The sequence below is a fragment of the Lampetra fluviatilis genome, chromosome 69, assembly GCF_964198595.1.
Source record: "Lampetra fluviatilis chromosome 69, kcLamFluv1.1, whole genome shotgun sequence".
In the NCBI taxonomy this organism is placed as follows: Eukaryota; Metazoa; Chordata; class Hyperoartia; order Petromyzontiformes; family Petromyzontidae; genus Lampetra; species Lampetra fluviatilis.
This window is the reverse complement of record NC_136343.1, coordinates 1,023,000-1,167,178: the sequence shown is the minus strand read 5'-3', so window position 1 is coordinate 1,167,178 and position 144,179 is coordinate 1,023,000. Positions and strand designations below refer to the sequence as shown.

Below are 144,179 nucleotides of genomic sequence, written 5' to 3'. Positions count from 1 at the left end.
GGGCTCGAAGTTCCCGCAGACCTGGCAGGCGCCCTCCGAGCAGGGCCCCTCGTCACCCGCGGTGTCACGGCCGGCCTGTCTGGAACAGGTACGACAGGCGCTCTAGCAAGATCAATGGACGCAGGCAGGGGAGAGTCGGCAGCAACAGACCCCGACAAGGCAACATTGGGAGATGAAGCATCACGTAGGGGAGCAACATATGGTTTCAAGCGCGACGTATGAACAAACCAGCGGCGAGATCCAATCTGAATGCGCGCTGACTGTGGGTTGGGAACCTCGATGAGGCGGACGGGACCATGCCAAGGTTTGTGCAATTTAGGAGAGGTTCCCGGCCGTACCTGCGGACAATGGAGCCAGGCCAGGTCCCCAACCTTCCAGGGGCACTCCCCCTTGGAACGTCGAGCATACCGCTCGTTCCGGGCCTGGGCTTTGGCCGTAGCCACGCGGGCATTCTCCCGCGCCTCCGTGACCCGGCGAACCGTGTCATGAATGTACTCAGGGAGTGGCTTACGAGGTCCCCTCACCCCGGTTCCCAATTGCACATCCACCGGCGGCACGTTTTCCCGACCATACATAAGGGAAAACAGCGAATAACCTGTAGCCGCATGAGGCGTCATCCGGTACGCCGAAAGCACCCCAGGGATGTGCAGATCCCAATCCGATTGTTGTTCACTCACAGTATGGCAAAGCATGGCAGACAATGTCCTGTTCAGCCGCTCAACCATACCATCCGTCTGCGGATGGTATGGGGATGTCCGTACTTTCTTAGTCCCAAGGCCCGCGCACACTTCCGCCAATAATTTAGAAGAGAAATTTCGGCCCTGGTCCGTGAGGAGTCTCTCAGGCGCCCCCTTGTCCATAATGTACCCAAACAAAAAGGCGTCGGTAATGGCCGCGGCCGACTGGTCGGGCAACGGCCAGGCCGCGACGGCCAGGCCATCGGCCAACGGGAGAGGTACTCAACCCCAACCCTCGCCGATGGTGGGAAAGGTCCCAATATGTCCAGTGCCACCAATTCATTGACTCGAGACACCTGAATTGACTGGAGAGGCGGCACGTAAGGATGTTTAGGCGGCTTACGTCAGGCGCAGTCAGGGCACGCGCGCACGTGCCCTACGACATCTGTCGCCATGCCGTGCCAAAAATAATGACGTTGCAACGTCAACAAGGTCTTCTGCACACCTAGATGTAAGAGTGTGTCACAATGGAGAGTTCTAATCAACTCGTATCGCAAGGACGTTGGTACCACCAGACGCCAGCGCTCCTGGAACCCTTCCCGCCACATAAGCAGACCATCTTGGAGAGCGGTTTGCGGCCCCACAGCCGTACTCGGACTCCCATTATCCCCCGTAGACCGCTTCCGCAAGGACAACAACGACTCATCCATCATCTGTTCCCGAATCCACACAGACCGCGGCAGATTCAAAACCCCGTCAGTCGGTCCCGGTTCCATCGGAGCATCCGACTTCTTGACGGCCAACGCAAGCGGTTGAGGGGGGGGTAGAATCGGCGAACACCTATGCGTCCCCGATGCACATTTGCAAGGGGCGCGCCGCGGTAATCTGGAAAGTGCGTCTGCGTTCGCATGGCGCACCCCCTTCCGATGGTGAATTTGGAAGGAAAATTCCTGCAGCATGTCCAACCAACGCGCCAACTGGCCGGATGGCTGGTCCATTTTAAGTGCATATTGCAAGGCCGCATGATCCGTACTCACAATAAAGGAACGACCGTAAAGGTACGGTCGAAATTGGCGTAGGAAAAAAACAACCGCCAGAAGTTCTCTGCGAGTGACACAGTATCGGGTTTCCGCGGGAGACAAGACCCGGCTACCATACGCCACAACGCGCTCTACACCCCCTTTAGACTGAGATAATACCGCACCAATACCTGTGTCACTCGCGTCTTTATCAAGAATGAATGGGTGATCGAAATCGGGATAATCCAATGTTGGGGCCGTAGCCAATAGATCACGCAGACTCCGAAAGGCCACCTCTTCCGGCTGTCCCCAAGCAAACTTCCGTCCTTTACCCGTGAGGAGATGCAAGGGCCTCGCGATAGTCGCAAAATTCGGCACAAATCTTCGATAATACGAGGAAAATCCCAAAAACCGACGAACATCCCCCACGGTGGCCGGAGTCGGCCAATCCCGGACGCACGCCGTCTTTTCCGGATCCGTGGACACCCCCTCAGCACTCACAATGTGCCCCAAATAACGGATGGGCCGTTGCAGTAGGTGGCATTTCTTTGGTTTGAATTTCAAATTCGCAGAGCGCATCCTCGTGAACACTGTCTCCAGCCGCCTTAAATGTTCATCAAATGTGCGGCTGAAGACAATAATATCGTCCAAATATATAAGACATGTCTCCCACTGCAACCCCGTCAAAACGAGCTCCATCAACCTTTGAAATGTAGCAGGGGCCGCATTCAATCCCATCGGAAGGCAGTTGAATTGAAATAACCCTTGCGGCGTACGGAATGTGGTTTTCTCCCGTGAGGACTCGTCAAGGGGAAGCTGCCAAAATCCCGAAGAGAGGTCCAGTGTAGAAAAGAACTTAGCCCCCGACAATGCGTCAAGGGAGTCGTCCATACGCGGCAGGGGGTACACATCTGCCACCGATATCTTATTCAATTTCCGGAAATCAACACAAAATCGCAATTTGCCATCCTTTTTCTTAACCAAAACTACAGGAGCGCCCCATGGGCTGTTAGATGGCGATATAATGTCCGCAGCCAACATGTCTTCCACTGCCCCCCGAACGTGTTCTCGCTCAGCAGGACTCATCCGATGCGAATTTAATCGAATAGGGGCAGCGTCGCCCGTATCAATATGATGGTAAAGCAACGAGGTGCGCCCCAAATCCAAATCATCGGAGCTGAACACATCCGAATACGTCAACAACAATTTACCAACCGCACCACGTTTCTCCATGGACAGGGAAGAATTTTCGTCACATAAGTCAGCAATCCATCGATTATCCGAACCCCTTGGCTCGGAAACACCAGCAACCACTCCCCGGCTATGCGGACAATCGTGAGTCGCAAATGCCGTAGTGGCATGTGCCACAACCGTACCAGCCGGAACACGGACGTTTTCCACACCCGCATTAAGCACCTGTAAAAACGGTAATTGATCCGGCCGGACGATGGTCTGTGCCCCAACTAACGCCAACCCGGTTGTTATCGTGGCGGATGGTGACAACAAGGCCCCAACTGCTCCTAGCCGATCAGGCAGGGGCTTCCGATACCGCAAAGGAATAAGCATCTGTGAGCCAGGTGGGATGTCCACAGATGCGACGGACAGCGCCTGCACTTGTGCGGCCGAAGCAGGTCGCCCCCAGGGCGACGGCAGAAACGAGATTTGACGGCCACCCGGCAATTCAATACAATTCTCATTAATTTTGATCAAAATGGGCATCTTAGCCAAAAAATCGGTGCCTAATAAACAAGGAACCGCCAAAGATCTTGAGATTAACACAATGCCCGAGGCCGACACATCCCCGATAGATATTTTAGCGTCCACCTGGCCCACGATACCCATGCTACCCCCGTTCGCAGCGACGCACGACCCGTAAACCGGACGCACGGCCCCCGGCGGGATGCCCAACAGATGGAAAATGACATCCGATATAATAGTCGCGGACGCTCCGGAATCGACCAAAATGCGCACGTCCACCCCTTGTATAGACCCCGGAACAGTGGACGAACCCGTAGCGGCCGCGACGACTCCCCGTGCCAATTTGCGCCACTGCGTCACCGAGCGACAAGGCCCCGTCGATGGCCTTTCTTTAACAACAACATTAGGATCGCACAACGAAGGTGATGGGTGAGGTGCAAAGCCTTGCCGGGTGTCTGGTGCGTGCCGACTTGCTTGTTTTGGAGGTTCTTTGGTCGGCTTGTCTGTTAATGAGGCCTCCTGCTGCGGCGGACCCGGGACGCGGGCCCAGCAGTCCTTGGCGTAGTGGCCCCTACGCCCGCAGCGGAAGCAGTCGACATCGTTGCGCCGAAGCGCAGGCCTTGCATCCCGACGGCCCCGTACCGGTGGCGTAGCGCGCGGCCCCGGTCCGCCGCGTCCCGACCATGGAGCAGAGGCGGCCGTCAGCTCCTGAGGGCCCCTCTCATCCGGCACGTAGACCGCCTTCGTAGGGTCCCAACCCAGAGCGCCACCCTCTGCGACGGGCCCCCCCATCCACGCCGCAACTTGCTTCCACCGACGGAGGTTAAACTGCGCATCCAGACACTTAGCTGCCGCCCGAGAAGAGAGCTTCTCATGCCCACACACAGGCATGGGGATCCCCAGATCCCGAGACAGCTCAAGCATTTTACCTAAGATGAGAGGCTCGAGCAGATCCGGTGGCGTCTCAGGATATGCCGCCATGGCCAGCTCCAGCATCGCACCCCTGAATGCCACGGGCGATTCCTCGGGTGCTCGTTGTCGTTGAGCAAACCGCCGATGCGCATCATCAGGTGGCTCGTAAGCGTCGGCCATTTCTTCAAAAACTCCACGTAAAGTCTTCTTCTTTTCGGCCGTTATGGAGCGGAAAAATCGAACTGATTCGTCATCCAGTAGAGTCGGCAACACTTCTAAGGCCTCAGCATCGGTCCATCTTGCAGAACGTACCGCCGCCAAGAATCTGCAGGCGAAAGCGCTCCAATCGCCCCCGATGGAGAATTCTTTAACTGTGGTAAGGTGGCGACTCCGACTCCTCTTCACGCCGTCCTCCAGCGATGGTTCCTCTGGTGGTAAATTCAAAATGGCGTCGGCCCGCGGCATGGCCAAGATGGCGGTTTGGCGCCGCGGAGCGCGCAAGATGGCGGCTTCGTGCCGCGTGGCTAATGGCGGCGGCTGGGCAGACAACGTGGCGGCCCGTGGACCACCTTCTGCTTCCTCCGTCGTCCTTGGCGTGACGAGATGACACAGTTGCGCCAGGACGTCCTTAAGTGCCTCCAGTTGCTCCGCCATCTGTTGCCATCGTGGATCAGTGTCCGATGATGTTGACGGGCCCGCTCCCGCGGCGACATCTTCAACTCCATACCCCGCGCTCGCTTCAGCAGGGCTCTCCTCCACCACCCCAGCAGAATCCATCGTTCGAGGGAGGTCTTCGTCGTCAGACGAAGAAGCCGATGCTGGCGCCGGAATAATTTTCTTTCTTACTTGCTTCGACATGCCGTTTCACTTCTGACACCAGTGTAATAAAAGACTTGACCACGATGTCTGGCTCAGTGTCCTTTATTTAGTTCGGTTACTGGTTCCCACACGGCTGTCCTTTATTTAGTTCCTTCCACACGGTGCCGACTTCGCTGTCTCTCTCGTCACCGCCAACAGCCCCGCTGCTGGTCTCCGTCGCTCCCGTAGCTCCCGTAGCAGCCCCGCTGCTGTTACTCTCACGCAGCCCCTCCGGCTGTACTCGCTGCAGCCCCCCTCTCTGGGTCACTCCCGTAGACTCTGACAGCCTCGTTGCTGTCTCTCTCCGTCGCTCCCGTAGCTCCTGGCAGCCTCACCGCTGCCTCTCTTACACAGCCTCCCTGGCTGTACTCGCTGCAGCTTCACTCCCTCCAGTAGCCCACTACTGTCTCCGGGGTTGGCCACCGCTGGCCGACGGTGCCACCCCTCCTGGTTCGCCCGCGTGGCCTCACCCTTTTCCAGTCTCAACCCAACTCCCCTCTCCTTCCGGTTTTACCGCTTAAGGACCCGAACCTTCCTCCCACGTCACATGACTCCACCTCCCCGTGACGTCACATCCGGAAGGTCGCATACGCCCGCATTACACCGGTACTGTGAGACTTACAAATCCAGACCTCTCCTCCTCCTGAACCGTTCACAATACCCTGTGGTAGTACCATAATCATCTCAAAAAAGCGATCACTTTCCAATGGCCATTTTGATCCTGGGAGTTACCCGGGTGGTGTCACACTGTACTCATTGTTTTAGCATGTCGCAAACTCCGATATGGCTTGTGCAACGGCCAGAGAGTGACAGCGGCGGGGGCCGGGCTGCAACATTTGTAGACAGTTTATTACATTTCAAAGTGCATGGGATTGGCACTCCAAAACATCATAAATGTACAGTAACGCCAACTGCATCCGTGGCAAACATGATACGCGGACACATGCCGCATATTATGCAACACATGCCCTTACCATCACCAGCATGCACAAAATCTCAATTACACAACGGAAGTAGACAGCAAGCCGTCCATGGAGACGTGATCAACGTCAATACATAATAATGGTAATAAGCCGGATAGTACCCATTGTACCCATCAAACAGTCAGCTCGGTTGCCCCATGGGGGTATTGACCCATGGGCGAAACTGTAAGGGGCGCTACGCAACTGGCCGTGGTCCCGGCAGGTGAAGCTGCCAGCTCAGTCCGCTAAGACTCACTGTATAGCGACCCCTGCCTACTCGTAAGGTAAAGTTGTTTGGGGACTCCACTAATCGCAGCACGCAGCACCCATTTTTTACATAAATATACGTAATATTAGCGTAACTACCATTCGCACACTTGCATACACATGACACTCACACAGCGCAGGGTCTGCGGCCACAGTGCACTGCACCACTGCGGCGCAGACCTTGCCAGACCTATGCTTTCGCTCTCTTCCGGGCGTTTTATTTATTTATTTTTTATCGAATCAAAGTGAGCTTTCGCTCTCTTCCGGCTGTTTTATTTTTATCGAATCAGAGTGAGCTGTCTGGGCGGGCCCGTAAATAAATAAATAAACGTCCAGACACGCACGCAGACGACCAAACCAGCGTAGTTGTTTAAGATTGGTTGCGTAACGCTGTGTGGGAGCTCACTTCAATTCAGTTCATTTATTAGGTATAGCCCTGCGAGCCATTCGGCTCTTGAATCGGGTGCAACCGCAACAAACAAAAACATGAACAAGAAACATCTGAAAGTGATTACGTGCAACAGAAAAATCCAGGAAAACACAGCAAAGTCTTCCAGATAAAGCACCGTATATCAATGCTGTGTGCAAGAATCCCAGTGGGATGCAAGTCAAACAATAACAACCATAGGACAATTTCGATTATCAGTCTAACTCTGTACTACAACAAACAAATATGGCTAAACCAGAACCTTTTCGAAATCACCAAAATAAAGCTACAAAAACAATGTTACAACAGTAATCATAAGAACTGTGATTCCAATTTAACAATAAACGATATACATAACATGTACGACCAAACTTTGCAACCATAGCTGGCTGCATGAGTCACTACATAACAGCAGGAGTATCAGTAGGAATATCAAACATTTTCAATGTATCTTTAAGATTAGCACACTATAATCAAAACACAAGATGTTACTTTTCAGCGGTCATCCGGAGCGATACATTTGATTTCAGGCCACTGAATAGCAGTGGCAGCTAGGGCTGTACAACTCCTCTAGAGCAGTTTTGAGTGAAGATCTCATCGGTAGTGATTCAAGTTGCAGTTAATTGGAAATAGCATTCCAGACCCTGGGGGCTTTAATAGCAAAGGCCCTTGCTCCAGTATTTGTACAGCAATAGGGAATATGAAGCTGGTAAATGAGCGAAGACCTTAGGTCAAATTTGTTCTTTGAAACAGAGAGGAGATCCAGCAGGTAGTCTGCAGATTTTTTGTCGTCATACGCATCATGAGATGCGGCGTCTTTTCATAGACAAGCAGTACATTGCACACCATTGGGTGGCAAAAACGTCGTCTTCCTCATGCCCACATTTCCCTCATGATGCATATTACGACCAACGAAGGTGGCGTCTCTCGCTCCGCACGAAGCTTCAGGTCTTCTCGGCCACAGTCATTCCCTTCCTTCTATATGCTTGCGAAACGTGGACCCCCCTAATAGAGCATCTTCGCCAATTGTAAATATTTAGGCTGGCCTGCCTACGATCCATCCTGGGCTTAACCAGGCTGGATTGTGTGAGGAGCTCACAAATCCTTGAAAGATCTGGGCAAAGTCCCATCGGTGAGCTCCTCCGGCAGGCAAGGCTGCGTTGGCTGGGCCATGTAGACCGCCTGCCAATCACCGCATGCCTAAACAGCTTTTGTTCGTCCGGATCGAGGGAGCTAAACGGGTGAGGCACGGGCTCGAGAAGAGATGGAGTGATGTGGTACAGGAGGACGTGGAGCTGAGTGGACTTGCCGATGACTGGAACCAGCGGTGTCAAGATCGGCCTCAGTGGAGGAGGCTCGTGAAGGACGCTGCTGGGCAGTTGGAGGCAGTCGTCCTCCAACAACAACGGAGGGCGGAGGAGCGACGCTCACAACAACGAGCAGAGCGCCGGGTGGCTAAAGCACAGCAAGTTGGCACAGTAGGGGGCACAGGTGGTGCATCAGCCAGTCGTCTCAGTCAGTCGACCCGTGGCATCTGGGTCTGCGCCGTGACCTCCTGCCAGCGGGCGTTCGACACTTCACGTGGCCTCAAGGTGCACATGGCCTGGCACAAGCGTCGTGCTGACGTCACAGCCACTTAGTGGCGAATGGCGGTTGTTGTTGTTGATAGTGATGATGATGGGATAATGATGATGTTGGTGATGGTGACGATGGTGCTGATGGTGAATCGCAGGGATGAGGAGGCGTGGTGACGTGAGCGCGCACCGCAGGCAAAGGATCGGCCACACGAACCTGCGATTGGTTCTGCACCGGCGACACCTCTCATGTCCGCCAACCTGAACCTCACCCTCCACCCTCACCCTACCCCTCCATGCTCACCTCTCCCTTCCCTCAATTTTCACCTCACCCTCCCCTCACCCTCACCATGTTTGTTTGTTGTAGGACAGAGTAAGACTGATGGCCTTAATCTAAGTTGTCTTCTGGTTGTTGTTGGTTGTTTGACTTGCATCCCACTGGGATTTTTGCACACAGCGTTGGTGTACGGTGATTTTGTTCTGCAATATTTTGCTGTCTTTTCTTGGATTTCTGTTTGCACTCAGTCACATATAGTCACTTTAAGATGTTTTTGTTCATTTTTTTGGTTTTTTGTTTGTTGCGGTTGCACCCGATTCAAGAGCCGAATGGCTCACAGAGCTATACCTAATAAATGAACTTGAACCTAACCACACCCTCCGTTCCACCTTCCCCTCAATCTCACTTCACCCTCTCCTCACCATCCACCCTCTCCACCGTTTTTTGGGTTTCTATCTCTCATCATCCTCAGGATGCACGACTCAGATCCACGATCTTAAATGGTTCATTACAACACCCCACCCACATCCCAGGGTAGAGAGGCTGCAAGAATCTCTGCCGAAACTCGTGGATCACCTCCATGGAGTCGGCGCAGTAAAACGCCAGGAGCCCCCCCTCCCAGTGCAGGTGAAGCCCGATTCTGCGGGGGGAGGGGGCCCCCCTCACCGACAGTTCAGTCTTCACTCCACCATGAACCACTGAGAAGTTGTCGTCATATTTCTCTAAACACCAGGACGCGTCGCTCCCTCCCAGCAGCTGTGCATCACCACCCCCTTTCCGTGGGATCGTCCCGTACGCGACTCCAACCTGACACAGCCGCGCGTCCCCCACGTCCACCTCCCAGTATTGGTGGCCCGACGAGAAGCTCTCACAGCACAGCCTTGTGACCAGCCATCAAACCGGTGTGGGTGATCGGGGCGACCCTGGGAGGCATCGGTCCACGTCATCGTCCTGAGATCCGAGGAGATCTGGAGGTAGTTATGAGCGGAGTTTGTGTCCAGGGTCGGTGAGCATCCGTCTGTGACAACAGCGATGACAATATCACTACAGAACACCGTCATCACCATCATCCACCATCACCACCATCAACATCACCATCACCACCATCGTCAACACTATGAACATCAACAACATCACTATCACAATAAGCAACATCATCACCATCACCACCACCATCATTACCATCACCACTATCCCCATCACCACCATCAACTACCATGACCACCAAAACAAATATCACTACTACCATCACCACCAATATTATCACCAATGTCATTATTATCACCACGACCATTACTCCCATCACCACGACCAACACCATCACCAATGCTATCACCATTTCCATCACTCACATCATTAACAGCATCATTAGCACCATCCTCATCACGACCACTATCACCATCATTCTGATCATTACCAGCATGAGGAACTCATTTGAGGTTGAAACTGCCTAGCAGAGGCCCAGGACTGGATAAGATATCACCTGCCACTGATGTTAGCCATGGCGTGTAATCAAACCTAGGTAACTGGGTTCGTAGTGCAGTGTGCTAACCACTATGCCACCACTCCCCCCACGCACAAATGCACAGACACATTCACAGCCACACACTCCATCTCAACATCCCAATTACCCCTGACTCGTAATGCTGATTATTTACACAAGAACGCCACACTTAGACTCGTTGCTGTATTCAGTAGGGTCCTTGAATGGGCTGTGAACAAAGACAAAGATCCCCTGTGTAGCCTCAACAGACCATTGGGGAAAGTGCTGTTAGCGAGTGTATATGAAGACCAGCATGGCACACGAGGAAGTGGGTAGCCAGCACCACGCCCGACCACCTTTGTCTCCCTAGTAGCGATTTTGTTCAAACACCGCATCAAGTTCCCTGATGTAAACAAAGATAAATATTCCCCGTATTGCCTTAACAGACTGTCGGGGCAAATCAGCACCTTTGAAAGCTGGCACAGCACATGAGGGGCTTGGCGGCCAGCACTACGATGGCCACCTTTGTCTCCCTAGTGGTGATATTTACACACAAAACTAGGTAAGCATTTGAGGCTGAGTCGACCTCGTACACGCACACAGTGATCATTTATCGTGAAGATGGCCCCATCACCCATGTTTCACACTGAATAACTCACACAGGTATTTGGCCACAGTTCCCTCGGTGCCTTTAAGCGAGGCAATGTCCTCTTGGCTGGAAGCTGAGGGTGGATCTGTTGTAAACCTCCCTGTCCTGTGAAAGCAGAACAGACGTGGCCACTGTTTCACATACAGCATCGTCACTCAGGATCATCACAGCTCCATCATATCGAGACTCATCACACATAACATCATCACACAGCTTCACCACACGCACCACCCACCACACACAGCACCATCACACACCATCACCACACAAAACATCACCACACAAACCATGACCACACACAGCATCCCCACACACAGCATAACCACACAGCACACAGCATCATCACCACACAGCATCACCACGCAGCATTACTATTACCACACATAGCATCATCACATACAACACCATCACACAGCATCATCACACGCAGCATCACCACACAGCATCCCCACACACAACCAGTGGTCTCACTGCCCGCACTCCACACTCAGTCCCATGTTGTCGTGTGTCGAGTCGTGATTGATAGCCGTCTTTTACCTGCGCGTCTCCTCCAGGTGCCCCTATGGGAGAGATATAGATGCGTTACTGTGACTCTACCTCCAATCACTCGTGATCAGTGGAGTTCCCACTGCAACACCATGGAATATAAACCCCAAAGTCTTGGCTTATGACCCTATGATCACCAACACTGACTTACGGGAAAAATATTTCAGAGTGAGACCGGTTGATAGTTAACGATAAACTACAATTTATTTTCCAGGAAAGGCCCACGGAGCTGTATAGCTCTTTTTCAGAAGCGACCTGGCCACACATGATAGCTCAACGAAGTGGTTCATCTCGTGGAAATTTAACGCAGCCCAATACTCTGAACGCACGTTTCAAATGTGGAAAGAAAAACTGGAGGATCCAGAGAAAAATCCATACGACCATGGAGGGAGAAATGTAAACTCCAAATATATAGGGACGTCAGGGTTGGGTATACCAGGCTAGGTAGTTAACATCTCGCCACCCCCCTGAGGACCAACATTCATTTGCAGGGCAAATATTTCAGAGTGAGACCGGTTGATATTGATCTGTGTTGAGAGTAACGTAGGACTAGAAGTTTCTGGAGTTACCAATGCACATGGTGCAGATCTTGTAGAAGTGATGTTCCAGACACAATAATATCATTAATAAGTGTATGAGACTGTATTTATTTGAGCATCACTAATACGAACAATGAAGTTAGCGCATCCAAGTGGAGGTATACAAAGTAACAAGCTGAGATGAAATCTGGTCGTGAGCAGGCGCTGGTGGATTGTTGCATCGCGGCACCATGAGATGTGGCAACGGCTTGGGGAGGCCTCCCTCAATAAGTGGATAGATTATTCATAATATAGGTCGCGAAAGCTTATGTGTTAAATGGATAAATTATGGCTAATGACAATCATGAATACCGTGTGCATTGTTGTTGTATGGTTGATTTAAAAGTGAAATTCCATTAACATTTAGTTTTTATTCACAATGAAATCAATTAAATGGGAATATGTTAAAGGACGGGAGAGATAATTAATTCAACTGAGAAAATATGAGCTGGGCTTCCACATGGCAGCTACTGGAGCTGCGATGCGAGTCCATGAGTGGAGCTGTGTTCTCAAGCCCAGTGGATGCAAACTATCATTCAGGAGCCTCCCTCTGCTGCTCCTGGTGAGAGGGCTCTGTGCCAATAGCGACACCGGAGACTCATTCCTCACCTGCAGGAACGCGAGCGAGTCCCTCTCCTGCGCTAGGGCCTGCAGGCGAGTGGCTGCTGCTTGGAGCTCGCTGATCTCGCGCTGGTAGTGAGCGATCTTTTTCTCGATCTGGGACTGCAGCTCGCGCCCTTTCTGCTCCGCTTGCTCTAAAGCCGCCTTCTCCTCCGCATCCAACGCTGCTCTCGCGCGGGTGAATCTGACCGAGATTGAGGCCTTTTCATCTGTCATGGATCCCTGCAAAGAGAAACAAATGCCACCTCTGGTCTTTTGTGAAATGGCATTCAGGTCGGTGTGACCCGAGTGCAACTGTGAAGGTGTCCAGACAGTGATACGAGTTTGCAGCACTGAGGCCTCCTTCTTCCTCTGCCTCTGATAACGCCACTTTGCATTTTCACTCCAACACAATTCGCCATAACTGGCGGGGGCTGTGAGGCAATGAAATCATCAAATACCATCATGAGTACATTTAGCATCCATGCCATTATCATTGTGTAATGCGGGCGTAAACGACCTTCCGGATGTGACGTCACGGGGGGAGGAGTTACGTCACGTGGGGGAGAGGGTTCAAGTCTTAAAGGGGAGAAACCGGAAGAGACGGGGGAGTTGTTGGAGACTGGGATAGAGTAAGGCCACGCAGGGCGGAGGTTGGAGGGGTGGCGAGATCGCCACACACACGGAGTAAGGATCGGCACCGTCGGCCAGCGGTGACCGACCCCGGAGAAGCGGGGAGCAGCGGTGAGGCTGCAGTGAGGGCAGCCGGGGATCTGCACGAGGATATCAGCAGCGGGACTGCTACGGAACAGAGAGAGGCTACGGGAGCGACGGCAGCCTAGGGCTGCCAAGCAGAGAGTCACTGGAGGAGAGCCGTGTGGGAAAAGTATACGAACCCGAATAAAGGACACCAAGACGGACACAGTGGTCGAGTCCTTTATTACAATTGTGCAAGGTTATCAGGACGATGCTTTGTTTACCTTTGCATGAAGCGAAAGGAAATCTGTAAAGAGCCTCAATGAAATGGGAAGTTAGGCCAATTCCTCCTTAAATTAATATTTTGAATGTGAGAGAAAACCACATGTATGGCTGAAGAGAGGGGATCATGAAACCACTTGCTTTACTGCCAACTGGCTCCCCAAAGCTTGAGTGATGTCAGTAAGATGGTGTACACCAGTCTGTGTGTGATCCACCAACTCTGCCTCCAGAGTATTGTATAAGAGGTACGTACCACCTCATCTGACCAATATAGTTAACAGTCGTTGATGTGGTAAGTTGTATGGAGATATGGGAATGTGGAATTTCCACCACTGCTTCAGTTTCTCAGTGGAGATGAGAACCATCTCTTTGCTCGTCATGATTATTAAGGCGCATTGACCGCTTTGTCTTTAGTCTCACGATGTGTTTAGAGCCAATGGAAGTCCGCGTGAATGAATGGAGTTCTCCTCCATCACAAACCCTACTCAGAGTGGAGTCACGGGGTCACAGAGTCCGGCCCAGACGTGGTACCTGCACGTCCCTGCGAGCGGCCTCCATCTGCCTCACGGACTCCTCCGCCTTCCTCCTCTTCTCCTGCCCCACCCGCGTCTCCTCTCCCACTTGTTTCTGTGAGAGACGTCACCAGGGGAGACTCCACTCACTCTCTAAGCATCCCCTCTCACCCCAACTCCACGCGAACCCCTCCAGAGTGACGGGGGTAGTAACCCCGGTGCAGCGATGGAGGCTGGGGGAGCAAGGGCTGCAGGGAACTGATTTCACGAGCTCAAAAGTGTGCAGGGTTTCCTAAGTAGTGGACAGAGCTACCTAAGTAGTGGGTGGGTCTACCTAAGTAGTGGGTGGGGCTACCTGAGTAGTGGGTGGAGCTACCTGATTAGTGGGTGGAGCTACCTAAGTAGTGGGTGGGGCTACCTGAGTAGTGGGTGGAGCTACCTGAGCAATGGGCGGAGCTACCTAGGTAGTGGGTGGGGCTACCTGAGTAGTGGGTGGGGCTACCTGAGTAATGAGCTGGGTTATCAGAGTGGTGGGCGGGGCTACCCGAGTGGTGGGTGGGGCTACATGAGTCGTGGACGGGGCTGTCCGAGTCGTGGGCGGGGCTGAGGAGTGGGTGGACAAGGCACCGGAATGGTGAGATGTTATCTGCATTGCCTGCCATACAGGAGGTCATGGGTTCGAACCGGACCCTGATGCCTGTGTAGTGTAGTAGAACGACACTACTGTATTGGCTCCGTATGGGAGCTGTATGCAGGTGTCACGGGGGTCGTGTCGGGCCGTGAACCCAACAGGACACGTGACCGGATAAAGGGGGGCCAGGGGCCCCAGGGGAGTCACGTGGTTGGGGTTCGGGCCTTCCCGAAGGATCGGGAAGGCGAGCGTGGCCTGGGGCGGAGCCGGCCACGCCGGAGTGGTTATAAGCGGGGTGTGGACGGAGAGCTAGGCTGTTCTGTGCTGTTCTGCTGCTGGGTCATCTCTGGGATGAAGCTCTCTGGTCTCCGCTAGTGGACCAGGCAGCGTGTTGGGCTGTCCTGGTCCAGTGATGTAGTATCCCCATGTGTTGGGTAAGTTAGGAAAGGTGACTACCACCTTAAGTCGTTGTTTTAAGTGTTAATTGTTATGTTACCTAATAAATAGAATTGCCTCCAAAGTTCCAGTGTGCGCCTGAATTGAACCCACTACAACTGTATACAGTCGACCCTTCCACCTTGTGGGGGTTAGGGGCAAAGGCCCCCCCCGTGATCTAAAAAAACGCTTAAAATGTTTTGGTCCCCTTGGCGAGCGAAGCGGCACAAAAAGATAAAGAAACGCGAGATACAAAGATCACTGCGAGGTCACTTGCGAGATATCAAGTGAGAGGCTGCCGTAAACACGCTTGGTGTCCTCCAAACCAGCGCATAGAACTGCAGTTCTTTTCGCAAACTAACTTTTAAAAAAATGTAACTTTAAAAAAAATTGTGTATATTTATGGTATATACTACTATAATGAGCCAAGAATGTCTGTGTGTTTCGCGCGTGACCTAACTCCAAATGAGACCAACCCCCTCATTAATATTCATGAACAGGTGGGGTCCTCCACATGGACTCCACCCGCCTCATTAATAATCATGAGCTGGTGACGTCACTCCACATGCCGCACCCCTCCCCAATAACCATTAGCGGGTTACGTCGCTTCACATGGGGCAACCCACCTCCCTCATTAATAATCATGAGCTGAACAATTTGCTATTGAATATTTCAGATTTACTGCAATATACACCTGTCCTTGGACGGACAAACAAGCTAGCTAAAATATAAAATACATTAATATTATACAGTACTGTACATATAATTTATGCATTTATGAGTTACTAAACTTTTTGCGTGTCATCTGCTGGCCTTCGCGTATCGACTGCGCCTTTCGCAAAACTCCCAAAAAATGCTCATTTAATTTCTTATGCTGATCCCGCGATAAATCGAAACCGCGATGTGGAAAGTCGCGATGCAGAAGGGTCGACTGTACTATGAATCTACCCTTCAAACACTCGTTTGAAAAATAAATTGACGGGCATGAAAAATATTAAATACACTTCAAAATGAGTCTGAGCCACTCGCTGTGGTTTCGTCATAATTAGATTTTGCGGTTGAGAGCCAATGACAGAGTTCATCAGCTGATGCTGCGATATCGTGGGTACAACTTGGTGACCATGCGAACCTCCTCCTCACCTTTCGTTTGTCGTGCTCCACCTTCAGAGTGACGAGCTCGTGGCCTCGATGATCCACAGTGACGGTGCAGTCCCTGCAGACGAGGCGTCCGTCATTAACGCAGTAGAAGCAGTATTCGTCTCTGTGCTCTGCGCACCGTCGATTCTCCAGCTTCACACCAGGCGACACCAGGACGTGGTCACTAAACTTTGCCAGCTTTTGGTGGGGCGCGACGTGGGTCATACAGAACGATGTCTCACACTTGAGGCAAGTCTTCACTGCGGGCTTCCTGCAATGATCGCAGCAAACAGCAGAAGCAGCAGAATCGGCAGCCATGGGCTCAGCCACTCGCAGCTGCTCGATGAGGTTGGTGAGCGTCACGTTCTTGCTCAGCTTGGGCCTCCGAGGGAAACTCACTCGGCACTGTGGGCAGGAGAAGGACTCGGCCGCATCCCAGGCTTCTTCCACGCACTTGAGGCAGAACGAGTGGCCGCAGCTGAGCGTGCAGGGCCAGCGGAAGGTGTCCAGGCAGATGGGGCAGGTCAACTCCCCTGGAGCCTCGCTACCACTGGGAGCCGCACTCGCCATGCCCTGTGGTTCCACTCAGAGACGAGCACTGGCTGTAGCTCAGGCAGTCGCTGGCTGTAGCTCAGAAAGTCGCGGGCTGGAGCTCAGGCAGTCTCTGGCTGTAACTTTAGACAGTTGATGACTGCAGCTCAGGCAGTCTCTGGCTGTAGCTCAGGCAGTCGCTGGCTGTAGCTTCAGATAGTATCTGGCTGTAGCTCAGGCAGTCACTGTCTGTAGATCAGACAGTCTCTGGCTGTAGCTCAGGCAGTCTCTGTCTGTAACTCAGGCAGTATCTGACTAACTCTGGCAGTCGCTGGCTGTAGCTCAGGCAGTCTCTGACTAACTCAGTCAGTCTCTGGCTGTATCTCGGGCAGTCTCTGACTAACTCAGGCAATCTCTGTAGCTCAGGCAGTCGCTGTCTGTTTCTCAGGCTGTCGCTGGCTGCGTCTGAGACGCTAAACGAGGAACAAGCCACGTAAATGGGCAACAAGGAAGCAGGAAGTCTTTCAGTTTGAGTTGCGTATTACGAGGCGCGCCCTGGAATGTGTTGACGTGTGAGCGAGTACAGACGTCTCTGCTCCAGGGGTGGCTTAAAAAAGAAGACTCGGATCACCTCGTCTCAAATACTCATCCTCACCTCTACTCACCCTCACCTCTACTCACCCCATCGTAACTCACCTCACCTCAACTCACCTCATCTCACCTCAACTCACCTCACCTCAACTCACCTAAATTCACTTCAACTCACCTCATCTCAACTGAACTGGCAGGAGAACTTTGCTAGTAAACTCGTTGCTCCCTGCCGCTCTACTCCACGAGATTGTTGTTGTTTCCAGAATCAAAATCAAAGGGTTTTATTCGCCATGAAAGTTCGCACAGACAAGGAATTAACTTTGGCAGGAAGGTGCATACATTCAACATATAGGAATCTTAAATCTTAAATAAGTGGTGTACAAGTCGAACTATACTAAAGGTACAACGTCTAACTAATACTAAGGGGATAAAGTATGTAAACATGTAGAATAAAATAAGATTTTTAAATAGCTATACTATAAAATATAAAAATACAAATAGGGTAACATAGTGCAAATATGGCAAGGTGTCATTATGCAGATAAAGTGTTAAAGTCAGTGTGAGCCCTTGGCCTTGTTGAAGAGGCCAGCAGTGGATGGGAAGAAACTGTTTTTGTGGCGTGAGGTTTTCGTCCTGATGGACCGCAGCCTTCTGCCGGAGGGGAGTAGCTGGAACAGAGAGTGTCCAGGGTGGGAGGAGTCGGCCACAATCTTCCTCGCTCGCCTCAGGGTCCTCGAGGTGTGCAGGTCCTCGAGGGTAGGCAGATTGCAGCCAATCACCTTCTCAGCAGTGTGGATGATACGCTGCAGTCTGCTCTTGTCATTGTCAGTGGCAGCAGCCTACCAGATGGTGATGGAGAAGGTGAGGATGGACTCAATGATGGCTGCGTAGAAGTGCACCATCATTGTCTTTGGCAGGTCGAATTTCTTCAGCTGCCGTAGGAAATACATCCTCTGTTGTGCTCTCTTTATGAGGGAGCTGATGTTCAGTTCCCACTTAAGGTCCTGGGAGAGGATAGTGCCCAGGAAGCGGAAGGACTCCACAGTGTTGACTGGGGAGTCGTACAGGGTGATGGGGGTGAGTGGGGCTGTATTTTTCCTGAAGTCCACAACCATCTCCACTGTCTTAAGAGCATTATGCTCTAAGTTGTTCTGGCTACACCAGGTCACCAGGTTGTCAGCTTCCCACCTATAGTCAGACTCATCCCCACCAGAGATTAGCCCAATGAGGGTGGTGTCGTCCGCAAATTTCAAGAGTTTGACGGACGGATGACTGGAGGTGCAGCTGTCGGTGTACAGGGAGAAGAGCAGAGGGGAAAGGACGCAGCCCTGAGGAGATCCGGTGCTGATGGACCGGGAGTCAGAGACTTGTGTTCCCAGCTTAACGCACTTCTTCCTGTCAGACAGGAAGTCTGTGATCCACCTGCAGGTGGAGTCGGGCACGTTCAGCTGGGAGAGCTTATCCTGAAGCAGGGCAGGGATGATGGTGTTGAAAGCAGAGCTGAAGTCCATAAACAGGATCCTGGCATAGGATGCTGGGGAGTCCAGGTGCTGTAGGGTGAAGTGGAGGGCCATGTTAACTGCGTCGTCCACAGACCTGTTGGCTCTGTAGGCAAACTGCAGGGGGTCCAGGAGAGGGTCTGTGATAGCTTTGAGATGTGCCAGCACCAGGCGCTCAAAAGACTTCATTACCACAGAGGTTAGGGCGACGGGTCTATAATCATTAAGTTGTTGGCCTTAGCTTTTTGGGTACAGGGATGATAGTGGAGGACTTGAGACAGGCTGGTACATGGCATGTCTCCAGTGAGGTGTTGAAGATGTTGGTGAACACTGGAGACAGCTGGTCAGCGCAGTGCTTGAGAGTCGCTGGAGAGACAGAGTGTGGCCCAGCTGCTTTGCGGGGGTTCTGCCTCTTGAAAAGTCTGTTAACCTCTCCCTCCTGAATTGAGAGAGTCATCTCTGTAGTGGGGGGGGGGGGGGGGAGAGGGGATGCCTCTTGGGTGGGAAGGGGTAGTTCAGGACAGTCCAATTGTCTTTCAAATCTGCAGTAGAACTCGTTCAGGTCGTTGGCCAGGCGGGAGTTGTTAGTGGTGTGGGGGGCTCTGGGCTTGGTAGCGGCGTTCAAAATCCAGTAAATCCTTGTGGAAGCGCTCGCCTTGATCCTCCGAGTACACTCCCATGTTCTCCTTGAATTTATCAAGATGGGCATAAAGGATATGGGCTTTGAGGGACATCCTACAGCCCATTGTGCCGTAGTTCTTCACCAGCCTCAACCAGCTCCACATAGTTTTTGACCTTGTGTTTGCCCAGAAAGACAAAAAATCAGTGCGACAAAGCTGTTCCAAGCCGCTTCCTCCTTGCTAGTGAGCTTCTTGGGGGATTCATTGCACTCCAGGATATTCTTTATCTGTGATCCGATGAAGACACCGGCTTTGACCTTTGCCTCAGACAGCTTAGTGAAGAAGTCTTGAAGGTACTTGAAGGCTGCCGACTCTTTATCTCCAACTCTGACAAATTGTTTCATAAGGCCCAATTTGATGTGCAGCATTGGCATCAACACCTTCCGGGGGTCCACCAATGGCTCCCACTTGACGTTGTTCCTCCCCACAGAGAACTCGTTCCGCTGTGGCCAGTCCCGCCTGTGGTAGTGCGCCTTGGTTGTCCCTGCTGTCCCAAAGGCAAATATAGCAGGGAAACTTGGTAAAACCTCCTTGGAGACCCATCAGGAATGCCATCATTTTGAAGTCTCCGATGACCTCCCAGCCGTACTCATCAGACTGCAAGTCGTCCAGCAAGGTATTGATGCTGTTGTAATCCTCTTTGAGGTGCACCGAGTGAGCCAGGGGAAGAGACGTGTACTTGTTACCATTAGGGAGCAGCACAGCTTTGAGGCTCCTGGATGAGCTGTCAATGAAGAGGCGCCAGTCATTCTGGTTACAGGCGATTCTGATTGCCACGAACAGACTGGTCACATTGTGGCAGAAGAAGAGCCCATCTTGACGGGTGAAGAAGCTGCAAAAAGGTTGGTGATGCTTCCTCTGAACTGCGACTTGCACACTTTCATCCAACAAGTTCCACTGCTTGAGCCTAGACGTCATAAGCTCGGCATTGGACTTGGTGAGACCAAGATCTCTGATCAAGTCATTGAGGTCTTTTTGGTTGGGGTAGTATGGTTTCTCTCCTCAGCTCCACCTCTGAAATTGTCATCTGGATCTACATCTTCCTTGCTCTCTGATTTGCTGCTCTCTTCTAAAGACGGCTGCTCTCTCTCTGGAGTGGGTACGGGGAGCTCATGGCAGTGTAGCACCGGGGTGATGGATGAAGGAAGGTCCTGATACGTGATAGCAGGTGCATTATTGCCAGTCCGACGTTTGGAAGGGTCCACCTTGCAAAAGTAGCAGTTGCTTGAGTGGTCACTGGGTTCCCGCCAAATTATTGGGATAGCGAACTTCATGGCTCTCTCTTCCCCTCTGTACCATCCTTCAAAAATAAATTTCACCCATGAATAATGTGTAAGAGAGTCTGACATTTTTCATGTTTATTTTTTTCAATGACATTGAAAATTGTAAAACATTTTAAAATTAAAAACTTTAACAATTTAAAAAATTGGAACAAATTTTATAATATAAAATTCTCAGCAACAATTGTACATCTTACCTTCCAGATTTTTTTACATTGCTTGAAGGTGAAATTAGGTGCCCAGGGTTTGTCTTGATCCCCGACAGGCATGCCAAAATATGCCTTGTAGGTCTCACACATTTTAGCAGATCCTTCCACAGAGTACTTTTTCGCTCGTCTTGATAAATTGCCGCGGACATAGCAAAATGTGTCTGCCGGATGCTTGCAGCCTCTTGATGCCATCTCAGAAAAATGCAGATATGTATCCACTTAGGCAGCTGGAACTAAACTGAACTTGTGGGCTTAAGGCCCCTGTATTTATACTACTATTTATATTACTGGAAAGTTATATAATGTTCTAGAAGTTTCTCCTAATTTACTCAGCACTTAATCTATCTTGAAAATAGGTAAATTCCAAAATATTACTGTCCTGGTCACAAAAGGTTGTGGGGAATAGCCAATTCTGTACTTTTGAGGCATAAGCAATGAGTGGAATTCAGGCGTGTTAAGAAAAATTCATGAACTGATGATGACAGGTCTGCGGCAAAGAGGAGCGGTCACAACCCTCCGAGTGTTTGTAGTTGGTAGATATCTGCTCTGAACGTAACTATGAGTTGTGAGCGCACGGTCAAGCTCTGATCGCTGCAGTCAGTTTTGCTCTGTTCAAACAGCGACTTCAGACAAGCATTCTCAAATAACAGAGATAGCGGCATCTTGATCTGACGGACATTGAAAACTAATTTCTTTAGAACTGATTTTTGTGTTTGGTTTGTTGATCTCACCCCGCACCTCTGATTAGCACGGTTGGCTATGTACGGTGCGAAAGAAGTTCAACATACATACATAGAATCTGAATAAGCATCTTTATTTAAACTGAAGGAATCTAATGAGTTATGAAGCTCTTTTTCTAGATGTGCAGTAGGGGCAGGACAGAAAGTTACAATAACAAACAGTACAAACAACCGATAGGGGTGTAAAATATAGCAAAGGTGTGCAAATCACTGAAACTAGATAAAGACTAATTAAACAAAGTATATAACTACAAATTGCAACCGATTTTTACAACACGTACATTAATTTAATGAAGATTTATGATGTTAAGGGAGGAAACAAGGTTGTTCCAAAACTTTGGTGCTGCAACAGCAAAGGCCTTAATTCTAGATTTGAAGCTTTCGTGACTGCAATGATTCATATTCTTAGGTTTTTTTTTTTAGGTTTTCTTTTAGGTTTTTTTTTTACCGAAAAAACCTAAGAATAGCAAAGGCCTTGTCACCCATTCCAATTCTCGTTGTTGGGATAGTTCACATGCAATTAGATGTGCGTCTTAGGTTTCTTTGGTTTGACAGTGGGGTTTATGATTTAGCTAATTAAAGCACAGATTTGCCAATAAGGGTTTTTATGGATGAACAGGGCCCAATGTAGATTTTGTTTTGCATCAAGTGATGTGAGATTGGATTTGAAGTCGAGGTCACATTAGTGGGTGCTACATGGTACATACAATACAAATATAAGATCAGAATGATAAATGGGGTTTAGTCTTTTAAGTGTTAGATTAGTAGCTGATGTATACGCAGCGTCACCATAGCCACCGTACCTTGTTATTTAACAATTTGTGGACGAGATGTTACCACAATGTACCTTTTTGATAATGGTCCGAGATGTATCTCTGAAATTATTTAATCGTACTGTCTGACAATTATAGCTGACTGTGTCTAGTGAGTAGAATATCATGGGCAAGTTTCAAAAGGCTTTTTACGAGGATACAATGCCACGTTACAGACAGAAAATGCCGATTTGTCGTTAATTGAAGTGCTACAGCCGATAGTGGTGTACCTCGGCACATCTGTCACTTCTCCTGCTCAAATGAGACGAACTTAACCCACGATTCATGAACTTAACAATAACATTAACCCTGGAATATGCTCACACAGCAGAATGGGGAAGATAAGGAGGCGTTCCAAGAGGGAAACACTTCACATATTCAAGGGCCTCTCCATGGACATGGATAGTCGGGGGTGGTTGGCTGATCCAGTGACGGTTGGTGGACGACCTTGGCTTTGGTGATGTTCAAGAGTTGTACTGTCCACCCACCCCTACTCCTCGTGTGCCGTGCCGGCCTTCAAAGGTGCAACTCGCTAACAGCACGTGGCTCAGCAGAAGTGTGCTAAGGCTGTACGTGGATATTTGTGAATACCTCTACAGTCTTGTCATCTCCCACAGCTCCGACATTACGAAGCCATCACTGCAATCATATTTAGTCAGCTGGGAAGCGTAAGACGGAGTTCATTCGTAAATCAGTGGGGTATCTCTCAATGGATCCCCCTGTATTAGGGTGATTTCTTAAAGTTGTGGTTTGTATGTTAAAGGTGGTTTCAGGTGTTGGTGGTTTGTGGTATATGCAGGAATGAACGCTTTGTTACAATGTGGCTTTTTATTAAATGGTATATGGGCAGCTACACGAGGTTATACTGGTAGGAACGAAGTGAACCAACCTACAATAGATTATATTGTCCGTCCGTCCGTCCGTCCGATGTCCGATTAGGTGTAGCAACATCGCCCCCTATTGCAAACACTTGGCAGGACCCTACAAAAACTTTTAGACTCAGTGAGGCTTTCCTGGCTAAACAAGTGTAACATTCCCTTATAATTCCCTCAGATAGCTTTTAATTAAAACATTTAAATTAATGAGGCTTTCCTGGCTAAACAAGTGTAACATTCCCTTATAATTCCCTGACATAGCTTTTAATTAAAACTTTGAAATAAAAAAATAATATCGTCCGTCCGTCCGTCCGATGTCCGATTACGTGTAGCAACATCGTCCCCTACTGAAAACACTTGGCATGACCCTACAAAAACCTTTAGACTCAGTGAGGCTTTCCTGGCTAAACAAGTGTAACATTCCCTTATAATTCCCTGAGATAGCTTTTAAATTAATAAATTAAAAATTTACACACAGCGGCCTAAAGCCTACAGCTAGGCCTAAAGCCTAGAACTAGGCCTCAAACTCTCCCTTCGTATCGTACCCCCGGGTGTGTGAAAGGGAGTTAATGTTTAACAATGTGACATTCCTTGATGTTTTTAAATATAAACATTTACATTTAAAGCTTTTACATTAATAATTAAAACATTTAAATTAAAATTTAACTCACAGCGGCCTCAAGCCTACAGCTAAGCCTAAAGCCTAGAACTAGGCCTCAAGCTCTCCCTTCATATCGTCCGATTAGGTGTAGCAACATCGCCCCCTACTGCAAACACTTGGCAGGACCCTACAAAAACCTTTAGACTCAGTGGGGCTTTCCTGGCTAAACAAGTGTAATAATACATTATGTTTATATTCTTTGGTTATTCGTTCCTACCAGCCCACCCCGCAGGGTCCTGTTTTTGTTTTAGCCAAATGAGAGTGAGTGGGTGCGTGAGATGGTGGGTGATTGAATCAGTGAGTGGATGAGTGTAAAAGTGACACAATGTGAGTGAGATGGTGAGTGAGTGAATGAGATGGTCGGTGAGTAAATCGATGGGTGCGTGAGATGGTGGATTAGTAGGATGGTGTGGTGAGTTTTGGGCGATGTATGAGAGGTGAGTTAGCATGAGATATGTTGAGATAAAATGACGTGAATTGAGATGAGGTGAATTGAGGTGAGATGAGGTGTATGAGGATGAAATGAGTTGTCATGTAAGTTGAGATGGACTTTGACCAGCCACCCCTGGCGCTCACACGTCAGCACTTTTCATACCGAAAGAACCAAAGAACAGTGCAGTACTTTATGATCACAAATACGACAAATGCACACATACCACCGTGACCACGGGACTCCGGGAGGAGACCATCGACGACTGCCGGTCCGGCGGCTCCGAGACCTCAGACTGCAGCTGCGCTAAGCTGTTCAACGTGCGGTCGGAGGTGCCGGCCAAGTACAAACACCGTCTTTTTGAGTGCAAACTTCTAGAGCGCAATTGTCAGTACAAAACAAGACACCCCCTGCTGGGTGCTGGGAATCCTTGAGGCTGCAAACGACCTTCACTGCAGATTCGTTTTTCCCGGGTTCATGTTGCCTCAAGGCCGTAGCCATGGAGTCAACATTGGGGGGGACCAAATCTTCCAGGGGGTCTGGGGGTCCCCTCCCCATAAAAAAAATCTAAATTTTAAAACTAATTTCCTGCTTAAAATATATTAAAATTCACTAAACACATAGGATGGACTCTTTATTTATTTTTACAATGACGTCTAATAGTGTATTGTATTACATTGTCCTGTTTTTTTCTTTTTTACCTTTTCTTGTTTCATTGTATGTAATGGCAGAGATTAGGGATTAATAAACTACAACCATAACCACAATCATATAAACAGGAATCTATTTTATAGCAATATATTGTGGGGGGCATTTTGAGCATATTTGATTATTGGATGTGTCCCCCCTCAATAAATATTATAATTACGGCCTTGTGCTGCCTCATCCCTTCACCCAAGAGTGGAGCGAGCGTGAGGGTTTGTACGACGATCGCCGCGCTATATTCTTGGTTCTTTCGGTAAAGTCACGTAGTAGGGAGTTTTATTAAATAATAAAAATATAAAAACATTTTTTTTTATATTTTATGAAGTAATAAAAATATGAAATGTTTTATATAAAAATATTTAAAAATGTATGTTATTATTATCTATATATATAAAATCGTGAATCTGTCTGTGTGTGTGTGTGTCGCCGGACCATACGCACTTTCATTGGACGGCGGTTGCCCCTGGCAACGGGTAGCGACGCCTTCGCCGCTTTCATTGGACGGCGGTTGCCCCTGGCAACGAGTAGCGACTTTTCGCCGCAGGGTGGACGCCATTTTTTATTCCCGCTAAAAATAGGCGCACGCATTAACACAAAGTTTCACGTCCTCTTCACTCCCCCCCCACCACAATGTGTGCAATTACTATTATAGGGTCGGTCGATTATTAAATTATAGCGATTAGACAGTATTATTGTATCGCGGGGGATCGGCGCGCCTCACTAAAACCCTACAACGGATCGGCGCGCCTCACTAAAACCCTACAACGGATCGGCGCGCCTCACTAAAACCCTACAACAGATCGGCACGCCTCACACAAACCCTACAACGGATCGGCGCGCCTCACTAAAACCCTACAGCGGATCGGCGCGCCTCACACAAATCCTACAACGGAAGCGTAACGCATTGTAGTGTCGTGGTTAGCGCGCCACGCTACGAACCCGGCAACCCGAGTTCCATTCCCGCTCACGGCCACCACCGGTGACGATTATTTGAACCGGTCCTGGGCCTCCCCTAGGTCGACTCAGCCTCAAAACGAGTAACTGCTGTGGCGTATGAACATCGCCACTGGGGAGACAAAGGCGGCCTAGCGTCGTGGATCCAAGACCCGGGCGAAGCCGGGTAGTAAAGCTAGTTAAATAATAAAAATATAAAAGAAAAATGTTTTATATTTTATTATTAAATAATAAAAATATAAAAGAAAATGTTTTATATAAAAATATAAAACAATAAATTTTGTATATTTTATTATTTTATTATTTCCCTACTACGTGACATTACCGAAAGAACCAAGACTATGAATCCCTGCAGTCACGAAAGCTTTAAATCAAAGTTAAAGATCTCCGCGCTCTCTGCAAGTTTTATTGTCACGGTGCTCTGCTGTTGTCATCACAGGGGGGCGCTGCGTAGCGTCAATTACAGCACATTCACCCATCGTGTTTGCTTGTAATCATACGCACACTTACACACGAGTTGTTAGAATCATGTAAGCTACGTAACTACGTTATTCTGAATGCTTAAATATACATATTACATCTTTAATATGCTTTCATATACTTTTTATAGCTTTAAATACTGGATTTATTTACGTCAATAATGTTAATTAAGCATTTTTACCTATCATAACTACTTTTGATTCAAGTCACACTTCCAAACGAGTTTTGCGAAATACCTAAGCAATGTAACTATGTTGCTATAAATGTTAACATTCGCAGCTTAAATTCAAGATACGTTATTAACGATTTACCTCAGAATGCTAGAGTTGTGTTACATTCTTAATCACGTAACTCTATCTGGACAAGTTGTAACCTTACACCACTGTTCCCTACCTCATAGCACAGTAAATGTAATCAGCACAGTGACTTTACTTCACGTGCCTGTACGCAAGAAGTAAAACTTTTACCTCAGCCCGTGTCTCACCGCCTCGCTGCTTAACAACATCACTGCCGCCAATCTGATGTTGGTTTCCCGCCAAAATCAGGGGTCAGAGAGCAGGTGGGCGGGGCCTGAGGGCAGGTGGGCGGGGCCTGAGGGCAGGTGGGCGGGGCCTGAGGGCAGGTGGGCGGGGCCTGAGGGCAGGTGGGCGGGGCCTGAGGGAGGGGGCGTGTCCTGCGTGGGTCAGCGTTGAGCTCTGATGAAGCCACCTTTGGGTGTGGATGCAGGTCACAGTGTGATGATGAACCGCCTTGCTCCTCGGGAATGCAACGTGAACGTTCGTTACGATCACAGATCGCGGACGGTCGTCCAACTTCTCTCAATGGAACAACCAAACACAGCCACGGATTATTCTCTCTCTCGTGCGCGTATGTGTCACCAGGGGCCATCCATAAATGACGTCACGCAATTTTGGACGATTTTTGACCCCCCCCCTCATCACACGGCGTCATAAAGAGTCAGACCCTCCCTCAACAATGACGTCACAAAGCTCTGCCCATCTCCTCCCCCAAAATCATATTTCCATTTTTAAAATAAAACATGCTTCAAATCGCTTTAAACTATTGTCATTGTAGTGCGTATTTAATGTGGCGCGGCAATCTGATGTTGTAGGAGTTATAACAATTAGTGTTGTTATAACAATTCTATATTTATTTAAAGTTGGCATTTTGATGTGACGTCACATTTCTCAAACCCCCCCCCTCGTCACACATAGTCACAAATGTCTGATTCACCCCCCCTAGTTGCGTGACATCATTTATGGACGGCCCCCAATGGGGGCGGGAGCAGGCAGGAGACGTGATCAGGAAGCGGCGCCTGCAACAACAAAACAGAAGTCGCCGAAATAAGAAGTTAAACAAATGACAGTGGTGGACGGCAAGAAGAAGAAGGGGAAGAGAGAAGGAGAGCGAGGTAGGGGAGGGGAAGGCAGAGCTTTGTGACGTCATATTTGAGGGGGAGGTGGAGTTTTTGTGACGCCGTATGACGAGTGGGGGGGGGGTCAAAAATCGTCAAAAATCGTCCAAAATCGTGTGACGTCATTTATGGACGGCCCCTTGGGAGTCTTCACAGCAGCCTGGCTGCCAGCGGTTCCTCGCTGGGCCGCACCATCGCCGGCACCTCGTGGCTTCCTCTCCGCTCTTTACGATCAGCGCTGCTCCCCTCCCGCGTCTCTTGCCTGTCACCCGCGCCCACCATGCGTCCTCTTGGTGGCCCGGCTGCAGGTGGTCACCTGCCGGCGAGGAATTCGCACGGCGCCGTGCAAATTCCTCGCCATCCCACATGGCCGGATGGGAGGTCGAGCTCCTGCCCCTATGGGGAGTCTTCACCGTGTCAGTATGCCGGCCAGGGAAGATTCGTGTCCATGGCAAGCGAGATGGGCTGAGGCTGTGCCTTCTACCTCGTCGTGGGCTGGTCGTGGGCTCTTCCGGAACTGCGCTGCTGCACTGCACAGACGTTGTGGACGTCTTTGGCGGTGCGGTGGACTCGACTGTGGTGGCCCCCTGCTGCCTCCAGCCCATCACCCACCCCCGTTGTCTTCTCAATACAACGAGGCCTCATTATTTTTTCAGCCCCCCAAGCTTTCTGTCACCCCCAGCTACGAACAGACCTATCAAAACCCCTCCTTATCCATCCCTCTTTTTTACTGTCATCAAAAGTACACCACCACTTTACAATAACCCAATTCTTCATTTCATTCATCATTCTGTATACGATTTTATAATTGCTGTAAAACACCTTCATAAAGGTGCTATATAAGCCAAACATCCCCCAACTATGTCGATGGAGAGGCCCTTGAATATGTGGAGTATATCCCTGTTGACAAAACTCCTTATCTTATCCATCATGCTGTATGTGAGCGTATGCCAGCGTTATTATTAAGTGCATTGATGCATCGTGGGTTATGTTTGTCTCCTTTTTGCGCAGGAGATCTACTGTAAGGAAGAAGTTACAGATGTGTCCAGGTACATTACCGTCAGCTGTACCGCTTAAATTAACTACAAATCGGCGTTTCCTGGTTCTATCGCAGTATTGTATCCTCAAGGTAACGTGTTACTGATAATAAATGTTCCAGTGCTAAGGACAATGCTGATGATGATGGACACGGATTGAATGATAGAATTTGGAAAATTACAAAACGGATGGTCTCACATTTTCTTAATCCAAGTCCACATCTTAGAGACGAGTTGTGCAACCAAATCACTCGAAATTGTGTGACTTAGTCACCTGCAGCTGCTTTGTCAAGATCTGTGCACAATAAAACACAAGTCTCAGTGACTACAATGTCTGCCCCCTTTTCTGGTTACCACAACCCCCCACCTGCATCTCGATTGTAACTTTATCACAATTCGGAACTGTGCAGCACGTGATGATGCGATACATTGCTATGATTCGCTAAGGAGATCGATGATTGAAAGTAGTCTCGTTACACTGTGAGCAAAATGTTGCAGAGACGTCCACGTAGAAGCGATTCAGTTGCATACACCCGAGTTGCCAAGTTGTACGCAAATGATTGCTCGGGTGTAAGACGTACTTAACTTATGTCAAGTTGTATTTTTCACAGAGCACAGTTCGTATCGATTTGAACAGTTGGCTACGTACGGTGTGAAACAAGTTCAACATACGTGCATTAATTATTGATCCCGTATTCTAACTACAATGCAATACGTCCATGTATAGCCCTTTTGTCAATCTACTGCGGGATGAGGGCCGCCGCACGCTGTGCGGGTCGTGGGGGTTATTTGGCCACGCTTCAGGCTACACAATAGTCGTGTGGTATGGGTACGGATTTGAGGTAATTACCTCTGTGCTTAAAGATTGGAACAGTGATGCAAAGTTGTGACAAAATTAGCTTTTTTTTTACAGTCCAACGTCGCATATCCGACTCGCGGTGGACTGAATCATTGGTGGCTATGTGAAAAAGTCGGATGTTATGTGAACGTTTTTAGAAACTGCCAGTTGCATTTTTATGGACAAATAGGTTACCCCGCACCAATGAAGTGCAATCTTTTGAACGTGGGGAAATGTTTTATTGTACTTCAGAGATAAGCAGCTGTATGCTAGATTAAGAATATGTGACTGCATGCGATAAGGAAAGATTTACAATCACCTTTCAAATGTGATCGTTGGACCCTGCACGGTTACTGCTGAACTGGATGTGGGCAGGTTTGTTAGGGCGGACATTGTAAGAATATTTACAGACCAATTGTTATTCTTTCACAATTACAATAATATTCGAAAAAAATATTTAAAGCACGAATAGACGGCGACCTGAAACTCACAATCTCCCGCGCAATATAGTGTCTGGTTTCCATGAGAATTACTGTGCCACCACAGCTATGATGGATGGAAAATATTATTTTTCTTTAGTGACCTGCATAAAGGCCACTACTGATGTGCACTATTCATTGCCTCGTCAAAATCTTTTCATACTGTTGACCATGATATTCTACTCACCAGAGGTGTGGACTCGAGTCATGTGACTTGGACTCGAGTCAGACTCGAGTCATGAATTTGATGACTTGCGACTCGACTTGGACTTGCATAACAATGACTTTGTCCCACCTCTGAGATGTGGACTCGAGTCATGTGACTTGGACTCGAGTCAGACTCGAGTCATGAATTTGATGACTTGCGACTCGACTTGGACTTGCATAACAATGACTTTGTCCCACCTCTGCTACTCACACGACGCAGTCAACTAACATTTTCAGACAGTATAATAAAATGGTTTCAGAGGTAACTCTCAAACCGTTCTCAAAAGGTACATCCTGGTAACTTCTCGTCCAAAAATATTTAAATAGCAAATGTTGTTCCACAAGGTTGGGTGGCTACTGTGACGCTGCATATAGATCAGCTACTAATGTAACACTGAACAGACTAAACCCCATTTGTCATTCTAATCTTCGATTTGTATTGGATGTACTATACATGACCCACCAATTTGACCTCGACTTAAAATCCCATCTCACGTGACTTGATGCAAGTCGAAATCTACATTGGGCCCTGTTCATCCGTAAAACCCTTATTGACAAAGCTGTGCTTTAATTAGCTAAATCATGAAGCCCACTGTCAAACCCAAGAAACCTAAGACGTTCATATAAATGCCTGTTAACTATCCCAACAACGAGAATTGAAATAGGTGACAACAATTTTACCGTTGCAGCACCAACGTTTTGGAAAAACCTTGTTTCCTTCTTTAACATAATAGATCTGCCTTCAATAAATGTCCTGAAGCAGAAGAATTGTGCTGGCTACAGCCACATTTTAAAATGTGATTGGAACTTTGAACCATATCCATGTATCAATAGTTCAATATTAATGTACATTTTATTGAGAGACTGTGTGCTGTCTTCGTGTGATCAGGGACTATTGTTGTGTTTCCTGAATTGCCCACACTTGCATTTAGTGTTTAAACATTCATAGCAATTAATATCCGATTGTAATTTGTTAGTAAAAAATCGGAGGTGTGGGGTGAGGACAACAAACCAAACACAAACATCAGTTCCAAGGAAATTAGTTTTCAATGTACGTCAGATCCAGACGCCGCTATCTCTGTTCTTTCAGAATGCTTGTCTGAAGCAAAACTGGCTGCAGTTAAACCTGCGCAAGACAGAGTGTATGATTAGTGACTCAGAGAAGAGTCTGAGAGCGTGGCAGGGCCACTTCGACCCTCTACTGATTAGCAGAGCTCGCCCTCTCACTGTGTCCAAAGGACGCAACCTCGGTGTGCTGTTTGATCAAAGCTTGGCCGTGCGCTCGCAGGTCGCAGCTACGGTCAGAGCAGGTCTCTACCACCTCCGAACACTCCGAGGATTGTGCCCACTCCTCTCTGCTCCAGACCTCGAATCATCAGTTAATTAGACGATTCGCTGGTCATCACAACCAGCCTACACATGTTGGTTGTAATTAATGGCGTAACGACTAATTTATATTAACACGATCTAACTCCAAAATACCTCGTATATAATATTGGTCGCGAAAGTCTACGTGTTAAACTGCTTTTCATATGATTTATTTTAAGTTATTGTATGTACCACTTGAAATGGTGGACATGTTTTGGTGCGATTGAAATTTACTTTGCTCAGTCGGGGTTAGCCGCCGAGGTCGTGACAGGTTTATTTTTTACACACTTTAATTGAACGCCCTGTTGTTTGTTTATGTTATTTCAAATATTTGACGCTTTTACGAAGTCTAACGATCTCAAATGTTCTACACAGATTCGTCTCGCGTGACAATTCAAGATTCTATTTAAAGAACCGATCCAGGTTCTTTAAATGGCCCTCTTCGTATTTTTTACTACATTTTTGTCATAAAAAATAATACATTCCGCCCCGCCCCCCATTTTAAATCACGAATGGTCGCGCCCAGCTACGAGGGGAAACGTCTTGTCCAATCAGAGCGGCTGCTGTACTTGGGGAGCCTCTGACCAATGAAAGGCGAACTTACGTCGCCGCTCGTCATGGCGCCGAAGCAGCCGCTGTGATTTCCTATTCCTTCGGGCGAGACCAACAATAATAATTACTATTGCTATTGTTAAAATAATTACATGGTTATAAGCGTAATAAATAGCAATACCACCCGTGCCTATGTGCTGAAGGCAACCTGGTTATGCTGAAGTTGAGTGAGCAGGTGAGATCCATGATCTTGATTTTGAATTAAATATCATAATGTTATCGCTATGTTAATTGGCTAAATGTTCTAATTCTGATTGCTGATATAAATGCTTTAAATTAAAGTGCTAAATCTATTCATGATGAATACATTGTCGCAATATGCACTGTTGTGCATTGATATAGCATTGCAGTCTACATGTATCTTACCAGCTTCCATACAGTGCAGTACTTAACGATCACAAATACGATAATTAAACACGTTAAAGTACACACATTATCTTGTTCTAAATGTAATTTAACTACTTTGAAGTCGGGTTGATCGTTATTCTAATTGTAATAGCCGTGCTTCGTGCTGGGTGCTATCAACCTTTCATTACATATGTAAAGAGGAGCCGACACGAGATTGCAGGGGTCTCGTCCTTTATTCCTTTTCTTCCATTCACACCTGTCCCCAGCCGTCCCAATCTCGTTCCCGCCAAAGGCCCCCTCTTCCCGCCCGTTCCCTCCTTATATCTTCTTGATCACCCCTCCCACTAACCCACCTATTGGTGGGAATCCTTCCCCTGACACCCCTACATCACCCCCCCCCCCCCCCCCGGAGAAAAAATAACCGTCCTCGGTTCTGCCTCCCCCATGGACCATTTAAGTCTCCCCATGCCTCCCACCACTGACAGTGACGACAGCCCTTAACCCCCCCACAACCATACAATGCAATATAACACAACAAAATCAATTGCGCGGCCTGCCCAGGTCTCCAGCCAGCATCCCGTAACAGCCCGGACATCCACAGGCAGCAGATGACCGTGGCGGCCCCCTCCTTCGAAGGCCCTCTCGTCGCGGTCCCTGGTTCGGTGGTGCCGGTGTCGCCTTGCCTGGCGCCGCTGCCTCTCCGGCTCCCGCTCGTGCCGCCGTTCCGTCAGGCCTCACATGGGGTGCTGTAGGTGACAAGGGAACACAGGGCACCGAACCCCCTGCAGGTCGGCGCGTGGTGGTCGGCGACCTTGGCCTGGGTAGGGATGATGATGATGTTGGCAGTGATGTTGGTGGTGATGTTGGTGAAGATGACGGTGGAGAGATGTATGGCTTAAGGCGGGTGGGGTGTACAAACCATCGTCGCTTACCCAGTTGGACCTGGACGCACTGCGGTCGGAGTGCTTTAATGACCTTGACCGGCCCTTTCCAGGGTCGGTGCAGCTTTGGTGAGAGGCCAACCGGCACCTGAGGACAGTGTAGCCATGCCTGGTCCCCGACTTTAAAGGGCTTGGCTGTCACTGTCCTCTCCCGTATCCGTACATTACTCTCTTGGCTCGTGGCCGATGCGGCCTCGGCTGCTTGGCGGGCCTCTCTCAAATAAATGAGGGAGGTCTTTAGTGCCTTCGGCCATGCGTCAGCTCTTGCGGGAATGTCCGTCAGCTGCACCTCAATAGGCGGAACGGGATCCCGTCCGTACATCAGGAAAAACGGCGAGAACCCCGTCGCCGCGTGCGGGGCCACCATGTATGCCGCTAAGACCGATGGATTGTGGAGGTCCCAGTCGGAATGGTTTTCGTCCACCACTTGGGACAGCATGGCCGCTATGGTGCGGTTAAGCCGCTCTACCATCCCATCGGTCTGGGGATGATACGGAGATGTTCGGACCTTTTTAGTGCCCAGGATAGAGCAGACGTCCTTCAAAAGCTGTGAGGAGAAATTCCTGCCCTGATTCGTGAGCAACCGCTCCGGTGCCCCCTTATCAAGGACATAGCCTCCCACGAAGGCATCGGCGATGGTCTGTGCCGTTTGGTCCGAGAGGGCCCACGCCATTGGCCACCTCGTGCAGTACTCGACTCCGACCAACAGGTATTTATTTCCCCGTGGCGTGACCGGCAGTGGTCCCAGGATGTCCAACGCAACCAATTCGTTGACCCTGGTCACCGTGATGGGCTGTAGGGGCGCCCGGCTTACCCGGGGTGGCGGCTTTCGCCGCGCACATTCGACGCAGGTAGCGACCCATCGATGCACGTCAGCGGTCATACCTGGCCAAAAGTACCGACCCTGTAATGTGTACAGTGTCTTCCGCCCCGCCAGGTGCAGCAGCTGGCGGCCGTGTACGTCCATAACCAATTGTTGACGCAGCAACTCCGGAACTACCAGGCATCGCCGGCGCCCTGTCGGGTCCCATCGCATGAGGAGATCCTCCCATACGATGTATTCCTCCCCCCCTGCCTCTGCTGAGGCGCGTAGTGTTCGCAGTGGGGCTTCCTCCAGCTGTAGCCATCTCCAATCGTCCAAGGTCAGCCCCAGGTCGTGGTCGGTCAGCTGGACCTCACCCTGTGCGCCCTCCGCCGTGCGTACGGGAGCGATGACCGTCCCCTCTGGCCTCGCCTCCTTGCAGTGTGCCCCGCCTGTGGTGCATGCACAAGGGCCCTGGGGTGCCAGTCGGGACAATGCGTCTGCGTTGGCATGTCTGGTCCCTTTGCGATGCACTACTTGGTACCTGTACTCCTGTAGGCGCTCTATTCATCTGGCCAGCTGGCCCGAAGGCTGGTCGATGCGGAGCGAATACTGCAAGGCCGCATGGTCAGTGCGGACCGTAAATTTGCGACCATACAGGTAGGGTCGGAATTGCTGCACGAAGTGAACGACTGCCAGGAGTTCCCTACGTGTGACGCAGTAGCGCTGCTCCGCTGATGAAAGCACGCGACTACCATAAGCGATAACCACCTCCCGACCCTGCTGGACTTGCGACAAAACACTGCCGATGCCCACATCGCTGGCGTCCTTGTCCAGGATAAAGGGGAGGCCAAAATCCGGAAAGGCCAATGGTGGTGCATCTGTCAGACGTGAGCGCAGCTGCTGGAATGCCTCTTCCTCCAGAGAGCCCCAATAAAACCTCTGGTTCTTCGCCGTCAACACGTGCAAGGGCTTGGCAATGGTTGCGAAGTTGGGCACAAACCGGCGGTAGTAAGAAACGAAACCCACAAACCGGCGTACCTCCGGAACCGTTGTGGGAACAGCCCAGGCCCTCACGCAGGCCATCTTTTCCGGGTCTGTAGCCACTCCAGACTCACTAACGACGTGGCCCAAGTAGCGTACCGACGACTGCATAAGGTGGCACTTCGACGGCTTGAGTTCAAGTTCGCGTTCCGGAACCGCAGGAATACCTGACGTAATCGGTCAATGTGTTCCTCGAATGATCGGCTGAAAACAATGACGTCATCCAGGTAGATGAGGCACGTTTCCCATTGGAGGCCTGCTAAGGCCAACTCCATTATGTGTTGGAACGTTGCCGGCGCAGTCTGGAGGCCCATAGGCAGGCAGTTGAACTCGAACAGGCCCTGTGGTGTCCGGAACGCTGTTTTAGGCTGGGAGTCCGCGTCTAGTGGGACCTGCCAGAACCCGGACAATAAATCCAGCGTACTGAAAAATGTTGCTCCCGCCAGTGCATCCAATGAGTCGTCGATACGTGGTAGGGGATATGCGTCGGCCAGCGTGACGGCATTGAGGCGTCGGAAGTCCACACATAATCTCAGTGACCCATCTGACTTCTTGACTAGGACCACCGGTGCCCCCCAGGGACTCGAGGATGGAGAAATTATGTCGGCTCGCAGCATCTCCTGCACCGCTTGTTGAATGTGCCCTTTTTCCATTGGGCTCATTCTATATGTGTTTTGGCGCAGGGGTGCGGCATCTCCCGTGTTGATGTGGTGCTGCGACAGATTTGTGCGCCCTAGGTCGAACGGTCCCCGGCTGAACACGTCCGAGAACTCCTGCAATAACGAGTGCAGCTGCTGTTTCTGGTCGGGCGGCAATCCCGGCTCAGGCCCCGCCAGCTGGTCCATCCACGATTCGGCCCCTCTGTCCTCGGACTGGCTGATGCTGCCTACAAGCTCGGGCTCTGTCCCTGGGGCTCCTAGTGACAAGGGACTAACGTGGGCCAGAACTGTTCCCTCCTGCACCGTCGCTGTTCTATCGGAGGTGTTCAGCACCTGAATGAACAGATGCTGGTTCTTCTGTACAATAGTTTCGGCTCCCACCAGCGCATGGCGATCCATGGCAGCTGACGCCGGAGAAACCAGGATGGGTGAGTCTGGTCGGGCTGTCACGAGGGGGGACCGATATTGCAGCGGAACCAGCATCTGGGCTGCCGGGGGAATGGAGACAGACTTACTGACCAGAGCCTGCACGTAGGGTACACCCCGGCTGGCCCCCTCCGCCTTTAGGAAATGGAGATGCGTTCCCTGGACTTCCACCCGCCCATTGGCCAGATCGATTTTCATTGGCATCCGCCTCAGAAAGTCTGTCCCCAACAGGCAGGGTACGGGCAACGTTGCGGAGACAAGGATGGGTCCTGCTACCGAAAGCTGCCCAATCTGTATCGGGGCTTCAACCTGGCCCAGGAAGCCCATGCTGCCTCCATTTGCTGCAATGAACGTTGTCTTGACGGGGACTAAAGGTCGGATTTTATCCGGCAGCATCTCGTGCATGGTGCTCGAGATGATCGTGGCTGATGCCCCCGTATCCACCAAGATACGTGCCGACACTCCCGCGATTTCACCGACCAGGACCGAGGTTCCTGACGTGGCCGCTACCACCCGCCTTGCCAGCTTCCTCCATTGTGTGGCTGAGTCCGGCCACTGACCAGGCGGCGTCTCGTTATCCTGTGGTGCATGATGAAATGATGGGGGATGGATGTGAATGGACCGAAGATGGGGTTCCTCCCTTTGGAGTGCGTCGCAGCAGGGTGAACGCACCCTTGTTACATAGTGTGGGCTTACCCCTGGGTTGCGGGCTGGGCTCTCTATGTGGTGCAAATTGCCCCCCCTTGGTGACGTAGGATGGGCCCCCCTTGTGGTGTGGGGGGCCCCCCCCTTGTAGGGGGCGGTGGGGACTGGGGAGTGGGCCTTCCCGTGAGCCCCTCCCTTCTCCCCTCCCTTTCCTTTGTCACGGGGGCGTGGTTCCCCTGGTTCCGTCTCGCTCTGCCGCAAAGCGGTGGCGAGGCGGGCCGTGGAACTGCTCCAAGGCGCAATGTCAATCGTGTGGGCTGCCTCCGCCCCCGGGCCGTTGCCCCTGGCAACTCGCCGGCGTCGCAGGTAACCGGCGACGTCACGCCCGCCGGCGACGTCACGCCCGCCCGCGAAACCACGCCCGCCCGCGACGTCACGCCCGCCCGCGAAACCCCGCCCGCGACGTCACGCCCGCCCGCGACGCCATGCCCGGCATCGACGTCACTGCCGGCCGCGACGTCACTTCCGCCCGCGACGTCACCTCCGCCCGCGACGTCACGTCCGCCCGCGACGTCACCTCCGCCCGCGACGTCACCTCCGCCCGCGACGTCCCTCCCGGCCTCGGCGCGACTCCCGGCGCGGTCCCCGGCCTCGGTACGATCCCCGACGCGGTCCCCGGCCCCGGCGCAATTCCCGGCGCGATCCACGGCCCCGGCACAATTCCCGGCGCGATCCGCGACACCACTTTCGGCCGCGACGTCACTTCCGGATGCAACGTCACGTCCGTTCGCGACGCCACTCCGGGTCGCGATGCCACTTCTGGTCGCGACGCGACCACAGGCCCCGGCGCTATCCCCGGCGCGATCCCCTTCCCCCGACCAGGACAGTGGGGACCGGGAAACGACACCACCGGCGCCCACCCCGAGGAGACTCCCAGTAAGTTCGCGGCGTCGGAATTGTAATTGCTCGGCCCGACCGAGAGGCCGGGCGGGACGGCGTCACTCGCCTGGATCCTGTCGGCGTTCGGCCCCGGCGGGTTCCAGGTGACGTTGGCGGCCTCCGGCTCCGTGCGGCACCCCCTCGCCACATGCCCCTCTCGACCACAACGGTGGCAGACCCACGGGGCGTTCCGTCGGGGGGGCTCGGCGCGATGTTGTAGAGGCGGCTGCCAGCGACGCGGTGGCTGGTCGCTCTGCTGGTCCCTCTGCTCCGCCAGTCCCCGGATCGCCGCATACACCTCCCGCAGCGATGGCTCCATCTCAGACGTCGGCGGTCCGTTCCCAGCTGCCCCACAGGCAGCCTGTGGCGACGGTGCAGGTTCGGCGGTTGGTGTCGCTGGACCCAGTAGCGCCGCGGCAACGGCTCGGCTGTTCCTCCCCGCCGCGCCAGCCACCGGGCCCACGGGTGGCGCCCGGCCCATGACCTGCTCGTGGGCTTGGATGGTCCGGGCAGCCCACAGCGAGGTGCGTTCCCCCGGCGTCACCACGGGCATTACAACGCCGGCGCGGCAAGCGTAGGTGATGAGGTGCTCGACCACGAGGTCCTCGAGCGCTTCTTCAGCCAGGCGAGGGAAAGCTCTCCTCGCCAACACGAGCAGCGCACCCCTGTAGGCTAAAGGGGATTCTTTAGCCCCTCGCTGGCGATCCTGGAACCGTTTAAAGGCTCCTTCCGCCGGGCAATAGATCTCCCCCAACGCCTCGTAGGCCGCCTGTAGCGTGGACTTGCTGTGCGAGGGAAGGGAGGTGTAAGAGGAGAGTGCTTCTTTGCCCAGAACGGATGGCAGCGCTCGTAGTGCCTCTTCGTCTGTCCACTCGAGAGCGTGGAAGGCAGCCTCGAATCGGCGGACAAACACCTCCCAATCTTCTTCCTCAGCCACGAACTTGTCGACGGGCCCCAGCCGACGCGGCCGTCCGGCCACCTGCTCTCCGTGTTGGGTGTTTAGCCCTGGGGGTTTTGGCGGGAGCGGCGGCGGCGGCTGGCGTGACGAGGTTGGTTGCGGCTCCCGCCCGGCCGGCTGGTCGGCCTCTGGGTCCCGTGGCCTCTCCTCCCGTAGTATGCGTGGGGGTGGGGGTCCCGGTGCTGGCAGGCCCCCCATAGGGAGCCTCTGCAGTAGCTCCTGGGGTGCCCTCTCCACGCGGGCCATGCGGTCCTCCATGGGGTCCTCCAGGCGATCCGGGTTCCCTTCTGCTGCTTCTGATAGCAGGCCCCCTTGTTGCCCAGGATGGGAAGGATCCCCGGCCACTGCTTCCTCTTCCCTCGGCTCTTTCCTGCGGGGATTCTTCTTTGTAGCCATTAAGATCCCACCGCTGCCACCAAATGTAAAGAGGAGCCGACACGAGATTGCAGGGGTCTCGTCCTTTATTCCTTTTCTTCCATTCACACCTGTCCCCAGCCGTCCCAATCTCGTTCCCGCCAAAGGCCCCCTCTTCCCGCCCGTTCCCTCCTTATATCTTCTTGATCACCCCTCCCACTAACCCACCTATTGGTGGGAATCCTTCCCCTGACACCCCTACACATATACTGTTGTTGGATCGGAATGTGCATGATTTCATTAATTGTAGGGTCAAGGGTTGACATAAGCAAGCCATCATTGCCATCTTTACAGCATCATTAAGGGGCCGGGTAGCCAAAACCCATTGGCACCTTCCAGTATACAAGGGGGTTCACTGTTGGTAGCAACACCAGCAAAAGAAGCAGCAGCAACAGTGGAGGAGGCAGTGGCACCAGCGGGGACAGCAGCAGCACCAGCAGCAGTGAGCTGAGCTCGCAAGGCAGCTCACACTGGGGTGTAAGCAACGACCCCAATGCCTGGTGTGAGGATCAGAAGGGAGAAGGCAGGACTCAAGATCCAGCCTACTGTAGGCCTCTTGGACTGATGTCTAAAACCGCGGTGCTGGTTTCCCAGTCCAGTGGATTGAATATGTGGTACGGTTATTCAAGGATGTCTGCAGACTGTCTTAAGTGCATGTGGACAGTGGAGTTGGTTTTGGTGCTGTGTGTGAAATTGTGAAACGCATAACGACCACCACTACAGAGGCTGTGCGTGTGTGTGTCGGAATTATGCAGAGTCATAGGCGTGAGTGGGTTTAGATAGAACCGTGTGTCTGTGATGAATTGTGTTCTGGGGCTGTGGGGCCATGTTGGTGGGCATACACACATCTCACCCTACTGTTTGTAACCTGGCCTAAGCACAGAAGTAAAATTGCTTCATCGCTTAAAATCCTGGTCCATGGGTGTTGCTGCTTATTCCGCATTGTGGAGCCGACCGGCCTGCAAAATAGTTCACCATGGTGGAGGTGTTAATGTAGTGACGCTAGAGTTGGTTACGCACCGTCACACTCTTACTCTTCTCTCCCCCTACCCTTTCATGATCTCTAAGTATCCCCTATCGCTGTCACCCATTCCTCAGCCTTTAACACGCCCCTACCATCCATTTCATTGTATTATGTAACCATGTTACTATGTCAAGCACATTGAGAAAAGGTGTGCTATAAATATAAAACAAGTTGTTGATGTTGTATATATGGGCCTTTTTCCAAAATCATATTAAGAATAATTCGGCCAATTTTTTTTTAATAATCAAACGAGGCACAAACAAAAATTGTAACAACCACCCTCACGAGCAGCTGCTTTGTCACACTCGAAACAAAGAGCCGGAGATGAACCATAAAATAAAATAAAAACCCCGGTACAAAGGATAGAGGGTTCGAAGTTTGCGAACGAGATTCTGGGAGGACTCACCACAACTTCAAAGACCCGCCACCAAACAGGGCGGCGAAAAGCGAACTGACAAGTTTTGTAGTTTATTACCTTATTTTACTCCCAGTCACCTCACAGATTCTCTTGTCGTATCTTATTATCTACATGACCTCACCAAAAACCACGGAATACGAATGCCAGCAGTCAAGAAAGCTTAAGTGAAAACGTAATTACATCTAACCTCAAGACATCAAAATATAACTCGAGTAAAACAGCACAATCCCTGGATACAGATAGACCACAAATGTTAATAAACCCTAGGAATATGTGGTAATAACCACGATAAATCACAAACCAAATAATAATGATGAAGTATTGGACTGAGGGTCATCCAAAAAAATTTAAAGGCGAAGTAGGTCAACCACGGGCAACCAAGATAAAATGTATTCCCTAGAGAAATCCTCCCAGCCGCCTTTGTCTCCCAGCAACATGTGGTGGCAATAAAACCACCAAAGGAAAGACGAATGTGACACCCTCCCGCGAAGGAGCCGCACATAAATAGAATAACACACACACCCCGGTCGAGTGGTGCCGAAACAGACGTTTTTTTTGGTTAACCGTTTTTTTCATGTTTCTTCTAACAACGGTAAAAGTTCAAAACTTAGCGACAAAGATTAAATGAACATCATAGATCCTCACACTCACTCCAATTAAGAACCAGGCTAAAATCTGCATTAGTTATACTTATTTCTCATTCATTATCGTAATACTAAAGTTATTCACCTTAAATACTATTATTATCCTTCCATCTACACGGCTTGGCCAAATGAACCAAAGAATGAAATCTTGGATAAAAATGAACCAATTAATAATTATGAAGTATTAGATCGAAGGTCATCCAGGAGGGATGAGGCGAAATAGCCCAACCACACAGGACAAAAAAAAATAATGTATTCCATAGAGAGAGAGCCTCCCAATCGCCTTTGTCTTCCCGCAGCACGTGATAGCAAGATTTGCACACACAGGTAAAGAACATCTCCCCATAAAATAAATCAAACCACGATGGAAATACGGTGAACACGACTACAAACATACCTCGAGTCACTTACAGAATCAGAAATACAAAGTAATACTATAAGAGGTAAAATGAGTTTTATTCTAACTTCCAAACAGTAAAACAGGAAAACTTGAAAAGCTTGGGTGAGACAGAATGTAACACCCACCGCGAGGGAAGGGGTGGAGCGGGCGAAGACGGGGAAATCCCCCTCCTTCCAGGTTAATTATTACAGAGGGTGAAGGGGGCTGAAAGGACGCACGTGAGGGCAATCTGGGACAGCTGCTTCTATTAATACCAGGATAACCGATGAAGGCGATAGAAAGCAGGCTTTGAACATATATTACCTCAATAAAATCAGAACACACACACACGGACACACGTGCAGCTGTTTCCACAGGCGGGGAGCGAACACAAAGAATGGTTCCGGTCCTTTGTAAGAAGGCATGCCAAGGGGAGAGATTTTTCAGATTTAACCAGAGACTCGGCCCATACATTTCAGAAGCTGGCCAGCAGAAGAAGAATCCAGCAGAAGAAGACTCCAGCAGAAGAAGCCAGCCTGCAGAAGAAGATCCCAGCAGAAGAAGAGCCAGCAATCAACCAGGATGGCGAGGCTCGCTGAGTAGCGATGTGCTACCCGGTGCGAGTTCAGCACCAACAGAAGAAGTATCGCTCGAAAGTCATTCTGCTCTGGGTACCGACTCCCACGAGCCACTGCAGTTCGAGTTCAGCTGACGAGAATTCTAGCATCATCCTCGAGAATGGGCGGAAAGCGCCAAACATCGACCAAGCCAGCATCACAGCGTCAGCTGCGCCATCGAGCAAGGGCAGCTGCCAGCGGACGAGCGACAAGAGCGACCAAGCATCTTCAAGGACAAGCATCGTGCCGACGCAGCTCATCCAGCTGCGGAGAGAGACGGCAGCTAACAGCAAACACGCCCCAAGCAAGAGAGGGGGCTCTCCGAAGCCGTTCGTATGACACGCCCGCATTCGCACGCCAACACGCATCGCCGGCATCTGCCTAACGCAAAGAATTGATCAAGGGAACCAAAACAACACACAGACATATACATACCCGGACTAACACAAGAATTTATCAAGGAGACAATCCAACACACACACATGAAACCGAGCCAATCATAAGAAGACTAATTAGAAGAGTGCATGAACCATAATTTCCGAAAATTACGCATTTTTTCAATCTTAATAACATTTTTATACATTTTTCATAACCCGACATATACAACATTGAGATGAGCACTGCTGTTAACAGATGCAGCAAGGCTCGCCAAGGCAGTGCTCGAGCCACCGCTTGACTCGTGGATGGCGACGCCCCTGCCCTAGAGGTCGCCATTTTTTTATAACGTATCTGTCACTTGCAGCAATAGGAAATCTGCGTAAATTGTCCTTCAATAAGTAAAGCCTCAATGAGTCTATTTTTAAAGAATTATTGTTTTGGGACGTTCAGACAATTCCTCTTCAAATGGGTGATTTTGAATGTGCGAGAAACCCAACCACAACAACTGCAGCAGCTCTTTTCATTTCAGACTGTTGAGGACACCTGCGGTGCCCATGGAGGCCACCTGCTTTGGTTTGCGAGTCCCTGGCTGTGCACCGGGCCAGGCTTATTACTCGTGGCCAATGTTTTGGACACACTTCGTGAACCCTGCAGATCTGTTTAAGACCGGACGGAAAAGCAGACGTGAGGTTGGAGGGACTTTTTAAACTGAAACTCCGACGTCCTTTCTGGACTGTCTGTACGAGAAGCGCCGGGATTGTTTGCTCAACTGTTCTGATATTTGTGTATTTTGGGTCACGATTGTTTGGAGTTTGCTAGGTGAATTAAACTTTGTTAGGGGACAACCTACCTCATCTCTGCATGAGTTTGTTTAATTGGAGGGTAGTTGTTTCTTGTGAGTGCAGCTATGTGGACTACAAGAAGGAATTTTGTTATGTCCAAGATGGACCAACCTTTACAGAAGTGTGTTGAGAATGAGATGAGTTGACACAAGGTGAGTTGAAAATAGGTTAGTTGAGATGAGGTAAATTGAGATAAGGTGAGCTGAGTCTTTATTTAGCTACTTCTGGCACCGAGACGTCTCTGCCTGGTCAACAGTCAACACATTCCAGGGCGCGCCTTATGATATGCAAAAAAAAACTAAAAGAGTTTGTACTTTAACCTGCCTCATATTTAGGTTGCTTGTTCCTGGTTTAATGTCTCAGATGTCGCCAGAGACTGCGTGAGCTATAGCTAGATACTGCCGGAGCTACAGCCAGTCTGCCGGAACTACAGGCAAAGATAGCGTGAGCTACATTAAGAAGCTCCCTCAGCTACAGGAAGACTGTGCTACAGAAAGACTGCCAGATCTACAGCCAGCGACTGACGGAGCTCCAGCTAGATACTCCCTGAGCTCAATCCAGCGCCCATCTCTGAGTGGAGCGACAGGGCCATGGCGAGTGTGGCTGCCAGTGATAGCGAGGTTCCAGGGGAGTTTAACTGCCCCATCTGCCTGGACACCTTCCGCTGCCCCTGCACACTCAGCTGCGGCCACTCGTTCTGCCTCGAGTGCGTGGAAGGCGCCTGGGATACGGCAGAGTTATTCTCCTGCCCACAGTGCCGAATGACTTTCCCTCGGAGGCCAAAGCTGAACAAGAGCGTGACACTCACCAACCTCATCGAGCAGCTGCGAGTGGATGAGTCCATGGCTGCCGATGCTGCTGCTTCTGCTGTTTGCTGCGATCATTGCAGGAAGCCTGCAGTGAAGACTTGCCTTAAGTGTGAGACGTCGTTCTGTGTGACCCACGTCGCGCCCCACCGGAAGTTGGCAAAGTTTAGTGACCACGTCCTGGTGTCGCCCGGTGTGAACCTGGAGAATCGACGGTGCGTGGAGCATGGTGACGAGTACTGCTTCTATTGCATTAACGACGGACGCCTCATCTGCAGGGACTGCACCGTCTCTGTGGATCATCGAGGGCACGAGCTCGTCACTCTGAAGGTGGAGCACGATAAACGAAAGGTGAGGAGGAGGTGGCTCAGACTCATTTTTAAGTGGATTTAATATTTGACATGCCCGTCAATTTATTTTTCAAACGAGTGTTTGAAGGGTAGACTCATAGTACATTGACAACATTCCACATAAATACAGTGTCCCCCATGTGTCCCTCTGAGTCTCAGTATCTCCATGTGTGTCCATGCGTCCCTCTGAGTCTCAGTGTCCCTCTGAGTTTATGAATTATCCCCATGTCCTATGATGTCAAGAGCAGGTGCGCTTTACAGTACCTCTATGAGCTTAATCGAAGAATGTATATGTTGGAGATAAAGTCGGGTTTCTTCTGTATATTATTTAAAATAACATTCTATACATCTTACTAGGAGGAAGTCCCCGGCTTTGCCTGGGGGAAAATGTATTTCAAAACTTGTCTTCTCTTAAAAAACACAAAATATACATACACAAATACGAAGCTATTGTGAAAACCCGGCGTTCTGTTTGTCTGTCCCTCAACAAAATTACAAGAGGCTTGCAGAAGTCCTGAATCAAAAAGTAATAGTAAGTTGGGGGTAAATAATTGATCTAAAAGGTTTCCAAAAATTGTCGACCCCCTCCAAAAATCTTTAAAGCCCCCCTCTCCAGCCAATTTGTATTTTGTAGGCTTATATACCTACACACCCTCAAACAATAGAGTCAGCAGTATCTAGTGACTATTGTAGTACCAACTTACTCTAAAGTAGCATCTAGTGATTCTATAGTAGTGTAGTGACTGAAATCGGAGGCGCTAAGAGTGGTGGGAACTTATTTTATTGAACCGAACACCCTTTGCGCAATACACACCCAATGCTGATACACACTCTTCTGTCGCTCGTTTATACACAACCTTAAGTTGGTTGCTAGCCTATACACAACACTAGCCGTCTAACACTGACAGCGCTGAACCGAGACAGCCAACTACCGTCTAGCAATGCAATATCGAGTGAAGACGACAGCAATGATGGCGACGAGATGACAGTGTCGATGGCGACGATCTTCAACAGCACGACGGGGATCCCAATCCATACTACAACCCTGAGCTCTCGATCAGGGCCCCCTTTTATGCTCCCAGCGTGGCTTCGCTCCGCCCCGGCCACGCCCCCTCTCTAGAACCTACCAGCGCGTTCCCGGAGCTTCCCCCTGTCCTCCTTCTGTAACCTTCCCCCCTAATATCTTCTCTGGTATATCACCTGGCCTTCTGATGTCAGGACTGCTGTAAGCCGCAGATCCCCTTCCCCACCAGCAGCCATGCTGCTACATTACTTATTTTATGTCACTACAGTAGTATCTAGTGCAGGGGTGGGCAAACTTTTTTACTCACGGGCCACAATGGGTTCTAAAATTTGACAGAGGGGCTGGGCCAGGAACAGATGGATGGAGTGTTTGTGTGAACTAATATAAATGACATGTAAAAATCATTACATGAAAGGATTTGGCCTTTAACAGGTAGCAAAGCATTTATTTGCAAGGCAATTTAACAAATTGCACAAACATGAACAATACAAAAACATGTCGTAACGTGACTGATCAAACATCATGAAAATATCTGAGGCCTACGCCCAAGCCAATTACCTCACTTGAACTTCTTCATTTTCTACATTAACAGGTTAGAGCAGCCACGCAGGCTGTGTCAGAGATTTGGCTCCATCCTCGCTGCAGCAACACATCATCACTTTCAGTTTCAGTGGGAACAGTGTTGTTGATCTCCCATTTTTGCCAGTGCATCCAAGTCTGGAGTTATTTTGGTTGTGGCAATTCTCAGGATAGATCTGAGGTGCTGATCTGTTAACTTTGATCTGTGACGGGCTTTGTTGGCGTTCATGACGCCGAATGTCTGCTCACACACAAGTCGAGCCAAACAAAGTCAGTATCTTCTGTGCAATCCTCCGGAGATTTGGAAACGTGGCTGTTCAGTGAAGCATAAAAGTAATTCAGTTTAACAGAGTTGAACTTCTCCTTTAGGACGGAGTCAGACTGAAGATTTATCAGTTCCAACTGCAGCTCCTGTGGTGCTGTTTCAGGGTCTTGTGACAGGGGACAGGACACCAGCTGAAGTGACTGTTCAATATTTTCGAAATCAAAAAACCTATGGCAGAATTCTCCGTGCAGGTCCTCAAGTGATTTGCTGTATTTTCTTGCGTTTCACGGTGCCTCTTCCTGCATGGCAAGTGTGGGGAAATTAGTGAAAGATTTGTTCGCAATTTATCCGGAGAACAAAGTGAGCTTTGATTTGAAGGCTTTCACATGTTTGTACATGTCGTGAACAAACTGATCTTTCCCCTGCAGTTTCACATTCAGCTCATTCATGTGTGAAAATATGTCCACAGCAAACGCAAAGTCACTAAGCCAGTTCTTGTCGCTTAGCTCAGGGAATTCGTCAGATTTCCCCATCAACTCCAAAAATGCGATGGTGTCCTCTTTCAGCTCCCACACTCGTTGTAACACTTTCCCCAAATTTAACCAGTGGACACGAGAGTGGTACAGCAAGTCCTGATGATCTGCATCAGTTTCCTCCAGGAATGTAATAAACTGACGGTGCTGAAGTCCTCTTGCTCGTATAAATTTCACAAGTTTTACGACTGGATTCACGACATGATTAAGCTGCAATACAGACTTACACAGGGATTCCTGATGGATGATGCAGTGAAGGAAAATAAGATCCTGGACAGGGTTTTCCTCTTTCACTTTATCCTGGATACTTTTCAGCAGCCCAACATTTTTTCCAGTTAAATTTGGCGATCCATCTATTGTGACATTCACAAGTTTACTCCAAGGTAGCTTCATTCTATCCATGACAGCAGATGCCTGGTTATACAAGTCCTCTCCCCGCGTTGTTCCTTTCAGGGACTCCATGGTCAAAAACTCCTCTGTTATCGCAAAACTGTCGTCAATGCCTCGGAAAAAATGAGGAGCTGCGCACTGTATTTTACGTCCGTACTTTAATCCAGTGCTAGTGAATATAATTAAAAGGAATCGGACTTTTTGTTTAATTGACTGGCTATATTTTCATCAATCAGTTCCACACGGCGAGTCACAGTCCTGTTGTGATAAACTGACTTTTTCAAATTTGCTTTTAATCTCCGGACACAAGATGTCTGCTGTCTGTACCATGTATTCTTTTACAAACTCGCCTTCGGAGAAAGGCTTGCTAGCCTTTGCTATTTCGAATGCCACCAAAAAACTTGCCTTGGTAGTTGACTCTTGAATCGTAGTTTGTCGGTGAAAAAATGTTGCTGAGTCTGTAAATTAGCCGCCAACTTCTGAGCCGTAGCCACCCGTTCTTGCATTGACTGCTTGCTAGCGTAGTTAGCATGCTTCGTAGCAAAGTGACGGCTGATGTTGTACTCCTTGAAAACTGCGACAGTTTCTCAGCATATCAGGCATACAGCCTTCGATTGGACTTCAGTGAAAAAGTATTTTGTTGTCCACTCCGTGTTAAACACTCGGCACTCATTGTCCACTTTCCTTTTCTTTGATCTGCTCATTTTACAGAAGGGCTCACAGGGCAAAGCGAAAAAGTGAAGAGCGCACCGTATCTAACTCAGCAATGTAAACAAACCCTGAAAATGGCGCTGACGGCCCACAATGCATTGCGAGATCATGTGCCCCTTTCGAGCCCTATACACCACACTCCCGGTCAAAGTGTGCCTTCTAATGGGGAAATGGGGGCATTACAGGAGGAAGGTAAAATTTAATTTAATAATAATAATATTTGGACAAGTTCGGCGGGCCGGATTAAAAAGCCCAACGGGCCGTACTTTGCCCATGTCTGATCTATTGACTCTAAAGTAGTATGTACTGACTGTATAGTAGTATCTGCTGACTGTATAGTAGTATCTACTGACTGTATAGTAGTATCTACTGATTCTACAGTAGTTATACTGACTATAGTATCTACTGACTGTAAAGTAGTATCTAATGACTATAGTAGTAACTACTAACTCTATAGTAGTATCTGCTGACTCTATAGAAGTAACTACTGACTCTATAGTCATATGTACTGACTCTGCAAGCAGTGTATACTCACTGTAGTGATATCTACTGACTAGTTGTATGTACTGACTCTATAGTAGTATCTACTGATTATACGGTATTATTTATAAACTCTATAGTAGTGTAATAAAAGACTCCGTCAGGCACTGCTGGTCTCCGTTTGTCTTTTATTTAAGTTCTTTCTCCTCACCCCACTGGTCTCCTCCGCGGACCAGCGTTGTATCGCGCGCGCCCCACACGCGCTTCCTCCTCAGCTCCTCCACTCGTTCTCACACCCCGCTGGTCCTGACAAGGGACCAGCGTCTCCTCTCACGCGCCGCGCACGCTCCTCTCGCCTGCCGCACACGCTCCTCTCGCGTGCCGCGCACGCTCCTCCGTTAGCTCCTTCTCGCGAGCGCCCGCACGCGCTCTCCCGTCAGTCGCTCCGTTCCTCCCCGCTCCGCACACCGCTGGCCGATGGTGTGCCAAAGCCCCATCAGCCACGTGGCTGATGGCGCGGCGGCCACCCGAAGTGGTCCCGCTTCTTCACTCCAACAACTCCCCCGATCCCTTCCGGGCTCCCACCTATATCTTCTCCCCAACGTGACCCTGACTCCTCCCCTTCCGGATCGTCAGATCCGGCCTTCCCATACTGCCCTGCTGGCTCCACCGCCATTCACCTCGCTTCCCATTGGAGCCAAGGTGAACGGCGGCCCCTCCCACACACCCCCCATACCGGGCTCCACCCCCCAATACCCCGGGCCGTGTGATTGGGCCAGAGCCCAGCAGCAACTCCATTTACGCTCGCATTACATGACCCCCCCCCCCCCTAATGAAAAATTCAGCCGTCCCGGCTGCAATAGGATAAAATTATGCGAGCGACGGCATCACAATCAGGAATCACACCAGACACAACGGAGAGTACAACGACAAACACAATTAACGAAAGGGAAGGGATTAGGATCCGGTATGGAACACCGGCCCGTCCTCCGTGCAACAAGCAAGAAAGAATTGAGGAATGGAAGGCAATGCACAACAACGGTAACCGACATGCAAGAATGGCAGACGCGCATAAATCAGGAATGCGGTGTCTTAGAGCGTGTCCGAGTTGCTGGTCCATCCGCCTGGCTAAAGTCCAACTTCAGAGAACAACTGGTAGAGCAGGAGTGATGAACAGGTGCTCCCACTCCCCCTTCAAGTCCACATCCGGTTAGCACAACTGGTGACACCCTGTGGGGTATGCGTCGAATATCTGTGACGAGAAGGAGCACCCATGTCACTACAGTAGTATCTACTGACTGTATAGTAGTATCCACTGACTATAGTAGTGTAGTGCTCGACTTGATACGACAGCTTCTGGCTTTTCTCTCTCCTTTTATTTCGCGTATACTGATCAACATTCCTCCAGCTAACACCGATCAACATTTCTCCTCCGCACTCTCCGCTCGCTCGCCGCATTCCGCCGGCCTCACTCGCTCCACGTCTCTCTGTCGACTCTCCTCTCCACTCTCCCTGTCACAGTTCAGCCGCTCTTTATCGGCTCCGCCGTCACACTCAGTCGTATCTCTATCAGCTTCTCTTCCCACACTCCAGCCGCTTTCTACTGGCTTCGTCGTCTCACTCCAGCCGCTTCTGCTGGTATCTCCACTGCTACCCTACACTTCTCCACTTCTATCCTACACTTCTCCACTGCTACCCTACACTTCTCCACTGCTATTAGCTCCGCTGCTTCGACTCCAACATCCTCTGTCTCCTCCCAGGCGCGAACTCCCGTCTGCTCCAAAACCCCCTCTCTTTATCCCCCAACCAATTAATCTCCAATTAATCTGAGGCATCCCCTGCGACGCCACTCGCCCCCAGCCCCCGCTGGCACCTAGCATGTTTTCCCAGACAATGCGGCGCCACTTAGCGACAACAACAACTCCTCGGCCAATCAGTGTCTTGCGTCCTTAATTACCCCTTACCACCTGCTACTGTCCTCAGACAGCGCGTCACCTCCTTTGGACAACAACAACTCCCAGCCAATCAGCGCCCTGTGTCCTTAGTTGCCCCCTACTCGTCTCTACCCTTCTTTCTACGCCTAGCAACAACAACCCCTCGACCTCGTTTGCTCCCACTGTACTCCACTCACGCGTATACCCACTCTCGCATGTGGCGCGTACTTTCAGGCACTACAGTAGTAACTAACTCTATAGTAGTATCTGCTGACTCTATAGCAGTATTTGCTGACTCTATAGAAGTGACTACTGACTCTATAGTCTATGTACTCACTGTAGTAGTATGTACTGACTCTATAGTAGTATCCACTGACTCTATACTAGTATCTACCGACTGTACAGTATTATCTATCGACGGTTCCATTCCATCACGCGTGTGTTAAAACGAAGTTCAACACACTAGAGTGACCTATTACAAAGCTCTGTCTGTTACCAGAAGCAGCATGAAAGTGTACGGATAAGATAAAGCTAAAAAAAGCCAATAAGTGGCAGAAATACAAGAAGTTATTATTGTTATAAGTAAAGTTTATTATTTATGCTTTTGTGGCTCTTAAGGTTAATGTTAAGAGTAATTGGTATGTAATGTAAGAGCCATAAGACAAAAAGTTAATGTGTTATTTCTGCGTATACATTTGATGTCCATCTGTCATACATTTGTTAAGGTGCAAAAGACGACTCAGATGCAGATCTTCTGTAAGGGCTTACGCCAGTTGTTTATTAAGGGCTTACGTCAGTATTTATTAAGGGATTAAGAACTATTCCCCAGGGGTAAGGGTCCTATGCTCGGTCCTTCACCCGGACCCATACTCTGTCTATTCCGTCGCTCGGCTAGTTCCCGGGCTCTCTCCTCTGCGTCGGATGGGGGATCAGCCAGACTCCGTGAGCCCTACCCCCGGTTAACTCTTCCACCGTTCACCTTCCCGGGCTCCCACAACGACCCCGCTTTTGTCACGGGTTCTACCTTAAGTACCCCGAGGAGATATAACGTCATCGTCCCGCCCAGCGCGCATGACGTCACTTCCCATGATGTCATCGCACCGAAAGGCACGGATGACGTCACATCCTATGACGTCATCGCACTGGAAGGTGCGCGTGACATAACGTTCCCGAACTACTCTACACATTTGTTGACAGACTGGGCATATTTTATTTGGAATATTCCAACTGTTTAGAACCCCCCTGTGGTTAGACGCTCCGTTTGTTGAACCCATGACGTCACTTCCGGTCTGACTATAAACGGGAAGTTAGGAGAAGAGCCAGGCAGTGAGCGAGTGGACACAGTCTTTGACCTTGCGACAACGTGATACAGTACATAAACAGGCAAAGATATAACTTTCGAAATCACTCGTTTTTGTGCAACAAAGAAATAAAGAAACAGTTTGATTTAAAACACCTCAAACAAGCGTCAGACTTATTGCTCCCCCCAGTTAAGGCGTAGCTTATTTTTTGGTATAAGAAAGCTGCTCTTACAGTACTATCTACCGCCCCTACAGTAGTATATTCCAACTACAGTAGTAACTACTGCCTCTACAGTCACATCTAATGACTCTACGTTAGTATCTAGTGACCCTACAGTAGTGACTACTGACTCAACAGTAGTATCTACCGACTATACAGTAGTATCCCCCGAGTGTACAGTCGTAACTACTGACTCTATAGTAGTATCTAATGACACTACAGTAGTATCTACTGACTGTATAATAGTATTTACTGACTTTAAAGTAGCATCTAGTGAATCTACAATAGTATCTAGTGACTATACAGTCGTGTCCAGTGATTATACAGTTGTATCTGACTGTATAGAAGTATCTACCGACTATAGTATCTACTGACTGTATAGTAGTATCTACTGACCGTAGTTATAACTACTGACAGCAGAATCTACTGACTCTATAGTATTAGTATCTACTGACACTATAGTATACACTGACCCTACAGTAGTATCTACTGACTGCAGTAGCATCTATGGACTCTATAGTAGTAACTACTGACTGTATAATGGTAGCCACTGACTATAGTAGTAACTAATAACTTTAGCAGTATCTGCTAACTCAATAGCGGTATCTACTGACTGTAGTAGTATGACTCTATAGTAATAACTACCGACAGTGTCGTAGTATCAACCGACTATAGAAGTAACTATTGACTCTACAGTAGTATTTAATTACTATAATTGTATCTGCTGAATCTATAGTAGTATCTCTTGACTCTATAGTAGTATCCACTGACGTTAGCAGTAACTACTAACTATATAGCAGTATCTGCTGACTCTATAGCAGTATCTACTGAATCTATAGACGTATCTATAGAGGCTGTAGTATCTACAGACTCTATAGTATTATCTAACGACTCTATAGTAGTATCTATCGACTCTATAGTAGAACTCCTAATTCTACAATTGTATATAATGACTATAGTAGTATCTGCTGAATCTATAGTGGTATTTATTGACTCGACAGTAGTATATTTCGACTTTACAGTAATAACTACTGACTCTACAGAAATCACTATTGACTCTATAATAGTATATATTGACTCTATGGTAGTATCTACTTAGTCTACAGTTGTTTCTACCAACTCTACAGTAGTATTTGCTGACTCTATAGTAGTATCAATTGACTCTTCAGTAGTAGCTACTGAGATTAGAGTAATAACTACTTACTGCAGTAGTTATTACTGAGGTGCTTGTATATCCAACTTCCTGGCGTTTTGACAAACGAGCATTCAGGGCTACATTGAAGGGAATGCTGCAGGCGTTATTTAGTGCTTGGACCCTGAGTGAATATTAATCCATTGGGAACTTGCAGAAGGAGTTGCTGTAAAGTGATGACGTGGTTGGAAGTTCATGGCAAAACAATCCCCATGATGGATACAGAGTGGGTAGGCTCTCTCCAGCAGTGGTTGACAAAAAGGCTGGATTTTCATTTTATTTCAAGAATAAATATATTCAAATCACACACAATCTTAAAATGTAATCTTAACTAAGAATATGCACATTTTATCAGCAAGTTTACCATGTCAAATTAAGGGGGGGGAAATACCAGTACCATGACAGTGAATCTCCAATGGTACTGAATGCACGTGAAGTGAACCTCTGGAGTGCAGAGTGAGTGGATCCTGGACTCGAGCTCCGTGAGCTCCAGGAGGCGTTTGAGCTCCTCGTGAAATCAGTTCCGTGCAGCGCTCTCTCCCCCGGCCTCCATGACTGCATGGGGCCGCTGCTGCCTGGAGCTGGGACAGTCACTGTGGAGGGGTCCAAGTGGAGTGGGGGTGAGTGGGGACGCTCGGAGAGTGAGTGGAGTCTCCCCTGGTGATGTCTCTCACAGAAACAAGTGGGAGAGGAGACGCAGGCGGTGGAGGAGAAGAGGAGGGAGGCGGAGGAGTTTGTGAGGAAGATGGAGGCCGCTCGGAGGGACGTACAGGTACCGCATCTGGGCCGGACCCCGTCACTCCACCCTGAATAGGGTTTGTAATGGAGGTAAACTCCATTTATTAACGTGGACTTCCATTGGCTTTGAACACACCGTGGGACTAAAGACAACGGTCAATGTGCCTCAATGAACAGACGAGCCAAAAAGGTGGCTCTCATCTCCAATAAGGAATTGATTCAGTGGTGGGAATTACATATTCCCATATCTCCATACAACTTACCACTTCAACATCCGTTAGCAATATTGGCCAGATGAGGTGGTACATACCTCTTATACAGGTAGGAACAATGTTCCACACTGCCCACCAGGGATATTTTGTCTGTCTGACTGTCTGTCGTGCATAAATAAATATATAATATACACAGCTCTTTGATTGGTGGAGACCTACTGCCGGGTACGGAGAGGGGAGGTGCCTAAGGGAGGAGGGTCAGGGGAGGGGCCTAAGGAAGGGGGGAGTGAGTCAGGAGAGGGGCCTCGAAGGGGGGGGGGGGTCAGAGGAGGGGCCTAAGGGAGGTGGCGTCAGGGGAGGGGCCTCAGGATATGGGGGGGGTGGTCAGGGGAGGGGCCTAAGGGAGGAGGGGAGGGGCCTAAGGGAATGGGGGTGGGGGGAGGGGCCTAAGGGAGGGGGGGTAAGGGGAGGGGCCGATAGTTAAGGGGGTTGGCTACCTGCCTGGCTGCCAGCGTGGTGAGGATGTAGCTCAGTGGGAGAGCGCACGCTTTGCATGTGTGAGGGCCCGGGTTCAATCCCCGGCATCTCCATGTTGGAAGCTTTAATTTATGTTTCCAACAAAGGTTGATTTCCAAAATTTATTGGCTGTGTCCATGTCCCTGTAATCGGGGTGCACGTGAACTCTCGTAAATATTACCCGATATGAACGATACCTTCGGATGAATTTGTCTTGATTTTCGGAACTTGCTGTTTGTATAACTACCGATGCACACAATGATCAAATTGTTTACTTAAACATTTGGAGATGAAAACAAGTGCTTAGAAGTATCCAATGCACTTTTTTATTTCCGAATGAAACATTTCCAAGAATAAATAAATTGGGAAAGCATTATAGTATCCATCCACATGTATTCTTGTTATTTCTTTTTGTTTCAAAGAAATTAATTTTGCTTGGACTCTGTGCAAACACGATGTGTACAGGGCTCAGGGCCAACAGCAGAGTGAGTGGGGTGACAAGGGAGAGGAAGAAGCTGATGACGAAGTTTCACCCCGTACCGAGGTGGAACTGCACCCAGGTAGAAACAGAATGGGGATGTAGCTCAGTGGTAGAGTGCACGCTTCGCATGTGTGAGGCCCCCGTTTCAATCCCCGGCATCTCCACGAGGTGATGTTTTGTCAGTGGCTAATTTTACTCAAAGGAATATGCGTGGCCTGGACAAAAAACGCCTGCTTGTTTTCATTTGTTGTGGTTGCTGAGCACAGATCCAGAAGACCAACATGTCCTACGGTCAGCAATGAACAGCACGACAACCAAAGTTGTCGATAACAGTTAACATATTTATGGAAATTAGAAAGATTATTAGACTTGAAATCGTCGCATGGACTTCCAAATTCGAGCAGTGCGTGGAAGAAGCCGATAGAAAAGTGTTGTGACCTGCCGAGTGGTGGTCGAACGGAGTGAGTGAGACGAAAATCAGTCTGGAGTCTTCATCGCTGAAGGAGAACTCAACGAGTGGAATTATATCAGGATACTTGGGAAATTTTCTTGAAAAGAGTCGAGGTAAATTATGCCTAGGTAATTGAATGGGAAATCAAATTGTGATTTGAAGAATAAATATTATCGTAGATTTTTTAACAAAACACTAAAGACACAGATGGGACTCAAACCCGCAATCCCCCAACTACCAGAAGCTGGTTACTTATCCATTAGGCCACTGGGCCATATTCATCTAGCCGTGTGTTCTTTGATGGCCCCTAATGTGGATGAGATGTCACTTTCTGTTTCAAAGAACAAATTTGACCTAAGGTCTTCGCTCATTTACCAGCTTCACATTCCTTATTGCCGTACAAATACTGGAGGAAGGGCCTTTGCTATTGATGCCCCCAGGGTCTGCAATGCTATTGGCAATAAACTGCAACTTGAATCACTACCTATGAGATCTTCACTCAAAACTGCTCTCGAGGAGTTGTACAAGCCTAGCTGCCACTGCAATTTAGTGGCCTAAAATACAATGTTTCGCTCCGGATGATCACTGCAAAGTATGATCTGTGTTTTGATTTAGTATGCTGATCTTAAAGGTGCATTGAAAAATGTTGATACTCTGACTGATGCTCCTACTGTTGTGGAGTGACTCATGCAGCCAGCTATGGCTGCAGAGTTTGATAGTACATATTGTTTACGTCGTTTATTGTGAAAATTCGGTCACAGTTCCTATGCCCACTGTTTCATTGCTTTTATGGGTTTATTTTGCTGATTTTCGAAAAGTGTTTTGGTTTGGACATGTTTGTTTGTTGTAGTACAGAGTTAGACTGATGGCCTTAATCTAAGTTGTCTTGTGGTTGTTGTTGTTTGACTTGCATCCCACTGGGATTTTTGCACACAGTGTTGGTGTACGGTGCTTTTTCTGCAATATTTTGCTGTCTTTTCTTGGATTTTCTGTATTCTTGTTCATGTTTTTGTTTTTTGTTTGTTGCGGTTGCACCCGATTCAAGAGCCGAATGGCTCACAGGCCTATACCTCATAAATGAACTTGCACTTGAACTTGAACTTTCATGGTTCTCGGAAGTAGCCCAGGTAATGCTTGCTTCCAAGTGCTGCTATCTAACAACCGGGAAAAGGAACAGATCTGCGAGATTTCCGAGTAGAGTCTTCAACTCAAACCATGACCCCGATAGCCCCCTTACACAACGAGGTCACGTTACTGGGTTCAGACTGACCCAATGTGGTAGAGCACACGCTTTGCATGTGTGAGGCCCTGGGTTTAGTTAATTTGTTTCCAACAAAGGTTGATTTCCAAAATCAATTGGCTGTGTCAATGTCCCTGTAATAGGGGTGCACATTAACTTTCGTTAATATTACCCTAAATGAACGATACCTTCGGATGTTGATTTCAGGAACTTGCTATTTGTATAACTAGCGATGCACACAGTTATCAAATTGTTTATTAAAAAAATTGGAGATGAAAACAAGTGCTTAAAAGTATCCAAAACACTTTTTTTTATTTCTGAATTTAACACATTCCTGCGGAGGGAGCTGGTAGGGACGTTGGGTTGCTCGGTCAATGGCCAGGGTCAACGGCGGCGTGGTGTATTTCGCAAATATGGCCGACTGTGAGGGCGGGCACAAGCCGGCGTGAGTAGGTTAAATGTTGAGTTTTATCAGGGCACCACGGGGTGACCAGCCCCTCCCCACCCAGCCCCACCCCTGCTGTTGTATGTGTTGGGTTATGAAATTTTGATAAAAATAATAAAAATTAATAATTTTGCGAAAAATGCGCAAATCGCATTAATTATGATAGTGTGTGTATTAATATGCATAAATTATGATAATGTGTGTAATTATAAGCATAAATTATGATAATCGCGGAGATAATCGTAGTAATTTATGCGGATGCTTGCGGTTATGTTAATGTGTGCAGTTGTGATAATTAGACTTAGCTTCGTTTATCCAGAGTTATATCAATCAGGATAACACGATTATCATCGATTAAACATTTGCTGATTATCTTAGTGTGTTTGTTGTTTTAGGTCTCCAGGTTCAGATCTCATCACAGGATACAGTTATCAAGAATAAGACAGTTTTGCATGGACTTGGAAAGAAGCACTCGAACAGTTGGTGTTAAGCAATTTTAATTCTAAACAAGCACATGACACTCTCTTATGCGAAAGCAGGTATACGTCAATAAATTCATGTAACTCGATTATGCAATTAACGAAAATGAATGACTAAAAATACTTCTTCATTGGCGAAATTATGCAGTTAACGAAAATGAATGACTAAAACATTTCTTATTCATGTGTAGTGGTGGTGTTGACGTGCGCCGACTGTGACAGTGATGGATCACGGGGCGGCGCGGGATGCGGGGTTGGGCACGCGTTGTGGGCGTGGTGTGGACGCGCGCGCCGGGAGTGACAGATGACGGGGCGGCGCGGCGTGGGTGGTGAGGCACGCTGAGATGTGGGAAAACAGGATCGTAGCCAGCGCCCAGTGATTGGTCGAATAAGATGGGTGCTCGCAGCGACGTCCGCAGGTGGGGTATAAAGGGGGACGCGCGAGAGCACTCGGAGAGAGTTACCCAGTTGAAGACCCGAAGACGGAGCTGAAGACCTAGTGCCCCGAGACCCCTAGTCCCGCCGTCCTTGTGGGGACCGGGGCCCTGTGTGGCTCGGAGGCGAGACTGTGGGACCCGGGGTCCGACGCCCACGTGGGTCGGGCTGGGGACCCACAGTCAAGACGGACACCCCGGGCAGGGAGTGTCCCGAATAGCTCAGTGGGCGTTAGTCGCCAGGGTAGCTAAGAGGGCGTTAGTCGCCAGGGTAGCTAAGAGGGTGTTTGTCACCCGAATAGCTCAGTGGGCGTTAGTCGCCAGCATAGCTCAGTGGGCGTTAGTCGCCAGGGTAGCTAAGAGGGCGTTAGTCGCCAGGGTAGCTAAGAGGGCGTTAGTCGCCAGGGTAGCTAAGAGGGCGTTAGTCGCCAGGGTAGCTAAGAGGGTGTTTGTCACCCGAATAGCTCAGTGGGCGTTAGTCGCCAGAATAGCTAAGTGGGTGTTTGTCACCCGAGATACTAAGTGGGTGTTAGTCACCCGAGATACTAAGTGGGTGTTAGTCACCCGAGATACTAAGTGGGTGTTTGTCACCCGAGATACTAAGTGGGTGTTTGTCACCCGAGATACAAAGTAGGTGTTAGTCACCTGTGAACGAGTTTGGTAAAATAAAGAGTGTGTTACCCGCGAAGTCGTCTCCCGCCGAGTTACTACATTACAACTGGCGTCAGAAGTAAACCTGTCTTCAAGAAGTATGGACACGAGGAAGACTACCCGTACCCACGAGCGAGGTCGGGACGACGACGGCGTACCGGGGACACCAACCTCGGGAGGAGAGGACGAGGAGTTGCCGCCGATGCAGCACTTCGCGGTGATGGCCGACGCTCCGCTCGCCACGGACACCAGCCTCCAAGACGCACACTCCCGGTTGGCGGAGTTGCTACTCGCCGCCGCCGCTGTCTTGGCGGACATCTCTGTTCCGGCGAGCGGAAAAACGGCTGCGGGGTTGGTGGAGAAAGCGACGTTGGAGGGATCCCGCCAAAAGGCGCTTCGCGCCAAAAGTCTGGAAGTTGCCGCCGTTTTTGAGGGGCCGCCATCGATTGGCGGGAAACACGGACACCACGTGGCCGGAGACCTCCGCTCAGCGCAGCCCACGTCATCAGTGCGCGCCGGAGCTCTCCATTTTGTGCCTGACAACCGAGCCGACATTTTACACAACTACAGCGGAGCGCGGGAAAATCTCTCCGACGTCGACGACGATCGGGTCCTCCAGCAAAGATTGCCCGCGCTGTCGGCGTTCAAGGCGGATGGGGGCGACTGGGGAGCCTTCCAACGAAGGTTCCTCGCTCATCAGGAGATGTCGGGGTGGTCCGACACCACTGCCCTGCGTGCGTTGCCAGCGATGCTCGACGACGACGCGCTTGCAGCCTTCACATCTGCTGCAAGGTCGTCCCGCTCTACGCTCCAGGCCGCACTACACCTGATGGCGAAGGTGTTCGGACCGCCCTCCACGTGTCGCCACCAGTTCTACGATCGGCGGAAGGTGGCTGGAGAAACGACGCTCGCCTATCGCACGGCACTGCTCGCCTTGGCGGACGCAGCTTTTCCCCGCATGGATAAGGAGGGGAAGGACGCCATGGTGACGGAGCAGCTGCTGGCTTTGGCCCACGAGTTGGGGGTCCCCATCAATGTGGCGGACGAGATGGATATCTGCTCCCTGGCGATCGCCACGAGCATTCACGCGTACGAGGTCCTCAAACGCAAGCCGGGGGTCGTCTGCAAAGGGGCGGGGAACGCGGCACTGGCCGCCACGATCGCCGAACCTCAGCCAGCTGGGGATCAGGAGCAGGCCTTCGCTGCATCGCGTCCGGGGGAGTGGAGAACGGGAGGTCGTTCGCCCACACGTTCATCCCGCAAGCTGGAGCAACCGAAACCTACGACGTCCCTCGTCGTCTGCTACAACTGCGGCCTTCGGGGTCACGTCGCAGCCGGGTGCCGGGCCCTGCGTCAGCGCGCCACAGGACCACGTCGGGACGACGACCAGGCCCACAAGTCATCCCAACAAAACCCGGCAAGTCGCGGCACCTCACACGTTCGGTCCACAAACACGGCACGTTCGGGTCGCCGCTTGGGGGTGGGGGGTTCGCGGCTGGGTGCCGGGGGTTCACTTCGGCGAGGGGGGTCCGTACACGGCCCGCAAGCAGTCGAGTGGTCCGAATTGGCCCACAGGATAGTGGCTGCTTCAGCCGGGTCGTCCGTGGTAACGGGCTTTTTTGACGGGGTTGAGGTCCGGGTGCTTGTGGACACGGGTGCGTCGGCCACTATCATCTCGGACCTTATTTATAACATTCTTCCCGTCCAAAGTAGACCCCTTCTGCCAGTAGACGTGCCATTTTATGCGGCGAATGGGGGATCCCTGGGGATCATCGGCCAGATTCGGGCGACTATTTGCATTGGTGACATCAAATTGGCGGGCCCTATTTTTGTATCATCATCGCTGGCCGTTCCCTGTTTGCTAGGTACGGACTTTTTGTCCAAAATGCCCATCAAAATTCTTATAGATCAGGCCTGCATTGAGCTTCCGTCAGGTCGGCGGGTTGCGTTCTTGTCGAGCCCTACCAAAATACGCACGGTTTGTGCGACGGTGCAGGCGCTGGCAATTCACACTGTACGGGTGCCCCCGGGATCGCAAATGTTGGTACCCCTTCGGTTGAGGAAACCACTCGAGGTGGGTGCGGAGGCACAGGGGGTGCTGTTGGGGCCGTCTAACAGGGCCAGAAGGGGCCTCGACTTAGCGGTTGCTCAAACCATGGTGAGAGGGGACAGTGAGCCGTTCGTAATGGTCCTGAATATGGGGTCGCGGCCGGCCGTAATTGCGCAGGGAACGGTGCTGGCTCACGCCGCGCCGCTACCCGTTGAGGAACGGCTCGTGGCTCAAGCAGATTTCACTGTCGAGTCGCATCCTCCAAGTGATGAGGGGACTGAGTGGTTAGACTCGTTGTGTGCCGGTTCTGCTAACTTGTCCAAGGTGCATTTGGGAGCATTGAGGGGTTTGCTACTCGAGTTTGCTGACGTGTTCAGCAAACATAAGTACGATATCGGCTGCACTGACCTGTTGCGCCACCACATAGCTACAGGGGACGCGGCCCCTATTCGTCAGAATCCCTTCCGGCTCAGCCCGGCCGAGAAGGAGCATGTGCAATCGGCGGTTAATGATATGTTGGCGGCCGATATCATTTCGCCCTCTTCTAGTCCGTGGGGTGCTCCTATTGTCCTAGTAAAAAAACAGGACGGGTCCTTGCGGTTTTGTGTCGATTTCCGCCGCTTAAACAAAATCTCGATGGCGGATGCGTATCCGCTCCCCAGGATGGATGAGTCGCTGGATGCCTTGGCGGGAGCACAGTTTTTTTCCACACTCGATCTGCTTTCCGGATTTTGGCAATTGCCACTCGATGACGAGTCTAAACCTAAAACCGCTTTCCGGACACCTGGTGGCCTATTTGAATTCAACCGTTTGCCCATGGGCTTACATTCCGCTCCCGCCACGTTCCAGAGACTCATGGAATTGGTTTTGTCGGGCCTCCAATGGAATACCTGTTTGATTTATCTCGACGATATCATCGTCTTCAGTCGGACTTTTGAGGAGCACCTCCAGCGACTGAGAGCGGTGTTCCTCAGAATGCGTTCCGCTAAGCTTAAATTTAAACCGGCTAAATGTTTTCTGCTTCGGGAATCGGTCAGGTATTTGGGCCATATCGTGAGTCGTTCAGGGATCTCGACGGACCCTGCTAAGACGCACTGCGTCAGCTCATGGCCAACGCCAACTTCGGTCACGGAGGTTCGCAGTTTCATTGGTTTCGCCTCCTATTACCGTCGTTTTGTCAAGCAGTTTGCCACCATAGCCAGGCCCCCCTGCATGCTTTGACGGCTAAGGGTGTGCGGTTTCACTGGGGGGCGGAAGAGGAGGCTGCGTTCTGCTCCCTTCGTGACGCCTTGGTGCAGGCTCCCCCCTTGTGTTACCCCGATTTCACACAACCGTTTTTGCTTGACACAGATGCCAGCAACACGGGTATCGGGGGGGTGCTCTCACAGGTGGTCGGGGGGGTTGAACGGGTGGTCGCCTACGCTAGTAGAGTTCTTTCCCCCGCCGAACAACGCTATTGCGTAACTCGTCGTGAATTGTTAGCGATTCTGTTTTTTACACAGCAATTCAGGCCGTATCTTTACGGCCGTCATTTTACGGTCCGTACGGACCATGCGGCTCTACAATACGCTATGCGCGTGGCACAGCCATCGGGCCAATTGTCCCGATGGTTGGAGGTCCTTCAGGACTACCAATTCACGACGATTTACCGCAAGGGATTGCGACACTCAAATGCGGACGCCTTGTCGCGGTTGCCACCGTGCACGGACTGCACATGTTTGTTGGGATCGGCGCGGTGCAAACCCCCGGTCGCCGGCACCCCGGGAGTTGCGCTCGCCGCCACTGACACCCCGGGAGTCGACGCCCCCACGGGGAGGGATTCGCTGTTGTCGTTGCCCCTCATTGAGTGGGGCCGTCTCCAAATGTCCGACGGCTCCCTAATTACGCTACGTCGAAAAGTTGGCGCTCCCGAGGTAGGGGATGCGCGGGTCGGTTCCTGGGTGTGCAGACAGGGCCTTTTGATGAAGTGGGACAACATGTCCCGGCGTCACGTGCTCGTTGTGCCTGTTGCTATGCGGGGTAGGGTCTTTCTGGCAGCTCATGAACGGCTCATGCATCTGGGTTTTCACAAAACGCTCGCCCTAATCCAGCGAGACTATTATTGGCCGGGGATGGGTAACGACGTGGCGAATATTCTTAAGGGATGCGTAGGGTGCGCCAAAAGGAAACCGCCACCATTGGCAGCTAATCCACCGCTTCAATCCATTCAAGTTTCGCGCATAAACGAATTAGTTGCGTTGGACATCTTGGGGCCCTTTCCTGCTACACCAAGGGGAAATAGATTCCTGCTGGTTGGCGTAGAATACTTCACCCGATGGCCCATGGCATGGCCACTCGCCAACCAGTCGGCTGCAGCGGTGGCAGACTCCTTCGTCCAGGGCTATGTTTTGGACAAGGGCGCCCCCGAACGCTTACTGACGGATCAAGGAAAGAATTTTTCGAGCGTTTTGTTGCGCGAGGTGTGCGACCTGTTGGGTACAAAGAAAGTGCGTACTTCCCCCTACCACCCGCAGACTGACGGGATGGTTGAGCGTCTGAACAGGACGATTACGTCTATGTTGTGCCAACAGGTCTGCGACGATCAGGTTGATTGGGACTTACAGGTGCCGGGGGTACTCGCGGCCTATCGAATGGCCCCTCATGCGGCGACGGGGTTTTCCCCATTTTTTCTTATGTATGGGCGGGAGGCCGATCCGGCCATGGACGTCCAACTGGGGATTTCCCAGCCACGTGCAAAATCAAAATTGGCAGACCACATCAAATTTAATATCGCCAAATTGACTGAAGCGCGGGAGGCGGCGAGGTTGAATTCGCGGTCGCGGCAAATTGCGAACGAGAGATTGCATGGGCGGAGGGTGCATACGCATGATTGGAAACCAGGCGATAAGGCCTGGCTGCATTGTCCACATGCACCATTGGCTACGTCCCCCAAGTTGTTGAGACCTTGGAGGGGACCGGTGGAAATTGTGCGGGTTGCACGACCCCAGAGTATACAGATTAAATGGGAAAAACGCCGTTGGTACGTGCACCCCTCCCGACTGAAGCCCTATGCGGCACCGTGTGACCCCGTTCTGTGCCGTAACGACCGGGCGTGTGATGTGACCGTCGACTCGGGGAGGGAGGTGTCGCAGGCTGATCCTCACGTGTCTCCACCTGACCCACCCCCAGGTGCCTCGGGCTTGACGGCTGCTGACCGTCGGGAGCCTGAACCCCGCGGCACGCACGGGTCCTCGATGCCTGGCCGATGTCTTCCTGAACCGCCGGCACCACCGGACGTTCAACCGCGTCTGGTGCCGTACGACGGACCGGCAAGGCGGACTCGGGCTAGGGCACAGCAATTTTCATGAAGACGTTTTTTCTCAACACCGAGCTCGCCCGGTGTTCCCCTCTGCCGGGGTAATGTCCCGTTGTTGGGACGCTCGGAAAGAATGGGACGCTGCACGAGTCGAAAAAGAAAAAAAAAAATTTCCATTTATTTATCTTTCTGCATACACATTGCTATTGTCACTCGCCGGTTTGTATATATTGTTCTATTGTCGCGGTGGCATTGGTTGATGGTTGCGGATGGTAGTGTTCGCGTCGTGTTGTGTTGTTACGTTAGTTGTTGTTCTTGTTGTTGTGTTGTGTTACGGGGCACACGGGGGTTTGTATATTTTTATAGCAGCCGGGTCGGCTGCGAGCTATGTGGTAGGGGGTGATGTAGTGGTGGTGTTGACGTGCGCCGACTGTGACAGTGATGGATCACGGGGCGGCGCGGGATGCGGGGTTGGGCACGCGTTGTGGGCGTGGTGTGGACGCGCGCGCCGGGAGTGACAGATGACGGGGCGGCGCGGCGTGGGTGGTGAGGCACGCTGAGATGTGGGAAAACAGGATCGTAGCCAGCGCCCAGTGATTGGTCGAATAAGATGGGTGCTCGCAGCGACGTCCGCAGGTGGGGTATAAAGGGGGACGCGCGAGAGCACTCGGAGAGAGTTACCCAGTTGAAGACCCGAAGACGGAGCTGAAGACCTAGTGCCCCGAGACCCCTAGTCCCGCCGTCCTTGTGGGGACCGGGGCCCTGTGTGGCTTGGAGGCGAGACTGTGGGACCCGGGGTCCGACGCCCACGTGGGTCGGGCTGGGGACCCACAGTCAAGACGGACACCCCGGGCAGGGAGTGTCCCAAATAGCTCAGTGGGCGTTAGTCGCCAGGGTAGCTAAGAGGGCGTTAGTCGCCAGGGTAGCTAAGAGGGTGTTTGTCACCCGAATAGCTCAGTGGGCGTTAGTCGCCAGCATAGCTCAGTGGGCGTTAGTCGCCAGGGTAGCTAAGAGGACGTTAGTCGCCAGGGTAGCTAAGAGGGTGTTTGTCACCCGAATAGCTCAGTGGGCGTTAGTCGCCAGAATAGCTAAGTGGATGTTTGTCACCCGAGATACTAAGTGGGTGTTAGTCACCCGAGATACTAAGTGGGTGTTAGTCACCCGAGATACTAAGTGGGTGTTTGTCACCCGAGATACTAAGTGGGTGTTAGTCACCCGAGATACTAAGTGGGTGTTTGTCACCCGAGATACAAAGTAGGTGTTAGTCACCTGTGAACGAGTTTGGTAAAATAAAGAGTGTGTTACCCGCGAAGTCGTCTCCCGCCGAGTTACTACATTACACATGTAACTCGACGGCAGCAACTGCTTTGCACGATCAGTTGATATTGAACGCACCACCTCGAAATGGCAACCCTTTTTGAAACGCAAAGATAAATTTTTTTTTAAAAGTCTTATTCGTGTGCGTGCTGTGTGTGCGTTGTCCCCTCGTAATATTAATTGTGTCGTTAGCTTGTGAGGTGTAGGAGGATACAAACAGCAGCCAGAAGTTTTCTCTGGGTTGGGCGTGGCCGCCGCGAGCCTCTCTTGCGTGTCTCTGCTTGTGACGTCCGAGTCGTGCTGCTCTTGCGCTTTCTCTCTCTCTACTGCTAGATGACGAGTTGGCACGACGCTCGGTGATGCCCGGTGACGTCCGAGTCGTGTTGCTCTTGCGCTCTCTCTCTCCACTGCTGGATGACGAGTTGGCATGACGCTCGGTGACGCCCGGTGACGTCCGAGTCGTGCTGCTCTTGCGCTCTCTCTCCCTCTACTGCTAGATGACGAGTTGGCACGACGCTCGGTGACGCCCGGTGACGTCCGAGTCGTGCTGCTCTTGCGCTCTCTCTCCCTCTACTGCTAGATGACGAGTTGGCACGACGCTCGGTGACGCCCGGTGACGTCCGAGTCGTGCTGCTCTTGCGCTCTCTCTCTCTCTCCACTGCTGGATGACGAGTTGGCACGACGCTCGGTGACGCCCGGTGACGTCCGAGTCGTGCTGCTCTTGCGCTCTTTCTCTCTCCACTGCTGGATGACGAGTTGGCACGACGCTCGGTGACGCCCGGTGACGTCTTGTCTGTTTACACTGGTCTTTGGTAGGTGTGCCCTCAAACACACGGCGCATTCGATGGTGCTGTCCTCTTCCTCACAGCCGTTTGACCAGGCTTTCTCCACTGCTTCGCGCTCTCTGCTTTGCACGCTTGGTCGACGCTTGGCGATCTCTGCCCTTTTACAGGTTGATTGCTTGTCGTCACTCGTCACTCTCTCTGCTCCGTGCTTCCCTTGTTCGTGCAGCTGCCAGCTTCACTCGCACTTAACTTCGTTCTGCGAGAAGCGACACCGGCTATCGGCATCGGTGTTTCGTGTCCTCACGACGCTCCGCCAGCCGGAGCACGGCTGAAACCCAGCCCCGACCCAGGTTGAACTCAGACTTCTGCGACTCGACCGACTCCTCCTCGTTCCATCACTTCTCGAGGCACAACCGCCCCAGCTCTCTTGCGAGCCCCCGTCGCAACGCTGCGTCGCAAGCCGAGTTGCGAGACTGAGCACAACTCAACCCAGACTGCTCGTTCGCTGTGTGCCTGTGCCTAACTTAAAAACGTGACTCCCTTCTCTCTGCATTCCTTGCGAGCGGGCACCCCCGCGATCCCTCCTCGCGACCTTTCCTAACCCTCCAAGCATTCATGGGCCATCTGTTTGTGCTGCGGGGAGACAAAGGCGGCCGTGCTTAACTCAAACACGCGAGCACCCTCTCCTCTCTCCGCGTCTCTTGCGAGAGAAAACAAACAATGTCAGCACAAACCCCCCCCCTTGTGACCTTTTTGCTCCCTCCTTGCTTGTCAGACCCCCGCTGGAAGACAAAGGTGGCTGAGGAGATGTTTGCAATACATTTATGTGGTCCTGTGTGTTACATTTATTCTTGAATTATATTTTATGAGTTCCTTCGGTCTTAGTATCGGGGTTATCATTCGTCTATGTTTAATGAATATTCGTAATGATCCTCGTCACATTATTATTTTGGGGCTTCGCCAAGTTTAGTTCTCCAGAGATTGGTGTTTTATTCTAAGTTATATTTTAATGTCCTGAGGTTAAACGTAACTATGTTTCCACTTAAGCTTTCTGGAATTCGTACTCTTTAGTTTTTAGGACGGTCGTGTAGGTAGGAAACATATACTAATAAAAAAAAATTATTGTTTGTTGGTTAATTATCTTTGTTAAGTTTCTACTTTTCGGTAAGGAAAACGTTAAGAAAACGCGAGTTGCAACCGTTATTTACTCTGCACCTTATCTGTACATCTCCAGATGTCTTGGGAGGCTAGTCCATACATCTTTTGTCCATCTGGATGTCTATGACCTTTCTGTGACCGAATTCTCAACATTTTAACCGCCCTCCATGTTTCATGGATTCCTGGTGTGCTTGTGAGGAGAAGCGAGTTGTTTTCATTGTTTAATAAAAAAAAAGATATATAGATAAAATAAAATATGATAAAATTTTTTTTTTTTTTTTTTAATTGTTCTTAATAAAAAAAAAGGGTATAGACACAACAATCCGCCCTTTTGAAAATTATCAGGGGTCGATTTGGCCACTGGCGAATTTTCAAACCAAATAAATGCCCTTTTTTTTGTGTTATGAATCCATAAGCCGCCCTCACTCTTGGCGGTTATTCCTTACCACGCGCGTATGTATCACAATCTTAACCTGGTTACATTTGAAATAAGCAAAGAGAATAAAACAAAACGTTAAACATCGATATTACATTACATCGGTTCTCATACATCATAACTACGGCGGATATTAATTTTTTTGTTTTTGTTAAATCCTGGGAAACGCTAGGTAGCGGTTTCGAACGCATTTTTGCGTTATTTTCCTCCTGTTACATCCTTGCAATCTTTTTACCAAGTTCCGAGTGTCTGGTTTACCACTTATCACTTTGATCATTCGATCACGGTTTTTGGGTTCGTTTTGTAGTTTCCGCTCTCACTCTCTCGCGTCGTGGGAGTGTGTGGTGAAAAATTGTGCTGCACATAACCAGAATTCGCGCACACAACCAACTTTGACACTTGGTTCGTGGCATCCGCTCTCTCTGCGATTACATGCACATTTGCCGAGTCAGTGTGTCGATTTAATTCTGTGCCTCGTAATGTTGCCCTCTTGGTTTGTACGAGTGGGTTGGATTTCAGCACCATTCCCGATACGTCATGGACATTCGTCTCCATTTCAGCACTCCGATCCACATTAATTTTTGTTTCATTTGGATATTTTCCATTCAGAGGCTCACGCCTGTACTTCCCAGGGTGGGTCTCTGTGTTCCCTCTCCCTGCACCATTATCGCTCTCTTTTTCGACGCGTGGCACTGTTTTTCCTGTGTGCTCTCTCTGTCTCTGCTGTCTGTTATCTACTGTCCGATCACGCTTCAATGCAGCCCTGTCCTTGTATTTGATCCGCGCGTCATTTACAAGAGCACTGCTCGTGTTTCCTACCGCATCGTATGCTTTTAATGTTTCCCTGTCGTGGCGGTATTTGTTCACCCTGTCACTTGCAGCCTGCTTGTATTTCCCATTGAGCTCAGGGTTTAACAAAACTTCAGCGTGCGTGGCGCGTATGGGCTGCTCGCTCTCAATCGCTGTGGGTAATTCATCACGTATTTGGACCACATTCTGTGTTATTCCTCTATTCTCTCCTGGTATAGCCGGTGGAGGAATTGGTCGTAATTGGACTGATTGTTTTTGACCTCCCATCCTGCGATTCTCGTACATTTTTGGCCCAGTGTTACTCCCATTTGGGTGCCAAATTTTTCCTGGATTGTTACTTTGCCATTTTAGTGGGTAATTTTGACCTTGCGTATGTCGGGACATGGGGTGTTGATATGGTTCTGCTCTGAACCTCTCCCTCCTGCGATTCTCGTACATTTTTGGCCCAGTGTTACTCCCATTTGGGTGCCAAATTTTTCCTGGATCGTTACTTCGCCATCTTTGTGGGTAATTTTGACCTTGCGTATGTCGGGGCATGGGGTGTTGATATGATTCTGTCCTTGGCCTCCACATTCTGCGATTCTCCTGAATGTTCGGCTTTGTGCCACTCTCATTCTCGTGCCAACCTCTCTCTGGTTTATTTTGCCACGGGTGCGTGCGTTTTTGCTCCTCCCTGCATCGTGGGACTGCTCGGTGATTTTTATTTCTCTCTGAGAGGCTGGGTTCCTTATCCCTCTCCCTGTGTTCTGGATCCGAATTATGATTCTTAGCTCTGTATAACCATGCCATGTATGCCTTGCTCTCTAGGCGGCGTAAGGATGCGGTTTCTGGATTCAAAACCATTCTCACCCTTTCTGTAATCTCTGGGCTCAAGGATTCAAAAACATAATTTTGAACATTTTATCTCCTTCGTGGTATTGTTTCACATCGCCTGCGTAATACGCTCTTTTAAATTGTAAAAGGTAGTCACGTGGGTCTTGGTCCATGCCCTGGGTCATCGATTTTACCGCATAAAACCCCTCAGTGAGTGTCGAATATTCTCCAAACTTCCGAATCACTGCCAGGCTCAGTTGTTTAAAATCATTTTTAACCTTGTGTGGTAGTGAATTTACCCATGGTATAGATTCTTTATGTAAGCTCCTTTTCAACAAACTTGCTTTTTCATCCCGTCTCGTCAGCCCTCTAATCATTGCCTCCTCTTCTACTGTTGCGATATGTGTGTGTATATCCATAGACTTATTGTGTGGATCAAAATCGGGAATTCTGACTAGAGCCTTGTCCATCAATTTAAGGGTTTTACTGGTGAATAGGTATTCCGAAAGTTGATTGCCGACAGCGTCATCATCAAACAAGTTATCATCAGGCAATCTGTCACTTTGATCTGTACTGTGTCGGGCGTGATTAAGCGGCGTGCATTTTTCTTGTGTGCGCTCTGTGCTGGGTCGCTCGTGTTGCCATTTCCCTTCAGTTTTTGCCTCTGCCCTTAGTGAAGAATGTCCTGGTAGCTTTACTTTAACTTTTGTGCGATCAGTCCCTGGACTCTGTCCACGTACCCAAGAGTGTGATTTAATGTTACTTCCATATTTATTCTGTGGATCAACGTCTGTGAGTTTCGCTGGTGTCGCGAGCCCTGATTTCTCCTTCATTACGATGGTGTGAGGACATTTTTCCTCGTTTATTAGAGACGATTTCTCTCCCGTTTCCTTTCCAAATTTTTCCTCATTCCACAATCCCTGTCTGTATGCCTGTGTGAGAAGGCATGAGTCCTGTCCTGCCTTCTTTGCAGTTTTTGCATCGTGTTCGCCTTCGTTACATTTTATCCAGTCAATTAGTTTCCCCCGAGGTGTGTTCGTGTTATCGATACAGCTCCCTTCCCATACGTCTCTCTGACTGTACTGCTTTGTAACAGATTGGTCGGTACGTTTTAATACGAGCTCCCAGATTCCCGTAACCCATTCAAAAATTATTCTTAATCCTAGCATCTCAAGTGTGGCGTCAGCTGCCCTGACATTCCTTTTCAGAGTACTTATAAAACAATTATCTCACAGAGTGTAGTTAGTTTTTGCTCGATCTATTCTGTTATTTTCCGATTTAGAGTGTGTACCTCTAACACCATTTATCACAGGATGCCATTGGTTCGATACGATATTATCTTAATTCCACTGTCTCTGTTTCAACCTGTTATTCTGGGTTTTAACCTTAGAGGGCGTTTTTTTTTTGTTTTACGCCCGTTTACAATTACCATGCAATGTTCGATCCCGATATTCTAGTTAACACGTAGTGGTTCATTCCATCATCCATGCAAAACACTGTCTGCGAGAGATCCCGGACGAGCCCCCATTATGTTGTATGTGTTGGGTTATGAAATTTTGATAAAAATAATAAAAATTAATAATTTTCCGAAAAATGCGCAAATCGCATTAATTATGATAGTGTGTGTATTAATATGCATAAATTATTATAATGTGTGTAATTATATGCATAAATTATGATAATCGCGGAGATAATCGTAGTAATTTATGCGGATGCTTGTGGTTATGTTAATGTGTGCAGTTGTGATAATTAGGCTTAGCTTCGTTTATCCAGAGTTATATCAATCAGGATAACACGATTATCATCGATTAAACATTTGCTGATTACCTTAGTGTGTTTGTTATTTTAGGTCTCCAGGTTCAGAATTCATCACAGGATACAGTTATCAAGAATAAGACAGTTTTGCATGGACTTGGAAAGAAGCACTCGAACAGTTGGTGTTAAGTAATTTTAATTCTAAACAAGCACATGACACTCTCTTATGCAAAAGCAGGTATACGTCAATAAATTCATGTAACTCGATTATGCAATTAACGAAAATGAATGACTAAAAATACTTCTTCATTGGCGAAATTATGCAGTTAACGAAAATGAATGACTAAAACATTTCTTATTCATGTAACTTGACGGCAGCAACTGCTTTGCACGATCAGTTGATATTGAACGCACCACCTCGAAATGGCAACCCTTTTTGAAACGCAAAGATACATTTTTTTTTAAAAGTCTTATTCGTGTGCGTGCTGTGTGTGCGTTGTCCCCTCGTAATATTAATTGTGTCGTTAGCTTGTGTGGTGTAGGAGGATACAAACAGCGGCCAGAAGTTTTCTCTGGGTTGGGCGTGGCCGCCGCGAGCCTCTCTTGCGTGTCTCTGCTTGTGACGTCCGAGTCGTGCTGCTCTTGCGCTCTCTCTCTCTCTACTGCTAGATGACGAGTTGGCACAACGCTCGGTGACGCCCGGTGACGTCCGAGTCGTGTTGCTCTTGCGCTCTCTCTCTCTCCACTGCTGGATGACGAGTTGGCACGACGCTCGGTGACGCCCGGTGACGTCCGAGTCGTGCTGCTCTTGCGCTCTCTCTCCCTCTACTGCTAGATGACGAGTTGGCACGACGCTCGGTGACGCCCGGTGACGTCCGAGTCGTGCTGCTCTTGCGCTCTCTCTCTCTCTCCACTGCTGGATGACGAGTTGGCACGACGCTCGGTGACGCCCGGTGACGTCCGAGTCGTGCTGCTCTTGCGCTCTTTCTCTCTCCACTGCTGGATGACGAGTTGGCACGACGCTCGGTGACGCCCGGTGACGTCTTGTCTGTTTACACTGGTCTTTGGTAGGTGTGCCCTCAAACACACGGCGCATTCGATGGTGCTGTCCTCTTCCTCACAGCCGTTTGACCAGGCTTTCTCCACTGCTTCGCGCTCTCTGCTTTGCACGCTTGGTCGACGCTTGGCGATCTCCGCCCTTTTACAGGTTGATTGCTTGTCGTCACTCGTCACTCTCTCTGCTCCGTGCTTCCCTTGTTCGTGCAGCTGCCAGCTTCACTCGCACTTAACTTCGTTCTGCGAGAAGCGACACCGGCTATCGGCATCGGTGTTTCGTGTCCTCACTACGCTCCGCCAGCCGGAGCACGGCTGAAACCCAGCCCCGACCCAGGTTGAACTCAGACTTCTGCGACTCGACCGACTCCTCCTCGTTCCATCACTTCTCGAGGCACAACCGCCCCAGCTCTCTTGCGAGCCCCCGTCGCAACGCTGCGTCGCAAGCCGAGTTGCGAGACTGAGCACGACTCAACCCAGACTGCTCGTTAGCTGTGTGCCTGTGCCTAACTTAAAAACGTGACCCCCTTCTCTCTGCATTCCTTGCGAGCGGGCAACAAAAAAAAACACAAACAGAGTGAGAAGAAGCAGACACCCCCGCGATCCCTCCTCGCGACCTTTCCTAACCCTCCAAGCATTCATGGGCCATCTGTTTGTGCTGCGGGGAGACAAAGGCGGCCGTGCTTAACTCAAACACGCGAGCACCCTTTCCTCTCTCCGCGTCTCTTGCGAGAGAAAACAAACAATGTCAGCACAAACCCCCCCTCCCTGTGACCTTTTTGCTCCCTCCTTGCTTGTCAGACCCCCGCTGGAAGACAAAGGTGGCTGAGGAGATGTTTGCAATACATTTATGTGGTCCTGTGTGTTACATTTATTCTTGAATTATATTTTATGAGTTCCTTCGGTCTTAGTATTGGGGTTATCATTCGTCTATGTTTAATGAATATTCGTAATGATCCTCGTCACATTATTATTTTGGGGCGTCGCCAAGTTTAGTTCTCCAGAGATTGGTGTTTTATTCTAAGTTATATTTTAATGTCCTGAGGTTAAGCGTAACTATGTTTCCACTTAAGCTTTCTGGAATTCGTACTCTTTAGTTTTTAGGACGGTCGTGTAGGTAGGAAACATATACTAATAAATAAAAATTTGTTTGTTGGTTAATTATCTTTGTTAAGTTTCTACTTTTCGGTAAGGAAAACGTTAAGAAAACGCGAGTTGCAACCGTTATTTACTCTGCACCTTATCTGTACATCTCCAGATGTCTTGGAAGGCTAGTTCATACATCTTTTGTCCATCTGGATGTCTATGACCTTTCTGTGACCGAATTCTCAACATTTTAACCGCCCTCCATGTTTCATGGATTCCTGGTGTGCTTGTGAGGAGAAGTGAGTTGTTTTCATTGTTTAATTAAAAAAAAAGATATATAGATAAAATAAAATGTAATAAAAAAAATTGTTTTTTTTAATTGTTCTTAATAAAAAAGGGTATAGACACAACACTGCCACCCCCCATCAAGCCCCACCCTCCCCACCCTCCCCTCCCCACCCTCTCCACCCAGCCCCACCCCTCCCATTTTTGGATGCACGACGGACGGACGGACACAATAATCCCCTGTGGGCTGGTGTAACCAGGAGGTTCCTACCAGTAATATTTCCCAGAATAAATAAATTGGGAAAGCATTATAGGATCCATCCACATGTATTCTTGATATTTTTTTTTTTGTTTCAAAAAAATCACTTTTGCTTGGACTCTGTGCATAATCTATGGGTGCAGGGCCCAGGGCCAACAGGAGAGTGAATCGGGTGAAAATGGAGAGGAAGAAGCTGATGACGAAGTTTCACCCCGTACCAAGGTAGAACTGCGCCCAGATAGAACCACCATAGGGATGTAGATCAGTGGTAGAGTGCACGCTTAGCATGTGTGAGGCCCCGGGTTCAATCCCCGGCATCTCCACGAGGTGATATTTTGCCAGTGGACAATTTACTCGAAGGAATATGCGTGGCTTGTTTTCATTCGTTTTGGTTGCTGAGTACAGATCCAGAAGACCAACATGGCATAGGGTCAGCAATGAACAGCACTACAATCAAAGTTGTAGTCGATAAGAGTTCACATAATGCAGATAGGAACAACAGTTCCACACTGCCCACCAGGGAGTATTTGTCTGTCTGTCGTGCATAGCCACGCCCTCGATTTGTATTTCATAGAGCGCTTCGGGCAGGCTCAGCACCACGTGACGCGCCGCCCCACGCAGCTTGCGCCGCATGGCACGGATCGCACAAATGCGCTGTCCAACCAAGTTCCTACCTGCCCACTCCGAAGGAACGTGTTGCAATACTCTGGTGGCAGATTTGGTGGATCACACAGACAGTTGTACACCATAATACTGAAACCAGTTCGGCTTTGGGTTGGCCAGGTGGCAGTATAGCAAAGCAAGTGGGTTCATGATCCACTTTTTTCATTTATACATCTGTGGTGGGTTTCTTCTCACATTCAAAACACTTATTTTAAGAGGAATTGACCTATCATCCCAATTAAATATTTAATTGAAATGAGACTCATTGAGGATTTACTTGATGAAGGCATATTACAGGTTTCCCTTTGCTTCATGCGAAGGTAAACAAAGCGTAAACCCTTTTGTCTTTCATAATGAGAATGTCACAGACGCTAAATGTACTCATGATGGTATTTGATTATTTCAATGCCTCACAGCCCCCACCCGTTATGGCGAATTGTGTTGTAGTGGTAAAATGCATTATCAAAGGCAGAAGAAGAAGGAGGCCTTAGTGCTGCAGACTCGTATCACTGTCTGGACATCATGAGAGTTGCACTTGGGTCACACCGACCTGAATGTCATTTCACAAAGGACCAGACATTAATGAACAGAGGTGGCATTTCTCTTTGCAGGGATCCATGACAAATGAAAAGGCCTCAATCTCGGTCAGATTCGCCCACGCGAGAGCAGCGTTGGATGCGGAGGAGATGGCGGCTTTAGAGCAAGCGGAGCAGAAAGGGCGCGAGATGCTGATCCAGATCGAGAAGAAGATCGCTCGCCACCAGCGGGAGATCAGCGAGCTCCAGGCAGCAGCAATTCGCTTGGAGGCCCTAGCACAGGAGAGGGACTCGCTCGCTTTCCTACAGGTGAGCAATGAGTCTCCAGTGTCGCAATTGGCACAGAGCCCTCTCACCAGCAGCAGAGAGGCTCCTGAATGAGAGTTCGCATCCACTGGGCTTGAAAACACAGCTCCACTCATGGATTCGCATCGCAGCTCTAGTGGCTGCCATTTGGAAGGCCATCTCTTATTTTCTCAGTTAAATTAATTATCTCTCCTGTTCTATAACAGATTCCCATTAAGTTTGTTTCATTGTGAATATAAACTAAATGTTATTGGAATTGCACTTTTTAAATAAACCCTATAACAACAGCAACAACAATGTACATGGTATTCATGGTTATCATCAGCCATGATCTATCTACTGATGGATGAAGTCCTCCCCAAGCCATTACCACATCTGATGATGCCGCAAAACAACAATCCACCAGCGCCTGCTCACGAGCCAATGTCATCTCTGCTTCCTACTTTGTGGACCTCCTCTTGGATGCGCTACCTTCATTGTTCATATTATGGAAGTTAAAATAAATACGAGGTCTCATACGCGTATTAATGATAGCATTGTGTATTGACCACCCCTTCTGCAAGACCTGCCACGTGGGCATTGACGATAGAAATTACGAGGACTCAGAAATTCTCAACACAGATTAATATTAACCGGTCTCACTCTGAAATATTTGCCCAGTAAATCAGTGTTGGTCCTCATAGGGGTAGCGAGATGTTAGCTACCTTGCCTGATATACCGGTGGTCGGGGATTTGATCCCAGCCCTGACGTCCTTATATATTTATAGTTTTCGTGTCTCTTTCCATTGTTTCATGGATTTTTCTCCGAGTCCTCAAATTTCCTTCCACATTTGGAAACGTGCTTTTAGAGTATCGGGCTGCTATAAATTTCCACGAGATGAATCACTTCGTTGAGCTATCATTTGTGGCCAGGTCGCTTCTGAAAAATAGCTCTTTCCCTCCCTGGGCCTGATGAGGAGAAATTTAAATAGTGGTTTATAGCTGACTATCAACCGGTTTCACTCTGAAATATTTGCCCCGTAAGTGAGTGTTGGTGATCATGGGGTCATAAGCCAAGACGTTGGGGTTTATATTCCACCCACGGTGTTGCAGTGGGAACTCCACTGATCACGAGAGATTGGATGTCGAGTCACAGTAATTTTGTCTCTCTCTCTCTCACAGGGGCACGTGGAGGAGATGCGCAGGTAAAAGACGACTTTCACTCACGACTCGACACACGATAACATGATACTGAGTGTGGGGTGCGGACAGTGAGACACTGGTTGTGTGAGGGGATGCTGTGTGTGATGATGCTATGTGTGGTGATAGCAATGTTGTGTGGTGATGATGCTGTGTGGTGATGCTTTGTGATGAGGCTGTGTGATGAGGCTGTGTGTGGTGATGATGCTGTGTGGTGATGATGCTGTGTGGTGATGATGCTGTGTGATGAGGCTGTGTGTGGTGAAGCTGTGAGTGATGATGCTGTGTGGTGAAGCTGTGAGTGATGATGCTGTGTGGTGATGATGCTGTGTGGTGAAGCTGTGAGTGATGATGGTGTGTGGTGATGCTGTGTGGTGATGATGCTGTGTGGTGATGATGCTGTGTGGTAATGCTGTGTGTGATGATGCTGTGTGTGGTAATGCTGTGTGTGGTAATGCTGTGTGATTATGCTATGTGTGGTGATGTTGTGTGTTGATACTGTGTGGTGATGCTGTGTGTGCTAATAGTAATTCTGTGTGGTGATGCTGTAAATGTTAAATGAGTGATGATGCTTTGATTGATGAGTGCCTGTGTGATGGACTTGTGATGATCCTGTGAATGACGATGCTCTGCGTGAGACAGTGGCCATGTCTGCTCTGCTTTCACAGGGCAGGGAGGGCTACATCAGCTCCACCCTCAGCTCCCAGCCAAGAGGACTTTGCCTCATTTAAAGTCCTGAAGACAACTGCAGTCAAACTCCTATGTGAGTTCTTCAGTGTGAATCATGGGTGATGGGGCCATCTTGACCAAAAAATTATCCCTGTGTGTGCACGAGGTCGACTCAACCTCAAATAATTACCTGATATTTTATAGACATCACCACTAGGGGGACAAAGGCGGCCAGCCGTAGTGCAGGCCACCCACCCCCTCGTGTGTCGTGAAAGCCTTCAACGGTGATGATTTTCCCAACAGTCTGTAAAGGCTACACGGGTGATATTTGTCTTTGTTTTTTCCTGGAACTTAAGGAGACATAGGTGGTCGGGCGTGGTGCTGCCCACCCACTTCGTATGCCTTGCCAGCATTCATAGACACACACGAACAGCACTTGCCCCAATAGTCTGTGAAGGCCTCACAGGGGATCTTAGTATTTGTTCACATCCCATTCCAGGACCATACTGAACAAAGCCAATGTGGCGTTCTTGGGAAAATAATCAACATTACGAGTCAGAGGTAATTGTGATGTTGAGATGGAGTGTGTGCCTGTGAATGTGTATGCATGTGTGGGGGGGGGGGGCGGTGGCATAGTGGTTAGCACACTGCACTACGAACCCAGTTACCTGGGTTTGATTACCCGCCATGGCTAACATCAGTGGCAGGTGATATCTGATCCAGTCCAGGGCCTCTGCTAGGCAGTTTCAACCTCAAATGATTTCCTGATGCTGGTGTTGTATATGCCGGGTCTTTAAAAAATAATAAAAAAAGAATACAAATTTGATGAACATTTTTAAAAATGCATAATTAGACGAAATTATGCTAATGTATGCTATTATGCGTATACATTATGCCAATTAGGGAGATACTCTTATTAAGTTATGCGAATGTATGTGGTTACGCTTATATGCTGTTATTATAATTGGGCTTAGCTTCGTTGTCTAGGGTCGTATTATCAATCTGGATAATACAATTATTCTCGCTTTAACATTTACTGATTAAGTCTTAGTGTGTTAATGTCAGGTCTCCAAATTCAAATCTCACCGCAGGATACGGTTCTTATAATTGAGATTATTATGCATGAACTTAGGAAGGCACCACTCAGACACTTCTGTGTTAAGCAACTTTAATTATAAACAAAAACATACACTCTAATATGCGAACTCTTATGCTTGGAATTGTTCACACAGTACTCGTGGAGATGTTCTCCTCATTGATCCGTACATTTAACCCTCAATGATTACGTTGTCAAACTGGGTAATCAGAACAATCGATTAATTCCTCGGAGTAACGCGAGCATATACGGTGATAGGAAAAAAGTCCTTAAACATGCATGCGACGATATTCAAACGAACGGCAATAAAGAAACATATCCCAAAGGCAAAGTATGCGTCAATGAATTCATCGGTAAGATTATGCATTTAACGAATTGTCTTGGAACAATGGTGTGCGGCAGTGTGCCTGCTTAAGCAGATGCTTATCAATTGGCTAATGCTTCATTAAATTCGCTGGCAAGATTCTGTGATCAAAAGAAAGATTTTATACAATATTCTCCCTGCGATTGTATAGGTTCGTAACGTAGGTTTCTAAACGTTTAGTTTTCATCGATGAATTCACTGGTAAAATTTTATTAATAAAAGATAAAAATAACGACTAAAATACTTCTAAACGACCGTATACACGTAACTCAATGGGCAGAAATGTTCTTCGTTATCACTAATAGTTGACGCATCCTTATCATTAGTCTTCTTTCGATTTAAAGCTTTCGTGACTGCAGGGATTCATCTTCTTGGTTCTTTCGGTAAAGTCACGTAAAATGGAAATAATAAAATAAAATAAATAAAACATAATAAAATAATTCTCACGACGTTTCGGCCACAACGCAAGCAGCCGTCCTCAGGTGGAGAACAGGTCTGTCGAGAATACAGAGTCTGCATGACACGCCCCAGGCTTGGAGCGACTATTTATGAATCCCTGCAGTCACGAAAGCTTCAAATCAAAATTTAATCGCCACTACGGGGTGGGATCCACAAAACTTTAAGATCTTTCAACAAACTCCGGGATAAGAATGCTCAGCTAATCGAGTCTCTCACCTTTCTGAAGAGATGCCGCGACTCTAAGGTAATACCAATCACATTTACACTAACCTCTGCTGCTGTAACTTCTTCTAATGCTAAACGAATTCTGTCTAGAACTAGCTTAGCTCTTATCTCATAAAAAATCAGACTTACGCGCACCGAACTAGATCAGTTAGACAAGACACTCTACAAATCACACCTATCTTTGAGTGCAACAATGTCCACATCAGATTGGGAACATGTAGACAAAATGACTGCCTCTTCAGCTGTCGCTATGTCGACCAAATGTAAGGACAACTTGATTTCCAAATTCAACCGCCTCTCAAAGAAGAGACCGGACCCACACACTGAAAAGCTAGACGTTAACAAAGTCGTAATTAATCGCAGTAACAGGTCTATTTCTGATGGTCTGAAATCCGTTTTAGCTAAAGGACTAAACTTTGCAGTCACACCTAGACACATACCAGTTAATGATATTATTGCCCGAGTAGATGTGGTTCTCAAGGGCCTAAGTCACATCGCTGCAGACGTAGCAAGATCTGAAATCTCTGCAACCCTCAAAAACGCTAAGATGCCAGCTAGCAACATCAGCAAAGATGCGCGTTTTGAATTAACTCAATTAAAAAAGAGGGATGACATTGTCATCCTCTCAGCCGACAAAGGCAATGCCACTGTCATCATGGACAAAATAGAATACAACAACAAAATTCAAGAACTGCTCAACGATGGCAGCTATACAAAAATAAAAAATAAACCCGTAAAAACAAAGTTTTTCACTATGAATTCTTTATATGCGTGGCATAGGGGCGGCTAGAGTCCTCTCGTCCTCTGGCTTGAGATGGCTGCCACCTATGGGTCAGATGATAGCCTGCCAGCATTAAGCAATTGGTAAATAAATATAATTTTTTTCCCCCTAAACAGTGTAAAATTTGGAAAAAAAATTTCACGAAAATTAATTTTCACGCACAACGAGTCTGTGTGCAAAATGTCAGCTCAATTGGATCACGGGAAGTGGGTTAAAAAACGACCGAAAGATTTGCACGGTCGTAAGCAAGCAAGCACGCAAGCACGCAAGCAAGCAAGTGAACTTAATATAACGGATTTAAAAAGAGACCCCACCAACAGCCTCGTCATTAAAACCAACAAAATCATTTCTGATTCAACCGCATTAATTGATCAAACCAAACAGTTATCGTTGAAACCTTTTGCTGCCAGGCCACCAAGAATATATGGCTTGCCAAAGATACATTAAGAAGATACACCTCTTCGTCCCATTGTCTCTACTATCAACTCCTCCACCTACAAACTGGCTCGTTTTTTGTCTGAAATCCTGCGGCCTTTCACTGGAAAAACCACCTCTGCAGTACTAAACTCTACTGACCTGGTAACGACAATCAAGGGGATTTCCCTGTCCCCAGACGACCTGCTTGTCAGTTTTGATGTGGTTTCCTTATTCACCAAAGTTTCTGTACCTGACACCATCGCAATCATTGAAGACTTGGTTCATCAAGGACTGAATACTGGGGTACCCCCCCTGGTGAGACACTGCTTAACCAATACATACTTCACCTGGAATGGAACTTTCTACAAACAAACTGAGGGCACCCCAATGGGCTCCCCCCTATCTCCGGTTGTAGCCAACGTTTTCATGGAGAAATTTGAGACTGACGCCATCCAGACTGCCATTCTACGCCCGACCTTATGGAAGAGGTACGTGGATGACACTTTTGTCATCTGGCCACATGGCCGGCCTGCTCTAGACCAATTCCTTGACCACATCAATTCCATACACCCAGCCATCAGATTCACCATGGAAGTCGAAAAAGATGGCAAGCTACCCTTTTTGGATGTCCTAATTAAAAGGAGGCCTGATGGTTCAATGAGCCACTCTGTCTACAGGAAAGCCATCCATACGGATGCTTACCTAAAACCGGATTCCCACCACCATCCATCCTAGAAGAATTCCCTCATCAAGACTCTATACCATAGAGCGCAATGCATCTCCGACCAGGAACACATTGCCAGTGAACTCAAACACGTACGCCAAGCTCTTAAGGCTAATGGTTACTCCGACTACACAATCCGCAAAGCCATCACTCCAACCATCAAGAAGGATCCTGTTGAGGAGCCTTTCAAAACCATCACCTTACCTTACATTGCTGAGGTCACAAGAAAGATCTTCAAAATCCTGATAGAACACAAGATCCAGGTCCGATTCAACACAGTACATAAAATCCGTGATCTGGTCCCGTCTGTAAAAGATGTGGTTCCTGGCGTCTACAAACTAAGTTGCCTCTGTGGTAGCAGTTACATTGGAGAAACCAAACGACATGTCTCGGACCCTATTCTGAACATAAAGCAGACTTGAAACACGGTAGGACAAACACCTCAGTCATGGCAGATCACTGTTACAATTCAGTGGGCTCACATGATATTGACTTGTCCAAGACAGAGGTTATCTGCAAGCCATCTGGCTACCATGAGAGATTCGTTCATGAGGCGATCCACATATACAAACAGAGACAATTTCAACCGAGAAGATGGATTCTGGCTCAGCAATCATTGGAAGGACGTAATAAACCATTTCGGATCTTAACTGATTGTGTTCACGTTTACGGTGACTTTCAGACCGCAATCCACTCACTGGCATTGACTATATATCTTGTATTCTCCGCAGGGAATGGATTCTTTGCTCCGCTGCAAGTCTTCTCTTCCTACTCTCCCATTGATATATTTCGTTGCCTCCTCTTAGTATCTTGCACACGACGGTCAATTGTACAGTGTATAGCGGATTGTATAATAATAAATAGTATAACATTTTAATGCGTAATACAATGTACAAAGTAATATATAGTATCGTAATTGTATAGTGAATATACAGCAGTGTGATATACATTAGGGTGGGTAGAATAATACATAGTGTAATATTACAATGTAATATTACACTATGTATTATTCAGCAATACAGTATATCATTTAATGTTGGGTTTGTCTTATGGCAGTATATAGTTCGGTGTCGACTCGTGTGATGTAAGAGAATAAAGTTTAGCTGGAAGCATATTATATTTTTTGCGACATAGAATTGTCATGTATTACTTACTGTTAGTAGCTCAGCTTATTGGAGAGTATATTTAGTATACTGATGATACTGTGTAGTTTATACTTTAGTTGTTTACGTGGTGGTTTAGCTACTGCAGCTATATACTATTAACATTCCTTCCATTTGTTAATGCTACCCCTATCCCCTCCCTTTGATGCTGCTAATCCTGCATAATGCATGGGCATAAAGACTTTAAACCCCTCGCCAAACCTCCGACGCATTTCACAAGAAGTACTAATTGCATATCTGCACTTCCCATAAATATGCTAAATTCATCTTGATATGCAAATTCCTCTGTCAAGGCGCTCTTCGCCCCTCCATCCCAGCTTAAATAGTCGCTCCAAGCCTGGGGCGTGTCATTCAGACTCTGTCTTTTCGACAGACCTGTTCTCCACCTGAGGACGGCTGCTTGCGTTGTAGCCGAAACGTCGTGAGAATTATTTTATTATGTTTTATTTTTATTATTTTATTATTTCCATTCTACGTGACTTTACCGAAAGAACCAAGAAGATTAGTCTTCTTGTTATTAGTCCCGATATGTGTGTGTTGGTGGTTTTGTCTCCTGGATTAATTCTTTGCGTTAAGCAGACGTCGAGGTTGGGCATTCCTTGTACCAAAATTTAGTTTGTTCCCTGTGGAGCAGTGAGCGTGTGAGGGTGGGCGTGTCATACAAACGGCTTCGTTGCTCTCTCTCGCTCGGGGCGTGTCTGCTGGCAGCTGCCAGCTCCTTTTACTGCTGGATGAGCTGCGTCTGCACGATGCTTGTCCTTGAAGATGCTCGATCGCTCTTGCCGCTCGTCCGCTGGCAGCTACAGACACCTTCCACTGCTGGATGAGCTGGTTGCACGTGCTCTCTCCTGCCCCGTGCTCTTTGGCGATGTGTAATGTAGTAACTCGGCGGGAGACGACTTCACGGGTAACACACTCTTTATTTTATCAAACTTGGTTACAGGTGACTAACACCTACTTTATATCTCGGGTGACAAACACCCACTTAGCTGCTTGGCGACTAACGCCCACTGAGCTACTCGGATGACCAACATCCACTTAGTACTCGGGTGACAAACACCCACTTAGCTACTTGGCGACTAACGCCCACTGAGCTACTCGGATGACCAACATCCACTTAGCTACTCGGCGACTAACGCCCACTGAGCTACTCGGATGACCAACATCCACTTAGTACTCGGGTGACAACCACCCACTTAGCTACTTGGCGACTAACGCCCACTGAGCTACTCGGATGACCAACATCCACTTAGCTACTCGGCGACTAACGCCACTGAGCTACTCGGATGACCAACATCCACTTAGCTACTCGGCGACTAACGCCACTGAGCTACTCGGATGACCAACATCCACTTAGCTACTCGGCGACTAACGCCACTGAGCTACTCGGATGACCAACATCCACTTAGCTACTCGGCGACTAAGTCTTCAGCTCCGTCTTCGGGTCTTCAACTGGGTAACTCTCCCCGAGTGCTCTCGCGCGTCCCCCTTTATACCCCACCTGCGGACGTCGCTGCGAGCACCCACTTATTCGACCAATCGCCGGGCGCTGGCTACGATCCTCTTTTCCCACATCTCATCGTGCCTCACCACTCACTCCGCGCCGCCCCGTCATCTGTCACTCCCGGCGCGCGCGTCCACACCACGCCCACAACGCGTGCCCAACCCCGCACCCCGCGCCGCCCCGTGATCCATCACTGTCACAGTCGGCGCACGTCAATACCACCACTACATCACCCCCTACCACATAGCTCGCAGCCGCCCCGGCTGCTATAAAAATATACAAACCCCCCCTGTGTGCCCCGTAACACAACACAACAACAAGAACAACAACTAAGCTAACAACACAACACGACGCGAACACTACCATCCGCAACCCTCAACCAATGCCACCGCGACAACAGAACAATATATACAAACCGGCGAGTGACAATAGCAATGTGTATGCAAAAAAACAAATGGAAAATTTTTTTTTTTTTTTTTCGACTCGTGCAGTGTCCCCTTTTCTTCCGAGCGTCCCTACAACGGGACATAACCCCGGCAGAGGGGAACACCGGGCGAGCTCGGTGTAGAGCAAAAAAACCGTCTTCATGAAAATTGTTGAGACCTAGCCCGAGTCCGCCTTGCCGGTCCGTCGTACGGCACCAGACGCGGTTGAACGTCCGGTGGTGCCGGCGGTTCAGGAAGACATCGGCCAGGCATCGAGGACTCGTGCGTGCCCCGGGGTTCAGGCTCTCGACGGTCAGCAGCCGTCAAGCCCGAGGCACCTGGGGGTGGGTCAGGTGGAGACACGTGAGGATCAGCCTGCGACACCTCCCTCCCCGAGTCGACGGTCACATCACACGCCCGGTCGTCACGGCACAGAACGGGGTCACACGGTGCCGCATAGGGCTTCAGTCGGGAGGGGTGCACATACCAACGGCGTTTCCTCCATTTAATCTGTATACTCTGGGGTCGTGCAACCCGCACAATTTCCACCGGTCCCCTCCAAGGTCTCAACAACTTGGGGGACGTAGCCAACGGTGCATGTGGACAATGCAGCCAGGCCTTATCGCCTGGTTTCCAATCATGCGTATGCACCCTCCGCTCATGCAATTTCTCGTTTGCAATTTGCCGCGACCGCGAATTCAACCTTGCCGCCTCCCGCGCTTCAGTCAATTTGGCGATATTAAATTTGATGTGGTCTGCCAATTTAGATTTTGCCCGTGGCTGGGAAATCCCCAGTTGGACGTCCACGGCCGGATCGGCCTCCCGCCCGTACATAAGAAAAAATGGGGAAAACCCCGTCGCCGCATGAGGGGCCATTCGATAGGCCGCGAGTACCCCCGGCACCTGTAAGTCCCAATCAACCTGATCGTCGCAGACCTGTTGGCACAACATAGACGTAATCGTCCTGTTCAGACGCTCAACCATCCCGTCAGTCTGCGGGTGGTAGGGGGAAGTACGCACTTTCTTTGTACCCAACAGGTCGCACACCTCGCGCAACAAAACGCTCGAAAAATTCTTCCCTTGATCCGTCAGCAAGCGTTCGGGGGCGCCCTTGTCCAACACATAACCCTGGACAAAGGCGTCCGCCACCGCCGCAGCCGACTGGTTGGCGAGCGGCCATGCCATAGGCCATCGGGTGAAGTATTCCACGCCAACCAGCAGGAACCTATTTCCCCTTGGTGTAACCGGAAAGGGCCCCAAGATGTCCAACGCTACCAATTCGTTTATACGCGAAACCTGAATGGATTGCAGCGGTGGATTAGCTGCCAATGGTGGCGGTTTCCTTTTGGCGCACCCTACGCATCCCTTAAGAATATTCGCCACGTCGTTACCCATCCCCGGCCAATAATAGTCTCGCTGGATTAGGGCGAGCGTTTTGTGAAAACCCAGATGCATGAGCCGTTCATGAGCTGCCAGAACAACCCTACTCCGCATAGCAACAGGCACAACGAGCACGTGACGCCGGGACATGTTGTCCCACCTCATCAAAAGGCCCTGTCTGCACACCCAGGAACCGACCCGCGCCTCCCCTTCTTCGGGAGCGCCAACTTTCCGACGCAGCGTAAGTAGGGAGCTGTCGGACATCTGGAGGCGGCCCCACTCAATGAGGGGCAACGACAACAGCGAATCCCTCCCCGTGGGGGCGTCCTCTCCCGGGGTGTCAGTGGCGGCGAGCGCAACTCCCGGGGTGCCGGCGACCGGGGGTTTGCACCGCGCTGATCCCAACAAACATGTGCAGTCCGTGCACGGCGGCAACCGCGACAAGGCGTCCGCGTTTGAGTGCCGCAACCCCTTGCGGTAAATCGTCGTGAATTGGTAGTCTTGAAGGACCTCCAACCATCGGGACAATTGGCCCGATGGCTGTGCCACGCGCATAGCGTATTGTAGAGCCGCATGGTCCGTCCGGACCGTAAAATGACGGCCGTAAAGATACGGCCTGAATTGCTGTGTAAAAAACACAATGGCTAACAATTCACGACGAGTTACGCAATAGCGTTGTTCTGCGGGGGAAAGAACCCTACTACCGTAGGCGACCACCCGTTCAACCCCCCCGACCACCTGTGAGAGCACCCCCCCGATACCCGTATTGCTGGCGTCCGTGTCAAGCAAAAACGGTTGTGTGAAATCGGGGTAACACAAGGGGGGAGCCTGCACCAAAGCGTCACGGAGGGAGCAGAACGCAGCCTCCTCTTCCGCCCCCCAGTGAAACCTCACACCCTTAGCCGTCAAAGCGTGCAGGGGCTTGGCTATGGTGGCAAATTGCTTGACAAAACGACGGTAATAGGAGGCAAAACCAATGAAACTACGAACCTCCGTGACCGAGGTTGGCGTTGGCCATGAGCTGACGCAATGCGTCTTAGCAGGGTCCGTCGAGATCCCTGAACGACTCACGATATGGCCCAAATACCTGACCGATTCCCGAAGCAGAAAACATTTAGCCGGTTTAAATTTAAGCTTAGCGGAACGCATCCTGAGGAACACCGCTCTCAGTCGCTGGAGGTGCTCCTCGAAAGTCCGACTAAAGACGATAATATCGTCAAGATAAATCAAACAGGTATCCCATTGGAGGCCCGACAAAACCAATTCCATGAGTCTCTGGAACGTGGCGGGAGCGGAATGTAAGCCCATGGGCAAACGGTTGAATTCAAATAGGCCCCCAGGTGTCCGGAAAGCAGTTTTAGGTTTTGACTCGTTATCGAGTGGCAATTGCCAAAATCCAGAAAGCAGATCGAGTGTGGAAAAAAACTGCGCTCCCGCCAAGGCATCCAGCGACTCATCCATCCTGGGGAGCGGATACGCATCCGCCATCGAGATTTTGTTTAAGCGGCGGAAATCGACACAAAACCGCAAGGACCCGTCCTGTTTCTTTACTAGGACAATAGGAGCACCCCACGGACTAGAAGAGGGCGAAATGATATCGGCCGCCAACATATCATTAACCGCCGATTGCACATGTTCCTTCTCGGCCGGGCTGAGCCGGAAGGGATTCTGACGAATAGGGGCCGCGTCCCCTGTAGCTATGTGGTGGCGCAACAGGTCAGTGCAGCCGATATCGTACTTATGTTTGCTGAACACGTCAGCAAACTCGATGAGCAAACCCCTCAATGCTCCCAATTGCACCCCGGACAAGTTAGCAGAACCCGCACACAGCGAGTCCAACCACTCAGTCCCCTCATCACTTTGAGGATGCGACTCGACAGTGAAATCTGCGTGAGCCACGAGCCGTTCCTCAACGGGTAGCGGCGCGGCGTGAGCCAGCACCGTTCCCTGCGCAATTACGGCCGGCCGCGACCCCGTATTCAGGACCATTACGAACGGCTCACTGTCCCCTCTCACCATGGTTTGAGCAACCGCTAAGTCGAGGCCCTTACTGGCTCTGTTTGACGGCCCCAACAGCACCCCCTGTGCCTCCGCACCCACCTCGAGTGGCTTCCTGAACCGAAGGGGTACTAACATTTGCGATCCCGGGGGCACCCGTACAGTGTGAGTCGCCAGCGCCTGCACCGTCGCACAAACCGTGCGCACTTTGGTAGGGCTCGACAAGAAGGCAACCCGCCGACCTGACGGAAGCTCTATGCAGGCCTGATCTATAAGAATTTTGATGGGCATTTTTGACAAAAAGTCCGTACCTAGCAAACAGGGAACGGCCAGCGATGATGATACAAAAATAGGGCCCGCTAATTTAATGTCACCAATGCAAATAGTCGCCCGAATCTGGCCGATGATCCCCAGGGATCCCCCATTCGCCGCATAAAATGGCACGTCTACTGGCCGAAGGGGTCTACTTTGGACGGGAAGAATGTTATAAATAAGGTCCGAGATGATGGTGGCCGACGCACCCGTGTCAACAAGCACCCGGACCTCAACCCCGTCAATGAACCCCGTTACCACGGACGACCCGGCTGACGCAGCCACGATCCTGTGGGCCAATTCGGACCACTCGACTGCTTGCGGGCCGCGTACGGACCCCCCTCGCTGAATTGAACCCCCGGCACCCAGCCGCGAACCCCCCACCGCGAAGCGGCGACCCGAATGTGCCGTGTTTGTGGACCGAACGTGTGAGGTGCCGCGACTTGCCGGGTTTTGTTGGGATGACTTGTGGCCCTGGTCGTCGTCCCGACGTGGTCCTGCGGCGCGCTGACGCGGGGCCCGGCACCCGGCTGCGACGTGACCCCGAAGGCCGCAGTTGTAGCAGACGACGGACGTCGTAGGTTTCGGTTGCTCCAGCTTGCGGGGCGAACGTGTGGGCGAACGACCCCCCGTTCTCCACTCCCCCGGACGCGATGCAGCGAAGGCCTGCTCCTGCACCGCAGCTGGCTGAGGTTCGGCGATCGTGGCGGCCAGTGCCGCGTTCCCCGGCCATTTGCAGACGACCCCCGGCTTGCGTTTGAGGACCTCGTACGCGTGAATGCTCGTGGCGATCGCCAGGGAGCAGATCTCCATCTCGTCTGCCACGTTGATGGGGACCCCCAACTCGTGGGCCAACACCAGCAGCTGCTCCGTCACCATGGCGTCCTTCCCCTCCTTATCCATGCGGGGAAAAGCTGCGTCCGCCAAGGCGAGTAGTGCCGTGCGGTAGGCTAGCGTCGTTTCCCCAGCCACCTTCCGCCGATCGTAGAACTGGTGGCGACACGTGGAGGGCGGCCCGAACACCTTCGCCATCAGGTGTAGTGCGGCCTGGAGCGTAGAGCGGGACGACCTTGCAGCAGATGTGAAGGCTGCAAGCGCGTCGTCGTCAAGCATCGCTGGCAACGCACGCAGGGCAGTGGTGTCGGACCACCCCGACATCTCCTGATGAGCGAGGAACCTTCGTTGGAAGGCTCCCCAGTCGCCCCCATCCGCCTTGAACGCCGACAGCGCGGGCAATCTTTGCTGGAGGACCCGATCGTCGTCGACGTCGGAGAGATTTTCCCGCGCTCCGCTGGAGTTGTGTAAAATGTCGGCTCGGTTGTCAGGCGCAAAATGGAGGGCTCCGGCGCGCGCTGATGACGTGGGCTGCGCTGCGCGGAGGTGTCCGGCCACGTGGCGTCCGTCTTTCCCGCCAATCGGTGGCGGCCCCCCAAAAACGGCGGCAACTTCCAGACTTTTGGCGCGAAGCGCCTTTTGGCAGGAATCCTCCAACGTCGCTTCCTCCACGACCCCCGCAGCCGTTTTTCCGCTCGCCGGAACGGAGATGTCGGCCAAGACAGCGGCGGCGGCGAGTAGCAACTCCGCCAACCGGGAGTGCGCGTCCTGGAGGCTGGTGTCGGAGGCAAGCGGAGCGTCGGCCATCACCGCGAAGTGCTGCATCGGCGGCAACTCCTCGTCCTCTACTCCCGAGGTCGGTGTCCCCGGTACGCCGTCGTCATCCCGACCTCGCTCGTGGGTACGGGTAGTCTTCCTTGTGTCCATACTTCTTGAAGACAGGTTTACTTCTGACACCAGTTGTAATGTAGTAACTCGGCGGGAGACGACTTCACGGGTAACACACTCTTTATTTTATCAAACTTGGTTACAGGTGACTAACACCTACTTTATATCTCGGGTGACAAACACCCACTTAGCTGCTTGGCGACTAACGCCCACTGAGCTACTCGGATGACCAACATCCACTTAGTACTCGGGTGACAAACACCCACTTAGCTACTTGGCGACTAACGCCCACTGAGCTACTCGGATGACCAACATCCACTTAGCTACTCGGCGACTAACGCCCACTGAGCTACTCGGATGACCAACATCCACTTAGTACTCGGGTGACAACCACCCACTTAGCTACTTGGCGACTAACGCCCACTGAGCTACTCGGATGACCAACATCCACTTAGCTACTCGGCGACTAACGCCACTGAGCTACTCGGATGACCAACATCCACTTAGCTACTCGGCGACTAACGCCACTGAGCTACTCGGATGACCAACATCCACTTAGCTACTCGGCGACTAACGCCACTGAGCTACTCGGATGACCAACATCCACTTAGCTACTCGGCGACTAAGTCTTCAGCTCCGTCTTCGGGTCTTCAACTGGGTAACTCTCCCCGAGTGCTCTCGCGCGTCCCCCTTTATACCCCACCTGCGGACGTCGCTGCGAGCACCCACTTATTCGACCAATCGCCGGGCGCTGGCTACGATCCTCTTTTCCCACATCTCATCGTGCCTCACCACTCACTCCGCGCCGCCCCGTCATCTGTCACTCCCGGCGCGCGCGTCCACACCACGCCCACAACGCGTGCCCAACCCCGCACCCCGCGCCGCCCCGTGATCCATCACTGTCACAGTCGGCGCACGTCAATACCACCACTACACCAGCTCTTTTGCTGGTCGCCGTTCCTCACTCTTGTCTTGGTTCCCAACTGGTGCTGGTTGGTGTGTGTGTGTTGAACCCACGGCGCTCTCGCCGGCGCTCTCCTATTCCTCATGGGCGGCTGGTCAGGCTCTTTCTCCTGCTGGATGAGCTGAGTCGGCACAATGCTTGTCGCTTGTCCGCTGGCAGCTGACACTCTTTGCTCGGTGGCGCTCGGTGGCGCTGCTGCGTGCTCTCCTGCTCCGTGCTCTCTGGCAGCGCACGATTGCGCGTGCAGCTGGTTCTCTGCGATGCTGGCTTGGACGATACTTGGCTCTTTCCGCCCTTTCTCGAGTTTGATTGCTTGACGTTGCTCGTCAGTTCAACTCGAGCTACAGCTGCTCGTGGGAGCTGGGACTCGATCTCAAAAACTTGTAAATTGTATTCGCACCTTCTTAAGCAACTGTGAAAGCTTAGTACAATACAACTTATCGAAATCCTTGACTTTGCAAGCGACTCAAAACATCAGGATAAATGTAGAATAGAACTTTCAGCGATACTCTGTCGGTCCATGCCGAACTCAGCTCTTATAACAACACATCGTCCCTTCTCTCTGCGAGACACGACACCCATGGTTGATCTCGAGGCCATGCCCCGGAGTCTGCTCGCTGGTCGTAGCTCTTCGTCCCTTGCAGTAACATCAATGTATGGGTAGTGTCTCTGTTTTTACGTGAAAATCTCTCCCCTCGGCTCGCCTTCTCACTAAGGACCGGAACTTCCTTTGATATCGCTCTCAGCCTGTGACAACAGCTGTACGTGTTTCTGTGTGTGTGTTCTGTTTTATTAAGCAATCTGTTAAGTCTCACCCTGGCCTGGTTCCTGTCCCCCTCCTCAAGCCATATTTTCATCCGTGGAAAAACAGATGCCCCAAATTGCTACCTCGATTTATGATTTTGAAATAAACTCTCTGGAGGGAGGGGGTTCTCCCTGTGAGTGCCATTCCCCTGCTCCCCCCTCTTCCCTCGCGGGGGTTTTACATTTGTCTCTCTCTTTGTGATTTTATTGCTACCACATGCTTCTGGAAGACAAAGGCGGCTGGGAGGCTCTCTCTATGAATACATTTTATCTTGGTCCTGTGTGGTTGGCCTATTTCGCCTTTTTTATTCTTCTGGATGACCCTTCGTCTAATACTTCATCATTATTACTTGGTTTATGTTTATCCAAGATTTGTGATTTAGCATTGTTATCACCACGTATATTCCTAGGGTTTTATTAACCTTCGTTCCCCGTCTTTATCCCGGGATTTATGCTGTTTATTCTCGAGTTATTATTATTGGATATCCCGAGGTTGGAGAATTACGTTTTGGCTTAAAAACATTCCTGACTGCCAGAATTCATTCTTGGGTGCTTTGGTATGGTCGCATAGATAGAAGAAAAAAAAGGTGAATAACATTAGTATTAAAATAATAAATTAGAAATAATAATCCACTAATGTAGATTGTAGCCTGGTTTTTAATCAGAGTGAGTGTGTGGATCTATGATGTTCACTTATTCTTATCGCTAAGTTTTTGAACTTTTACCGTTGTTAGAAGAAACACACAAAAAAACAGTCGACCAAAAAAAACCGTTGTCTATTTCGTCAGTTCTCGTCCGGGGAGATTTGTGTCCCCCGCTGTTTTGAGTACGTGTGTGTTTTTGAAGCCGTGTCGAGATTTCCCCAGAATCTCATTAGAAATCCCCCCTCCCTCTCTTTTCTTTGTTTTGGGTTTTTTTTATTACTTTGTATGGCTTATCTCCGGCTTGGTCGGAGTGAAGGGCAGCTGCTGTACCTCACCCTTTCATGTCCCATGCTCACCCCGATCAATTATAAAACAAATATTGGAAGAATTATTCTTAATATCAATTTTGGAAAAAGGCCTATATCTACAACACTCGTAATGGTCATAATGATGGTGATAGTGGTCGTGATGAAGATGGTGGTAATGATGCTGATGTTAGTGATAATGTGAGTGATGGGAATGGTGATGGGTTTGGTAATGATGTTAGTCGTGGTGATGGCAGTGACCGTTGTGGTGATGGTAATGATGGTGACATTCGTGATAATATAGGTGGTGATGATTTTGCTGATGGCGCTGATGGTAGTAGCGATGATATTGGTTATGGTGGTCATGGTAGTGATGGTGGTGATCATGGTTTTGATGGTCGTTGTAATGTTTATGATGCTGGTCATGTTGGTGATGAAGATGGTAGTGATAGGGATAGTGGTGACGGCAGTGATGGCGGTGGTGATTGTTTGTGATGGTGCTAGTAATGGTGATGATGGTTGTGATGTTTTTTATTGCGAGTGATGTTGTTGATGTTCAAAGTGTTGATGGTGGTGATGGTGATGTTTATGTTGTTGTCATTGATGATATTGATGCCGAGGATGGTTGGTGATGGTGATGTTTGGGATGTTCTTGTTGATGGTGAAAATGATGGTTGGTGATGGTAATGTTGATGGTGGTAATTGTGGATGATGGTGATGATGGTGTTCTGTAGTGATGTTGTCATCGCTGTTGTCACAGACGGACGCTCACCGACTCTGGACACAAAATCAGCTCATAACTACCTCCAGATCTCCTCGGATCTCAGGACGATGACGCTGACCCGTGCCTCCCAGGATCGCCCTGATCACCCACACCGGTTTGATGGCTGTGTACAAGCCCTGTGCTGTGAGAGCTTCTCGTCGGGCCACCACTACTGGGAGGTGGACGTGGGGGACGCGGAGTGGTGGCGGGTTGGAGTCGCGTACGGGACGATCCCACGGAAAGGAAGTGGTGAAGCACAGCTGCTGGGAGAGAGCGACTCCTCCTGGTGTTTAGAGAAATGGTATAACAGCTTCTCAGTGTTTCATGATGGAGTAGAGACTGCACTGTCGGTGAGGGGGGCCCCCTCCCCCCGCAGAATCGGGCTTCACCTGCACTGGGAGGGGGGGCTCCTGGCGTTTTACCACGCCGACTCCATGGAGGTGATCCATGAGGTTCGGCAGATATTCTTGCAGCCTCTCTACCCTGGGATGTTGGTGGGATGTTGTAATGATCCATTGAAGATCGTGGATCTGAGTCGTGAATCCTGAGGATGAGGAGAGATAGAACCCCAAGAAACCGTTACAGAAACCCAAGAAACGGAGAGGGTGAAGTGAGGGCGAGGGGAAGGTGGAATGGAGGGTGAGGTAAGGTGAGGGCGAGGAGAGGATGGGAAGGAGGGGGTAGAGGGAGGGGGAGGAGATGCCAGGCTATGGAGAGGGCTTAGGAGGAGAGGGGAGGCCATGGAGAGGGCTTAGGAGGGAAAGGAATGTGGAATGGATGGTGAGGTAAGTTGAGCTTTCGGGGAGGGTGAGGTAAAGTGAGGTTTAGAGGAGGGTGAGGTAAGGGGCCATCCATTTAGTATGTATACATGGAGGGGGGAGGGGGGTTAACTCAAATGCATATGCTTGCATATGGGGGGGTCTATGACAATGTACGTACGTATAGGAAAGGGGAGGGTGGTGTGAAGCCTCGATAATAATTTGTCTACATTTAGCCTTAAAATGAGCCACAGCTCAGTTTATTCAGCTGTCAGAGAAGTAGGACTGTGGGGGAGGTGTCACTTCTAGATTTGAAGTTTTCGTGACTGCAAGGATTCATACTCTTTGGTTTTTTTTCGGTAAAAAATAAATGAAATAAATGAAAACAACTAAATTAAATCACGACGTTTTGGGCGCAACACAAGCGTCCGTCTCCAGGTGTGGACAACGCAGCGTTAGTACAGTCGCTTAAGTGTGTCTAAGAGATGGCTGTGACGAGGCATTATATAGTTGTGGGGAAGGAGGGGGCATGGTGAGTGTGGGGGTGGGGTGTGGGCTGGGAGGTGATGCATGGAGTTCACGAAGTTCAAAATAAAGCTTTGTGATGCAGGGGCAGAAGTAGATAATAAAGCTAAGTTAAGCCGTCCTTTGTTATCCTGCAGGGAGAGTAAATTAGAGTTAAAACTTGCGCGCTCGAAACAACGTGTGGCAAATTTTTCAAGTGATGAAAATAAGCCAATGTTAAATTATTCCATAGACGCGAATGTTATATTATCCCATAGACTACGATGTTAAATTCTCCCAAAGACGCCAATATTAAATTCTCCCATGGACTATAATGTTAAATTCTCACATAGACTCCAATGTTAAATTATCCAATAGACATAGTAGTAGGTTTTTACCCTTTAAACTGGTACAAAACTGACACCTTTATACAAGGCATCATGTTTGCAATAACCGCAACACAAGCAGTCAAAATGCAAACAAAAAGAAACAACTCTGATAATGGTAATTATATGCACTGTCCTTGAAGTTGTTTGGTCCACACCCGAGACAGCTTTCCTTAGAGCCTAGTCTCCATTGTTGTTGGACCAGATGACGCCAAAAGGCGTATAAAGGTGTCAGTTTTGTACCAGTTTAAAGGGTAAAAACCTACTACTATACTTTGCCACTGGTAAAGGAGGTCTCATAGTGTTAATATCCAATAGACGTCAATGTTAAAATTCTCCCATAGACGCCAATGTTAAATTCTCCCATCGACGCCAATGTTAAATTCTCCCATAGAATCCAATGTTAAATTCTCCCATAGACTCCAATGTTAAATTCTCCCAAGCCCGGCTTATTCCCATCACTTGAAATTTTTACCAAGTTAAACTTCAGCTGCCGTGCAGTTTACTGCAAGGCAGCTAGTTTATTTTTATTTTCATATTCATATCCATATTCCCAGTCTTTTACTCCCAGCTTTACACACTACCATTTCTATGAAATTTGACTCCAAGCCCGGCTTATTCCTATCACTTGAAAAATTTGCCACACTTTGTTTCGAGCATGCAAGTTTTAACTCTAATTTACCCCCCTGCAGCATAACAAAGGATGGCTTAACTTAACTTTCTTATCTACTTCCGCCCCTGCATCACAAAGCTTCAGTTTGAACTCCGTGAACTCCATGCGTCACCTCCCAGCCCACACCCCACTCCCACACTCACCATGCCCCCTCCCCCCCCTACTTCCCCACAACTATATAATGCCTCGTCACAGCCATCTCTTAGACACACTTAAGCGGTTGTACTTTCGCTGCGTTGTCCACACCTGAAGACGGACGCTTGTGTTGCGCCCGAAATGTCGTGATTTAATTTAGTTTTAATTTATTTCATTATTTTTTTACCTATGTGACTTTACCGAGAAAACAACCAAAGAGTATGAGGTGTCACTTGTGTGATGCGATAGTGACATCTACTGGTTGGAAAAGGGAAGCACAGTTACAGGCACCACTATAAACATTATCCAATCCCCAAAGGTAGAGGTATCTGGGCCAAAGGTGAAGGGTGGGGCCGGCCGAGAAACTCCGAGGACCGGCTAGAAATTTCCACAAGAGGGCGTGGCCGGAGGGGGAGCCTACCCGGGCCTGCGGCAATATAAGCGGAGGCGGACGAGGACTCGGAGTTGGTATGGGAAGTCTTGTGTCTGGACTGCATCGCTGCTCGCCGTCATCTCTCCCCGTCATTCGGCCACATGGCGGATCTCCTGTGTAGCTCCACCATCCTTGCTGGCACGCCGTCAGCCAGCGGCGAGACCGGGAGCGGACGGGTGGAACCCGCCGTGTGTACAACCGTGTGTGTAGTTTGTAGAACGTAATAGCTAAGTATGTACTTGGAGAGGAAGCCGATACCGTTGGCCTGCGCTGTGCCCGTACGTGGAATAAAGAAGAGTACCCTCTACACGACATGTCGTGGAAGTCACTCATTACACTCATATGCTACCATACAGCTGACTGCTAGCTATCACGTAGCGCAGCAGTGAGTCTGACATAGTCTGGCGGCCTGCCCCATGGATTACACATCCTTCAATCTGGCCTCACAGCAGACTGCCGCTGGCTCAAGATTTTAACTTCCGCAGTGCTCTGTTGGTGCTGCTGCTACCCGGACTTCAGTACTAATGTAGTAATTACTCAGGAGGCTTGACGACGGGATCGGAGGCACACTTATTTATTAACACAACTTGTATACAGTTAGCGAGTATACACAGGACCTAAGGGGTAACGTCCCCTTACTCGGCTAACAGGGAGACACAACATCTAAGCCCCGCTAACCTAAGCCCAAGTCCTCCACTAGGGAGCTAGGGGAGGCTACCTGTCCCAGCCCTGGTCAAGCTGGGATCCGACCCCCTGAGTTCCCAGACCTGCTCGTCAGTCTGGGCTCTCGGGGCCACGCCACCGGCTTGCCCTGGTCGGCCCTGATAAGGACAGCGAGCCAGGGTAGCTCCGGGGCCTATTCTAGCTGGTCTTCCGTCTTCGCTGGTTAAAGCTGATACCTCGACCTCGAGCCCTCCGGCTCACCCCCTCTTATAGTCCGCGGCCCCCCCGGGAGGGGCCCGTGGGGGATGCAGGTGCGGACGTCGGTGTGGCCACCTCCTATGTGTACGGCCCTAACCACGCCCCTTGTGTTTGTTTGCCATCCGCTCCCATACACAATTACACCTCTACATCACCCCCCCCTGTACAGCTCGCAGCCGTCCCCGGCTGCAACAAAATCAGAATAAAGGTGCATGCCTCCCCAAAACCGTGTGTGCCTCGCGTAAATTTAACAAGAACAATAACAGTCATAACAACAACAACAACAGGAAACAGGTAGAAGAAGAAAGAGAAAAAAATAACCCGGCGCACCCTCCCGAATAAATACCCCATTCCGCAAACCCAACATATATACACGCGCTCCGGATGCCCCTCCCCCACTGTCCGCAAGGGCCCCCCAACGGCCGACCTCACAATAGTCTGCGCGTTTTGGCGCGCGTTCTCGCGGCGGGCCCGTCACAAGGGCTCGACCCGGCACGCTCAGTGGTGGTTGGTGACGGTCCGGGTGCAAGAGAGTCTGGCGTCGCTGCCGAGTGACCCCCGACCCCTCCGGGAGGGGTTTGCGGGCGTGGACCCGTCACTCCTGTTGCACCTGGAGATGGAACAGTTGATGTCATGTTAGGCGAGAGCAGCGACGTCGGGGAGTCGGCGGACCCCTCACACGTTTGGCCATGCGTGTGTGTGTGTGAACCACGGGCCGGCGCAATGAACGGTTTCAACCTTGAGGGGTGCACGTACCACCGACGCCTCCCCCATTTGACGCGAAAACATTGCGGCCGTAAGACCTGTACGACCTCCACTGGCCCCCGCCACGGCCGTACCAACTTTGACGAGGTTGCCAGTGGCACCTGGGGACAGTGCAACCATGCCCTGTCCCCTGGTTTCCATTTGAACACATGTACCCGCCCCAGCCGAAGCCTCTCGTTCGCCTTCTGGCGGAGTTCAGAATTTTGCACGGCCGCGCCTCAGACAATTTGCTGATGTTAAATTTAACGTGTTCGGACAAGGTAGACTTCGCCTGAGGCGCCGAGAGCTTCAGCTGGGTCGTCACAGGGGGGTTAGCCTCGCGGCCATACATTAAAAAGAAAGGGGAAAATCCGGTGGCCGCATGGGGAGCCATCCTGTAGGCCTGCAACACACCGGCTATGCGAAGGTCCCAATCTGTCTGGGATTCGGACACCTGTTGGGACAGCATAGACGTGATGGTCCGATGCAGCCGTTCCACCATCCCGTCAGTTTGAGGGTGATACGGGGAGGTCCGAATTTTCTCCGTACCCAAGAGGTCGCACACCTCGCGGAGGAGTTTTCCCGAAAAATTCTTACCCTGGTCAGTAAGCAGCCGTTCCGGAGCACCTTTGTCGAGGACATAGCCCTGGACAAAGGCCTCCGCGATGGCTGCTGCCGACTGGTTGGCCAGGGGCCAGGCCATAGGCCATCTCGTGAAGTATTCGACCCCTGTCAATAAATACCTATTCCCCCTGGGTGTAGCGGGAAATGGCCCGAGTATGTCTAGCGCAACGAGCTCGTTAACCCGGGAAACCTTTATGGACTGCAGCGGACGGTTGGACCCCCTAGCTGGTGGCTTTCGCTGCGCGCATTGCGTGCACGACCCCAGGAGATCCCCCACGTCCTTTGCCATGCCCGGCCAGAAGAAATCGAGCTGGAGCGTGGCAAAGGTCTTGTGAACCCCCAAGTGCAGAAGCCGCTCATGAACAGCCCATACCACCTTACCCCTCAATGCTGCAGGCACCACGAGCTGCTGGCGGCGGGTTTTTCCGTCCCAGTGCATTAAAAGACCCTGGAACAACCCCCACGAGTCAATGTTCGCCACCCCCTGCCCAACCCCCCCTGCGCGACGGCGCAGAGCGAGGAGGGAGGTGTCCTCCATTTGGAGGCGTCCCCATTCCGCGACCGACAACCCCAGCAACGAATCCCTCCCTTCTTGCTCGATAGGACCCGAAGCCGAAGGCGCATCGGCGGCGGCCACGAGGACCGAATCGGTGGTGACGTTCGGGGGCCTACAACGCCCCGAACCCAGGAGGCAAGCGCACTCCGAAGTGGGTGGCAACCGTGACAGGGCGTCAGCGTTCGTGTGGCGGACGCCCTTACGATATGTGGTGACAAAGTCGTAGTCCTGGAGAATCTCCAACCATCGAGACAACTGGCCCGATGATTGTTGAACCCGCAGAGCGTACTGTAGGGCCGCATGATCTGTACGGACGGTGAAACGCCGACCGTACAGATATGGGCGGTACTGCTGAATGAAATAAACAATTGCCAATAATTCCCGACGGGTAACGCAGTACCGTTGTTCCGCTGGAGACAGTACCCGACTACCGTAAGCCACCACATGCTCTACGCCCCCAATGAGTTGGGACAGCACGCCCCCGATGCCCGTGTTACTTGCATCTGTATCGAGCAAGAAGGGTTGTGAGAAGTCGGGGTAATTCAACGGCGGAGCCCCCACCAGGGCATTCCGGAGGGCGTGAAAAGCAGCCTCCTCCTCCAGCCCCCAATGAAACCTGACTCCCTTGGACGTCAAGGCATGCAATGGTTTCGCGATCGTAGCGAAGTCAGCCACAAACCGTCGATAGTACGACGCGAACCCAATGAAACTCCTGACCTCTCCCACCGAGGTGGGAGTCGGCCAGGAGCTGACGCATTCCGTTTTGGCGGGATCAGTGGATATCCCCGAGCGCCCAACAATGTGACCCAAATACCGCACCGATTCGCGGAGCAAATGGCACTTCTGTGGTTTAAATTTTAAATTGGCAGCCCGCATTTTGAGAAAAACAGCACGCAGCCTCTGGAGGTGTTCCTCGAAGGATTTGCTAAAGACGATGACATCGTCCAAGTAAATTAAACACGAATCCCATTGCAAGCCTGCCAAGACCAGTTCCATTAACCGCTGAAAAGTTGCCGGCGCAGAATGTAAGCCCATCGGCAAGCGGTTAAATTGGAAGAGACCTTGCGGTGTCCGAAAAGCAGTTTTAGGTTTTGATTCGTCATCCAGAGGAAGCTGCCAGAATCCAGATAGTAAATCGAAGGTGGAAAAGAATCGCGCCCCCGCCAAGGCATCGAGCGACTCATCCATTCGAGGAAGCGGGTATGCATCTGCCACAGAAATTTTGTTCAATCGCCGAAAGTCGACACAAAACCGCAGTGAGCCGTCGTGTTTTTTCACCAAAACGATCGGTGCGCCCCACGGGCTGTTGGAAGGGGAAATGATATCGGCGGCTAGCATGTCATCAACAGCCGATTTGACATGATCCTTTTCGGCGGGACTGAGCCGAAAGGGATTTTGGCGGATTGGCGCGCTGTCACCCGTGTCAATATGGTGTCGCAGCAATTTAGTACAACCAATATCAAATTTGTGTTTACTAAAAACGTCGGCAAATTCTTTCAGGAGAACTCGCAGCTGCGCACGCTGCGTGTCGGACAGATCCACAGATCCCGCGCAAATTGCATCCAGCCATCCGTCATCACAGTCCGAATGCGGTCGCGACGGAGGATCGGTGGTTACCTGACCCACGAGTGGTTCCTCATAGGGCGCCGGCGTTGCGTGTGCAAGCACGGTCCCTTGAGGAACCACGGCCGTTCGCGATCCTACATTAAGGACTGCAATGAAGGGGTCCCCATCCCCTTTCACCATGGTCTGAGCCGCTAGCAAATCGGGTCCATTGACCCCGGCTCGAGATGGTCCCAACAAGACCCCCCGATCCGCAACCCCTTCAGCAAACGGCCGACGCAACCTAAGAGGGACGAGCATCTGAGCCCCCGGGGGTACGCGCACAGTTTTTGTCACGAGCGCCTGCACGGTGGCAAACGCCCGACGCTCCGTGGTGGGGGAAGACAAAAATGTAACACGTCGGCCCGATGGGAGCTCGATGCACCCCTGGTCAATCAAGATACGGATGGGCATTTTGGCCAAGAAATCCGTCCCCAACAGGCACGGAACCGCGAGTGAGGAGGAAACCAAAACAGGCCCGGATAATTTAATGTCTCCAATGCAAATTTTGGCGCGGATTTGCCCAATAATGCCCAGCGAGCCCCCGTTAGCAGCATAGCATGGCACGTCAACAGGGAGAAAGGGACGACTTTGAACGGGAAGGATGTTATAAATCAAATCAGATATAATGGTCGCCGATGCCCCTGTGTCAATTAAAATCCGCACCTCTACCCCATCAATATGACCGACCACAACCGATGATCCCGCCGACGCAGCAACGACACGATGGGCGAGCTCCGACCACTGACCCGGTTGGAGCGCTCGCCGCATTTCAGAACAATCGCGCGCGATGGGCGGCGATTTTCGAACCCTGTTCAGTTGAGCGCGTGAGTGTGTGTCGGATGTGTGCATGGGCCAAACGTGTGAGGTGCCACGACTCGCCGTATTTCTCTGCTGGAGCTTGGGTGGAGACGGCGTGGCGTCCTGACGAGGTGTCGCTCCGCGCTGACGGGGAGCCCGGCATCCTGACGCAACGTGGGCTTGCAGGCCACAGTTGTAGCAGCGTGTGAGCGCCCCAGATGGCCTGGGCTGCTCCTGGCGGCTCGGTCCATTCCGAGCCTGCGGTGCCGCCGATCTCCATTCCCCCCGCCGCTCCACCCCGCAGACCTCCTCTGATGGGAGGGCGGTGGCCGCCATGGCATGGCCGGCCACCCCCTTGGCAGCCTTGCGACGCAGGGACCGCAAGCCCCCGTGGATGTGGCGCGCGACCAGCAGGGACGACATCTCTCCGTCGTCTTGAGCCAAGACGGCGATGTCCAGCTCATCGGCGAGTAGCAGCAGCTTTTCAGCCACCATGGCGTCCACTCCCTCCTCGTCCATCCGCGGGAAAGCTGCCTTTGCCAGGGCCAGGAGAGCCGTTCGGAAGGCCAGGGGCGATTCGTTGGCGCCCCGATGCCGATCGTGGAACAGCTGCCTGCAGTCCGAAGGCGGCCCATAGACGGCTGACAGCAGCTGCAGAGCCAGGTGCAGTGTGGCGCGCTTTTCCTTTGGCGCCGAGGTGAGGGTAGCCAGGGCGTCGTCGTCCAGCATCGCCGGCAGCGCGCATAATGCCTCGGCGTCCGTCCAGTTCGCCATCTCTTGATGAGCGATGAACCGCCTTTTGAAGCCGCCCCAATCTCCATCCGCTCCCACGAACTCCTTGAGAGGCGGCAGTCGCTGTTGTAAGGCGACGTCCGTGGCTGCGGATCTCGCTCCCTCGTTCCCAGCCGACGTTACAGTGTGGGCGGGCTGTGAGCATGGCATCGCCGGTCGCTCCGTTGTTGACGCGCTGGCCGGCGTTGATGATGTCACGGCTCGTGCTTGGCCCTCAGCAGTCACCTGACGCAGGCCGGCCCCGCCCTCTGCTCGCACTGTAGTGATGGCGGGAAATTTAACCGCGAGCCGCGTCGGGGTGGCGGGAAATGCCGGCGTGCGTCGGCTGCTGCCGTCTTCCCGCGCAGCCCCTCCAGCTCCCAGCCGCGTGATCTCCTCCAACACGGCGGCCGCGGCGTAGAGCAGCTCCGCCAGGCGGGAGTGAGCCAGCCGAAGTCCCTCGGCCGACGCATCCCCCCCCTCCTGTCGTAGCGGCGCGGGTGTACTCGGCCCCGGCTGCTCCGATCCGACCTCGGCCATCTCTGGTGGTGATTCGGCCGCGGTGTCATCCCTCTCCGACTCCCTGGTACGTGTCGTCCCTCGTGTGTCCATCTTTGGACGTTTTACTTCTGACACCAGATGTAGTAATTACTCAGGAGGCTTGACGACGGGATCGGAGGCACACTTATTTATTAACACAACTTGTATACAGTTAGCGAGTATACACAGGACCTAAGGGGTAACGTCCCCTTACTCGGCTAACAGGGAGACACAACATCTAAGCCCCGCTAACCTAAGCCCAAGTCCTCCACTAGGGAGCTAGGGGAGGCTACCTGTCCCAGCCCTGGTCAAGCTGGGATCCGACCCCCTGAGTTCCCAGACCTGCTCGTCAGTCTGGGCTCTCGGGGCCACGCCACCGGCTTGCCCTGGTCGGCCCTGATAAGGACAGCGAGCCAGGGGAGCTCCGGGGCCTATTCTAGCTGGTCTTCCGTCTTCGCTGGTTAAAGCTGATACCTCGACCTCGAGCCCTCCGGCTCACCCCCTCTTATAGTCCGCGGCCCCCCCGGGAGGGGCCCGTGGGGGATGCAGGTGCGGACGTCGGTGTGGCCACCTCCTATGTGTACGGCCCTAACCACGCCCCTTGTGTTTGTTTGCCATCCGCTCCCATACACAATTACACCTCTACACTAACACTGGTCTGTACATCGGTCTACTCTCACAGCAGATGTTCAGTTGACACACTTTATATAGAGACTAGTTCACCGAGTTTAAATTGTGTTTTAAGATCATAATAGACGTGTCTTTGAATAACCAGTCAGGATGGATAACACGCTCAAGTATAACTAGTTGTACAATGCTGTGTGTAAAGCTAGTGAACAAGAACACGTTAATATGATTAATCCTTGATCGTTTCTGCATGGATTAACTATCGGCTGTTCTATAGGATTCGGCGGGGGGGGGGCGGTGCAACAAGCGTACATATGCAGGTGGTGGGTGGTGTAAAAAGTACGCGTGCTTACAGGGAGGGGGGACGGGTCAAGTTTTGACAGATTTTTGCGTACATACTAAATGGATGGCCCCTAAGGAGACGGTTAGGGGAGGGTGGAGTGAAGGGAGGTTGAGGTGAAAATTGAGGGGTGAGCATGAGAAGGGGAGGGTGAGGGGGGAAGGTGAGGTTCAGGTTGGTGTGCGTGAGCGATTTTGCCGGTGCAGTACAAATTGCCGGTGCGGAAGTATGAGGGATTTGAATGAAATCTGAGTGGAAAATCAGCGCTGCCTCAGAGTCCGTGTGGCCACTCCTTCACCTGCAGTGTGCCTGAAACATTGAAGACATAATCAAAACCACGTATCGTGTTACTCATCCCATAAGTCGCAGGCACAGCCTTCTGGGAGTGCCTAATTGAAGCGGCATTTGGTTCAACGCAAGCAACACTCTGGACCGGTTTTGAACATTCAGTGTCTCATCAGCAGCAAAGTCAGTCTCGCATGAAGCAATGTATAGTGTTGTAAAGGACGGACTAATAAACGTCTTTATGGCACACAGTTTATTGTCTTAATTACACAGTCCCTAACACACAAGGGGTATACGGTCCCCTTACCCTTTTATTCTTTGGTTCTTTCGGTAAAGTCACGTATAAAGAAAAAATAATAAATTAAATAATAGCATACGACGTTTCGATTGCAACACAAGCAATCATCATCAGGTATAATGACATAGCGACATAAAATCTAACCAGAAAAATTTATAGACAGACATATAAGCAGACAGATATCACCAAGATACACAGAGCGGGCAACACAGGTACAGAGAGGGGTGATCGTCTCTGTGGGGTGGCCTTAAATAGACAGAGGGGGGCAGAGGCAGCGAGAGGGAGGGGTTAGAGACAAAATTTACATGTCAATGAGTACAAAAAGAAGTGAGCAGGCTTAGGGGGAGAAAGAAACACACTAAAATTAAATAACCTAGCAAAGTATCGAAATGTTATGTAAAACGACACAGAGAGTCGGTTAACACACAATTAACGCCGCCCCCCTCTGTCTATTTAAGGCCACCCCACAGAGACGATCACCCCTCTCTGTACCTGTGTTGCCCGCTCTGTGTATCTTGGTGATATCTGTATGCTTATATGTCTGTCTATAATTTTTTCTGGTTAGATTTTATGTCGCTATTTCATTATACCTGATGATGATTGCTTGTGTTGCAATCGAAACGTCGTATGCTATTATTTAATTTATTATTTTTTCTTTAAACGTGACTTTACCGAAAGAACCAAAGAATAATTCCTGCAGTCACGAAAGCTCCAAAGTTAAGATTGAACCACTTCTACGGGGAAGTTCCAAGTGTAATTTTTCTGTCTACACTCGTTTTTTGTCGTTCTTAGGTTCTGCTCTGTCTGTGTGTCTCCGTTCCTCTTGTTTTTTTATGTTTTGTCTTTCTTTGAAATTTTCACACTTAAATTCTAACTTAGCAATCTTTGAAATACGTAATCGACCAGGCTATGCGTTAATTGTGTGTTGACCGACTCTCTGTGTCGTTTTACATAACATTTCGATACTCTGATAGGTTCTTTAATTTTAGTGTGTTTATTTCACCCCTAAGCCTGCTCACTTCTTTTTGTACTCATTGACATGTACATTTTGTCTCTAACCCCTCCCTCTCGCTGCCTCCGCCCTCCTCTGTCTATTTAAGGCCACCCCACAGAGACGATCACCCCTCTCTATACCTGTGTTGCCCACTCTGTGTATCTTGGTGATATCTGTCTGCTTATATGTCTGTCTATAATTTTTTCTGGTTAGATTTTATGTCGCTATTTCATTATACCTGATGATGATTGCTTGTGTTGCAATCGAAACGTCGTATGCTATTATTTAATTTATTATTTTTTCTTTATACGTGACTTTACCGAAAGAACCAAAGAATAATTCCTGCAGTCACGAAAGCTCCAAAGTTAAGATAGGTCCCCTTACCCGTTAACCTGAGGAGGTACAGCCTCCGACCCTGCACAGCTCACACTCACACTTCGCTCCTATTCTAAGGAGCTACAGCCTCCGGACTTGCCGGCTATCTAATCTCCCCGCTAGCCTAGCGTCCTCCGGCTGGGACCTAGGGGAGGCACACTGACCCGCCGCTGGCCCGGCGGGTCCCCGACCTCTGGTCGCTCAAGACCTTCGCCCTCACAAGGGCGGGAAGGCTGGGAGCCAGGGTCCTATCCAGGACCTATCTCCCCTGACCACTGGTTACACTGAGCCCCAGCCCTGACATGGGCTGGAAGGCTTGGTCCAGGGTCCTAGCTGTCTTCGGCTGACTTGGGTCTTCGTGTAGCAGAAGTGGCCAAGAGCTTCGATTTAAAGCTTTCGTGACTGCAGGGATTCATCTTCTTGGTTCTTTCGGTAAAGTCACGTGGAAGGGAAGTAATAAAATAATAAAAATAAAGCATAATAAAATAATTCTCACGACATTTCGGCCACAACACAAGCAGCCGTCCTCAGGTGAAGACCAGGTCTGTCGAGGCGACAGCGTCTAAATGAAACACCACCACGCTTGGAGCATCTATTTAAGCTGGGTTGGAAGGGGGGGGGGGGAAATGCGCCTTGACAAAAGAATCTGCATATCAAGAGGAATTTAGCATATTTATGGGAAATGCAGGAATGCGAATAGTGCTAATTTGTGAAATGCATAGGAGGTGGGCGGGAGGTTTTCAAAGTCATATTATGCCTATGCATTATGCAGGATTAGCAGCATCAAAGGGAGGCGGTAGGGGTAGCATTAATAAAGGGAAGGAATGTTAATAGTATGTAGCTGCAATAACTAAACAACCACGTAAAAAGCTAAAGTATAAACTACATAGTATCATTAGTATGCTAAATATACTCTCAATAAGCTGAGCTACCAACCGTAAGCAATACATTACAATTCTAGGTCGCAAAAAATATTATGTGCTTCCAGCTAAACTTTTTAAACTTTTTCTTACATCACACGGGTATATCCCATACTATATGCTGCCATAGACAAACCCAACATTAAATTGTATACTGTATTACTATACACTACCCTATGTCTTAGAATAATACATAGTGTAATATTACACTATGTATTATTCTACCCACCCAACTGTATTCCACACTGCTGTATATTCACTATACAATTACGATACTATATATTACCTTATACATTTTATTAAACATTACACTTTACTACTATTTATTATTATACAATATGCTATACACTATACCATTGACCGTCGCGTGAAAGGTACTAAGAGGAAGCAACGAAATATGTCAATGGGAGAGTGGTGATAGGAAGCTTGCAGCGGAGCAAAGAATCTATTCCCTGCGGAGAATACAAGATATATAGTCAATGTCAGTGAGTGGAACGCGGTCTGAAAGTCACCGTAAATGTGGACACAATCAGTTAAGATCCGAAATGGTGTAATACGTCCTTCCAATGATTGCTGAGCCGGAATCCATCTTCTCGGTTGAAATTGTCTCTGTGCTTGTATATGTGGATCGCCTCATGAACGAATCTCTCATGGTAGCCAGATGGCTTGCAGAGAACCTCTGTCTTGGAGAAGTCAATATCATGTGAACCCACTGAATTGTAACAGTGATCTGCCACAGCTGAGGTGTTTGTCCTACCGTGTTTCAAGTCTGCTTTATGTTCACGGATGCGGTCCGAGACATGTCGTTTGGTTTCTCCAATGTAACTGCTACCACAGAGGCAACTTAGTTTGTAGACGCCAGGGTACTGTATGTCTGGAACCACATCTTTTACAGACGGGACCAGATCACGGATTTTATGTACTGTGTTGAATCGGACCTAGATCTTGTGTTAAATCAGGATTTTGGAGATTTTATTTGTGACCCCAGCAATGTAGGGTAAGGTGATGGTCTTGAGAGGCTCCTCAACAGGATCCTTCTTGATGGTTGGAGTGATGGCTTTGCGGATTGTGTAGTCAGAGTAACCATTAGCCTTAAGAGCTTGGCGTACATGTTTGAGTTCACTGGCAATGTGTTCCTGGTCGGAAATGCATTGGGCTCTATGGTATAGAGTCTTGATGAGGGAATTCTTCTGGGATGGATGGTGGTGGGAATCCGGTTTTAGGTAAGCATCCGTATGGGTGGCTTTCCTGTAGACAGAGTGGCTCATTGAACCATCAGGTCTTCTTTTAATTAGGACATCCAAAAAGGGTAGCTTGCCATCTTTTTCGACTTCCATGGTGAAGCTGATGGCTGAGTGTATGGAATTGATGTGGTCGAGAAATTGGTCTAGAGCAGGCCGGCCATCTGGCTACCATGAGAGATTCGTTCATGAGACGATCCACATATACAAACACATAGACAATATCAACCGAGAAGATGGATTCCGGCTTAGCAATCATTGGAAGGACGTAATAAACCATTTCGGATCTTAACTGATTGTGTCCACGTTTATGGTGACTTTCAGACCGCGTTCCACTCACTGCCATTGACTATATATCTTGTATTCTCCGCAGGGAATGGATTCTTTGCTCCGCTGCAAGCTTCCCATCATCACTCTCCCATTGACATATTTCGTTGCTTCCTCTTAGTACCTTTCACGCGACGGTCAATGGTATAGTGTATAGCATATTGTAAAATAATAAATAGTATTAAAGTGTAATGTTTAATACAAATGTATAAGGTAATATATAGTATCGTAATTGTATAGTGAATATACAGCAGTGTGGTATACAGTTGGGTGGGTAGAATAATACGTAGTGTAATATTACACTATGTATTATTCTAAGACATAGGGGAGTGTATAGTAATACAGTATACGATTTAATGTTGGGTTTGTCTATGGCAGCATATAGTACAGGATAGACCCGTGTGATGTAAGAAAAAGTTTAAAAAGTTTAGCTGGAAGCACATTATATTTTTTGTGACCTAGAATTGTAATGTATTGCTTACGGTTGGTAGCTCAGCTTATTGAGAGTATATTTAGCATACTAATGATACTATGTAGTTTATACTTTAGCTTGTAACGTGGTTGTTTAGTTACTGCAGCTACATACTATTAACTTTCCTTCCCTTTATTAATGCTACCCCTACCCCCTCCATTTGATGCTGCTAATCCTGCATAATGCATAGGCATAATATGACTTTGAAAACCCCCCGCCCACCTCCTACGCATTTCACAAATTAGCACTATTCGCATTCCTGCATTTCCCATAAATATGCTAAATTCCTCTTGATATGCAGATTATTTTGTCAAGGCGCATTTCCCCCCCTTCCAACCCAGCTTAAATAGACGCTCCAAGCGTGGTGGTGTTTCATTTAGACGCTGTCGCCTCGACAAACCTGGTCTTCACCTGAGGACGGCTGTTTGTGTTGTGGCCGAAACGTCGTGAGAATTCTTTTATTATGTTTTATTTTTATTATTTTATTACTTCCCTTCCACGTGACTTTACCGAAAGAAGCAAGAAGATGGCCAAGAGCTCTCAGCGCTCCGGCTTTTATACCTGTTCGTGGCCGGGTTGACCAATCCCTGGCCACCTCGTGGACCCCTCCGATTGGTCCTTCCCAATCTGGCGTTTGGATCCTACCTCACCCATTTGACCCTAACCGTTTGATTGAGCGGGAAAACCTTGTTTACTAACTGCTCTCTCACAGCTTGCGAACAGCGAGTAGTTTCACCACTACAAATGTATGAATGTTGAACTTATTTCGCACCGTACATAACCAACATACATAGCTAATCATGCTAATCGGAGGTGCAATGCTGACGAACTGCCCAGATGTTCATAGGCAAGGACCAGTTCAGATGTTCAGTGTCTCATAAGCAGCAGAGCCAGGCGTTGCTTAAACCAAGGCTCACAAAGTTTTGCCGACTAGATTCCTGCCTGCCTGCCTGTATGTACTGTATGTATGTTGAAATGAAATTGCAACGTATGTAGCCAACTGGGCTAATTGGAGGTGCGGGGGAAGGACAACTAAACACAAAAAGCAGTTCTAAAGAAATCAGTTTGTCAATTTAGACGATTTAAAAGTAAAAACCTCCAGTTGCTTCATAATAACTTAAGGAAGAACGTTCCAGACGACCGCAGAAGCAGCACCTCTAACAGTGCCACACGATATGGTGACCATCTATGTTCAGTCCTGCAATGTGATTATAACCGTTACTCTATGTATATGTTCATAAGTTTCGCTGACTGGATTCCTGGCTGCCTGCCTGACTTCTTGGCGGGTGGGTGGGCGAGCGAGTGGTGACTTCACAACCCTCCCTCCCCCTCCCTCCCAATCCACCATTCACCGCAGGGGCATGCATCAAACGCAAATGAGTGGGATGTGTCATCACGCTGTCATATCATACTCAGATCATCATACTAGCAAACTACATTAGGTAAATAAATGTTTGCTGGCTGGATGGCTGGAGGGAGAGATGGAGGGACGGACAGTCAGGTACAAAGGCCGTGCTCGTGTTTGATTAGAAAATAAAAAATTTCAATTAAAAATTATTTCGGTAAAGTCACGTAGGTATAAATAAAATAAATTACGATGCTTCGGGCACGACACAAGCATCCGTCATAACGTGGGAAAGCGTAGTCTTCTGCTGAGGCAGACTGTTTTAAAAGGTTTGAAATGGGTGTAGCTCAAGGGTTATAAAGAAGTGGCCGGGGCTAGTGATGTTAATGTGATAAATTAGCATGTAACTGTAAGATAGAAGAGCGACCTCCTATACGAGGGCACGGAAGTGGCTATGTTAATGCGAGGGATTAGCATGATGTTAATGTGAAAAATTAACATGTTAAAGTAAGCTGGCTGGATGGAAGTGGCTATGTTAATGTGAGGGATTAGCATGATGTTAAAGTGAGAAATTAGAGGGCACGGAAGTGTCTTTGTTAATGTGAAAAATTAGCATGCAAAAGTAAGCTGGCTGGATGGAAGTGGCTATGTTAATGTGAGGGATTATCATGATGTTAAAGTGAGAAATTAGAGGGCACGGAAGTGGCTATGTTAATGTGAGGGATTAGCATGATGTTAAAGTGAGAAATAAGCATTTAACTGTAGAAGAGAAGAAGAGGTGGGCCTCCTCGACGAGGGAGTGCAACCCAACGGGTGTAAAACGAAGGGCTTGTGAGTATGAGAGTGCAATCCAAAAGACATGTGAGCATGAGTGTTCTGCCTCACGGCAGGTGTTTTGCCTCACGGCAGATGGGGGGTGTGTGTAAACAGGAATTTCATGATAATAGTTTTTTTACCCTTTTATCTCGCAACAAAACTGACACCTTTTTTACAAGTAGTCATGTTTGCATAGACCACAATACCTGCAGTCGTAATGCAAACAAAAACATAACTGATAATGTTTGCACTGTCCTTGAAGTTGATTGGTCCACAGCTTTCCTTTAAGCCTAGTCTCACGTGGTGTTGGACCAGATGACGCCAAAAGGCGCACGTATTCCTGTTTCCTGTTTTGAGGTTGAGTTTGGTCACGTGACCAGGAAGTTACGATTTGAGATTCCCGCTCAACCACGCGGGTGTCAGCCATTACACACAGAGTTCAAAATGGTGGCACAAATCGCGTCCCAGTGAAGACAGCTGTAACTGTACATTGTGGCTCTTTAAGAAGCATTGTCTGTAAGTTCTTTTATGTTCTAATAATACTGGGAATGCTGTTATCATGTTAGAATGACCGTTATATTGCTGTAAATGCCTTTATAATGCCGTTAAATTGTTATGATAAATACGAGGCCTAGTTAACAACGAGCCTGCAACTTGCCTTATTGTGAATGTTACTTGTAATTGAATAAGTCGAGTCAAACTTGTGCCCAAGTAACTATATTGCGATCTTGAGAGCAAGGATGACGAAATGCCTCATCCACAGCTCAGTGTTGTGTGTAGTGCTGTACATTGGGGTGCAGTGTGATTACACGATGTGCCTTTATTTAACAGGAGCTTGTTCTCTTGTATAGCTGTTCAGTACTAATGTAGGTGCCTGGTCCATCCAGGATGTATTGTTGAGATTCATGTTAACTAAGACAAGGTTATCATTCTGTGGTGTTCATTCATTGTATTGATATTTCCAAGTATTAACATATGCTGTATCTGTGCTGTGTTTTTCCATCAGTTTTATCTCGTTCAATTCAATAAATTACGTTTGGAGTCGGATGTTCACCCTGGCTCTGAAGGTGTATTGGATGCGAGATTAACTACTCGGATAGTGTTGCAACACAGCGCACAGCGAGGCCGAGATAATGAGAGTGCAATCCAAAGCCAAGATAGTGCAATGCAACGGACATGTGAGCATGAGAGATCTAAGAGAGAGGCATAGAGAGAGAGAGACAGAGAGTCGAAATAACAAGCTGACATATGCAGGTTGGATGTAAACATCACAGTCAGTTAAGACTTTACCTGGTTAATAACATCCTTCCAATGATTGCCCAATTTGTACCCATCCTTTGTGTCTGTGTTTATATATCTGGATGGCTTCATGAACAAATCTCTGAAGGTAGCCGGTAGGTTTGCAGAGTACCTTCGTCTTGCAAAAATCAATTTCGTGTGAGCCCACTGCGTTAAAACAATGATTATCAACTGCAGGGGTGTTGGTCCTACCGTGTTTCAGATCCGCCTTGTGTTTACGGACGCGGTCCGACACATGTCGTTTTGTTTCCCCAATGCAACTGCTGCCGCAACCACAGCTCAGTTTGTAGACACCAGGGTATTACATGTCAGGAATCACATATTTTACAGATGGGATTAAATCACGGATTTTGTGTACTGTATTGAAACGAACCTGGATCTTGTGTTTGTTTAAGAATTTGGAAATCTTTTTGGTGACCCCTGCTATGTACGGTAAAGTGATGGTTTTGGTCGGATCCTCAGAAAGTTGTCTCCGCATGGCTGGGGAGACAGCTTTGCGGATTGTACGGTCCGAGTATCTGTTCATCCTGAGGACTTGGTGTACGTGCTCCAACTCACTGAATAGGTGGTGCTGGTCGGAGATGCAACGGGCCCTATGGTGTAGTGCCCTCGTTTAGGAGGTCGCTCTTCTATATTACAGTTACATGCTAATTTCTCACATTAACATCACTAGCCCCGGCCACTTCTTTATAACCCTTGAGCTACGCCCATTTCAAACCTTTAAAAACAGTCTGCCTCAGCATCAGACTATGCTTTCCCACCTGATGACGGACGCTTGTGTTGTGCCCAAAACGTCGTGATTTATTTTATTTATACCTACGTGACTTTACCGAAAGAACCAAAGAGTATGGATTCCTGCAGTCACGAAAGCTTCAAATCAAGATTGAGTATTATTGTTTATATAAAGTGACTTTAACCAACAGTCTATAGAAAGCAATACACGTAAAGCGACTCGGACGAATTAAACGTGAGTTTGTGTATGACCAGACCAGTACTCGCTGTGTCTGATTCAATACAAGTCCTATTGTAGTGCTCGTTCTGTCTATCAACAAAAATGTGCCAAGTCTGTTGCATGGTGAACGTGAAACCGTTAATGCATTAGCATTTGTATAGATTCACTCAGACCCATAGACTCACCACACAGAAACACAGACTCACTCACACAGAGACGAAGACTCACTCACAGAGACATAGACTCACTCAAACATAGACTCACTCACACAGAGACCCACACTCACACACAGACCCACACTCACACATAGACCCATAGACCTCACACAGAGAACCATAGGCTCACTCACACAGAGACCCATATACTCACTCACACAGATACCCATAGACTCACCACACAAAGACCCGTAGACTCACCACACAGAGACCCATAGACTCACTCACACAGAGACACAGACTCACTCACAGGCACCAATAGACTCTGTCACACAGAGACCCATCGACTCACACAGAGACCCATAGACTCACCACACAGAGACCCATAGGCTCCCTTACACAGAGACCCATAAAACCATGACACAGAGACCCATAGCCTCACACAGACAGATAGACTCACAAAGAGACCCATAGACTCACACAGAGGCCCAAAGACTCCCACAGAGAACCATAGACTCACACAGAGACACAGACTCACTCACAGGCACCCATATACTCCTTTAAACAGAGACCCATAGATTTCGATTTAAAGCTTTCGTGACTGCAGGGATTCATCTTCTTGGTTCTTTCGGTAAAGTCACGTAGAAGGGAAGTAATACAATAATAAAAATAAAACATAATAAAATAATTCTCACTATTATTTTATTATGTTTATTTTTATTATTTTATTACTTCCCTTCTACGTGACTTTACCGAAAGAACCAAGAAGAAGAGACCCATAGACTCATGACACAGAGACCCATAGCCTCACACAGAGACCCATAGACTCACAAAGAGACCTATACACTCAAACAAAGACCAATAGTCGGTTCTGCCGCCACTGCTGCTGTATTTATTGTTGATGTTGTTAATGTTGTTGATGTCGTTCCACGGGGATGTTGAGGCCTCGGACCATCGTGGGTCAGGGCTGGAGACGGCTTCCTTGTGTAGTGGTGGTATTGACGTGCGCCGACTGTGACAGTGATGGATCACGGGGCGGCGCGGGGTGCGGGGTTGGGCACGCGTTGTGGGCGTGGTGTGGACGCGCGCGCCGGGAGTGACAGATGACGGGGCAGCGCGGAGTGAGTGGTGAGGCACGATGAGATGTGGGAAAAGAGGATCGTAGCCAGCGCCCGGCGATTGGTCGAATAAGTGGGTGCTCGCAGCGACGTCCGCAGGTGGGGTATAAAGGGGGATGCGCGAGAGCACTCGGGGAGAGTTACCCAGTTGAAGACCTGAAGACGGAGCTGAAGACTTAGTCGCCGAGTAGCTAAGTGGATGTTGGTCATCCGAGTAGCTCAGTGGCGTTAGTCGCCGAGTAGCTAAGTGGATGTTGGTCATCCGAGTAGCCCAGTGGCGTTAGTCGCCGAGTAGCTAAGTGGATGTTGGTCATCCGAGTAGCTCAGTGGCGTTAGTCGCCGAGTAGCTAAGTGGATGTTGGTCATCCGAGTAGCTCAGTGGGCGTTAGTCGCCAAGTAGCTAAGTGGGTGGTTGTCACCCGAGTACTAAGTGGATGTTGGTCATCCGAGTAGCCCAGTGGCGTTAGTCGCCGAGTAGCTAAGTGGATGTTGGTCATCCGAGTAGCTCAGTGGGCGTTAGTCGCCAAGTAGCTAAGTGGGTGTTTGTCACCCGAGTACTAAGTGGATGTTGGTCATCCGAGTAGCTCAGTGGACGTTAGTCGCCAAGCAGCTAAGTGGGTGTTTGTCACCCGAGATATAAAGTAGGTGTTAGTCACCTGTAACCAAGTTTGATAAAATAAAGAGTGTGTTACCCGTGAAGTCGTCTCCCGCCGAGTTACTACATTACAACTGGCGTCAGAAGTAAACCTGTCTTCAAGAAGTATGGACACAAGGAAGACTACCCGTACCCACGAGCGAGGTCGGGATGACGACGGCGTACCGGGGACACCGACCTCGGGAGTAGAGGACGAGGAGTTGCCGCCGATGCAGCACTTCGCGGTGATGGCCGACGCTCCGCTTGCCTCCGACACCAGCCTCCAGGACGCGCACTCCCGGTTGGCGGAGTTGCTACTCGCCGCCGCCGCTGTCTTGGCCGACATCTCCATTCCGGCGAGCGGAAAAACGGCTGCGGGGGTCGTGGAGGAAGCGACGTTGGAGGATTCCCGCCAAAAGGCGCTTCGCGCCAAAAGTCTGGAAGTTGCCGCCGTTTTTGGGGGGCCGCCACCGATTGGCGGGAAAGACGGACGCCACGTGGCCGGACACCTCCGCGCAGCGCAGCCCACGTCATCAGCGCGCGCCGGAGCCCTCCATTTTGCGCCTGACAACCGAGCCGACATTTTACACAACTCCAGCGGAGCGCGGGAAAATCTCTCCGACGTCGACGACGATCGGGTCCTCCAGCAAAGATTGCCCGCGCTGTCGGCGTTCAAGGCGGATGGAGGCGACTGGGGAGCCTTCCAACGAAGGTTCCTCGCTCATCAGGAGATGTCGGGGTGGTCCGACACCACTGCCCTGCGTGCGTTGCCAGCGATGCTTGACGACGACGCGCTTGCAGCCTTCACATCTGCTGCAAGGTCGTCCCGCTCTACGCTCCAGGCCGCACTACACCTGATGGCGAAGGTGTTCGGGCCGCCCTCCACGTGTCGCCACCAGTTCTACGATCGGCGGAAGGTGGCTGGGGAAACGACGCTAGCCTACCGCACGGCACTACTCGCCTTGGCGGACGCAGCTTTTCCCCGCATGGATAAGGAGGGGAAGGACGCCATGGTGACGGAGCAGCTGCTGGTGTTGGCCCACGAGTTGGGGGTCCCCATCAACGTGGCAGACGAGATGGAGATCTGCTCCCTGGCGATCGCCACGAGCATTCACGCGTACGAGGTCCTCAAACGCAAGCCGGGGGTCGTCTGCAAATGGCCGGGGAACGCGGCACTGGCCGCCACGATCGCCGAACCTCAGCCAGCTGCGGTGCAGGAGCAGGCCTTCGCTGCATCGCGTCCGGGGGAGTGGAGAACGGGAGGTCGTTCGCCCACACGTTCGCCCCGCAAGCTGGAGCAACCGAAACCTACGACGTCCGTCGTCTGCTACAACTGCGGCCTTCGGGGTCACGTCGCAGCCGGGTGCCGGGCCCCGCGTCAGCGCGCCGCAGGACCACGTCGGGACGACGACCAGGGCCACAAGTCATCCCAACAAAACCCGGCAAGTCGCGGCACCTCACACGTTCGGTCCACAAACACGGCACATTCGGGTCGCCGCTTCGCGGTGGGGGGTTCGCGGCTGGGTGCCGGGGGTTCAATTCAGCGAGGGGGGTCCGTACGCGGCCCGCAAGCAGTCGAGTGGTCCGAATTGGCCCACAGGATCGTGGCTGCGTCAGCCGGGTCGTCCGTGGTAACGGGGTTCATTGACGGGGTTGAGGTCCGGGTGCTTGTTGACACGGGTGCGTCGGCCACCATCATCTCGGACCTTATTTATAACATTCTTCCCGTCCAAAGTAGACCCCTTCTGCCAGTAGACGTGCCATTTTATGCGGCGAATGGGGGATCCCTGGGGATCATCGGCCAGATTCGGGCGACTATTTGCATTGGTGACATTAAATTAGCGGGCCCTATTTTTGTATCATCATCGCTGGCCGTTCCCTGTTTGCTAGGTACGGACTTTTTGTCAAAAATGCCCATCAAAATTCTTATAGATCAGGCCTGCATAGAGCTTCCGTCAGGTCGGCGGGTTGCCTTCTTGTCGAGCCCTACCAAAGTGCGCACGGTTTGTGCGACGGTGCAGGCGCTGGCGACTCACACTGTACGGGTGCCCCCGGGATCGCAAATGTTAGTACCCCTTCGGTTCAGGAAGCCACTCGAGGTGGGTGCGGAGGCACAGGGGGTGCTGTTGGGGCCGTCAAACAGAGCCAGTAAGGGCCTCGACTTAGCGGTTGCTCAAACCATGGTGAGAGGGGACAGTGAGCCGTTCGTAATGGTCCTGAATACGGGGTCGCGGCCGGCCGTAATTGCGCAGGGAACGGTGCTGGCTCACGCCGCGCCGCTACCCGTTGAGGAACGGCTCGTGGCTCACGCAGATTTCACTGTCGAGTCGCATCCTCAAAGTGATGAGGGGACTGAGTGGTTGGACTCGCTGTGTGCGGGCTCTGCTAACTTGTCCGGGGTGCAATTGGGAGCATTGAGGGGTTTGCTCATCGAGTTTGCTGACGTGTTCAGCAAACATAAGTACGATATCGGCTGCACTGACCTGTTGCGCCACCACATAGCTACAGGGGACGCGGCCCCTATTCGTCAGAATCCCTTCCGGCTCAGCCCGGCCGAGAAGGAACATGTGCAATCGGCGGTTAATGATATGTTGGCGGCCGATATCATTTCGCCCTCTTCTAGTCCGTGGGGTGCTCCTATTGTCCTAGTAAAGAAACAGGACGGGTCCTTGCGGTTTTGTGTCGATTTCCGCCGCTTAAACAAAATCTCGATGGCGGATGCGTATCCGCTCCCCAGGATGGATGAGTCGCTGGATGCCTTGGCGGGAGCGCAGTTTTTTTCCACACTCGATCTGCTTTCTGGATTTTGGCAATTGCCACTCGATAACGAGTCAAAACCTAAAACTGCTTTCCGGACACCTGGGGGCCGATTTGAATTCAACCGTTTGCCCATGGGCTTACATTCCGCTCCCGCCACGTTCCAGAGACTCATGGAATTGGTTTTGTCGGGCCTCCAATGGGATACCTGTTTGATTTATCTTGACGATATTATCGTCTTTAGTCGGACTTTCGAGGAGCACCTCCAGCGACTGAGAGCGGTGTTCCTCAGGATGCGTTCCGCTAAGCTTAAATTTAAACCGGCTAAATGTTTTCTGCTTCGGGAATCGGTCAGGTATTTGGGCCATATCGTGAGTCGTTCAGGGATCTCGATGGACCCTGCTAAGACGCATTGCGTCAGCTCATGGCCAACGCCAACCTCGGTCACGGAGGTTCGTAGTTTCATTGGTTTTGCCTCCTATTACCGTCGTTTTGTCAAGCAATTTGCCACCATAGCCAAGCCCCTGCACGCTTTGACGGCTAAGGGTGTGAGGTTTCACTGGGGGGCGGAAGAGGAGGCTGCGTTCTGCTCCCTCCGTGACGCTTTGGTGCAGGCTCCCCCCTTGTGTTACCCCGATTTCACACAACCGTTTTTGCTTGACACGGACGCCAGCAATATGGGTATCGGGGGGGTGCTCTCACAGGTGGTCGGGGGGGTTGAACGGGTGGTCGCCTACGGTAGTAGGGTTCTTTCCCCCGCAGAACAACGCTATTGCGTAACTCGTCGTGAATTGTTAGCCATTGTGTTTTTTACACAGCAATTCAGGCCGTATCTTTACGGCCGTCATTTTACGGTCCGGACGGACCATGCGGCTCTACAATACGCTATGCGCGTGGCACAGCCATCGGGCCAATTGTCCCGATGGTTGGAGGTCCTTCAAGACTACCAATTCACGACGATTTACCGCAAGGGGTTGCGGCACTCAAACGCGGACGCCTTGTCGCGGTTGCCGCCGTGCACGGACTGCACATGTTTGTTGGGATCAGCGCGGTGCAAACCCCCGGTCGCCGGCACCCCGGGAGTTGCGCTCGCCGCCACTGACACCCCGGGAGAGGACGCCCCCATGGGGAGGGATTCGCTGTTGTCGTTGCCCCTCATTGAGTGGGGCCGCCTCCAGATGTCCGACAGCTCCCTACTTACGCTGCGTCGGAAAGTTGGCGCTCCCGAAGAAGGGGAGGCGCGGGTCGGTTCCTGGGTGTGCAGACAGGGCCTTTTGATGAGGTGGGACAACATGTCCCGGCGTCACGTGCTCGTTGTGCCTGTTGCTATGCGGGGTAGGGTTGTTCTGGCAGCTCATGAACGGCTCATGCATCTGGGTTTTCACAAAACGCTCGCCCTAATCCAGCGAGACTATTATTGGCCGGGGATGGGTAACGACGTGGCGAATATTCTTAAGGGATGCGTAGGGTGCGCCAAAAGGAAACCGCCACCATTGGCAGCTAATCCACCGCTGCAATCCATTCAGGTTTCGCGTATAAACGAATTGGTAGCGTTGGACATCTTGGGGCCCTTTCCGGTTACACCAAGGGGAAATAGGTTCCTGCTGGTTGGCGTGGAATACTTCACCCGATGGCCTATGGCATGGCCGCTCGCCAACCAGTCGGCTGCGGCGGTGGCGGACGCCTTTGTCCAGGGTTATGTGTTGGACAAGGGCGCCCCCGAACGCTTGCTGACGGATCAAGGGAAGAATTTTTCGAGCGTTTTGTTGCGCGAGGTGTGCGACCTGTTGGGTACAAAGAAAGTGCGTACTTCCCCCTACCACCCGCAGACTGACGGGATGGTTGAGCGTCTGAACAGGACGATTACGTCTATGTTGTGCCAACAGGTCTGCGACGATCAGGTTGATTGGGACTTACAGGTGCCGGGGGTACTCGCGGCCTATCGAATGGCCCCTCATGCGGCGACGGGGTTTTCCCCATTTTTTCTTATGTACGGGCGGGAGGCCGATCCGGCCGTGGACGTCCAACTGGGGATTTCCCAGCCACGGGCAAAATCTAAATTGGCAGACCACATCAAATTTAATATCGCCAAATTGACTGAAGCGCGGGAGGCGGCAAGGTTGAATTCGCGGTCGCGGCAAATTGCAAACGAGAAATTGCATGAGCGGAGGGTGCATACGCATGATTGGAAACCAGGCGATAAGGCCTGGCTGCATTGTCCACATGCACCGTTGGCTACGTCCCCCAAGTTGTTGAGACCTTGGAGGGGACCGGTGGAAATTGTGCGGGTTGCACGACCCCAGAGTATACAGATTAAATGGGGGAAACGCCGTTGGTATGTGCACCCCTCCCGACTGAAGCCCTATGCGGCACCGTGTGACCCCGTTCTGTGCCGTGACGACCGGGCGTGTGATGTGACCGTCGACTCGGGGAGGGAGGTGTCGCAGGCTGATCCTCACGTGTCTCCACCTGACCCACCCCCAGGTGCCTCGGGCTTGACGGCTGCTGACCGTCGAGAGCCTGAACCCCGGGGCACGCACGAGTCCTCGATGCCTGGCCGATGTCTTCCTGAACCGCCGGCACCACCGGACGTTCAACCGCGTCTGGTGCCGTACGACGGACCGGCAAGGCGGACTCGGGCTAGGTCTCAACAATTTTCATGAAGACGGTTTTTTTGCTCTACACCGAGCTCGCCCGGTGTTCCCCTCTGCCGGGGTTATGTCCCGTTGTAGGGACGCTCGGAAGAAAAGGGGACACTGCACGAGTCGAAAGAAAAAAAAAAAAAAAATTTCCATTTGTTTTTTTGCATACACATTGCTATTGTCACTCGCCGGTTTGTATATTTTTATAGCAGCCGGGGCGGCTGCGAGCTATGTGGTAGGGGGTGATGTAGTGGTGGTATTGACGTGCGCCGACTGTGACAGTGATGGATCACGGGGCGGCGCGGGGTGCGGGGTTGGGCACGCGTTGTGGGCGTGGTGTGGACGCGCGCGCCGGGAGTGACAGATGACGGGGCGGCGCGGAGTGAGTGGTGAGGCACGATGAGATGTGGGAAAAGAGGATCGTAGCCAGCGCCCGGCGATTGGTCGAATAAGTGGGTGCTCGCAGCGACGTCCGCAGGTGGGGTATAAAGGGGGACGCGCGAGAGCACTCGGGGAGAGTTACCCAGTTGAAGACCCGAAGACGGAGCTGAAGACTTAGTCGCCGAGTAGCTAAGTGGATGTTGGTCATCCGAGTAGCTCAGTGGCGTTAGTCGCCGAGTAGCTAAGTGGATGTTAGTCATCCGAGTAGCCCAGTGGCGTTAGTCGCCGAGTAGCTAAGTGGATGTTGGTCATCCGAGTAGCTCAGTGGCGTTAGTCGCCGAGTAGCTAAGTGGATGTTGGTCATCCGAGTAGCTCAGTGGGCGTTAGTCGCCAAGTAGCTAAGTGGGTGGTTGTCACCCGAGTACTAAGTGGATGTTGGTCATCCGAGTAGCCCAGTGGCGTTAGTCGCCGAGTAGCTAAGTGGATGTTGGTCATCCGAGTAGCTCAGTGGGCGTTAGTCGCCAAGTAGCTAAGTGGGTGTTTGTCACCCGAGTACTAAGTGGATGTTGGTCATCCGAGTAGCTCAGTGGGCGTTAGTCGCCAAGCAGCTAAGTGGGTGTTTGTCACCCGAGATATAAAGTAGGTGTTAGTCACCTGTAACCAAGTTTGATAAAATAAAGAGTGTGTTACCCGTGAAGTCGTCTCCCGCCGAGTTACTACATTACACTTGCAAGAATTGCTGGTGCTGTGGAGCACAGCGGAGGCACGGGAGCAGGGCCAGAGGAAGTGTCAATGGTGGTGGTGTACACGTGTCTGTGTGTACACGTGTCCGTGTGTGTAGACGTGTCTGTGTGTGTAGACGTGTTTGTGTGTGTAGACATGTCTGTGTGTACACACGTGTCTGTGTGTAGACGTGTCTGTGTGTGTACAAGTGTCTGTGTGTGTACATGTGTTTGTGTGTGGGCCAGATCAGCTAAATAACAACGGCAGGAGGCTGCTAGATTTTTGTGCAGCCCATGGGCTTGTAATTACCAACATGCTGTTCCGGCATCAGCACATCCACGCAAGATCATGGATGCATGCCAGGTCCAAGCAAGAATATCTGCTGGGCTACATAGTGACGGAACAGCGAATGCGGGCCAATGTCCTTGACGCCAGGACCTACCGTGGAGCTGATCTGGCCACTGACCATCGACTTGTCATCTGTATGATGCGCCTGCCATTCTTCCAATCCGGTGGTGGGTGTACACCCAGAACCCCATTCAAACCCATAGTGGCATGGTCTCAGCTAGTTATTGAAAGTTGCAAGCGAGAATTTCATCATCGCTTGCAGCTGGGGTTACCATCATCCCCGCTCCTCCTGATGTTGAGGGGAAATGGGCGAGGTTTATAGGACTGTGGCTCTGCAACTGCAATGCCAGCTTTGGGTACACTGTCCAGACCTCCTCAGAGACCCTGGCTGACAGAGGAGGTGTTCAGGCTGGCTGAGAAAAAAACGACAGGCCCACTTTCATCGTCTACAGCATCCCACGTCAGAGCATGAGGAGGCTTACCGCAGCCTTCGCTTGGAGGTTCGGAGAGCCGTTAGGCGCGGCAAGAATGGTTGGTGGTGGCGGGTTGCTGAGGAGATGGAGTCTGCCTCAATGTCCCATGATCACAAATCGCTCTTTCATTCCATCAAAAAAGTAACCTACAGTGCCACACCTATCACCATCATTAGGGGAAAGAACGGTGATCCAATCTCCGACCCCCAGGAACAGGTTTGCAGATTTTCTGACCATTTCTGTGAGGTCCTGGGGGAGGGGAATCCCTCAGCCTGGAAAACATCGATGGACAAAGTGGGGATAACCCTGCTGAGGCTGCGGTGCTTCAAATATTGGAAGAAGACGTCCCGCCCTGAGAGTGGCTGGCTGAGTTGCGCACAGACTGCCCTACATGACATCATAACAACAGTCTGGACCACTGGACGGGTTCCGCAAAATTGGAAGGATGCCCTGGTGGTCCCCCTCTTTAAGAAGGGGGACCGTACAGAGTGTAACAACTACAGGGGCATCTTACTCCTCAGTGTGCCATGAACGGTGCTGGTAAGGATTATTCAACATTGCCTTGCCATGCAGGTTGAGGAGAGGCTTGCGGAGCCCCAGTGCAGTTTCACTAAAGGCGGTCCTGTACAGATGCCATATGTTATGTATGTCTGCTACAGCAGAGGTGTAGGGAATTCCAACAAGACCTACATCTCTGCTTTATATGACCGATGATACCATCAGTAGGCCTGGGCTCTGGGTTGTTCTTCGTGCTTTCTGAGTCCCTGACCCACTGTTCACAATCATTAAGCGGGCCCAGGTAAAACTACAGGGCCGGGAGTCGGAGCCATTCCATGTTCGCCTTGGAGTGTGATAGGGATATCCTCTGGCTCCCACATTATTTAACATCTATTTTGACTACGTAGTTCGTGAAGCCTTCGATGGCTGTACCGGAGGAATTTCCATCTGGTACAGATACAATGGGAGGCTGATCGATGCCCGGGTGCATTCAAGGGATGGTTCCCTATTGGTCAACCACGTGATGTATTCCGATTATCTGGTAATTGCTGCTAACTCAGAGAAGGAGTTGGAGGCGCTGCTGCTGAAACTGGAGCTTACCCCACCAAAACTCAGCACCTGCCTGGTTATTTTGTGTCATCGGAAACTCCACCCCCACTACTCCCAATTGGTGATGGGGCAGTTGTGGAGAGAGTGGAGAGTTTCCCATACCTTGGCAGTGTGCTCATGACCGGCTCCGGTTTGATAGCAGAGGTCTCACTCAAAATCAGTCGAGTGGCATTATATTTTCATCGGTTGCGTAACGCTATGTGGAAGCTACCTGGTCTGTCGCTCCGCACGAAGCTTGAAGTCTTCTCGGCCAGGGTCATTCCCTTCCTTCTCTATGCTTGCAAAACGTGGACCCCCCTAATGGAGCATCTTCGTCGATTGGAAATATTTAGGCTGGCCTGCCTACGATCCATCCTGGGTTTAACCAGGCTGTATTGTGTGAGGAGCTCACAAATCCTTGCAAGATCTGGACAAAGTCCCATCGGTGAGCTCATCTGGCAGGCAAGGCTGCGTTGGCTGGGTCATGTAGCCCGCATGCCCAGTCACCGCATGCCTAAACAGCTTTTGTTCGGCCAGATAGAGGGGGCTAAATGGGCACGGCAAGGGCTAGAGAAGAGATGGAATAATGTGGTACAGGAGGATGTGGAGCTAGGTGGACTTGCTGATGACTGGTACCAGCAGTGTAAAGATCGGCCTCTGTGGAGGAGGCTCGTGAAGGACGCTACTGGGCAGTCACCCTCCAATAACAATAGAGGGCGGAGGAGAGACACTCACAACAACGAGCGTAGCGCCAGGTGGCTAAATCACATCAAGTTGGCACAGTAGGGGGCACAGGTGGTGCATCAGCCAGTCGTCTCAGTCAGTCGACCTTTGGCATCTGGGTCTGCCCGTGACCTCCTGCCAGCGGGCGTTCGACACTTTACGTGGCCTCAACGTGCACATAGCCTGGCACAAGCATCGTGGTGACCTCACCGCCACTTAGTGGCGAATGGCGGTTGTTGTGTGTCTGTGTGTTTGTGTGTCTATGTGTTTATGTGTGCATGGTTTCCTTTTTAAAGTGGTGTACTGTATACAGTAGTGTGCGGTACACACTCGTCTGGATTACTGTACAGTGTTCGATAGCGTGATGCACTGTAGTGTGTGGTGTACTGTAGTCTCTGGTGCATTGTAGCTTGCAGAGCACAGCATGTAGTGCGCTACAGTGTGTGCAGTGTGGGGCATGCTTTGTGTGTGTGGTGCAGGCTGTGTGTGTGTGGGCTGTGGTGGTGTGAGTGAGGGGTGTGTATGTAGCCAGATTAGTGCGTGTGATGCAGGAGAACACTGCGATTGGCCATGTGGAATGTTCGGACTCTCCTTGTGGGAGAGAGGCTGCCATTGCACTGCTGCGAGATGGACCGGTAACGCCTGGACCTCTGTGGAATACAGGAAGTCCGGTTGACCGGTTCTGGCTCCAGTCATCATGAAGGGTGGACAGTTCTCCACTCGGGGCAGGAAACAACAGGGAGTGGCACTTCTTTTGAACAAAATGAAGGTGGTTTGGGAGCGTGGCAGTAGGTGTGGGAAGCTGTAAGGCCCAGGCTACTGTGGGCTTGCCTCCCCATCAACAAGAGGCGAGGAATGGTGGTGGCGGTCGCTTACCCCCCCACCGAAGATGAACATCAGTGGAGGAATGCAGACAATACTGAGTCAAGCGCCTTCTATAATCTGCTGTCCCAGGTGATAGCTAAAGTGGCCCCTCAGGATAGAGTCATCCTGTTGGGTGACTTTAATGCCCGAGTGGGTCATGAAGCTGACACCTGGGTTGGAGTCATCGGAACGCATGGGCCAGACTAGCTCAATTGTACGGTAGGAGGCTGCTAGACTTCTGTGCAACGTATGGACTTGTAATTATGAACACGGTGTTCCGGTATCAGCACATCCACACAACATCATGGACGCACGCCGGGTCCAAGCAAGAACATCTGCTGGACTATATAATTATTGACCAGCGGATGTAGGGCCATGTCCCTGACAGCAGGACAAACCGTTCAGCGGACCTGCCCACTGACCATTGACTTGTCATCTATACGGTGTGCTTTCCATTTCTCCACTCCGGTGTTGGGAGTCCATTTAGGATCCCATTCAAACCCACAGTGGCCTGTTCTCAGCTAGCTGAGGATAGTTGCAAACAGGACTTTCAACATCGCTTGAAGCTGTGGTTGGCATTGTCCCCACCTTCTTCTGATGGGCATAGGAAACAAGTATGATTCAGAACTTTGGGTCATTCAGCTGCAATTGCTGCATTGTGTATGCGGTCCAGACCTCCCTAGAGACCCTGGCCGAAGAAGGAAGTGTTCCGGCTGGTTTAGAAAAAATGACAAGCCTACTCGCGTCATCTACAACATCCAACATCAGAGAATGAGGAGCCTTAACACAGCCTGCACTCGGATATTCAGAGCCGTGCGGTGATGCAAGTTTGAGTGGTGGGTACGGGTTGCTGAGAAGATGGAATATGCCTCAGTAGCCCGCAATCACAAATCACTGTTTACTTCCATCAAAAAAGTAACTTGCAGTGCCTCACCTATCACTATCCTTCGGGGAAAGAACAGTAATCTGATCTCAGATCCTCAAAAACAGGTCTGCGGGGTTGCAGAGCATTTCTGTGAGGTCTTGGGGGAGGGGAATTCTCTCAGCCCAGACAACATGATGGGGCAAGGTGGGGATGACCCTGCTCGGGCTGCAGTGCCTCAAATATTGGCAGAAGTAGCCACCCCTTCTGTGTGGTTGGCTGAGGTGGAAGAAGTGCGAGGAGTGATTCTGAGTCTGAGACCAGGAAAAAGATCGGTTCCACAGGTTAGGAAGGATGCCCTGGTGATCCCCCTCTTTAAAAAGGGGGACCGCACAGATTGTAACAACTACAGAGGCATCTCTTTTCTCAGTGTGCCAGAAAAGTACCTGACAAGGATTATTTAACATCGCCTTGCCATGCACACTGAGGAGAGGCTTTCAGAGCCCCAATGTGGTTTTAGACTAAGGTGGTCCTGCACGGATGCCATGTTCTCTGCCCGTGTGCTACAGCAGAGGTCTAGAGAATTACCACAAGACCTATGATACCATCAACAGGCCATGGCTCTGGACTGTTATTTGTGCTTTCAGTCCCTGATTCTATTCAAAATCATTAAGGGCCTTCATGATGGTGGCCAGGAGTCAGAGTCATTCCCTGTTCACCTTGGGGTGCGACAGGGATGCCCTCTGGCTCCCACATTATTTCACATCATTTTTGACCTCGTAGTTTGAGAAGTGTTCCATGGCTGTACCGGATGAATTTCCATCTGGTATAAATACAATGGGAGGCTGATTTGAACCCGGATGTAGTCAAGTGATGGCTCCCTATGGGTCAACCATGTTAGGTATGCTGCTGATCTGGTGATTGCTGCTCTCAGAGGATGAGTTGGATGCACTGCTGCTGAACCTGGAGTGTGCCATCAGCCCCACTGCCTGGCTATTTTATGCCATCAAACACTCCACCCCTCAGCTCCCCATTGGTGATGAGCAGATGTGGAGAGAGTGGAGAGTTTCCCATACATGGGCAGTGTGCCCATAACCAGCTCCGGTTTGACAGCAAAGGTGTCACTTCGAATCAGCCGGGTAGCATTAACTTTTCAGCAGCTGCGTAATGCTGTGTGGAAAGTACCTGGTCTGTCGCTCCATGCAAAGTTGCAGGTCTTCTTGGCGACAGTCATCTCCTCCCTTATCTATACTTGTGAAACGTAGACACCCCTAATGGAACATTTGTGCCTGTTATAAACATTCAGGCTGGCCTGCCTACGATCCATCCTGGGTTTAACCAGGCTGGATTGTGTGAGGAGCTCACAAATCCTTCAAAGATCTGGACACATTCCCACCAGTGAGCTCCTCCAGCAGGTGAGCCTGTTTTGGATCGGTCATGGAGCCTGCATGTTCAGTCACAGCATGGCCAATCAGCTTCTGTTTGGCCTCATAGTGGTGGCTAAACGGGCACAACATAGGCTGGAGAAGAAATCCAATCACACCCTCACCAATCACCACTCACCCTCACCACTTGCCACTCACCCTCACCACTCACCACTCACCCTCACCATTCACCCTCACCACTCTCCCTCACCACTCTTCCTCACCACTCACCAGTCACGCTCACCACTCACCCTCACTACTCACCACTCACCCTCAACACTCACCCTCACCTCTCACCACTCACCCTCACCACTCACCCTCACCACTCACCCTGACCACTCACCACTCATCCTCACCAATCACACCCTCAACAATCACCACTGACCCTCACCACTCACGCTCAACACTCACCCTCACCACTCATGCTCACCACTAACCCTCACCACTCACCCTCACCACTCACTAATCACCTCTCACAACCGACACTCACCCTCACCACTCACTCTTACCACTCACCCTCATCACTCACCCTCACCACTCACCCTCACAACAACCACTCACCCTCACTACTCATCCTCACCAATCGCACCCTCACCAATCACCACTCACCCTCACTGCTCACCCTCACCGCTCACCACTCAACCTCACCCTCACCACTCACGCTCACCCTCACCACTCACCTCTCACTAATCAGCACTCACAACTGCCACTCACCCTCCCCACTCACCCTCACCAATCACCCTCACCAATCACCACTCACCCTCACCACTCACCCTCACCATTCACCCTCACCACTCACCCTCACCATTCACCCTCACCACTTTCCCTCACCACTCTCCCTCACCACTCACCCTCACCACTCACCAGTCACGCTCACCACTCACCCTCACTACTCACCACTCACCCTCAACACTCACCCTCACCGCTCACCACTCACCCTCAACACTCACCCTCACCGCTCACCACTCACCCTGACCACTCACCACTCATCCTCACCAATCACATCCTCACCAATCACCACTCACCCTCACTGCTCACCCTCACCGCTCACCCTCACCACTCACCCTCACCACTCACGCTCACCCTCACCACTCACCCCTCACTAATCACCACTCACAACCGCCACTCACCCTCACCACTAACCCTCACCACTCACCCTCACCACTCACTAATCACCTCTCACAACCGTCACTCACCCTCACCACTCACTCTTACCATTCACCCTCACCACGCACCCTCACAACAACCACTCACCCTCACTACTCACCCTCACCACTCATCCTCACCAATCACACCCTCACCAATCACCACTCACCCTCACTGCTCACCACTCATCCTCACCACTCACGCTCACCCTCACCACTCACCCCTCACTAATCACCACTAACAACCGCCACTCACCCTCCCCACTCACCCTCACCACTCACCCTCACCAATCACCACTCACCCTCACCACTCACTACTCACCCTCACCACTCTCCCTCACCACTCTCCCTCACCACTCTCCCACACCACTCTCCCTCACCACTCTCCCTCACCAGTCACGCTCACCACTCACCACTCACGCTCACCACTCACCCTCACTACTCACCCTAACCACTCACCACTCACCCTCAACACTCACCCTCACCACTCACCACTCACCCTCACCACTCACCCTGACCACTCACCACTCATCCTCACCAATCACACCCTCACCAATCACCACTCACCCTCACTGCTCACCCTCACTGCTCACCCTCACCACTCACCCTAACCACTCACGCTCACCCTCACCACTCACCCCTCACTAATCACCACTCACAACCGCCACTCACCCTCACCACTCACCACTCACCCTCACCACTCACCCTCACTACTCACCACTCATCCTCACCAATCACACCCTCAACAATCACCACTCACCCTCACCACTCACGCTCAACACTCACCCTCACCACTCATGCTCACCACTAACGCTCACCACTCACCCCTCACTAATCACCACTAACAACCGCCACTCACCCTCCCCACTCACCCTCACCCTCACCAATCACCACTCACCCTCACCACTCAACCTCACCCTCACCACTCAACCTCACCCTCACCACTCACCCACACCACCACCACTCTCCCACTCACCACTCTCCCCCTCACCACTCTCCCTCTCACCACTCTCCCCCTCACCACTCTCCCCCTCACCAATCTCCCCCTCACCACTCTCCCTCTCACCACTCTCCCCCTCACCACTCTCCCCCTCACCACTCTCCCCCTCACCACTCTCCCCCTCACCACTCTCTCCCTCACCACTCTCCCCCTCACCACTCTCCCCCTCACCACTCTCCCCCTCACCACTCTCTCCCTCACCACATGTTAATGGCGATCCTAAAGGAATCTACAACCTTTGATGATTCCTTTGCGCGATTCAAAGAATCGATTCCTGGCGCATAGGAGGTTTCCATTTTTAATTACAGAGTTTTATTTTCATTGTTATGTTATGTTTTAAAGTTTTCAGGAGTTTTTAATTATATTTTAGCCCCGGTCAACGCCGGATATTTCCCATTCGTAGCAGTTTATATCAACTCTATAACCAACTTATATTAAACGGAAATAAGGCGATTCTAAATGAATCTACAACCTTCGATTGCTTTTCGCGATTCAGAGAATCGATTCTTGGCGCGGTCGGGTTTAGAGTTTTAATTACACAGTTGTATTTTCATTGGGATGTTATGTTTTAAAGTTTTCAGAAGATTTTAAATGTATTTTTCCCCCGGGCAACGCTGGGTATATCGAGTTTATACCACAAAGTCGTCGCCTGACAGAGTTGCGTGTCGAGGCCTAGTACCGTGCAGAGCCTCCGGCCTCGCCTAGATTGCCCACCCGGCTGAGGCTGGGTGCTGGGGCCGTTAACACCCCCCCCCCCCCGCGCTACAATAATACTGTCTAATCGCTATAATTTTATTATCTACCGACCCTATAATAGTAATTGCACACATTGGGGTGGGGGAGTGAAGAGGACGTGAAACTTTGATGAATTTACCTCAGAGTCGCGTGTTAATGCGTGCACATATTTTTAATGGTAATTCAAAATGGCGTCCACCCCGCAGCGAACGCGTTGCTATCCGTTGCCAGGGGCAACCGCCGTGGTCCGCGCCGGCCGGCAAGAGTAAATAAATAAATAAAGAAAGCGGTAAATAAATAAATAAAGATAAATCGCACTAAATCGATAATCGGTCCGATTTAAAGTTTAGAGACGAAAAATCGGAAATGCCTAAGTTTACCGCGGGGCCGGGGGCGTGCCCACCTGCAAAATTTAATCTCGCCGAACCCCACGGTCCGAGAGCTAAATCCCCCGGTAGGGAGCGTACGCAGACGGACAGATAGACAGACAAAAAATGAATTATATAGGTTAGATAGTTCTATAGCTTAGGTTATTCTCAAAACTCGTTTGTAAGTGTGACTTAAATCAAAAGTAGTTATGATATGTTAAAAGGCTGTATTATCATTATTGACGTAAATTAATCGAGTATTTAAAGCTATAAAATGTCCAGAAAAGCATATTAAATATTTAATATGTTTATTTAAGCATTCAAAATAACGTAGTTACGTAGCTTACATGATTCTAACAACTCGTGTGTAAGTGTGCGTATGATTACAAGCAAACACGATGTGTGAATGTGCTGTAATTGACGCTACGCAGCGCCCCCCTGTGATGACAACAGCAGAGCTCTGTGACAATAAAACTTGCAGAGAGCGCGGAGATCTTAAACTTTTATTTAAAGCTTTCGTGACTGCAGGGATTCATATTCTTGGTTATTTCGGTAAAGTCACGTAGTAGGGAAATAATAAAATGATAAAAATATAAAACAATGTATTGTTTTATATTTTTATATGAAAAATTTAATTTTATATTTTTTATCATTTAATAATAAAGTATAAAACAATTTTTTTTTCTATTTTCATTATTTAATGATAATAAAATAAATTGTTTTATATTTTTAATATAAAACAATAAATAGTTTTATATTTTTATATAAAATAATTTTTTATTTTATAATAAAAATATAAAAAAATAATTGTTTTATATTTTTATTATTTAATAATAAGAATTTATATTTTTTTATATAAAACCATACATTGTTTTATAGTTTATTTTATTTTATTATTTCCCTACGACGTTACTTTACCGAAAGAACCAAGAATATAGCGCGGAGATCGTCGTACAAACCCTCACGCTCGCTCCACTTTTGGGTGAAGGGATGAGGCAGCACAAGGCCGTAATTATAATTTATATTAGGGAGGGGACACATCCAATATTCAAATATGCTCAAAATGCTCCCCCCCCCCCCCCCCCCCAATAAATTGCTATAAAATAGATTTCTGTTTATATGATTGTGGTTACGGTTGTAGCTTATTAATCCCTAATCTCTGTCATTACATACAATGAAACAAGAAAAGGTTAAAAAAACAGCAATGTATTACAATACACTATTTGACATTATTGTAAAAAATTAATAAAAAGTCCATCCTATGTGTTGGTGAAGTTTTTTTATATTTTAGGCAGGAAATTCTTTTCAAATTTAGATTTTGTTCTTGGGGGGTGACCCCCAGACCCTCTGGAAGATGTGGTCCCCCCCAATGTTGACTCCATGGCTACGGCCTTGAGGCAGCATGAACCTAGGGCACACGAATCTGCAGTGAAGTCGTTTGCAGCCTCAAGGATTCCCAGCACCCAGCAGGGGGTGTCTTGTTTTGCACTGACAACTACGCTCTAGAAGTTTGCACTCAAAAAGACGGTGTTTGTACTTGGCCGGCACCTCCGACCGCACGTTGAACAGCTTGGCGCAGCTGCAGTGTGAGGTCTCGGAGCCGCCTGACCGGCAGTCGTCGATGGTCTCCTCCCGGAGTCCCGTGGTCACGGTGTAATGCGTGCATTTGTCGTATTTGTGATCATAAAGTACTGCACTGTTCTTTGGTTCTTTCGGTATGAAAAGTGCTGACGTGTGAGCGCCAGGGGTGGCTGGTCAAAATCCATCTCAACTAACGTCAACTCATCTCATCTCATACATCTCATCCCACCTCAATTCACCTCATCTCAATTCACGTCATCTTATCTCAACATATCTCATGCTAACTCACCTCACTTGCCTCGCCCCAAAACTCACCACAGCATATCTCACTCATTCACCGACTCATTCATTCACTCATGCATTACCTCATTCACTCACCCAACATCCTACTCACCCACCATCTCACGCACCCATCGAATCACTCACCGACCATATCACTAATTCACTTACCATCTCACTCACTCATGCACCATCTCGCTCACATTGTGTCACTCTTACACTCACCCACTCACGTATTTAATTACCCACCATCTCACGCACCCACTTACTCTCATTTGGCTAAATAAATAAGCCACATTGTAACAAAGCGTTCATTCCTGCATATACCACAAACCACCAACACCTGAAACCACCTTTAACATATACACCACAACCTTGAGAAATCACCCTAATACAGGGTGATCCATTGAGAGATACCCCACTGATTTGCGAATGAACTCCATCTTCCTCTTCCCAGCTGACTAAATATGATTGCAGCGATGGCTCCGTAATCTCGGAGCTGTGGGAGATGACAAGACTGTAGAACTTTTCACAAATATCCCCGTTCAGCCTTAGCACACTTCTGCTGAGCCAAGTGCTATGAGCGAGTAGCACCAATGAAGGCCGGCACGGCACACGAGGAGTGGGGGTGGGTGGGCAGTACCACGCGCGGCCGCCTTTGTCTCCCTTGAATATCACCAAGGCCAAGGTCGTCCGTCAACCGCCATTGGATCAGCCAACCACCCCCCCCGATTATCCATGTCCATTGAGAGGCCCTTGAATATGTGAAGTGTTTCCCCCTTGACACGCCTCCTTATCTTCCCCATTCTGCTCTGTGTGAGCATATTCCAGGGTTATTGTTAAATGCGTTGATGAATCGTGGGTTAAGTTTGTCTCTTTTGAGCAGAAGTACTGTAAGGTAGAAGTGACAGATGTGTCGAGGTAAACCACCATCGGCTGTGCCACTTAAATTAACCACAAATCGGCATTTCCTGCGTGTACCGTGGCATTGTACCCTAAAGGTAACGTGTTACATTTTTCAGCGGTTAGGAGGTTGCTGATGATTATGGACACAGATTGAATTATTGAATTCGGATAACAACAAAACTGATGAACATTTTTTTTAATCCAAGTCCACACCTTAGGGATGAGTTGCGCAACCAATCACTCTAAATCGTGCGACTTAGTCACCTGCAGCTGCTTTGTAAAAATCTGTGTGAGTAGTTCCACAACAAAAGACAAGTCTCAGTGACTAAAATGTCTGCCCTCTCTTCTGGTTACCACGAATCCTCACCAGCATCTGGATTGTAACTGTTAATCACAATTCAGTTCTGTGCAGCGCGCGATGATGCGATATGTTGCTACGATTCGCTAAGGAGATCGATGCTTGAAAGTAGTCTCGTTACACTGTGTGCTGCTTTGTAAAAATCTGTGTGAGTAGTTCCACAACAAAAGACAAGTCTCAGTGACTAAAATGTCTGCCCTCTCTTCTGGTTACCACGAATCCTCACCAGCATCTGGATTGTAACTTTTAATCACAATTCAGTTATGTGCAGCGCGCGATGATGCGATATGTTGCTACGATTCGCTAAGGAGATCGATGCTTGAAAGTAGTCTCGTTACACTGTGAGCAACATGTTGCAGAGACGTCCACGTCGAAGCGATTTAGTTGCATACACCCGAGTTGCCAAGTTGCACGCAAATAATTGCTCGGCTGTCGACGCAACTTAACCCACTTCAAGTTGCGTATTTTTTTCACAGAACGCAGTTCAAATCGATTTGGACAGTTGGCTATGTACGGTGCGAAACAAGTTCAACATACGTACGTGAATTCTTGATTCCGTATCCTAACCACAATGCGATACGCTGTCCGTGTACAGCCCTTTTGTTAATCCACTGCGGGATGAGGGCCGCCGCACGCTGTGCGGGTCGTGGGGGTTATTTGACCACGTTTCAGGGAATAGAAATAGAATAGTCGTGAGGAATTACCTCTCCACTTTATGATTGGAACTGCAATGCAAAATTTGGACAGAATGAGCATTTTTCTTGAAATGTTTACAGTACTTCGTCACGTGTCCGACTCGCTGGGACTGAATCATTGGTGGATACGTGAAAAAGTCGGATGTTATGCGAACGTTTTTAGAAACTGCCAGTTGCATATTAATTCAAAAATAGGTGACTCGGCACAAATAAAGTGCAGTCTTTGAAAAGTGGGGAAATGCTTTATTATACTTCGGAGATAATTAGCTGTTTGTTAGACTAAGAATACGGGACTGCATGCGATAAGGTAAGGTTTACGAACACCTTTAGAATGTGACAGTTGCACCCTGCACAGCTACTGCTTCACTGGGTGTGGGCAATTTTGTTAGGGCTCACGTAAGGATAATTATAAGCCCATCTCTATTCTTTAAACAATTACTAAAATATTTGAAAAAAGACTTTAATCACAAATAGACGGCGACCTAAAACTCACAATCTCCCGCACATTAAAGAGTCTGGTTTCCGTGAGGATTACTACGCCACCACAGCTATTATGGATGTCCATAATAGAGGTTTCTTAGGGTTAGATCACGTAAATAAATGTGTCGTTACCACCCGCCACCACTCGACACATCCAACTAGTAAGGGTTGTCACGTAAACAGAACATGTCAATTCGTCACTAGTACAGCACACCGGTGTGTTGGAGAGCCAAGCCACAACATTTACAATCTGAGTACGACGTTTCGCCAGTAATTACAACTATCTTCAAGCTTGCATGCCACACAGTTGGATGGCTTCAGGAGAATCGCCACACCTGGGCCTGCCGAATGCAACCACTTCTGGTACCGCAAGGGAACCAACATCTGTATGCCAGGAGGGATCTCTACCGACTCTCTCACCAATGCCTGAATCGCGACATTGCACCCGCCTCCCTTCCAACAGAATCCATGAAAAATAACCGCTGCCCCGACGGCATCCCTTACACTTCTCCGTCAATTTCTGAGGGCATTCTATTCAAAAAGTCGGTGTCCCACAAGCATGGGATAGCCCGCGTTTTTTTTACATTATGCGTGCCCATTATACGAGCCCTTTGCTCTTGTCCTTCCTGTCCATTGTGTGTATTAAAATAGCCTTACAAACGGTATCCCTATTGAAGTATGGTGACCTGTATAGGCATGCATTTCAATAATGTATTATTTGATGATTCGCGTTCACTCAGCACTAAGTCGGTAGCTATCCGAACGGTTAAAATAATTGTTACTTCTTTAAATTTCAATAAATGTTGTGGCTTGGTTCTCCAACACACTGGTGTGCTGTACTATTGAAATGGTTCGATAGAGGCGCACACACTGAACTTGGGAGGCAACACTTATTAACACAACGAGTAACTCTTAACATAGGGTGGTGACCACCGACCTATCCTCAGTGACACACATCATCACTCGCTAGCATTCGCTAACACTGATGCTCTGATACGACTAGCGTGGCCAAGCCAGGAGGGCTACTGGTTGGCCACGCTGAGTTGGGGCTTGATTTTTCTTCTTCACGAGGCGTCTTCATGAGGCATCTTCATCCCGGACCCGAGCAGCCATGCACCAGGTGCGGAGCCGCTTATATGCGCCTCTGCGTGGCCAGCCCACACCCCGACCACGCCCACCTTTGAGAACTCTGGAGAAGGTCCACGTGGCCCCCAAGGTGCCCCCGGGGCCCCCAGCCCCCACCTTGATCCGGTCACGTGTCCAGCCTGGTTCATCCAGAGTGCCACGGCCTCACACAACCCCTGCAGTACTGACTCACGGCCTCCAGACCTCCTGATACGGCCATGACGTCATTCCCGCATGCAGACGTAGTGACGTCATGTGTGTGTGCTTGTGGACCCGCGCGATGTAGTGACGCTCCCCCAGGTAGTGACGTCACGCGTGTGTGTAGGCCAACACGGTAGTGACGTAACAAGTTACTACATCACCCCCCTCCCCCCATGTAAAAATACAGCCGTCCCGGCTGTGATAACACAGGAAAAAAAATACAGTGTGCCCCCAACAAGCAACGTCAATAAATAACCGCCGACAAAAAATAACACTAGAACATATGTACACTGTTTGCCCGAAACACGACAACCCCTAACCGTTCATTGGCCAGCTGCCTCGCGGCCAAATGTGCCCTGGAGGCCTCGCACACCTCCGAGACACGTTGAAGGGTGAATCACATAGGGTCAGAGATGGCCACCTTGGCCTTAGTAGGGCTCATCTTAAGTCGAATGTCAATGGGGGGGTTAGGTTCCCGGCCGTACATTAGGAAGAAAGGCGAGTAACCAGTGGAAACATGGGGGCCATTCTGTATATCCCCAGCACCCCAGGGATGCGTAGGTCCCAATCTTTTTGTGACTCATTGACCTGCTGACTCAACATCGCAACCAGAGTCATATTAAGCCTCTCCACCATCCCATCTGTTTGGCGATGGTAGAGCGAGGAGTGAACCTTCTCGGTGCCTAGAAGGTTGCACACATCGTTCAGCAGCCTGGCGGAAAAAAAATATCCCTTGGTCAGTAAGGAGGCACTCCGGGGCCCCCTTGTCCAGCATGTACCCGTGCAGGAACGCCTCGGCAATACTGACGGCTGTCTGATTCGGAAGCGGCCAAGCAACCGGTCATCGTGAGAAATATTCAACACCCACAAGTAAGTATTTGTTTCCCCGGGCTGTAGTGGGAAAGGGACCTACTATAGCAAGAGCCACAAGCGCATTAATGCTAGACACTTTAATTGACTCAAGAGTGGGCAGCATTTAACGGGCGGCGGCTTTTTGGCATGCACACTGCGCGCAGCCATTGATGATATTCGCGACGTCCTCTGCCATGCCGGGCCAAAAATAATCGAGTTTAAGGGCGGCAAGCGTTTTATGCATCCCCAAATGTATCAGCCGCTCATGAACGGCCACGCCAAGCCTGCCTCTGAGGCATGTAGGCACCACAATACTGTAACTCTGCAGCCTGCCATCCCAACACATTAGCAAGCCCCCTTTGAGGACCACTGGAGCAACCCTTCGCCGGCCCATGCTATCCCCAAGCACACCAACACGGCGGCGCATTCTTAGGAGGGAAGCGTCCTCACCCTGGAGGAGCCCCCACTCAGAGTGGTGCAACCCCAAGGCAGCATCACAAGGGACGGGGGTATCAGGGGAGAGGAAGACTGCGCATCCGGAGACCTACAGCGGAGCGAACCCAATAGACAGACACAATGGCCGACCTGGTGAAGCCGCGACAACGAGTTGGCGTTAGTGTGCCGCGTCTCCTTACGATGCTCGGAAATAATAATCCTGAAGGAATTCCAACTAGAGTGGCAGCTGTCCCGACGGTTGGTCAACAGGCAAAGTGTATTGGAGGGCGGCATGGTCAGATCGCAACTCAAAAGTTCTGCCATATAGATAGGGCCGGAACTGCTGTACGAAAAATACAATGGCGAGCAGTTCCCGTCGCGTTACACAATAACGCTGCTCGGCCGGCTCCAGTATGCCACCACTCTTTCAACGCCGTTCACCACCTGTGACAACACAGCACCGATGCCCGTATTGCTGGTGCCCCAGTGAACGACGACTACCCCAGTTCCTGCAGGGGAGCGGCTGCTGCGGTGTGGGCGAGTCGGTGCCCGGTGCTGCTGGTGCGTGGAGCAGCTGTGTGCGGTGCTGCTGTGCAGGCGTGGCAGTGACCGAGACTGCAGGTGAGTAGAGTCACTCAGAGCGCTGTTGAGAGGAACAAACCAAGTCTCGAGGCTGCGGATGCAAGGATCCATTAAAGGGCGCCGTTGTGTGTGCGAGCCAAGGCTGAGGTTGATGCTGCGTTGAATCCTGGGAGTGTTGCACTACTGTTGGGACCTGGGGGTGATCCATGAGGCTGCACACGACCTCGTGAGTGAATGTTGCGCACCAAGCTGGTGGGCTTCTGCTGCGTTGCCTCGTCACCCGGGAGTGGAACGCGTGTCAGGGTTGTGGTATGTGAAGCCGCCGCCGCGAAGCCGCTCGGCGGGCGCCCCATCTGCAACCTTGTGATGCCGCCGCCGTGAAGCCGCTCGGCGGGTGCCCCATCTACGACCTCGCCACCACCAAGCGACGGGGCCGACCCCGCTTCCCCCTCACCGCTCCCCACATAAACACACCCTCACACAATTCCCCCCCCCCATAGAGCTCCGAGGGGAGGTCCCCTGGCTAGCAGCTTTTCACCCGAAAGCCCTCGTAGGAATAATATTCACGGTTTCCTGCGGCCAGGGAATTGGAAGACCTCCCCCGATGCTAATGACCTGGGTTAATATTGTATGGTCACGGCGGGGGGCTGCCCAGCCACCGCGGTTGAAACGCACCCCCCACACACACGTATCGGCGAGGCAGGCAGGGGTCCACAACCACGAACAAAGGGGAAGCCAGCGGGGGGGGGGGCGGCAGATTGATGTGCTCGGGAACCGCCGGCGCGCCGCAGCCCACGGCGAGCCTTGTTACGGAAACCGCGGCTGATTGGCATAACAATGGTGCCCGTGAACTGCCGCCGCCGCCGCGACCAGCAGGCAAACCCATTGTTAAGGAAACCTTGGAATGCGGCTGAACGGGCGGGGCGACCTGATTGGCCGAGAAGGCTCTCGGGTCGGCATTCTTTGATGTAGGTAAACGATAAAAGGGGGGCGCAGACAGGTAGAGGGCCTCTTGCCCCAAAGCCAGCCCTCGGGACAGTCTCCAGCTTGGCCACTCGAACATCCGTGTGACGTGTCGAGGTGCGCAGCGAGGACGAGACCAACGGAACGCCGTGGGCATCTAACCGTAAGTAAGAAGGAAGGGAGAATAGGGATAGAGGCTAGAGGAACCAGAACCGCTTAGAGACTATCAAATCAGATAAATCGGGTACAAACCCTTGGACGATAGCGTAGACCTACCTCGCCGATCCATACTGACCCAACAGTAAATCGCAGTCGGCCGATAATAAATCATTAATAACTCATCGCAGCCTCGTGTAGTTTTACGCGTGGGTGAAAGCGCGTGGTGCTGTGTGTATGTGTGCGCGCTCGTAATGTGGGTGGTCGGTGCGTCCACGGGTACCCTCTCCGTCTGTCGCCGCAGAGACGTGTGCGGTGTGAGGGCTCACATCCACGGTAAACACCTGTTCTGCGGTCCCTTTAAACGAGCGTTCTCGCCCGCTCGCGGCGACCACGCGTGTGCAAGCAACGTCATTCACCCTCCAACCCCTGACCCCCCGTTCAGAGCGTGTGATTGCTGCGCGGGGCGGTGTGAGGGAAGGCACGCGGAGGGTGTTTGAATGGACAAAGTGGCTAAGGGGCCAGTTGAGAGTTATGTATTGCAGAGAGGAGTCCGTGGGCTGTAGCCCCCACAAAATGGTGTCAGAAGTCGTACGAACCCTCATACCTTCACGGGAAGGTGGCGCGTTACTCCACGCAAAGGTAAGGCATGTGTAATAAAATACTTGACCACGATCTCTGGCTCAGTGTCCTTTATTTGGTCCGTACTGTATTACCCACACGGCTGTCTCTTCTTTGCTCAGTCCCCACAGTGCTGACTCCGATGTCTCTCTCTTCTCCACCAGCAGCCCCTCTGTTGGCCTCTGTCGCTCCTGTAGCCCCCACAGCAGCTCCGCTGCTGTTACTCACTCTCAGCCCCCTTGGCTGTAATCGCTGCTGCTCACTCCGCAGCGCTGACAGCCTCGTGCTGTCTCTCTCTCTCTCTCTTCATCGCTCCTGCGACTCTTGGCAGCCACACCGCTGCCTCTCACACACAGCCTTACTGCCTATTTCTATCTGCAGCTTTACACCTCCCAGTAGCTCCCTACTGTTCCCGGGGTTGGCTCCCGCTCCGACGGTGCCCCCTCGGCTCGTACGCCCGCGTGGCCCCACACCTTTCCATTCACACCCCGACTGACTTCTCTTTCCGGTTTACCCGCTTAAGGACCCCAACCTTTCACCCACGTCACCTGGCTCCGCCTCCTCGTGACGTCACATCCGGAAGGTCGCTTTCGCCCGCATTACACATGTATTCACCGGCCAGGGGACCCCTACATGGAAAGCGTTTTCCCGCAATATCATATGGGCTAAAGAGCTTAATGGCTGGTCGGACGCACAGGCGTTGCGACAACTTACAATGAACCTGGATGGGCGGGCAGCCGATTTTGTAGAGGCACTACCTAAAAGCGCGCAAACCCAATTAGAGGAACTAATGCGTAGACTAGACCTGCGTTTCAGCACGCGCAACGCGATACGGCCAAAGACGGCCTTAGTGGCACGCCGACGCCAACCCGGCGAGGACTTCCGAAACTACGCCGAGGACGTGCGATCACTAACCCGGATCGCCCGTCCAGAGTTCACGAAGGAGGTCATTGACGCACTAGCTGCAGACAAACTGCTCAGGTAGCTAGCTCGCACCGCGTGGTGGCAGCCTTAAAGGGGTAGTGCAGGCCTCCCCTTCGATACCGTGGTCGAGCGCGCAATTGAGTGCGAGGAGCTTTCCAGCGAACGCGCGCAGCTCCGAGGGTCGGGACAGGAGTGCACTGTAGCGAGCCTGATCCCAGATGAGGAGGATGAGGAGGTGCCCTCTAGCCCAATAGGGAGACGGGCAAAAGAGACCCAGAGACCCCGCGAGACAACCCCGGGGTGGGTTTGCCGGGTTACAGACCGGCATCGGAAATATAACCCAAGTAGGTGAGAGGGTAACCCAAGTAGGTGAGAGGGTAACCCAAGTACATGAGAGGGTAACCCAAGTAGACGACAAAATGAGTATGACCAAGCTGCAGTCCTCCTTTGAGACCATCCAGTCCGAGGTGGGGGGGCTAACTGGAAGGGTAGCCCGACTAGAAGCAGAGTATGAGCAGCGGCGCACTGGGGGAGGAGGGAGTGGGCAGAGAGCCCACTACAGGGCCGCCACCCTTTCCCCTGCATGCCATATATGCGACCAATGGGGGCACCGAATGAGGGACTGTCCTCAGATCGCCCGAGCTAGACAAGAGCTAAAGTCAAACATTAAGGCCTCCCGAGAGAGGGGACCACCGGGGAGTGAAATCTACGTAGCCCCGACCCAAACAAGCTGTAATGATAATAGCGAGCGAGTGTGTGGGGGCTACATGTGGGGGCTACAGCCCCCCGACTCCTCTCAGCGAAACATTACTCTCGGCTGGCCCCTTAGCCACTTTGTCCATTCAAATACCCTCCGCGTGCCTTCCCTCACACCGCCCCGCACAGCAATCACACGCTCTGAACGGGGGGTCAGGGGTCGGAGGGCGAATGACGTTGCTTGCACACGCGTGGTGGCCGCGAGTGGGCGAGAACGCTCATTTAAAGGGACCGCGGAACAGGTGTTTACTGTGGATGTGAGCCCTCACACCGCACACGTCTCCGCGGCGACAGACGGAGCGGGTACCCGTGGACGCACCGACCACCGACGTTACGAGCGTGCACACATACACACAGCACCATGCGCTTTCACTCACTCGTAAACTACACGAGGCTGCGATGGGTTATTAATGATTTATTATCGGCCGACTGCGATTTACTGTTGGGTCAGTATGGATCGGCAAGGCAGGTCTACGCTATCGTCCAAGGGTCTCTACCCGATTTATCTGATTTGATAGGCTCTAAGCGGTTCTGGTTCCTCTAGCCTCTATCCCTATTCTCCCTTCCTTCTTACTCACGGTTAGATGCCCACGGCGTTCCGTTGGTCTCGTCCTCGCTGCGCACCTCGACACATCACACGGACGTTCGAGTGGCCGAGCTGGAGACTGTCCTGAGGGCTGACTTTGGGGCAAGAGCACTCTACCTGGTTGCGCCCCCCTTTTATCGTTGACCTACATCAAAGAATGCCGACCCGAGAGCCTTCTCGGCCAATCAGGTGGCCCCGCCCGTTCAGCCGCATTCCAAGGTTTCCTTAAAAATGGGTTTGCCTGCTGGCCGCGGCGGCGGCGGCGGTTCACGGGCGCCTTTGTTATGCCAATCAGCCGCGGCTTCCGTAACAAGGCTCGCCGTGGGCTGCAGCGCGCCGGCAGTTCCCGAGCACACCACCACGTCAATCAGCCGCCACCTCCCCCCCCCCCCCTCTGGCTTCCCCTTAGTTCGTGGTTGTGGACCCCTGCCTGCCTCGCCGATACGTGTGTATGGGGGGTGTGTTTCAACTGCGGTGGCTGGGCAGCCCTCCACCGTGAGCATTCAATCTTAACCCATGTCACACCGCCGCGGTGCGAATTAGCATCGGGGGAGCTCGTCCAATTCCCTGGCTGCAGGAAACCGTGAAGATTATCCCTACGAGGGCTTTCGGGTGAAAACCTGCCAGCCAGGGGACCTCCCCTCGGAGGTCTATGGGGGGGGGGGAAGTGTGTGAGGGTGTGTTTATGTGGGGAGCGGTGAGGGGGAAGCGGGGTCGGCCCCGTCGCTTGGTGGTGGCGAAGTCATAGATGGGGTGCTGTTGTATGTGTTGGATTATGAAATTTTGATAAAAATAATAAAAATTAATAATTTTCCGAAAAAATTGCAAATCGCATTAATTATGTTAATGTGTGTATTAACATGCATAAATTATTATAATGTGTGTAATTATATGCATAAATTATGATAATCACGGAGATAATCGTAGCAATTTATGCGGATGCTTGCGATTATGTTAATGTGAACAGTTATGATAATTAGGCTTAGCTTCGTTTATCCAGTGTTATATCAATCAGGATAACACGATTATCATCGATTAAACATTTACCGATTATCTTAGTGTGTGTTATGTTATATTAGGTCTCCATTTTCATATCTCATCGCAGGTAACAGCTCTTATGAATAAGACAGTTTTGCATGGACTTGGAAAGAAGCACTCGAACAGTTGGTGTTAAGCAATTTTAATACTAAACAAACACATGACACTCTAGTATGCAAAAGCAAGTATACGTCAATAAATTCATGGGCAAGATTATGCAATTAACGAAAATGGATGACTAAAAATACTTCTTAATTGGCGAGATTATACAGTTAACTAAAATGAATGACTAAAAACATTTATTCATTGGCGAGATTATGCAATTAACGAAATTGAATGACTAAAACTCTTATTCATTGACAAGATTATGCAGTTAACGAAATTGAATGACTAAACTCTTCTAACAACCGTAATTTCTACTTTCCCA

General features: G+C 50.3%; 2 protein-coding genes and 3 non-coding genes across 5 annotated transcripts; 4 read left to right on the top strand and 1 right to left on the bottom strand.

The window, feature by feature from the left end:
* Positions 1–9,025: 9,025 nt before the first annotated feature.
* On the bottom strand, positions 9,026–16,790 carry LOC144952661 (E3 ubiquitin/ISG15 ligase TRIM25-like). The gene is given in 7 exon segments (XM_078883137.1): positions 9,026–9,552; positions 9,555–9,689; positions 10,814–10,908; positions 11,341–11,363; positions 12,537–12,770; positions 14,037–14,132; positions 16,224–16,790. Coding segments are annotated over 7 exon segments (1,563 nt in total). The 3' UTR covers positions 9,026–9,139.
* A 27,900-nt stretch (positions 16,791–44,690) lies between these two features.
* Positions 44,691–94,585, top strand: LOC144952672 (E3 ubiquitin/ISG15 ligase TRIM25-like). The gene is made up of 6 exons (XM_078883147.1): positions 44,691–45,257; positions 54,562–54,657; positions 75,909–76,142; positions 77,301–77,323; positions 77,987–78,081; positions 94,035–94,585. The coding sequence occupies exons 1-6, from the start codon at positions 44,691–44,693 to the stop codon at positions 94,583–94,585; spliced, it is 1,566 nt and encodes a 521-aa protein (XP_078739273.1).
* On the top strand, positions 55,354–55,425 carry TRNAA-UGC (transfer RNA alanine (anticodon UGC)). Its single transcript has one exon. It is a non-coding gene; the product is annotated as a tRNA-Ala (tRNA).
* Positions 55,925–55,996, top strand: TRNAA-CGC (transfer RNA alanine (anticodon CGC)). Its single transcript has one exon. It is a non-coding gene; the product is annotated as a tRNA-Ala (tRNA).
* On the top strand, positions 74,886–74,957 carry TRNAA-AGC (transfer RNA alanine (anticodon AGC)). Its single transcript has one exon. It is a non-coding gene; the product is annotated as a tRNA-Ala (tRNA).
* Positions 94,586–144,179: the final 49,594 nt, after the last annotated feature.

What these genes read in the sequence shown, in the direction of transcription:
- LOC144952672 (XM_078883147.1), top strand. Translation starts at nt 44,691, where the DNA reads ATGGCGAGTGTGGCTGCCAGTGATAGCGAGGTTCCAGGGGAGTTTAAC. An exon ending in CACGTGGAGGAGATGCGCAG is followed by an intron (nt 77,324 to 77,986) that starts GTAAAAGACGAC and finishes CTGCTTTCACAG; the next exon opens with GGCAGGGAGGGCTACATCAG. An exon ending in AACTGCAGTCAAACTCCTAT is followed by an intron (nt 78,082 to 94,034) that starts GTGAGTTCTTCA and finishes CTGTTGTCACAG; the next exon opens with ACGGACGCTCACCGACTCTG.